We start from the raw sequence: 129,669 nt of genomic DNA, 5'->3' as shown, positions 1-129,669 counted from the left end.
GCCGGGTAAAACCCGGCCCGCACCGGAAACCAGATAACCGGATTTCCGGTTATGGGTTTCGGACCGGATTTTATCCGGGTCGAAATCCGGATTTTCAAAACCGCATGTATGCGGTCCGGACCCGGGTATGAAATCCGGGTTTCGGATTATAACCCGGTTAACCCGGGTTTATATATAACCCTTCTCACTCACTCTTTCTCTCTCTCTCTCTCTCCCCCCTGTCTTATCTCTACGCCGAAATCAGTCTTAGGACTCTCTCCGAAACCCTAGCCATCATCTTCAACCTCGTGCCTCATCCTCGTGCCTCGTCTTCATCCGCGTGCTTGGTCTTCATCCTCGTGCCGTCTTCTTCCTCACGTCGCACGATCGTCTTCATTAGTTTGCTGTGTGTCGTTCGGTCAGTTTTTCTCCTCTCTCTGGGTCTTGCTTAAATGCTTTTCTACTATGTTACCTTTGCTTTGTTCAGAATCTCTGGTTTGTTTGGTTGTTTTTGCATTTGAAATGGATTAGATGGACGATTTTTTTTAAACAGAAGTATTTTTCAAAGAGAGAGGTTGTAGGAGAAACAGAGGACTCTGTTTAGAGACTTTACCGGAATATTTCTGGGTTTTCCTGGAAAATGGAAAATGACTTGTGGGAGATGACTTCAGGATTAGTGTTAAGGAGGATATATTCAATCCAACCCACGTCACCGTTGGGACCGATTCTCTTGCTGCCATAGCCAAATGGGTCAGGAGGGCCAGCGCTGTCTTTCTCAGACTGGGGTAAGTTGAAGAACCTGAGGGCTTCAGCTTCCAGCTTTTTCATGAACTCCACTGGGACTCCTTGATTCACCACCTTGAAGATCCCAAATTCCAAGGCCTTAGCTATAAGGGTCTTGACATCAGGGTCTAAGAGGTCCACCACTGGAATTCCAGTGAACAAGCCAGGGGGCTTGTGTGTCTGTATCAAAGAGTAGTCGTCTAATGCTGCAGGCTGAGAAAGAACCACCATAGTAGTTGTTTCTGCTGTTTTGGTTTTTCAGAGAGAAGAAGGAGGAGGAAGAGGAGGAGGAGAAGGAGAAGGAGACTCGTTTGGTTGAGAGGGTGATGAGATTGATGGGGGGTTTAAATGGGCGAATTTTATATGGTTTTTTGCTCTTCTGGTTTCTGACTTTGTCACCATTAGCCATTAGGCAATGCGTGCTTTCTCTTATTCCTCTGCACCTTTTTTTTATATCTCATATTTTAACTTTGTTGCTTTAAGTCTAAATCCTAGCTAGCTAGCTAAAACCCTACAAAATCAGGGACTAATATTGGATCAAAGCCATGTACACCGGAAGTATACAGAAAAAGACCTAAATACATTCTAACTATGCTGAAAGGTAAAAATATTGTTATCAAAATATTTTTACCTATTGCAACTTGACTGTTTATCAACTAGAGATTTTCACTCTCCTCTTGTCAAAAACCAGAGTTTCAAACTCTAACCACCTAAATAAAAACTTCATGCATGTACTTTATCAACCAGAGATTTTACACACTGAAAATGCCTAGTATGTTATAGGAGAGAATGAAAAGTTTATGAGAACAGCAAAAGAGGAAGGTCATGCTACTGCTTATGCAGAGGGTGTTTGGAATCAACACACAAATAACTGATTTGAACATGTTGGTTTTGTTGGGTTTAAGATGATATTTGGATATGTACAAATGTCAATGTTTTATGGGAACTTGAATTCAAAACAATGTGCTATGTATTTGGATATGCCAAGTGGATTTTATCAAAACAAAGGATGATATGATCTATTTTTGGAAATGAACACTGCATGTATAATGTGCTTTCTACTGCTTGCATCTGTTTTCTTGTTTGTAGAAAATTTGTATCAGAATCTGTTTTTATTTTTCAGTTTTCAAATAGGTCTTTGTTGGACTAGTTTTGTGTGCATAGCTAAGATACCATTTATTTATTTGCTCACACATTGCATCTTTCTTTTTCTACAGTGCTGCTGAGTATATTCTATATAAGCTGAAACTAATGGGGGAAGATAATTGAAGTCCAAAGTGCTGCTGAAGTTTTTACTTCAATCGTTCTTATATTTTTTGGAGATTTGTTTGCATTTAAATGTAGCTTTTTTGATCAATTAGTATGCTAGATTTTATTTTTAAGAGTTGGTACTTGAAACTGTTCATTTAAAACAGGTTTGACAAGATAAAATCATTGAAGTGGTGGAAAAATATTAATATTTCCCCCTTTTTTGGTTCAGGCCGTTAAAAAAAAGCCAATTTTAAAAGGATTCTTCCACAGTTTTATGAAGGAGGTGTACCAATTAAGTATAAAACCTTTACTCCAATGATTCATTAAGAAAGTTTGAGTGAGTTTGATTTGTTCAAGAGAATAAAACTAGAATGACCGAAACATGTATGTCTTAATTTCCTATTTATCCAAGCTGCAGACTTAAAAAAAAAAAAAAAAAAAAAAAAAAAAAAAGAACCGGGTTGAATCCAGAACCGGAATCCAGGTTTTTAAAAAACCGGATTCAACCGGGTTTTGGCTCGAATCTGACCCGAGTTAACCCGGTTCGGGTTTCGGCTCGGATTGAAAACCCGGATACCGGTTTGGGTGGACCCGGATTTCCGGGTTGGAACCCGGTTGAACAGCCCTAGTTGGTACAAGGAAGAGGAAGGAAAACTGGAAAAGAAGAGAAATTAATAAGGTAGGAAGAGGACGAAAAGCTGGCCTGAGAGGTCAGCAAGAATTGAACAAAATAGGCAAGAGAATACAGAGGCCTTGAAGATGCAGAAGAAGGCCGAGTACTGGTTTTGTGATGTGAATTATCGGGTGACAAGTTAGGAGGCTCTCCTCTCTATATAGATGAAGCTCTTACTAAACTCTCCAAGTAAACTCTATAGGTAAAGATACAGGTACAATTCTTTTACAATTATAGGGTGAGAAGTCAATGCAGTATGAGATACTTTTTTCTAAACGTATTATATACACTTAGAGGGCGGTTTTGTAAAATGATGATACTTCTACATTTAAAGCAAATTACTTACTCATGTCGTGTACAATTTCCCCAACGCATCTCTTTATTTTGTTGTAGTCATTATGATCATTATTTTCCAGAGTGAAAATATCTTGCTCAGGATCTTTTCTTTTCTTTTTTGAGAGAAATCTTGATCAGGAAGTCAATAGTCAGGCACGAAACCATGAAACTATATATATATATATATATATTTATAAAAGCTCATGTTATAGTACTACTTATAGAACATGATCATGATCAAGGGCCTTCACAGACAGCTTCGTTCAAATCTGTATTCAGCTATATATAGATGATCGATCTTTAATTTTTGCGCGAGATTGCATGAAACCCAGCTTATGCTTCTCGAGGCTACTGATTGGGAAGACTCTGAAGTCGCTGCTTCACATTATTAGATCTAATTAGTATCTATTTGGAAATATAATTATTTTTAGATTATTTCATTATTATTTATAAATAATTATGTATTATTTATAAATAACCATGAAAAATATTTTCACTCTATAGATACATGTACAACTCTCACTACAAAAAAAATGTCATTTGGTGACGCTTTGGAATTGGTGACAGTCCTCAAAATAACTACAAGAGAATTGGTTTTTGGAGACAAAAATATTTGTCTCAAAAAATCAGAATTTCATCCCTAGAAGTTTTTTGAGACGAAAATTTTTTGTCTCTATTTTGTTTTAGAAAGACAGTCTCAGAAGGTTTCTGAAGACAAAAATTGAATTTCATCTCCAAAAAGTACTTTTAGGGATGAAATTGGGCGGAACCAGTCAAAACTGTTCGAACGGAAAATTATTTTTGAGACAAAAAAATTTCATCTCAGAATGAAATTCGAATGAAAAAATTATTGTTCGAACAACATGAAATGTTAATTCAAACCAAAAACCATCTCTGACCGAATCCGTTCGAACAACACATTTTGAAGTGATTTTTGTTTGAAGAAAAATTTTAACTGTTAGAACAGACAATATATTTACAGAAATCTTTTGTTTGAACGAAGTTTTGAAAAATATCGTTATTTGAATGAGTATTTAATTGTTCGAACAAAGGCACTGATTGTATTTCCCAATACGTTCGAATGGGTTTTTTATGTTCGAATGGATATGTTTTTGTTCGAATATATGCATAAATGGTAATTTACCATTCGAACGCATTATTTAAAGTTTGAACGGTATTAATCAAACAAAATAAAATTTAATTAAAATGATAATAGTAATAATACAAATTGTAATCTATATACATCAATTGTTCAAATGTTTACAAACATCATAAATAAAGGTAATTAAAAAAATTAAATGAACTATGATTGTGGTGGTACTGGTGTTATAGGGTTTTGAGACATCATTGATTGGAATTGTTCAAACATTTTTTTGTTATTTAATTATAGCCTCTCCTCTAATCTTGCCTCTAAATCTGTTGTTTGATCTAATCGGGTCAGCAACTCTTTTTCCTTCGACCTCAATCGTTCTATCTCAAGTGTTGCTTCCTCTAACTTCTTAGTCTGGTCATCATTTGATCTGGCTTTAGAAGAGGATAACGATGTTGAGGATGGCTTCACACAACATCCTAAGCCCCTCAAATATCCAGAACGTGATCCAAGAACTTGAGAAAAGATTTGAGCATCGTTGATAGATGATTCATTAGATGGATCCGCAGCAGTATCTGTAAGAGATTTCATCTTGTCCTACAAAAAGAAAAACATTAAAATTAGTATAGGTAACAAAAATATATTTAGACAATGGAATTAAATAAACTTAAACTTACATAATTTGCCTCTGCTTCAGGATTGCTCCAAACACCATCACGATTTTTATGTACTTGCTGCATACAATTGGGTTAGATTATAATCAGCAGGATTTTCTTCTTGCTGCAAAATGAAAATTAATATCAGAATTTAAACCACAAAAGTGTATGTATTAATATTTAATGGAAACTAAAATAACTAACCATTTTTTTTTACAAGCAATGAAAAGATCGAGAACCCGCATGATGGTGTATCGTTAAATTTGATCTATTTGCTTTGTTCACCGTACTCCGTTGCTAAAAAAAGTATTATAGTTTTATGCTTAATACATCTATCATATTAAAAAAAGACAGCAGCAAAATTACCTGATAAGCAGAATCTCAAACAGATCACAAACTTTCTCCCATTCGTTTGGTGGCATTGCTTGGAATAGATTTTGACGCGCCTCTGTCGTAGTACTGAACTTCTGATAGTGTGCATGGCATCGACCTTTGTACCTCCGGAATGCATTCGACATCAGTTCCTCAATCGTTAGTCGATCCTCTCGTCGGCCAAAATTTAGTTCAAACTCATCCTTCAAAAAATTAGAAGCAATTAGTATAATTTCAAAAGTTATTTAAATAAAAATGTTCTCTAGAGTAACTTATTACCAGGCAACAATTTTTTATGTGATCTTTCATATCTTGGGGAACTTTAGCCCAAGAGGATGTAACTATTGGTGCATACGTGCGAGTAAGTGTACCAACATAAGAAGCAAGCCAAGTTGCTGAATCCCCAGAGCCACCGGTGTGATCATCAGGTATATCAACTTTAATTTTACAAACTTTCCTTACTTTCTCTATGCCGACACCCTTCATAATGCCTCTAACTCGATATCTTCCACAATTCCGTAAAAGTCGATATTATCATCCCCATGGCTTCCTTCGACTACGACCTCACAATTTTGAGTTTTCCTATATCGTTCTCTGTCTGCTGTGTGAAATCTATATCCACGCACCAAACATCCGGAATATTGGATAGCCCGCTTAGACGGACCACATGCCAAAGCATATACTTCTGGTGAGATTTCACCTGAATGTTCACTATATTTCGATGCACCTACATAAATAAATTTTATTCTATTCATATCAATATCATATATAAATATCAATACCATATACAAAATGTATAAAATTTAAAATAATTGTGCATATTTATTTTTAGTAATACCGTATGTTCAAACCACGAGGCAAATTCTTCTTCGTGCGTCTTTTCTACGTCAGTCACACCATTCGTGTGAAGTAATTGTATATGTTCACTGCGTATGTTAATGTGAGCTATTAATTGGGATCAATATATACTATATTATTATAAATACACTTAAAAATACTATTAAATTAGATGATCATCACTAACCTCAAATAATGTTCAATCTCTTCACAGTTATTCAAGACATACCCGCGAGCTCTTTCAAACTCTCACCCACATAGGTCATAGCCCCCTTGTGCACCAATGGGACGTACTTTCTGGGAAAATGTCTTAGCACTTTATGGGGTACATTACACTTTTCTGATGTCCATCTTGACTCATGACACATCGGACATGAATCAAATTCTGCATATTGCTTCTAGAAGAGAATACAATCATTTTTACATGCATGGATGATATTATAATCAAATCCTAAACCTCGCTTCAATTTCTTTCCCACATAAAAATTTCGAAGTACTACATTATCCTATGGGAGAGCCTCTTTAAATAATTCAATCAACATATCGATGGCCTTTGCAGAAATACGACAAATAGACTTAATATGGAGCAGCATGACAATGAATGACAACTTGCTATGACGGGTGCACCCTGGGTACAATTCTCATTGTGCATCCTCCCACAGTAATCTACATTCTTCATTTCCCTCAAATGATTGTGCAAATGTTCCTTCTCCATCGCTGGCACCAAATATGCCTGTGCCAAGATACCCTAACATTTCTCCATTATCATAACTATCATCAGAAACATCATCATTTATGTCGTTCGTACCGATCTCATTACATTCATTCATATGATTGAGATTACTGCCAAATCGAACTCCCTTAGAAAATGGTTGGCCATGTAAAACCCAATGTGAATATTTTGGATCAAACCCATTTACGAATAAATGATCCTCCACAGCTATTATATTATATGAACTAAGGTTTTTGCACTTCTTGCATGGGCATCTTATAAATCCTCGACTATCAACACTCCCACAAGCAAATTCTAAGAAAGACTTCACCCCTTGTGCATATTACTTATAGTCTCAACCAAGTCTATCTCCCAACAACATCCAACTCTTATCCATCTATAAAAAACACAATTCATGGGATAAGCACTATCAATAAACTATTATAATAAACGTGTCTGGGTACCATTTATTTTTAAGGTAGTTGGATCTATCCCATTTGAGAGACTATCATCTATATTGCATATATACTCAGTCCAAAACTCGTATGCTAGTAAAAATTTCGGTAGCATTTTCCTACAATTTTTCAAATATGTCAGTCACGGTAAGTCATCGACCCTATTCATGCGTCGAGAAAGTTACGAACTACATACTCGAAGAATGTAAGAAAATGCAAAATTTTAATTGACTAACATGAGTTTTAACTGAATATATATGCCATATAGATGATAGAATCCCAAACTGTCCACTTTGGACAATTCAAGAGTTGTACCCAAACATTCTTTACGAGAATATTTGGCCATAACTCTCGAACGGGTCTAAAGTTTAACTGCATTAAAATAATTAGAAAATCCAACACCTCAGTAATAAACATAACAAGTATACATCACAAATACATTACAAGATTACATTACAAGTATACATGATGGGCCCTGCCATATATTTAATTACTTATAATTCTTTACTTAAAGATTCCATCATGTTAATCATTATAATTATAATTAAATATTTGAAAATATTTAATTAACATGATGGAATCTTTAATTAAATATTAAGTACAATAGAATATTTAGAGTCTTAATCATCTTAATTAGAGTACTTAAATATTTACAATTATACATTATAATTATATTTTATAATTACATTATAATTATCATCTAATTGATACTGTTCGAACAAATACTTAATATGTTCAAATGAATAAAGTCATCATTTGATTCCGTTCGAACTGAGTATATTCAATTCGAACGGTATTTAGAATATTCGAATGGGATAAAGCCAGAAACCAGTCACAAAAAAGAGCAAAAAACTGAATCGCAAAACACAATTTTCACATACATGATGGTATATTTCAATACGATACATTGAAAACTATATGATTATTCCTAAATATGATTATTAAATAACTTAGAAAACTATAAAAAACTTACCTCTAATTTTTGCAATCCAATAAAAATATCAATCCACAATACCTATATATGCATAAAACACATTAAACAGTTGTTTTATCCCAACAAATAAATGCAAGAAATGAAATTGTACTTGTAAACAAAAAATCGGAATGAAAAATAACAAAAAAACCATTTATCTCTTGTCCTTCTTTCTTCTCTCTCAAGAATCTCTTCTCTCTCACTTTTTTCAAGCTCTCTCCCTCTGCCACGCTCTCTCTCCCTTTCTTAAACTTCAATCTGAGTGAAAATGAAGTGAAAGGATCAGGTTAATAATATGTGAATTTACGTTCGAACAGATTTTTTACAAGTTCGAGCGCGAAAATCATAAAAACCGTGAATTTTTTTCAAAATATTTTCCCGTTCGAATTAATAATATTTCAGTTCGAAAAAAAAAGGAATATTCTCCAGCATATACCGATAATTTGGCGGGAATTTTCCTCCAAACAAAAAAAACTTCGTTTGAACAAAATTTATATCTATTCGAACAATTTTATATGCGTTCGAACAGATAATAATAGAAATATATAAATATAAACCAAATATTATTATTAGTATATAATAAAATACAATACACGTTATAATACTAAGTGTCACTAATAGTATATATTAAGTTTCTTATCAATCTATAATATTATGTATTACTAATAGACTAATATTTTATTTAGTATCACTAATAGTGTTATAATTAGTATCACTATAAGTATAACACTAAGTATCACTAATAGTACAATACTATCTATTATAGTATAGATAGCATAAATATTTGAAAACTAATAGTACTATAATACTTTCTAATATATTCTAAGTACTTGGTTTATTAATTACTAATACACAAACTAAATATATTAGATATATGTATTTTATACTTATATTTAATGCAATGTTTTACTTTATAATGCAATGCTTTACCTGAGACTATTTTATACTCATCTAATGCATAATTTAAGTATTAGTACTAATACTAGTATATATTGTTTTACCTCTTGTACTTATATATATCAAATTATTTATGAATTATTACAATATTCATTCGAACATATACCATTTCAGTTCGAACTGATACCCTTTCCGTTCGAACGAATTTACGTTATTTAAGCTGCGATACAGTTTCTTCTCCGGCCATTCGTGCATCCTCTCATTCGAACCGTCCGATCGAATCCTCTGCCGTTCGCAGCCCCAACGCTGCCGCAAACTCCGACCAAGTCCTCAAATCCCCTACAACAAGAGGTATGGGTTAAATTCCATTTACTTTTACCGATTAAATCATTGGTTTTGGGGGGGTTCGGATTTTGAATCAATTCGACCCCATTTTGTTGTTTTGGGCTTAAATGACACAAAAGTAATCAGTAGAAATGATGGGGCTTTACTGTCACAACCCCACCCTATCAAGAGCGAGACCGTGATCCCGTACCTATTCTTTTTCCCATATAACAGTAAATTTATTTACAAAGGAATTCCCATATTGTTATTAGTATTATTATTATTTTATTAAATTTTTTTTAAAAGATAATGCGAGACGATTCGAATGCATCACGCATAAATTCTAATTTCTAACTAAAAGAAACATCTAATAGACATACATTTACATTCCTTTACAAAGGACTCTCAGAGTCCGTCATCCACTTATTTAACATAACTACTTTAAACAAAAAGGGACTCAGTCCCTTCAGTCTTTACAAAAGAAAACTAACTTAAAGCAGGAGGGGTTTCCATTACCCCACTATATACTTTATACCCAAAGGTATCTTGTTTAGAAGCTAATTCAATAAAACATCCCCGTGTGGGGTCCAGTATTAAAATGTAAGAAACATATATCTTCATAAAAAGAAACCAAACTACCCAGGGACTACTAAACGTCGGCCCCTCCCTTCTCAGAAATACTCAACTCCTCAGTAGATTCGTCTGTACCTGGACGTTTAAAACATAAACACAAAGTGAGTCTAATACTCAGTAAGCAGTACACCATGCTATTAACTTAATAAGCATATAGTACTTTCTTTTGAAAACATGTATCCATAAACCAATACTAATTCTGACAATACTTCCATACATATACTTTCTTTATAACATCATGCATACACTTACTTCTTACTATCATGCATATACTCACTTCATACTTTCATGCAAAATCTTTATTTCTTATTTTCATACATACTTATATATCATATCTTCATGCATACACTTCATTTAATCTTTCACTTTCTTGTGGCCAACACATTATTACGTCCCGTGTGTTGGGGTTAGTGGTCCTATTGGACCTGGATTCCACCCGTGGCCACAAGTTAGGAACCCCTTTCTGTCAGGGAGCAGCGCTGGGTGCACTACCAGTACTACTTACCCGGCATTGCAATCTGCCCATTTCTTTGATATCATTTCCTTTCATGTGGCCATTACATATTTTCATACATTAATTCATTCCTTTTCTTTCTTTGAAATCAACATTTTCAATATCTTCCTTAGTCCGATGAAGATGCTTTTATTTTGGAAAATAGCATTTTATGTCATGCTTACATATAAATAAAATCTTAGTTATTTCAAGAAGCATGTATAAAAATTTCATGACTTAGGATCTACATGCATGCATTACCATATACACATACAATCAATTATAACCGATAGGATACTTAACAGGGGCTACCAAGAAAGGCTTGTACATAATATAAACTCATTTATTCTTTAATTAGAGGAACATTTGGAAAGAGATAGAGATATATTCTTCCACAAGAGAACTTGGCGTGGGTGCATGGTCATAGCTACTTACCTCGATCCGCTGCAACCCCTTTAACTTCAGAAAATCCTAATCCAATAAAAAACAAGTGTGTTAAAACTCATCCAACATCCTTTAGATCCCCTTTTTAACGATGGCCAAAAAAATTATAAATCTAACGTCGTTTTCTACCCTTAATGTTACTTCAAATAAATACCCTCTCGACCAATCCTTACAAGAGTAACATAAGAAGATAGTTAATTTAGTTATCATAACATCAAAATAGCTCCATATATGCATTTAATCACTTAAAACAAAACATAATTATAAATACATACAAAACACAACATCAAAACAGCCCTATATATAATTAATCCCTTAAAACAGAGCATATATGTAGATATACAAAACAAAACATCAAAACATCCCCATATAAATACTTAATCCCTTAAAACGGAGCATATATGTATATATATAAAACATAACATCAAAACATAAACTAAACAATTTAGTTAGCTTCCAAAATCACAAAAAATCATATTAAACAATTTACCTTAAGCTCCTAGATTCTTTCAAGAGGTGGAGTGAAGGTCCAAAGCTTGAAGAAAATGAGAGGAGTTTGATTTCTTGAAGAGGAGAAGAAAATAGGGAAGTGGTGTTGGCTAGCATGGAAAGAGAGATGAAGAAGACTTATTCTTCATTTGTTAGGTGTAGACTGATGGGTTTGAAGGGGTTCATTTGTTAGGTGTAAACCGATGGGTTTGAAGAGGAAATTCTTCATCTATTAGGTGTAGACCGATGGGTTTGAAGAGAAAAATTTTCATCTATTAGGTGTAGACCGATGGGTTTGAAGAGGAAATTCTTCATCTATTAGGTGTAGACCGATGGGTTTGAAGAGGAAATTCTTCATCTATTAGGTGTAGACCGATGGGTTTGAAGAGGAAATTCTTCATCTATTAGGTGTAGACCGATGGGTTTGAAGAGAAAAATCATCATCTATTAGGTGTAGACCGATGGGTTTGAAGAGGAAATTCTTCATTTGTTATGTATAGACCGACGCTTCATAAGAGAAGGAGGCTTAGTTAAATTTTTTATCATTAAAAGCTTAAGGAAATGGAGGGTTAGGATTATCTTTAGGAAGATAACTATTCCAATTACCAATCCAATGGTGGGAATCATTTGTGCTCTTTCATAAATAATAAAATTTTAGGATTTAAGGAGAAAATACTATAAGGCCTTAAAATCATATACTTAATTTATTTTAACAACCCACATAAAAGTAAAAAACCCACATAAGTGAGAGATGGTTAGAGAGAGAGAGTAGAGTGAGAGAGGATTAATATTTTTGCTCTCTCCATTGATTTTGGTAAGGAAAAACTCTTTTTTCCTTTAAATATTTTGCAATTTTATGATATTTATTTTGTGTTTTTATATATATATATCTTTAACTAACTAGTGTTGTGATTTTTTTGAAGGATTGGTTGTTGTGACTTGTTCAAAACTTGTGATTTGTAAGAGGATATTGTGAGTGATAGGTATATTTCTAAACTTTATTAAGATGTTTATATATTTTGTTGTGCTTTTGTTGTAGATAATGATGAATATTTTGATATGTATAATGTGAGTTGATTGTAGATTTTGAAGGATTAGATATGGGTATAATATTGTGAGTTGAGTAGTGAATTTTGATTGTATATATTGTGAATATGTTTTGAATTGGATATTATTGATGAATTAGAAGGAATTGAATTGTTTATGTTGATGAATTAAAAGCAAATCTTTGTGATATGGATTATGTAATATGATAAATTAAAATGAAAAATTGTGTTGTGCGTATGCTTATTCTTAAAATGAAAATATAAATATTTGTGTATATTTATAGATTAAAATGAATATGTTTTACAATTGTGTATGTGAATTTGAAGCATATGTTGTGGTTATTTTTTTGTGACTATGTTTTGGTATTTGTGAATTAGTTATTATTGCGCATATGTATATGTGATTTGTAAATTAGTTTAGTCTATGGGAAATATGTTTATATATTGTGAATTTGTGTATTACATTATTTATTAAAATTGTTGGGAATATGTAAAATATTGTAAATTTAGTTGTGAATATGTTCATATATTGTGGAAATATATGATATCATTTTGAATAAATTTGTGAACTTTTATTGAATATGTTGGGAATAATTTATTAAATTATGCAACATGTCATTAATTTAATTTTTATTTGTATTTCTTTTAAATGTTACTTATTTTGCAGCATTTTTTTTTTTATCAAATGAGTATATGAGATCAAGACAACAAGAGTTGGAGTCTCTCTTAGAGCAACAGTCTGATTTAGAGATGCGTTTGCAGGAGCAACATATAGACCAGGAGGAAAGAATGTGCAGTGAAGTTTAAGAACAAGTGCAGAGGGAGATGAGAGTCCAGATAGGGCGTGTTATATCACTACAGTAGAATCGCAGTGGGCAAGGAAAGAAGAAGAAATAAAATCAATTCAGTTTTCTCATTGCATAGAACTTTTAATATCTAATTTTACAACTAAATAAAACATTGTTAGTTGTTAATTTGATGGTGTAATATGATGATAACATTTGTATATTTTTTAATTTTATGAAAATAGTATTTTTGATCTATACGTTCGAATGTATATAACAAACGTTCGAATGTTGGTTTACGTTAGAACTAACGTTCGAATGTAATTACACAAAATTATGAAATATCGTTCGAATGTACGACCCAACGTTCGAACATATTCACTCTCAAAACGAACACAACGTTCGAATGTTTAAAGGATTTACGTTCGAACATTTTGTTTGACGTTCTAATGTAATATGATACGTTCGAACTATAACCAACAAACGTCAAATTTTCTCATTCGAATGTCAATCAGTTGGGTTAACGTTCGAACACTCTGTTGGACGTTCGAACGTTATATTTTGTGACAAATTTCAACTGTCACAAAACATCTCACGTTCGAACGTGACATCAAACGGAAGACCTCCAACCGTCACTAAAAATGTTTTTTGTGACGGTTGAATAGTAAACTGTCACCAATTGTTTTCTGTGACGCACATTAGGTGACGATACTCGTGACGGTTTCGAACCGTCACCAAATGTCTTTAGTGACATTTTAGTCATTTTTTGTGACATTTTCCTCTGTCACAAAAGACCAATTGTGTTGTAGTATATAGATAATAAAGCTTCTTTTTTTTTTTTTTTTAATCAACGAATCAATCCTATTGAAGAAACATGTCATGATAATGCTACTTGTAAACCGACTGAATGTTAGCATGAGGTAAAAAGACACCTTTCAGGAAAGTTAGAATGTATGAAACGCAAATGAGCAGATTAAGGCTATGTTTGTTTCGGTTGAGAATATTTTTTAGGAAAAAAATTTCATCTATTAGCCAGTTTGAAAAGGGCAGAAAAGAACGGTTAATTGAAAATGGCTAGTGGGTCAATGGGAAAATCATATGCATGAGGTGGAAAATGGCACACCCAGCCACCCCTCTTCAAGCATAAATGATGCACACCTAAGTCAATTAATGGCTCTAGTTTCTAACTTTCTAAGCATACCATTTGAAGTTAAAAACCCATTGTCAACGATGGGGCCAGTAGAGAAAATTAGTCATCACCACATGTTATGTTGTAGATGATGAAAACCAAAAAAGATCCTAATTATTTTGTTGCATGCATTTGTCTAATTGTATGTGCATGGTAGGTTGAAACCTATTTTACTAATCATATTTTGTTGACCCAAACTTGGAAATGGCTCAAATCTACAGCTTGCATCATGGCATGGGGGCAAAAGATTCTTCTCCAGGATTAGAAGCCATTATTGTAGAATTTAGATCTAGACTTTTTGGACATGGACCAATCCCGATCATAAGGGAAATTAAGAGACTCGAATTCTATCGTGATCTTTATTCAAAGTACTGCATCATTAGGTAGCCTAAAAATCGAAATTAGGTAGCCCTCAACCAACAATAATCAACCACATCATTAAATTACATTTAAAATGAAATCATGGCAAGAAAATCTCCAAAATTTGGAATCCTAAAATTTGAAATCATAAAAATGCCTCAACAATTGCAAATCAAAATTAGGGCTAGGTAACACACTTACGACGTTGCAAAGGCACACGGGAAGTATTCTACGATGGGCCTAAGCTTGTGATGATGGTAGGATGATGGCAAATGGCGTTAAACAGTGTATGGGAAGAGAGAAACATAGAGAGAATAGAGAAGAATGGAAAGAGAGTAAGGGGAAGAAGGGGGGGTCCTACGTTTTGGACCCCTGTGTGAAGAAAATGACGTTGTTCCACATGAAATGGAATGGCTTCATTTAGTTAGGTTTATAAAAAAAATTAAAATTAAAAAAATCCATATGTAAAACGACGTCATTTTACATTTGATTTTTTTGAAAAGAAAATTGGAGTTTAGAGCTCTGTATGACTCCAAACTCCAACTCCGACTCTTAATTTCAAATTCTCCGACTCCATCAACGTTGGAATTAGAGTGGAGGTCGAACGAAGTCTGAGTTGGTGGAGGATTTGCACAGCCCTAAGTAAATGCATGTCACAAACTTCAAATAAAAGATGCTGAAATTTAGCATGTCAACACTTGTTTTGCTTTGGAAAATACTACTTACTTGGCATACCTTTAATTGACTGAATTTATACCCTTTTTTCCACTTTTTGGATTTTGTATGAATAAAAATTAGTTATAAAATGATAAAAAAGTGAATAATAATGAAATAGAGAAAACTAAATGAAAACTAAAAACTAAAAAAAAAGTTCGTATCAATCCGATCAGTCCTTTGGTTTGTCAAGTAGCATTCCCTAATTTGTGTAGTTTACTAGTTTTCCAATGAAGTTATCTCTAACGACCTGGTCCAATAATTCTAAAGTCGAGATATTAATAATCTCTATTGGGCCTAAATTATATTTAATTGGCCAAATTGGATAAGCCCACTAGTGAGAAATTATTGTGGTTGATTAGGTGTTTTAATTAAGCTCAATAACTAAGTTAAATCCCATTTTTTATTTATTGAACGAATTAGACTCCGTTTACAATTTAAAGATCGGCCATTAAAAATTTATTTCAATTTAAAATATCATTTATTGAAGTCCCCTAGGAAGTCTCAATCACTGCCAATTATATATTAAATGGACTACTTGATCATATTTTTAAATTTAAACTCTCTTCTTGAATGATCGTGGTTGAGTCCAACCCGAACTCGAACTTGTCGCCATCCTATTCCAATAGAGATACAACTCTACAAGGCATCTGCACGTTAAAACTCTTTAACCAAGTCCAACTCAAGCTGGTTGTCACCATCTCCCAAATCTCTCTATAAATATCTCCATTCTGCGTGTTATCTGAATAAAAAGCTTAAACCTCCTAGTCTAGCTCCATGATCGATTTTGTGTTAGAAATTCTAGGAAGCAATACTACAAGGTAAGTAGCTTGATCATAAATTAGGATTAACATATGTTAGCTAGTTATATATATTATTATTAAAGTCAGTTCTTGCGAAGCCAATGTTTACGTACCACGCATGTCATGATATTTGCAAGCATGTCATTCATCATGTTTCATTCCGCATATTATAGTTATGTACATATTATGCATCTCATGTTCCATAATACAAGCTTTTATAAGATCAACTATAAAATAACCTCATAATAGTTAATGAGATGGCCATTCAGATGCTTAATACCGATGCAATGTATGGGTGGATGTACAAGTCACAAAGTTAAGGGTGGTCTACCATACTATACTAGAATACTATTATTGGCTTCCCTTGCGGTAGCAGGATGTTGGGTCAGTGCACAACCTTGCACACAGAGTTTAAGTGTGTAGGCTAGTAAGAACTACATAAGTCACTTAGGCACTGGGTGGCAAGAAGACCTAAATTTAACTTGAATCTCTGCCTAAGTAGTCAAAATTTGGTTGTTCCTCAAAATAGTGGCTGCCACCAGCCAGATTGATGGACAAGAGTAAAAGGCAGAGTTTATTGATCTTCAAATGGTAGCAACCACCACCTCAAGAGACGACTTAGTGGTGGTTGGAAGTGATCTTAAAAATAATTAGGGTAATAGGGTTCTCAATATGGAGGCATTCTTCTTAGCACTGAAGTTCCAGCATTTTTCTTACCCTTCCACCTCGATTCTCTGCATATAGGACACACTTGTTTCTCTTCCTTCTCATTCTAGAACAAAACACAATCATTCTTGCATGCATGTATATGGACTTGTACTCAAAACCTAATCCATTTCTCAATTGTTTCGATTCATAAAATTTCTTTGGCAATGTAGACCCTTCGAGAAGTACCTCATTAAATAAGTCTAATACCATGTTTATTGCTTTCATCGACATCCCACACAATGGCTTAATGTGAAGCAACCGCACAATAAACGACATTTTAGAATGTTTTGTACAACCTAGATAAAGTTCACACTTTGCATCTTCCCATATTGCAACGATATTTTCAAAATCAGTCCCTCGACTGCTTGAGGCATCGTCATCAACGTCATCCATAAACACCCTAGTTCCAATGTTACCCAACATCTCCACTATCTTATTTTGCTCATAATCATCATCCACGTGCCACAAATAATTCAGATGACTAAACAATGCATCCGTTGACTATGCATATGGCTCACCATGCAGTACCCATCGGGTATACCCCAGATCCATACCATTTATAAATATATGACTTCCAACTTCATCCAACTCTATCGCACACAAATTTTTATACCATTGACATAAACACTTAATGTAACCACGACTATTAGCAGAGACCACTACAAAATCAATGAAGGTTCTTACTCTACGTGCATAGGGTACGTAATCCTTTCCAAGCCTATTGGCTAGATGTATCAAACTTTTGTTCATTTCTAAAAATTCTATTTATTAGTAACACGTGCATAGAAAATTCACATGCATGTCATGCTCCAATTAGAATTGCTGTTTCGATAAGGTAGTTGGTCCTATATCATTCGAGGTTATATCACTTTCCTACTTTCCACGTAAGTAAAAATTTCGGCAGTACCTTCTCATAGTTCTCCAAGTATATATGTTCATATAGAGGAATTGTGACGCTATGAACAATATGCTCGAAGAACAGTAGAGGAAGACACCGAAACTTCATACTAAACGTGTCCAGTAGGGGTAACAAGAATATGCAATACAAATAATATAATCCCAAACTGTCTACACTGGACAATTCAGGAATTAGTGTACACCTAAATGTACACTAATTCCCAAACGGGTCTAAAGTTATTTATGCAATGTCACACAATATCTTACAAAAAAGAACTACAAACAATATTTTCATGTTGTTTAAATTAACAATGTCAAACAAATATAATAGTGTTATATTGTTAAACTAGAGCTTGGATGGAAGAATATGCTCACAAGCTACCTGTCTTGTAGATAACTATTGAGAATAATCTTAAAGAAATGTTTAAATGGTAGTCTAATTACTTAATTGTTACAAACTATCCAACCTTGACAACTCTCAAGGCCGTAGAGACTTTGATAGTCAAGCAATTTGACAGACATTTCTTCAAGATAATTATCAATCGTTGTCTCCAAGACAGGAAGCTTGTGAGCATATTTACAATATATCTCTTTAGTTTAACAATATAACACTACTATTTGTTTGACATTGTTAATTTATATAAAAGATAAAAATGATTAGTTATGGAAAAGAAACTTCAAATTTTTCAATAGGCAACAAAGTATTTTAATTGGAAGTTCCTAAATCATAATTTTAATTGTTATTATATATATTTAATTTTTATTATGTAATTTTTATTATCCATTCACATTATATATATGTTAATTATTATTATAATTGTTATTATTAATTGTAATTATTAATATTTAATTTTTATTATATATATTTTATTATAATTGATACTTATTTATATTATAACTTAGTAGAAGTACATATTAGTTATAATTAGTTATTATGTCTAAAATGTTTACTAATATTTATATATTTAATTGAATGAGTTATTTATATAGACAATAAGTATATATAAATTTCTAATTAAGCATTTATTTGAGCCATGTTATTTACTCTCTATTTTATATTAAATAGAGAGTAATTTATTCATTTCAACTCTCAATTTATTTGGTGGGTTCAATACCTCTTTTTTGAAGAGTATTTTATTTTCTTAATTTATATATATATATATATATTTAATAATATAATGATTTGGAAAGTCACAAGGGTTGGAATATTTAATGTGTTATTATTAAATATAGTTATTATATTTATATTATCCTTTATATATAGTTAAGTTATTTACTTATAAGTTGCATAACCATCATATTCTAATTAAACTAGTATGAATATATTATATATACTTATTACATATTAAATAATTATTCCCATATTAAATGTTAACAATAATCACAACAATTTCACATATTCAAAACATATTTAATAAGTATTCACACATAATAATGACAACAATTTCACATATTCACAACATATTTAATAAATATTCAAACACAAATTCACAATCTATAAACATATTCCCAACATATTCAATAAAAGAAACAATAATCACAATATATATAAACATATTCCCAACATATTCAATAAAACAAATAATAATCACAATATATGCATATATTGACATATTCACAAAAAAAATTCACAATAAATTTACAACAAAGTTTAGAAATATACCTAGCGTAACAAAAAAATGTATCAAATCAAATAGTTAATTACAAGCTCCACCAAATAATCATTCAAAAAATATACAAACAAAATTAGTTCACTTAGAATAAATTTATTAACAAATAACACAAAAAATTTCTAAGTAAAAGTAATCTCACCTTACCCCTCTTCAATAACAAACTAATTTTTAGCAGAAAAAAGCAATTACTTTCTAACTCTCTGTCTCTCACTCAAGCTCTCTCACTCTAACCCACTCTCTCTCTCTCTCTCTCACACACACACACACACTCAAGCTCACTCTCTCTCTCTTTCTCACTTCCCAAGCACCCTCTCTATCTCTCTTCTCTCTTTTGCACACAGGATGAAGCAAAAATGAGTCTGCTTTTCATCTCGTGCGTAATTTCATTCTAAAACATTTCATTTGTTCTAAGGTTCGAATGCATAAGTTATATGTTCAAACATTAACATTTATTGCCTAATTTTTAGATGGAACATTCGGATGTTAAAAAATATATATAATATTTACGTTCGAATGTAAATAATATAATGTTCAAATGTTTATTATATTAGTTGAGGAAATTAGTGGGTCAATTTCTCGCATTTTTTAACCTCCGAACGTAACTAATGTAACATTATTACATTTGGACATTTATAATTATATATGGGGAAACGAGCTGTGACGCCCGTAAATCCCACGTACGGATACGGGAAAATCAAGACGTCGGGATGATGATAACACGGGTCACCACCCTATCTCCAAGTGCCAAGTGTGTGTACATGCAACAAGTGTGCAATTAAAAATACGCAGCGGATAACGAAAGTCTCATAACTAAGTACCAGAATTTTTCTTTGTTTAAAACAAACCCGATCAAAAACATATATAATAAAATATTACAAGGCAAAAACTCCAAATCAATACTCCGGCGGAGCCGCCTCCTCGAGTGATTGAGCTGAAATATTGTATATTTTAACTATTTAAAACCAATGTATTTTAAATTCATCATGACATTATTATTGGTTTTAAATAAAAAAATGATTAACAAGGATAAATCAAAGTTGTGATTTTAATTGATTAAAAGTATGAATTTCTGCTTAAATTCTACCAACTATTGATTTCTGTGCATTCTAGTCCATAATTTTTCTTGCTTTCCATTATCATTTGCATTTGTACCATTGTTTTTCTTGTTCTTCATGTTCATAAAGTTTCTTGAGCTATCTTTCCATCTTTTGGGTTCAATTCATGAACCTCAAAAGATAGAAGCACTTCTTGCCATCTTTGAATGGAAGTTGCTCAAGCTAATTTTTCATTTATGTTATTTTGTTGTTGAGTGTTTTCTTTTTTTTAATCTCCATCTCCATTTTTCATGCATACCATGGTTCATTATATTCATGCCTTGTTCATAATTTGTCTTGAGCTTTCCCACCATTTAAACAATCCCAACTCCATCTAACCTCATACACGGCTACACCAATCACCCCACAAATCCACCAACTCATTTCCAACCCACCTAAATTATACATTAATTGAAAGGCTGCTTGTTTGGCTTAACTTACATTGGTTGGTGCAGCTAAATTAAGGTGAGGAACATGTGATGGATTGGTACAATCAAAGGCTGCTGCTGTCTCCACCGAAATGAAGGAAGAAGAAGGCTGCTACTCCACCAAATTTAACATTGAAAAAGTCAGCCTTTGTCCACCGAAATGAAGGAAGATAGAGAGACACATGCAAGCTTGGTCAATGTCTACGGCAATGAGAAGAAAATATAGAGAAACATGTGCTGAAATTAAAGTGCATGATGTGCTGGAACTAAAAAAGGAATTGTAAAAAGGAAAGAAAGCAAAGCCGGTGCATGATTTTGGGGAATTTCTAGAATTAATTGAGAGAAATCGGTGGAAATTCATTGAAGCTTGTCATGTATAAATAAGGAAGCTTTGAAGAAACATGTGTGGAAAAAGAGCTGAAATTAAGGAAGAGGTAGCCGAAATGAAGGAAGATAAAGAGGAACATGTGATGGATTGGAGTTTAGTCGGCTGGATTAATTTCTCTAGCAGGAGTGATAGTCGGTTTGAAGGATTTTATTGGTGCTGACTTTATTCTGATGAGTAGAGACATAGAGAGAGTCGGTCAATACATGATAGGTGAGTGTTGTGTGCTGAAATTGAAAAAAGACAGATTGAAGAAGTCGGCTGGGAGGCAATGAAGAAACCGTGTATGAATTTGCAAGAAGTTAGGCAAGAAGTTAGGCATGAAGTTAGGCATGAAGAAACCTTGTGGGACTTGGTTGTTTGGTTTGAATTAATAAACCAATTAAATAAAATGAGAGAGGAGAAATGCAAGAGGCGGCTGAATTGTGAAACCAATTGAGTGTGAATGCAACAAGTTAGGCCGAAATTAAGGTGTGAATGCAAAAGGTGGTTGAATTAAGGTGTGAATGCAAGATTGAAGTGTGAAACCAATTGAATGGAGATGCAACTAGCCAAGATGTTCAGCTATAAAATGGGTGCAGTCCGAAGCTTACAAGCCACAACAAAAACTTAGAAAAACACAACTCAATACACACAATTTTCTGCTATGTACTTGAAAGAATTAGCTCCTTATTGTTTTCGGAAATTTTGTTTCTCCTTTTAGCTTCAAAGCTTTGTTGTTTTAACATTTTTTTTTGATATTAAGATTTGTTCTAGAATTGTATTTCATTAAGTGTAATACCTTAATTTCTATTAAGTGTGCTAGTTTGTTTCATTACTAGTTTGTTTCATACAATAAAAGAAATTGTTTTAGAAGTTTTAATTAAGTGTGCTATTTTGTTTCATGCAATTAAATAAATTGTTTTAGAAGTTTTAATTAATTGTGTTACCTTAATTTATTGCAAGAAAGGTTTGGTTTTAAGCTTTTGTTTTTGTTTTTTATTTTTCTGAAACATCATACATGGGGAGTAGAGGAATTGTTCTAGAGTTTTTATTAAAAGTTTAGAGATTAATTTTCAAGAGTGATACGTGAGAAATTGTTCCTTTTTGCTTTCAAATTTCAATTGAATAGTGAAAGGGAGTTTTCGTTTAGACTTTTCATTCTCTATTTTTATTTAACTTCAGTTTAAAGTTTATAGAATACTTTTGAGATATTTTTACTTAGAAGTTTGGTTAATTTATTTTCTGTTTACTTATTTCGTGTTATTTATTTTTCTCACTTCCTTAAGTTTTCATTTAATAGTGATTACAATTGTTATGTGTTATTTTGAGGATTTGTGATTTAATTACAAAGATGAATTCTAGAATCTTGGTTTTGGGCATTTTCAATTTTCAATTCATGTTTTGTCAATTACTTTCTAATTTAGTTTAATGCTTAATTTAATTTTATTAATTTCTGAGTTTAATCTATTAGTCCTTTACATTCCAATCCGACAATCAAAATCAAAAGACATGAATCTAGTCCATGACTAGTACCCTTTTCCATCCATTGCACATACCATTATTTTATTTTCTCTTTGTGAAGTTTTTCACATTTTTTCAACGAGTTTAATTTTAAGCAACTTTCTCTGAGGAGACGATCTAGGAATTTATTCCTAATTATTACACAACATCCTCCTGCACTTGGGATAGCATTAGTGCTACTCATTTTTGAGTGAGTCATCGAGCTCAGCTGCTTCCTCAGACTCAGCCTCCTCCTCCTCATCGATCTCTGCATCAAAATCTACGCTACCAAAATGGTGCCACAGGTAAGTAAGATCTAAACGCCACTAGATAAAAACATATTAAACTCAAACACTATGCATGAAAGTATGCCAATGCACATAACCCATAAAACCATATTTTTCCACGCACGCCAAAATATCTCATTTGGCCCCAAAAACGTATTACTTTCCAACTCACGCCAAAAGTCTCATTTGGCCCAAATCCAACTCAATTCAATAACCAATTAATCTGAATGTACCATGACCTCCCCTAGGGGTCATCCGCACACCCTGGCACACCACTAGTAACGACCGTGCGTGTGACTTTGTAACGAGCGATGCCCAGTTCCGTGCCCCGCGCATACGTAGCCAACTATCCTCTAGCCCTCGCCAGCGAAGGGCCACAGAATCGGTACGAGAGCGTTACCATCCTGCCTGCTCCCGTTGTCGCCCAGCGACAACCCAGGGGACGTCACTCAGTATATTAGGTTCCCGAGTGACCAGAGGAGCTCCACCGAGATAATACCCCATCTCGGCTTGGGGTCGTGATACACACGCATCCGAAAATCCATTTACCCAAATAAAACAGGATTTTCTCAATTAAATAAAATGCACATGAATGCATCATGCAATGCATGCCTCAAGATACAAACATCCAACCAATCACAAAAAAAAAAAAAAAAAAAAAAATCAACAAAACCAAGCAACTCCGTCCTCAATCCATCCGACCCCCGAACTCCTCGGACTCAGTCCGGAATCAACCAACCAGTCAAATAATTTATTGTAAAAGCAAAATATATTTAAATCTAAAAAATAGAGTTTGGAAAATACTTACAGCGCTATAAGGTATTTTTCGAAGGATCACGACGTTGCAAACGGCGGAGAAAAAGCAACGTAATAGTGTATTTTATATTGTGGCCGTGGGTTGTAAAATACCCACTTTTGAACGGGGACAAACCAAGACATGAAATTGATAGAGAATGGTCTAAAGATGTTTATGAAGCTAAAGGAAGTGAGTTTTGGCCGTGGGTGGCGGTGGAAGTGCAAAAAGGGGCAGATCGGAGCTGAGCTCATGGAAGCTGCTTCGGCAACGGATCGGGGCCAGAAATGGGTGGGTTAGGACGGCAAGAGGTGGGGGATGAAGTGGTGAAGAGGTGGTGGCTGGAGATGGAGCGACGACGCTAAAAATGGCTCAAAGCCGTGAGGCTTAGATGGGCTGTATGGGGTTAACGGCGGCTCGGATGAGGCTGGTTTTTGGTGGGGTGGTGCGCTGGCCGAAGGGGAGTTGATTGGTGGGGGTGGTGTCGGCCACGTCAGCTAGCGGAGGTTGGTCTGGGTGGCTCAACTAGACGATGGGAAGAGAGGGAGAGAGCTCGTGCGCGCGCGGGGAGAGAAGGAAAAAGAAGAAGAAGAAAAAGAAAGAAAGAAGAAAAGAAGAAAAGAAAAAAGAAAAAAAAAAGGAAAAAGGGAAAAAGAAAAAAGAGAAAAGAAAAGATGGAGAAAGAAAATGAGGTACAGTCCTCACTTCCGGAGTCCAAAAACCGATCTGACGAAAACGATTTTAAAAACATAAAACGACTAAAATAAATTAAATACCACATCAAACTAAAATAAAATCAATTAAATAATTTAAAATAAAAGAGCTAATTATTAATTAAATTAAAAAACTCTTTCAGTGAAAATACACGTAAAAACGGGGTATCACATCCTCCCCCCTTAAAAATAAATTTCGTCCTTAAAATTTGCTAACAGATCCCCCCATGCCACCTTTACCAGAGGTATCATCTTGGATCTCAACTGTTGCTCTTTCCAGTCCATGATCTGTGAAGGAACGACCTTGTATGTAAGGTCTGATTGCAACTAAATACGCTCTGGATCGACAAAGCCTGGCTCTTGTTGTCCAAAACTCTTCTTCAAGGATGATACATGGAAGACATCATGAATATCCCCAAAATATTCTGACAATGCAACTCTATAAACGACGGACCCTACCTTCTCCAAAATCTGAAAATGGTCGACATACCTCGGATCCAGTTTCCTCCTTTTACCAAAACGCTTAACTCCTTTCATGGGAGATGGTTTGAGATAAACCCAATCACCCTCTTCAAAAGATAACTCTCTCCTCCTGGTATCTGCGTAGCTTTTCTAATGACTCTGAGCTGCCGCCATTTTATCCCTGATAATCCGAACTTGGCTTTGCATATCTTGAATTATTTAAGGCCCAACTATTTTATTCTCCTCGACTTCATCCCAACGCAAAGGTGATCTGCACTTCCTCCCATAAAGAGCTTCATAAGGGGCCATCTAGATGGACGCATGGAAGCTATTATTATACGCAAATTCTATGAGTGGAAAGTTATTTTTCCAACTCCCTTGAAATTTCATAACACATGCTCGCAACATATCTTCAAGGGTCTGAATAGTGCGCTCTGATTGGCCGTCTGTCTGAGGGTGATATGCAATACTGAACTTCAACTTAGTACCCAATGCTGCCTACAAACTTTTCCAAAACTGAGATGTGAATCTTGGGTCCCGATCAAACACAATACTCTTCGGTATACCGTGCAACCGCACTATCTCTTTCACGTACAAGCGAGTCAACTTACCCAAGGAATCAGTGTTATTAACAGGCAAGAAATGAGCACTCTTAGTCAACCGGTCAACAATCACCCAAACCGAGTTCTTTCCACTAGGAGTCCTTGGTAATCCCACAACAAAATCCATCGTGATGTCATCCCACTTCCACTCAGGAATAGGGAGGGGTTGGAGCATACCAACGGGTCTTTGATGCTCGGCCTTGACTTGACGGCATGTGTGGCATCTCTCAAAATACAAGGCAATATCCTTCTTCATTCCTTCCCACCAATAATTTTTCTTCAAGTCCCGGTACATCTTCGTACTGCCAGGATGAACTGAATAAGGGGCCGCATGAGCTTTTGCCATGATCCGCTCCTTGAATTCTGAATCTTTGGGGACCACTCTACGATCTCGAAACCGAAGAACTCCATCTTTATCCATACTATAGTGTAACGGCCCTTGAGATTTTCTGACTCTTTTTCTAATATCCAACAGCTTCGGATCCTTCCTTTGAAGAGTCTTCAATTCCTCAAAATCAGCTACTCGAATATCAAGAATTGAAGATAATATCTCCCCTTGCTGTGAACTTTCAATAAGGAGTCTTCTCATCCCGCAAAGTTAAGAATCCAATTCTGACGATTCGGCTTCATCTTCCAAGTGCGACTTTCGAGTCAAAGCATCCGCAACTATATTTGCCTTCCCCGGATGATACTTGATCTCATACTGGTAGTCACTGATTAACTCTAGCCATCGCCTCTGCCTCATGTTCAGATTTTTCTGAGAGAATAAGTGCTTCAAGCTCTTGTGATCGGTGTATACTTCGCAAACTTCCCCATATAGATAGTGCCACCAGATCTTAAGAGCAAATACAATCGCAGCCAATTCTAAATCATGCATCGGATAATTCTTCTCATGATCCTTTAGCTGACGGGATGCATAAGCAACAACCCGTCCCTCCTGCATAAGGACACATCCCAATCCAAATTTAGACGCATCGCTGAAAACTACAAATGACTTATGTGGTTCTGGAAGTGCCAACACTGGTGCAGTTGTCAAACTGTTCTTCAATTCTTGGAAACTTCTCTCGCACTTGTCCGACCAAATAAATTATGCATTCTTTCTAGTCAAAGCTGTGAGACGCTCGGATAAGCGAGAAAATCCTTCCACAAATCTTCCATAATATCAAGCAAGTCCCAAGAAAACCCTAGCTCCCATCGTCACACCACGAATAACGACCGTGCATGTGATTTTGTAACGAGCGATGCCCAATTCAGCGCCCCGCGCGTACGTAGCCAACCATCCTCTTGCCCTCGCCAGCAAAGGGCCACGGAGTCGGTATGAGAGCGTTACCATCCCACCCCCTCCCGTTGTCGCCCAGCGACAACCCAGGGGACGTCACTCAATGTATTACGCTCCCGAGTGACCAGAGGAGCTCCACCGAGATAATACCCCATCTCGGCTTGGGGTCATGATAAACACGCACCCGAAAATCCATTTACCCAAATAAAACAGGATTTTCTCAATTAAATAAAATGCACATGAATGCATCATGCAATGCATGCCTCAAGATACAAACATCCAACCAATCACAAAAAAAAAAAAAAAAATCAACAAAACCAAGCAACTCCGTCCTCAATCCATCCGACCCCCGAACTCCTCGAACTCAGTCCAGAATCAACCAACCAGTCAAATAATTTATTATTGTAAGAGAAAAATATATTTAAATCTAAAAAATAGAGTTTGGAAAATACTTACAGTGCTATAAGGTATTTTTTGAAGGATCACGGCATTGCAAACGGCGGAGAAAAAACAACGTCACAGTGTATTTTACACTGTAGCCGTGAGTTGTAAAATATCCACTTTCGAACGGGGATAAACCAAGACACTAAATTGATAGGGAATGGTCTAGAGATATTTATGAAGCTAAAGGAAGTGAGTGTTGGCTGTGGGTGGTGGTGGAAATGGCGGTGGAAGTGCAAAAAGGGGCAGATCGGAGTTGAGCTCGTGGGAGCTGCTCCGGTAATGGATCGGGACCAGAAATGGGTGGGTTAGGATGGAAAGAGGTAGGGGATGAAGTGGTGAAGAGGTGGTGGCCGGAGGTGGAGCGACGGCGCCGGAAATGGCTTAAAGCCATGCGGCTTAGATGGGCTGTAGGGGATTAACAGCGGCTCGGATGGGGCATATGAAAAGAAAAAGCTACAAGTGTTTTATTGGCTCAAAGTTGGCTACTAGGGGTCTATGATGGAAGGATAGCTTGAAAGGCTCAAACGTTAATCCTAAGTTGACCTTCGTCATATCCCAAGTATATCCACCATTGTACCGCAAACCATGTAATGATATTCTCAAAAGAAGTGCCCAATTCAACAGATCAATGAACGCTTATCACAATTTACTGCATTTGTATGCTCTCAATCCTCTCCAAACTCACATGAATACTTAAGCAAAAGAGTTCTCTAGCTACATGTGTCAAACCACCATCTTACCACAAAACTTGGATAAGTGCATTAAGGGTTCTATGAATGCTTCAGCAAAACTGATTATGGTGGGTTTGGTGAATTCACGAAGATGGCTATGAATGTGAATGAGTACACATGTGAAAATGATGCACGTGTGATGCAAATTAAAAAAAAAAAATTGACACATGAAAATATGCCATAGAGTTCCAACAAGCATTTTAAATACTGAATTTGCACCACCACCCCCCAACTTAAATGAAACATTGTCCTCAATATTTAAGAATCAAAATTGAATGGGGAGTAACTGAAAATGGTAGAATACACCTGATGAGTGACGTGGATAGCTCACTAAACACCAAAGATGGTAATCTGAAATGATGAAATGAAACTATCCTGTAATCAAAAACAAAGAAAACAACATCAAACAAAAAGGAAAAGAAAGAAAATAAGAAAAAACAAAAGCAAAACAAAATAAATAAAGAAACACATACCTTGGTGGTGTGGTCAAGGTTGATAAACTGGATCCACAAGTGGAATGTCTTCTACTTCCAGAACTTGCCTATCAATTAATATTTTAAGGCGTTGACCATTTACTTTAAAGATCCGACCATCCTTAGGATCTTCTATTTCTACTGCCCCATTTACAAAAACATTCCTTACTAAAAAGGGGCCAGTCCACCTAGACCGAAGTTTTCCTAGGTGCTTATGGAGTCTAGAATCATATAAAAACACTCGATCATTAAGCTTAAACGTTTTTCTCAAAATATTTTTATCATGAAACGCTTTCATTTTAGCCTTATAGATTCTAGAGCTCTCATAAGCATCATTTCTCAACTCCTCTAACTCAGTCAACTAAAATTTTCTAAGCTTACCTGCTTCTCCCATATCAAAATTGAAATGCTTGATGGCCCAATAAGCTCGATGCTTGAGCTCCATAGGTAAGTGGCAAGGCTTCCCAAAAACAAGCCTATAAGGTGACATACCTAAGGGAGTTTTGAAAGCTGTACGATAGGCCCAAAGCGCATCAACTAGTCTTAAAGACCAATCTTTGCGATCTGGATTGACCTTTTTTTCTAAAATTTGCTTAATTTCCCTGTTTGCAAGTTCTACTAGTCCACTTGTCTGGGGGTGGTAGGCAGTAGAGATCTTATGTACCACCCCATATGTTTTCATTAAAGCCTCAAAAGAACGGTTGCAAAAAAGTGTACCCCGATCACTAATGATAGCACGTGGTGTACTAAATCGAGATAACATATTCTCTTTGAGAAATTTGATTACCGTCCTATTATCATTGCTCCTGCAAGCTGCTGCCTCTACCCATTTTGACACATAATCTACTGTCACAATAATATATTGATATCCAAAAGAAGGAGGAAATGGTCCCATAAAATCAATGCCCCACTAATCAAAAATTTCAATCACTAAAATTGGGTTTAAGAGCATCATATTACGATGGGATATAACTCCTAACTTTTGACACTTTTCACATGAGCGACAATAGATGTTTGCATCCTTAAATATGGTGGGCCAATAAAATCCACACTGCAGAATTTTTGCAGCGGTTTTCTTCATTGAAAAGTGGTCCCCACAAGCTTGAGAGTGACAAAATTCCAAGACGCTAGCAATCTCTTCATCAGGGATGCAACGCCTTAAAATTTGATCAGGGCAGTATTTGAAAAGAAAAGGATCATCCCAATAGAAATTACGTACCTCAGTTATGAACTTCCTCTTGTCCTGAGTGCTCCAATCCACCGGTATCTCACCTGCAGCCAAATAATTCACAATATGAGCAAACCATGGTAGAGAAGTAATAGATAGTAAATGCTCATTGGGAAAATCATCCCTAATTGGCAGGTGGTCAGAGGTGTCCTCAAATGTGAGCCTCGAGAGATGGTCAGCCACTACGTTCTCCACTCCTTTCTTGTCTTTGATGGTGATGTCAAATTCCTGCAAAAGTAAAATCCATCGTATTAATCGTGCCTTAGCATCCTTCTTTGTAAGAAGGTACTTAAGGGCTGCATGATCCGTAAAAATAATAATAGGAGAACCAATCACGTAAGCACGAAACTTATCCAAAGCAAACACTACAGCTAGCAACTCTTTTTCAGTGGTGGAGTAATTCATCTGAGCACTATTTAGAGTTATACTAGCATAGTAAATGACAAAAGGCTTTCCCTCCCTTCGCTGTCAAAGTACAGCACCTACAGCAAAATCACTTACATCACACATAATCTCAAAAGGTAAAGTCCAATCAGGTGGCTGCATTATGGGTGCTGAGGTAAGCTTGCCAATTAGCGTTTTAAAGGCCTCTTGACAATCTTGTGTCCACTCAAATGGAGCATCTTTAGCTAGGAGGTCACATAGTGGTCTAGATATGGTGGAAAAATTCTGTATGAACCTCCTATAAAAGCCCGCATGACCAAGAAAGGATCTCACGTCCTTTACTGTCCTAGGTGTAGGCAACTTAGAGATTAATTCAATCTTAGATTGATCTACCTCTATCCCCCTAGAAGAAATAATATGCCCTAACATAATACCTAAAGGTACCATAAAGTGGCATTTTTCCCAATTCAAAACCAATTCCTTCTCCTCACAGCGAGTCAACACCCTCTCTAAATTCGATAAGCATGCATCAAAAGTAGATCCAAAAACAGTCAAGTCATCCATAAAAACTTCCATGCAATTTTCAACCATGTCACTAAAAATGCTCATCATGCAACATTGAAAAGTAGCAGGTGCATTACACAATCCAAATGGCATTCTACGAAAAGCATAAGTACCGAAAGGACAAGTGAAAGTGGTTTTATCCTAGTCTTCTAATGCAATTTCAATTTGATAATAACCAGAATAACCATCCAAGAAACAATAGAAAGGATGACCAGCCACACGCTCAAGAATTTGATCAATAAAAGGGAGAGGAAAATGGTCTTTCCGAGTGGCAACATTCAACTTTCTATAATCAATGCACATCCTCCACCCAGTCACAAGTTTTGTAGGGACTAGCTCTCTCAGGTCATTCTTCACCACAGTAACACCTGACTTCTTAGGAACAACCTGTGTAGGACTTACCCATTTGCTATCAGCAATAGGATATATGATTCCTGCATCTAATAGTTTCAACACTTCATTTTTCACCACTTCTTTCATAGTAGGATTAAGCCTACACTGGGGGTCTCTACGAGGGCTAGTTCCTTCCTCCAAATTAATTTTATGAGAATAGACCAGGGGACTAACACCTTTTATATCAGCAATGCTCCAACCTAAGGCTGACTTATGCTCACTTAGGATCCGAATTAATTTGTCACCTTAAGACTCAGACAATTCAGATGAGATAGTAACAGGAAAAGTATCACCTGGACCAAGGAAAACATGCTTTAAACCCTTAGGCAGAGGTTTCAGTTCAACTTTGGGTGCTTCCACACTTGAAGGAATTTGCTTTTTCTCTCTCTCAGGCAACTCCTCAAACTTCGGTTGCCAGGCCCGAGTGCCATAATCCTAAGTTCTATCAAAGATAGCACAAATATCAACTACATCAGATGGATTACTGATAGAATCAAACTCAAAATTAATAAGAAAATACTCAAAGGGGTCAAAATCATGAGCTATAGAAACTCCCTTTTCTATGAGTGAGTCAATCATGTATGTCTGGTGGCTCTCGTCATCATCTTCTGGCTGTCTTGCAATATGAAAGATATTCACCTCGAGAGTCATGTTTCCAAAAGAAAGCTTCATGAGCCCATTCCTGCAATTAATAAGAGTATTAGCAGTGGCAAGGAAAGGCCTACCTAAAATCACAGGAATTTTAGAAGTAGTATCAACAACAGAGCTAGTGTCAAGGATTAGGAAATCAACAGGATAATAAAATTTATCAATTTGAATTAGAACATCCTCTACCACACCCTGGGGTACTTTGACTGAACGGTCAGCCAATTGTAATACCACAGTGGTTGGTTTGATTTCTCCCAACCCCAACTGCAAATAAATAGAATATGGCATTAGATTCACGCTAGCTCCTAAATCTAGCAAAGCTTGCCCAAACTCATGATTTCCAATGCTGCATGCAATGGTTGGGCAACCAGGATCCTTGTACTTGGGAGGAATCCGCTGCTCAATTAGAGCACTAACTTGCTCTATCAGAAATTCTGTCTTCTTAACATGGTGCTTCGTCTTGACTATACATAAATCTTTAAGAACTTTTGCGTAAGGAGGAACTTGTTTAATAACATGCAAAAGAGGGAGCTTAATTTTTACCTGCTTGAGAGTCTCCAAGATTTCATTGTTTGGATCCAAAGTTCGCTTATTCAGTTTTAAAGCTTGAGGAAATGGTACCTTAACTGGGCTCTTTATTACCTCGGCTTCTTTGGGCAGCTCGACACCGCTATTGCTTTGATCCTCTTCCACATCCTCTGATTTGTTCGTTGTTGGGATGTGTAATGACTTACCACTTCGTGTCACAATGGTATTCGCATCCTTCAAATTCTCTTGTGCCATGTGTTGACCATGGGGTACGGATTGAGCTTGAGAAGGAAACTTACCTCGCTCATTCATACTCAAGCAGCTCATCAATTTGGACACTTAGCTTTTTATCTCCTTATTTTCTTGAACAACCTGCGTAATCAAAGATTCAAACTTTTGGTTAGTCTTACCTTGTGCCTCAATAAAAGCATGTAAAGTATCTTCTAAGGGGCTCCTAGAAGATGAAGGTGCATGATATGGTGTAGGATATGATATAGGGGGTTGTGCAGGCGGCTGGTTTTCAGACTTCTAGCTAAAATTGGGGTGATTACACCACCCCGGATTATAGGTGTCAGAGAAATGTGTAAAAGGCTTCTTGTACATACCTAAGGCATTACATTGTTCCTCCTCATACATTCCTCTCATCTCAGCAAATGTAGGACACTCTTGGGCAAGGTGATCTACCCCACCACACACAAAACATGGTCCAAAAGACTCTGCATGATTAGCCACGTGTGTTGGCTTTAAGTCCTTAGTCTTCAACGCCTCTAGCTCTCTAATGAGCATCTCAACCTTAGCTTTTAGGTTATCTTCTTCCCTGAGATGGTAAATTCCACCACCATTTAGGTTTGCTGCACGTCGTGACCTATTTGTGCTCTCAGTAGTACTAGGTTCAGTCCAAGTGTGAGCTTTTTCAGCAAGCTCATTGAGGTATTTTATGGCCTCATCAAGATCTTTCTGTAAGAACTCACCATTACACATCATCTCCACAAATTGACGCTCTCTAGATGTAAGTCCCTCATAAAAATAGCTCACTAAGCGCCAATTCTCATATCCATGGTGAGGACACATACTCAATAGCTCATTAAATCTCTCCCATGACTAATACAAAGTCTCACTATCCTTTTGTACAAAGGTGGAGATTTGCCTTTTTAAAACATTGGTCTTATGTTGGGGAAAGTATTTATTAAAGAAGACCTGAGTCATCTCATTCCATGACCCAATAGATCGTGGTCTCAATGAGTATAGCCAACTCTTAGCTCTATCTTTCAAAGAGAAAGGAAAGAACTTAAGTCTCACAATGTCATCAATTGCATTTTGACTATGAAAAGTCGCAACTACTTCCTCAAACTCCCTAATGTGCACATATAGATTTTCATTTTCCAAGTCATGAAAAGTAGGGAGTAACTGTATCATCCCTGTTTTAAAATACAATTGGCTAATATTAGCTGGAAACATGATGCATGATGGTGTGGCTGTGCGTGTAGGGTGGAGGTAATCCTGAAGGGTCCTAGTGGGTTGATCTTCGTGTTCACTCATTTTCTTAGAATTATAAGAATTATCAAACAAATGATCAGAAAAATTAAACTCTGACTCTAACACGTCTACAAGCAAACCGACCCAAGGCGTCTCTATACCTATGCATGCAAGGTAGAGAAAAATGCAACACTAAAAAAACTACAAAAAGAAAAAGAAAATAAAAAAAATGCAACAAGCTAAAATAAGGAACAAAGTTACCGCCTTTACAAACTGTTGAAAAGAAAAACTATCTCACAATTCTTCTACCGTCTCCCCAGCAACGGCGCCAAAATTTGATTACGCCCAAAGAATAACGCGGTAGTTGTAGCACAGCTTTGGGGTGTCGATTCCACAGGGAGACAAATTAAAAAAATAGCAAGAGGAACAAATAAACTAAAGAAAAATATTAAATAATTAATAGAGAACAAAGATTAATTTTAAATGTAAATTCAAGTGAAACAAAGTGATTAACAGAAAAAGTACTCAAATTTGACAAACAGTAGAGCGTCGGGAATCCCTTGCACAAATTTTGTATTTTAATTATTCTTAATTCATTGGATACCTCAATTAGGAACTCAATTCCCGCAATTCCTAATCAGAAGGTATAGATTTATAAATCGGACTTAAATAAAATGTAACCCTTTGAAAAAATATTCACCACTTTTACAAAACATGAATTACTACCCCTATTGATAAAATCTAATGACGACAATATACTCAGGAAGCGATATTGCAGTAAAAAACTAAATCAATATAGATAAATAATTGATCCAAACATAATCAAAGAACTAATCCATTTAATAGAAAAAGCATGACTGAATCCATAAACACAATAAATTCTATGATTATTTGGAGAATAAAACATCAACGATGAATTGAGAATGATAAAACAAAAGAGTTTTAGCAATTGAAAATCAAATATATGAATTAACAATAAATCAGAAATACCATCAAATGTGCAAGTTCATCCCTAACACTACTTAAGAATTTAGTTACCCATAAATATAATGGACAACAAAAATCTTCAGAGAAAACTGAAGCGAACGGTGGCCATGGAAGTGATTTTCTCCTCTCTTCAGATCTGCCTCTTGTGCCCCTTACTCCCCTCCATTTCATGCTAATGATATACTTATATAGGGTAAGAAAGAAACCCTAATGTCCTCTTGATTTCTGTATAAAAAAATCGTCTAAATTTTAGGACTTATCTTGGCAGCCACGTACACCCTTCAGGAGTTCAAATTTGGAAATTCTTATTAGAGAAAAAGTTATAGCCCTTTAAGATATATTTCTAATGCATCAAGAATCGCATCAATCCGATATGTGAGTAAAAAGATACAGTCAAAAGACTAAAAGTATGTCCAGACTGTCCCTAGCGAATTTCGGACTTGGACTTCTTGTGGTCTCATTTTGTGATTTTTTTTCTTTTTCTTTTCTTCCAAATTGCTCTCAAACCCCATGAATGTCCTCCTTTGAATTTGACTAGGCTTGACTTGCTCTTTTATAAATTATGAAATTAGACATAAAAAAAAAAAAAAAAACTGCTTAGGAGTATCCCAACGTAAATAGAAATTCAATTAAAGAATACACATTAATTCCTATGATTTCTATCCACATTTTAGCATTTTAGTCTAATAATAGGGTATATAGAGTGCACTTTCGCACACTCATCAGAATCCATTCCCAAAAGTCTACGGGTCATATAGCCTCAAATTCAATCGTATTCAATACCAACACAAAATCTACTATTTCCAACACCCTGATGGACCTATATCTTTCGAATCAATAAAAATAATTTCCTAAAATCTGCTATTACAACCTCAAGTTGACAATAATTATTTTCTAAACTAGCTCGATATCTTCAATCCTCAAAGAATTACACAAACTAGATCATTACCGCCAATCCTCAAAGAAAACCACTCTAGAAAACTTTTCATATCAATAACTCAACTCTAATCAACCCCATTTTAATGGTTACAAACTAATCACTCACTAGAGTAGATCAAGCTACAGCACTAAGTCTGTAAAACTAAGAACTCAATTCTTATTATAAATCAGTCCTTCAACTCTGCAATTCTAAAACCTTAAATCAAATAAGAATCATCTTTCGAAACTTCTAATATCAAAGAACTTACATCCCTTAATAGAACAATCGACTCCCAAATCTTTCAAATTCTAAAACATTAATAGATAATAAATCATTTTCTGAAATTCTCAAGATTGGTGGCTTTAATCCGAAACATTCACCTTAAAAGCTTGTAAAATCTAAAGCCCTATTTGCCACCAAATTACTCATCCGAATCACGAAATCTAAAACTCGAAACTTAATTATTCCCCCCCCCCCCAAAGCTTGTCGAACCTAACACCTTAATTACCATAAACTTATTTTCCTAAAATCTATAAGGCCCCAAACTTTAAAACTTTGCTGAAACTTCATAAAATCTATCATTGAAATTTGTTGAATTTACAGCCTACTACGGTATAGACCATTTCATAAACTCCACGGAACCAAAGAACTCAATTATTCTACTTCCCTAAAAGATCACCCAGATCATGCCATTCTCTCCAAGCCTTGATAATATAAAAAAAACAAACCACACAAGGCATTCATCACGAAAGATTAGATTAGACCCATACCTGCCATGACTCCAGCATTCTGAGTCTCCGTAACCTCGCCTCCAACGGTACCAAGAGTCACTGCGCACATGAGCCCGAGTAATTGCCTCTAATTAGTTCTACCACTGCGACGAGCTCCACGGCTTTCTTGAACTCGACTAGGGCACTCACGAGCAAGATGCTCCGTCTGGCCGAATTCAAAACATTGGTTACTACCCAGACAACACTTGCCTCCGTGAGCTCTATTACATCTTCCACAAATTGGCACTCGTCCTCCCATACGCACTCCTGAGGCTGCTTGTGGTCGAGTCCCAGCCCGCTGAACAAACTTCTGAGGCGAACCCGAACTACTTCCTTCACCAGTAAAACTCTGCCTCTTTTGCCATGGAGGGGAGCCCATATTTAGATTATTCTCTCGCTCTACAAGAGTGACCACATCCACTAAATCCTAAAAGGTGGATATCCGGTGGCTAACCACCATTCGACGTATATCAGGACGTAGACCCTCCTGGAAACGCTCGGCCTGCATCTCCTCCGAGGTGATGAGGTGGGGAGCAAATCGCCTAAGTTCTATAAATTTTTGGGCGTACTGTTCCACGGTCATGCTCCCTTGGACTAAGCTTGAGAACTCTCTTACTTTTTGCCGCCTCACTGAAGCGGAAAAGAAGCGATCATTAAATTCTTTCTTAAAGCGTTGCCAGGTCACAGCAGCAAAAGACCCCAAACCTTAAATAAAAATCCCTTAAACATATCCTTAAAGTTCGTTGAACCTACACTCTCCTATACTATAGCCTCGTTACATAAATTCTACAAAACCTTGACCTCAATCATCTTAAGCGACTTAGAGCTAATTCCTCTCCTCATTGCTACGAGAGTTCCCACCTTACAAAGATTGCCTAAACCATGACATTCCGTTCAGACCTCAACATCATACAAGCAAACCACATCGCTAAAAATTCAAAGCTACTACACTAAATGTTCATGCCTAATAATAGCATCCTCGATTATACCACCTTCCTGCCACAACACAACCTTTGACCCCCTTTAAGAAAAACAAATAAAACCAACAACATAAAACCAAAAACCCAAACCAAACCACATAACATGAAAACAAAAAGAAACCACCATGCAATAACACAACTAAATAAATATATACAAGCAAACAAGATCAAACAAATAAAACAAATACAACAAATCTAATAGCAACTTTACTTAACATAATTTTTAAAACACAACTTAAAAAAAAAAATTCTGGTACTACCTACGGAACATGTGGTTTTACCCAGAGCTAAACCACTCTGATACCACCTCTGACGACCCAAATCCCCACGCATGGACACGGGAAAATCGAGACGTCCGGATGATGACATCACGGGTCACCACCCTATCGACGTGTGCCAAATGTGTGTGTAAGCAAAGAATGTGCATGAGAAACACGCAGCAAAAAGCAAAGTCAATAACTAAGTACCAGAATTTTTCTTAATTTAATACAAATCTGTTCAAAACATACATAATAAAATATTACAAAACACAAATATTGTTTTTAAACCAAACAACAAAGCTTAAACTTTAACTTCAGCACCCCAGCGGAGCCGCATCCTCAGGCTCGGCCTCTTCCTCTTCCTCGAACTCTGCACCAAAATCTACAGTACCAAAAATGGTGCCGCAGGTAAGTAAAACCCAAACACTACTAGATAAAAACATATAAACTCAAACAATATGCATGAAAGGATACCGATGCTCAAAACCCATAAAATCATATTTTTCCACACACGCCAAAAATCTCATTTGGCCCAAAAACATAACATTTCCAAATATCACGCCAAAAGTCACATTTGGCCCATATCAAACTCAAACCATTAACCAATTAATTTGTATGAACCATGACCTCCCCTAGGGGTCATCCGCACACCCTGGCTCCTGTGCCACACCGCAGGTAACGACTACGCGTATGACACCTAAACGAGTGATGCACAGTTCCGCGCCCTGCGCGTTCGTAGCCAAGCATCCTCTAGCCCTCACCAGCGAAGGGTCACGGAGTCGGTGCATAGAGCGATGCCCAGTTCCGTGCCCGGCGCGTTTGTAGCCAAGCATCCTCTAGCCCCCGCTCCCGTCGTCGCCCAGCGACAACTCAGGGGACGTCACTCAATATATTATGCTCCTGAGTGACCAAAGGAGCTCCACCGGGATAATAACCCATCCCGACTTGGGCTCGTGAGACACACGCAACCGAAAATCCATTTACGCCAATAAAACAGGATTGTCTCGATTAAAATAAAATGCACATGTATGCAATATGCAACACACGCCTCATGGCACAAATAACCAAGCAATCACAAACAGTCAGAACCAAGCACTCCGTCCTCAAACCATCAACCCCCGAACTCCTCGGACTTAATCCGAAATCAGCCAACCAACAGATAAATATTTATTGAATGAGAAAAATATATTTAAATCTAAAAGTAGAGCTTAGAAAATACTTACAGCACTATACGGTATTTTTAGAAAGCTCTCGGCGTTGCAAACGGCAGAGGAAAAGCAACGTAACAGTGTAATTTACACTATGGCCGTGGGTAATAAATTACCCACTTTCAAACGGGGACAAACCAAGGCACGAAATGGATAGGGAATGGTCTTGAGATATTTATAAAGCTAAAGGAAATGAGTTTTGGCCGTGGGTGGTGGTGGAAAAGGCGGTCAAAGGCCAAAAAGGGGCTGAACGGAGTTGAGCTCGTGGGAGCTGCTCCGGTAACTAATCGAGGCCGAAAATGGGTGGGTTAGGTCGGCAAGAGGTGGGGGAAGAAACTGTGAAGAGATAGTGGCCGGAGGTGGTGCGATGGCGCCGGAATCGGTGAAAATCCGTGTGGCTTGGAGGAGCTCATGGTGGCTAACGATGACTCAGATGGAGGTGAAACTTGGTGGGGATGTTCATCGATGAGAGGGGAAGAAAACTGGGTGGGTGATGTAGGCCACGCCACCAGCGAACGGTGGTTCTGGGTTGCGAAAGCAACCGGCGAGAGGGGGAAAAACAGAGCAGGTGTCGTGACTTCCAGGGGCTCGTGGCGGCTAACGGCTGGTCCGATGGCTCTGAAAATTGGTGGGGATGATCTCTGGTGGAAGGGGAAGAGAATGGTGGTGATGGTGCACTAAACAGTGGCCAGACGGCGGAGAACTGGGCGGTCAAAGGAGCGGCAACGGGAAGGAGAAAAGAGAAGGAGTAGCGCGCGGGGAGAGAGGAATCGGGGAAAAAGAAGAAGAAAAAGAAAGAAAAGAAGGGAAAGAAAAAGGAAAGGGAAAAAAGAAAAAGAGAAAAGAAAAGAAATGAGGTCCAATCCTCACTCCGGAAACCAAATACAGATCCGCCGAAAACGATATTAAAAACTGTAAAACGACTAAATAAATTAAACACAACATCAAATAAATTAAAACCAATTTAAAATAAAATAATTTAAAATAAAAGAACAATTATATTAAATAAATTAAAAAGCGTGTTCAGTAAAAATACACGTAAAAACGGGTCATCACATCGTTTGTTCTATTCCACTACAAAAACCTCGTTTTTTGGAGGTTGTGGTGTAAATAGTGCATTAATCGTGCTTAAAAAAATAATAATAAATAAAATAAAATAATTGGTAAGCCATTCCACTCACATAGTATATTATTCGTGCCTTCATACCCATGACCCTAATATTTCGAATACCTAGATTGCGAAGAGAATAAATTAGATATCTGTCATTTGACAGTTGATGCAACAATATCCTAGACAGTTAATGCAACAATATCCCTGACATGGAAAAGATCAACAAAGCGGTCTCATATAAATTATTCTTTGTCAACAAATCATAAAAGAATAGTCATGTAAAACTTTGCATCCCCAATTTCATTACGAATTTCATTCATAATCTTTCTTGCTTGCCTTTTTCGGAATTTACACTTTCATCACAGCCTCTAAACCCATCGAATAGCGTCATCGAGGCCTTAAGCCGGAGTCATTGTTCAAAACTTGTGTTTTTCGATGCGTCACTTTGTCAATATGTCTCGATTGATTCTTTAACTCTTTACAAGTTTTGATAGCGCAACATTGAGTAGTAAACCACAATGTTTGTGAAGTTGTTGAAGATGGAAGCTACCACTCCAACTTCTCAGTGTGACCGTTTTAGTACTTAACATGTCGGCTAGGTTCCTTGGTTCCATCTTCAACCAACAGTATATTTGGTTGGTGACCATTCAAATCGCTTAAGACGGAAATCGAGAATTATGGTTATTCTTTCTAGAATATGGATATTATTCCATAGGAATTTAATATAAACCAACTTTAAGATATGAGCTGAAGGCCAAAAAAGGCCACAATTTAGACAGCAATACCAAAAGTTAGGGATCGACAATTGAGGCAGTAGCACTAGCACTGTTCAAGCCTAATGCCATTCTTCTATTGATTAATACAAACATTTTTTTACCTGATGTAGAGTTCAAGAGCAAAAAGGTGTATATATAGCCAAAGGAAGAACTTTTCATCTACTTTATATGGTTCTGTAATACAATTGTGTACAGCAACTTCAACTCTATTTTAAGTGGCAGCCTTTTGTAAACTTTATACAAAAATCAACACAGCTACCAAAGCAGAGAAAAGTAAATGATACAGAAATAGTAACAGAATTAGCGACTTGCTTTGTTATCGGTGTGTACTCTCGTATAGTGGTTGAGCTGTATATGTATATATATAGTTCACAACTAGAGTTAAAGGCTTGTTGATTGCAATGGGACACGCTTGCGGTATTCTGCAAGAGCCCACAATGGGTATATGTTTCTATATGCTGCATAGTGTAACATACAGTTCTTCATGAAGACTCCAGTGATTTCCTGCATAAAAGGGTAATAAATGGTAAGAAAGCTTTGAACTTGAGATTCAAGGATAATATATATTTAATTTTCTTCTCTTAAATCCAGTGATTTCCTTCCTCCCTTTTTCTTTCTAAACTAATATTCAAAGTTTCACATAGTTGTGTGGCCTTGTGCATGCTGAGTGTAGAGTTTATCTTGCTAAACTATGTTTTGTAGTGCAAAAAGGAATTCCATTTTCATATATATTTTCATTTTTATTTAGGAGTATTTGTTTCTTTCTCTTTTTATTTTTCTTATTTGAACCTATTTGTTCAGGAAAAACAAAACGGAAAAAGGTTATTTGAAGCAATTCCAATGAGAGATACCTGTTGAGGAAAATCGCCATCCTCCATTTGAGAATTAATTATCAACTTTGCCGCGCGGTGAAGGGGTGTTGGGTCTCTCTCAACCTATTGCAAATACAAATTTAAGATCACAATATGACAGAAAATCATGTGTAATGAAATGAGACGTTATATAATGCTAAATTTGTGAACCATAAACTAACCTGTCCAGCATGAATAAGACCCATCATGGCCCATGCGGTATGTACCAAATTTGATCGGTTTCCTTCCAGAGGAACATATTCCTATGAAATCAAGAAGAAAAGTTTATCTTTTAGTCTTGTTCAAATAAATCTACCTAGCATTGGAATTTTAAAAAGATTACATAAAAAATTACCTTGTTTGGGCATGATAGATAGCTCTCTCCCCAACCTCCATTATCTCTTTGTGCTTTGAGTAGAAAATCAACTCCTTTGCGCATAGCTGGACAGTTGTTAAAAGTCTTGCCAGCTGCAGCCAACCCTCCAAGTGCAAACCATGAACCATATGTGAAGCAAACTCCCCAATTTCCATACCTAAGGAAATGCTTAATCATGCCACTGATCTCTCTAAAAGATGTACATAAGAGCATATAATCGTTTGAAATATATCTAATGAACCAGTGTAGGAACATACCAAGAACCATCAGGCATTTGTATGTCTTCAAGGAACCGAGCAGCATTTTTTATGAAATTATCAATCTCTTTCTTCCTGTGTCCAGGGTACAACTTCTTAAACAAAACTAAAGCCTGGATTGCTGAGGAAGTACACTCAACATACTCATGTTCAATGACAATGTCGGCAAAGAATTCTGTGGGATTAAGCAGCTGAGGAAAAAGCAGAAATTAATAAGGGTGGATTTATCAACTCTAGATAAGTTCTGAAGTATTTTCAAAGGAAAATATTTCCAGGTGACTTGAATATTTTGAGATACTTACTTCCAACCACTCTTGGGCTCCAGCTGGCTCCCAAGCAGATAAACCACCATTTTCACTCTGCATTTAGCCATAGAATAGAGCTATTTATACGAACACAGCGAAATACTTGAGAAAAAAAACCTTCAAATAAGTTGAATTTCAAAAGCCTATAAATTTTGATTATTCACATCAACAGTGGATGTTAATCCTCACCTGCAGAGAGAGTAAAACATTTACAGAATCGTAGAATTGCTGAGGTTCCATTTTCTCACCAATAATTTCTGGTGGCATCATTGAGAAAAGAAGGCAGCACTGTGATACAGAAGAAAATTTCATGAGGAACAGACTAAATGCAATACTCACGTCATATGAACATTTGAGCAAAGACAACTTATAATTAGTCCACTATTATTTTACAACTCCATTTAAAATGAAGAGTAATTATGTAAGATTGAAAATATTTTTAATAAAGTGGCACAATTACATTAGTTGATTTGAAGTGAATAGTAAAATAGTTTTGAAAAAGTTGTACGTATATCATCATCCTTTGAACCAAGTTAATTACCTTCAAACCTTCTGCAGTGCAATCAGAAACTTGCCATCCATGATCTTGATCAGAGAAAGTCCATGATCCTTTAGAAATGTGGCGAAACATGCTTTTGAAGTCTCCAGAAGGATTGTCTTTGACCTTTACAATTTTAAGGGGAAAATTAATAATTAGTATTTATTCTTTTTAAAAGAAAATTGTATATTTGACTACTATGGTGGAGATATGCTTTCAGAATAGAAACTAAAACCTGAGATTTCTTTATGAAGTCATGCCCTCTGGCAAGTGTAGGTCCAATTTCATCTATAAGATTACTTGCAAGCAAAGCTTGAATGGCAAAACCAGTATCCCACTGTTGACTACCAAAACTCTACATACAAATGGCAGATATCAAAATCAGCAATGAGTTCTTTTTCATTCAAGGACCCTCAGCACTTACAAATTTAAAGCTAGAGGACCAGAGATTGAGTTATGCTCAGTTTTAATGCATATAATTTATACAACTAACTCTAGAAAGAGATTTAGGTAAGGAAATTTGCAGAAACCTGCATCTTGATTCCATCTTCAGCAACCCATATGTAATCTGGGATCCTAGCAAGATGCTTCTTGAAATAAGCCCCATTTGGATCTTCAGCCCAACAAGCAAGCATACATAACACCTGTTGAGTGTAAATTGCATCAGGAGTACTGTCATATGTATAGCCTAAATAGATAGATGCTCTTCATTGTTTGTTCTTGATTGTATAATCACTTTACCTTTTCCACACATCCAATGGTAATGTATCTACTGTTCTCATCTTCATAATGAATGTGCTTCATTGTTACTTGAAGAGCCCTGTCTCTAACCAGCTTGTTAAGGGGCCAACGAGTGAGAAGGGGCTCAGTGAACAGGTATAGGCTATCCCAAAGCAGATCTTGTACCCAAGGATGGGGATAGTAGATATCCTCCTGTAATAATATAGCTTTGATTAAAGAGTGTGTTCGGAAGTATTTTCAAAAATATCTATAGCACATAAAACTTTAGAAACAAGAGCTTTGCTCCTCTTGAGGTATGTCATCCAATTTTTTTGTTGAATGACCATAAATTTTTAAAGATCTGAGAAACTTCTACTTCTTTTCTATATAACAGTCTTCTTTCCTCTATTCTTAATGGAATGGATGAGAGTACCAGAGCATATATACTCTCGGAGTACCTAATAATTTTATAGAGGTAAAACATACCTTTGCACATAGATGACGCACACTCCTCCAGTTAATCTCATTGTAAGGCTCATTATAGATCTCCTCCCTCAATTGAAGAATAAGAGGTGTGATTGGGCCTACAAACCGTTTGCCATATAGATATGACATGGGCATGTACACCATTCGGCAGTAGCACCACATTTTTGCTGCATTTAGTAGTAAAACAGAAATGTTGAATTAGGCAAGTTTTATATATTGTGAAGACAAGAAAGTTTGAGGATGTTTAATGAAGTAGTAACCAGACATATACAAACCTGGGTGCATCGGAAGAAATGAAGGAAGGATCCAAAACTCTGGCGGCATTGGGTTGCTTCCAATCCACTCGAACACACCAAGTATCTATATACATGGAATGATAATGAATAGTTGTCAATTCTCAGCAAATAAGCATCATGTGCAGTCGGTATATATCTATCTTAGAATATGATTTAAATAATTAAATCTATATTTTTTCATTTTGGGATAAGTGGTAATTTAACTTGATATTTTCCACTCCGAAAACTTTGGTTCACACGTTAGGGGGAGATGCATACCGAAAGCCAAGTCTTTCCCCAAGAAGGAATGTGAGTAGCACCACCATGATCAAGGATCCACTTTCGGGCTCTTGCACAAGCATTGTCCTGGCCACCCTCGGGTCCTTCCCCGAGTATACGCATACAAATGTAGCTGAGAGTGGTGCAAAACATGGTACTGTGGCCTTCTATGTGTAATCCCCACCCACCATCTTCATTCTACATTATACATATATTTGCATCAGACTTTAAACTTAGAAACAAAGATGAAGGTACAAAACAGGGAGAGAAAAAAAAGAAAATTCTGTAGAAACAGCTAATCCTAATACGTAAAGCTTCATAGAATAAGTATATACCTGATGACAGTATATGTATCGAAGGATTTCCTTCTGATGCTCAGTAGGGAACACTGTATTGAGATGTCCTGTAATGTACACACACATTACCTGCAGTTTTTTGGATTGAAAACAATAGACATTAGCATATATGCCTAATACCATCAAAATGGTAGGTCCTACATTTTTCCAAAGTGAATGTACGGGAAATTGCACGCCCCTAAATCTACAGAATAATTTTCAACTACTAAAGAGAGAAGAGTGTCTGCTTCATAAAGTGATGATCAGAGTGATAAATAAATAAATAAATAATGACAATGGAGATGAGTGTCTCACCAAGGGGGGAAGAAAAAACAATGGGCCGGCATTTTCAGCAGGCCAATGGCCATCACTGGCCTGCAAGGCCGAATAGAAATGGACTGCCCTCCTCAATGCAATTGTGGCCTTTTCATATGTGATTTCCTCTCCATCCTCTACCTTTTCTTGGGGGATTGTTTGTTGGAAGTTTTTCTCTCTGAGAAACTGCAGTCATAAAAATCTCAAAAATTAGTATAATATAAGCTTCAAGATCACTTTGTACCCACAAGTCAGACCAATATCATCAACTATTAAAACAGCATTAATTTGCAAATGCCATAATCACTGGGTTAAAAGTAAGTAAAAAATGCTAGCCGATCTTAGTTTAATATAAATAAATAAGGGGCAATAGCTGGTGCAGGTGTTTTCTTGTCCAGATTGATGCAGCCCACCCAAGTCAAGTCTACTCAAATCACATTTCTCTCTCTTTTTTTTTTTATTTTTTTATTTTTTTTATTTTTTTTTTTATCTTTCGAGTTTTTTAATCACCCCTAAAGTGGTCTCCTCCATCAAGACCCAACTCGCTCGAGGCTTTCTATATTCCATCATTTGTCTTTGAAAAATAAGGGAAATAATCTTAAAAAGGGATAAATAAATTGCGTCCCCTTCCACCAGCAAGATTCGGTGGTCTAGGGTAGCGACAGTCAAATTAATACTGATTATTATTCTCTTAATTAGACAACGGGTGCAGTAGTATTGACCAGAAATAGTTTTAAAAATAATTAAAAAGATTAGATATGTTAGAATTTATGCATGCTTTGTATTTTAATTTTTAATTGAAGTCTAATAATAATGTGTAATGAATATTTTCCAAAAGTTGTTTATTTCAAGACCACTGAATACGGCGCCAAATGAAGCAACGAGTAGCCCACATGGCAGTTTGAAGTTGTTGGAGACGTCGACTTGTGGCTCTCATGCGCCACCGAGAAGCCTTCTATTAACGCCACGCACAGTGCTTTTGGGGTCTGTGAGTTTGGGACTTCCAAAATCGACTGTTTGATTTCCTCCCAGAGTGGCGCTTGTACTGCACACACCACAACAGCCTCTTGGAGCACTGTTTCAGTTTTTGCAGTGGATTTTCATTGTATTTTTTTTCGTGTCCTGATTTTACTTTTTAGAAAAATAAAAATTCAAAAAATAGTGCCTTCAAACTTTAGTTCAAATGGAGTGGTCCCCCCTCCACTTAGGCAGTGTTATTGTGGGGTTGGTATCCCCTACTCCGCTTAGTCGGGATATGGGGTTTTGTTACTTGGTTACTGTTAACTCTGTTACAGGCAGAGTTGTGCTATCTCTTAGACTTAGATCTTTAGAGATCTAGCTACCATCTGGACTAGACCATGCATGTCAGCCACAATAGTGTGCTAGAAAGCTATTAATGTTTGTAAGTGACTTGTTTTTAAGTCAACTTTATATGTCCTCTTTTAATGAATGGAATTTGGTATGTTATTATCAAAATAATACTAATAATAATAATAATAATAATAATAATTGAAGGGATAAAAAAGCGACATATACATCGCCTTCTATTCAAAAGATGTACTCAAAACATATGACTTTCCCAACACCAACACAAAATATATGTATATAAATATATATATATATATATATATTGCATGCGTGTGTGGGGAAGTCCCACGATTGACTTACTGTTGTTTCAGTAACCTTATAACAACGTTCCTGTTATGGAAATAACTCAATATGAAGTACTTGTAGATAGGAAAAATTATAGACTAACCACTACTCTACGATTTGTTTACAATTATGATTTAAAATAGAATATTTTTAGAAATTTTAGTTTGACTTTTATTTTGATTTGATGGATTTAAATATTAAAAAAAATTATATTATTAAGAATTTTAAATGAATGGTAATTAAGTTGTAAGGGTATCACTTCTCTGTAGATAGATAGTGAAAGATGAATATGAAGAGTATTATTAGTGTACGTACCTGCATTCGCCAGAGGAGATCACCGCTAGGCTTGACCTGATATCGATTCTTATAGAAATTTTGGCGAGCCTTTTCGACCTCACCTCGCTCTTCCTGGGTACCAGCCTCTGGATCAAACTCCCATATCTGCCTTCCCACAAAGTTGTTTGTGCTGTAGATGTAAGGGTCATTTCCACCTTCAGCTATCTTCAACCTCCACATTCTTCCTCCTGATAATTATCACTTTCCTTATATCAAACTGCCCGCACGTAGTTTTAAATTGTACGTAATCTAAAAGAATGGCTCGGGTGTGTCTGCAGTGAGTTTTAATCACCATTAGAGCAACAATATCAAGATATTACATAGAGAGAGAGAGAGAGAGAGAGAGAGAGAGAGAGAGAGAGATGGGGGTTACCTTTGAACAAGTTAATTAATTAAAAGTTAGGAAAAGGAAGGAAAAGAAGAGAAATTAACAAGGTAGGAAGAGGACGAGGAGCTGGCCTGAGACGTCAGGCAAAAGAAATTGAACGAAACAAGAAAGAGGATGCACTATGCAGACGCCTTGAAGTTGCAGAAGAAGTCAAGAGGCTCTCTTTGTTTATATAGAAGAACATCTTACCAAACTATCCAAGTCTACTATATGATATTTTTGTTTGGTATCTACGCTGATCACGATGTATCCCAACTCACTGTTAAACGTACGCGTTCAGTTAAAACAGCACCGCCGGTGGCTCCCGCTGCGACCACCGCTAGGCTTAATAAAAAAAAGTTTTTTTTTCAAATCATTTTTTAATATTTTTAAATATTTAAAATATATATAAAAAATTTATAATAATATTAAAAAAAATTCTTAATCGTTAATAATAATAATAATAATAATAATTTAAAAAAAAAAAGGAAAAAAAAAAAAAAAAAGAAGAAGAAGAAGAGGAGAAAGTGGTGGCCCCCTGCCACCAGCGGTGGCCTGTACTTTGTTCTAAACGTATATACACTTGGGTAGTTTTGTAAAAAGAATTGTGTCTTTTACGACATTCATCAATTGTTGTGTGACCTATTATAACTTTAAAAAATTAAAATATCAATATTTTTTTAGTACAACTGATGCGGTAGCGGTCTTATTTTGGCCGTGTGAAAACGATGTTTTTATAACAATTCTTTTCAATTTCCCATACAGTGATGTTGTAATCTCAAACTCGGACTCCCTAGAATTGCTTATATTATATATCTTTACTGAATAATTCGTAATGGAAAAGTAATATGCACTACAAAATCTAAGAATAGGTATCTCTATACATTTTTAAATCAAAGAATTTTGTATCCAAAATATACAATTAAGATATTGTTTACATATAGACATTTAAAAAAAAAACCTCAATAAATATATATATCAAAAGAAATGTCTCTTAAAATATCAAAAGAAATAATATTTACAGTTCTAGATTGTATGTGTATATACACACGTGTGTAGATTTTTAATTTTTCTTTTCAAATAAAAAGTCTTGCGATTATTTTCTATATGTCATCTCTTAACATCTTTATTTCTAAGTGGATTATTTTCCTAGTCTCTCACAATAATTTCCTTCTTCCCTTGACAAAAATATGAATTAAAAAACATTTGAATTGATCTTTTGTTCTTATCTAAGAGCATCCTCATTGGATTATACAAATACAAATCTAATGAGAAATTTAGCTAATAGAACTTGAAAATTTTCTACATTGAATTATCTAACTTCAAAATTTTTGACTTTTAATTACAGTAAAATTAAGATTTTGAACCAAATTTAATTGTTATTATTTCACATTCAAATGAATAAAAAATAATATATTTATACACACTCTCTCTCCTTCTATTCTCCCTCCCCATCCAAGTGATTTTAATATCTTAAAAGCTTTTTTTTTTTAAATTATGTTTATTAAATTAGTTTACTTTTTTCTGCACATGGAAGTATGTGATTTCTTGCATAATTTATTATATTGAACATATTTAATTGATGTAATTGATTAAAATAATTATTTTTTATTTAAAAATAATATAATTAATTATATTAATAAAATACGTAAAAAATATATAAAAATGACAAACATAAATATTTGTTAAAATATTCTCTCTGTATATTTCGTACAATATTGATGAGCGCACCCAAAACTCAATCGGCACACACATCCTTGTTTTCCTTTCCATTTCTTCATGCATTTTGAATTTGATTAAAATGATCACTTTAATTTTTGGGTGGGCAAAATTTCAAATCATACATATTTTCCCAATACAGATTGTACTATATAATTTTAAAAAATTATAATAATTAAATAAAATAAGTTAAAATGAGATGAAGAATCTAACTGGTCCTTAACTTCCTATCAAAATATCTCCAAACGTAATTTTTTGCAATCATATTTTAAAATTAGGGTATTTTAATAAAAATCTTTTATTTAAAATATAATTATATAAAAAGCTGTGAGCAATAAATGACGGATGGGCCTAGTCTTGATGCAGCACTATCAAGTGGTGCCACGAAACTTAATAAAAAAATCATATTCAAAACAGAAAATGTAGTTGGGTTGACAATACAGTTTTTGTTGTTTTATGGCTACAGACACAAAGAGCATTCATATTGGAGCAAATGTTATTGTTTTATTTCCTTATAACCCTCTCTGTTTTATGTGAATGGAATTTTAAAGTCAAATTTATCTCATATTATATTATTTTATTATTATATAATAAATAATTTAATATGAATAAAATAATCAAAATTAAATTCATCTTATATTAATTAAAATTTATATTTGACTTTAGTTATTTAAATAAAAAAGATCATTGTTTCATATCAGTTTAAATTTTAGTTATTTCAACTTGTATCGACTTATATTTCGATTTTTTTATTTTTTTTTCATTTCAAATGTGAATGCTATAAGAGAACGAAATAAATATGACTAAGATCGAATCGAATGTCTTCGTTACCAACCGACAACAAATAATGGAATTGTCAAAATGGGCAGGCCGAGCTACGCCGTCCCGTTTTTTAAAAAATATTTTAAATTAATTAATTAAGTTTGTATTTCCCAACTTTTATATGACTTTGGACAAAGAATATTATTAGTACATGCATGTTACCAACTTCAAACAAAAGGTGCTGAAAGTTAGCAGGTCAACACTTGTTTTGCTAGCTTTCTTGGCAGTTGGCATACTCCTAAGTCTATCTTTCCCATTTGGAGCTTATCTCTTTTGTACGTTTAACGAGAAATAATACTTATAATCATGATTATATAAATAATTATTTTTAAATAAATAAATAAATATAAGATTTATATAAAAAAAATTAATTTTTTAATAATAAATTTTATTCTTTTTTAAAATAATTATACACGATACTTACACACTTTACGAATATATATAATCTTATTCTTATTTCATATAGACAAGTTAGGCTAGCTAACTATTTTGCAGTGGCATCAAAGTACTGTAATATATCCAAAAACGTGTTTAATTTTCATAATATTATTAATTATATATTACTCGGCAGGTAAGCAATCCACATTTCAGTAGATCATATTTGACTAATTCTCCCTAATTGCTTACAAAATACAAATTACGCGCTAAGTATTCGATTTGTTGACATTTGATTTACGGCGGCCATCAGTCTACTCATGGTGCCGACTAAACGGCTTAGCTGGATACCATGTAATCTGGCATTTTCAAACCTACACTACAGATCAAATGTATAGAACATAAAAAAATTCAGTTAGTTTAAAAAACATAAAATAAAATAAAAAATTTAAAAATAAAAATTAAGTGTAATGTATGATATATGATAATAAAATTTGAAAAGAAAAATCGAGATGGCTAATCAACCCATTTTCTATCTGGCCATCCTATTTTGAGGTGATTTGCCAGCATGCACCTAGGCACTGGGTGGCTAGATGACTTAAATTATCTTGAATCTCTGTCAAAGAGTATTGATATTGGCTTCATTAAAATTCAAACCAAATATATAAAATGATGAATATACGTAAATCAGAGCTACATTGGATTAGTCAAATATATCAATAGAGAGTTTTGAACTATAGTATTTCTTAATTTTCCTTCAAATTTGAATGGCTATTATACACTCATCAACTAGTTATTTTATTACATTTTAATTGCTAATGGCTCCATTTTTGCATTTCCCTCTCTCATTTTTGCTCCTTGCATTTTCTCTTTCCCTTTCTCTTTTTTTCATTTTTTGCAATGCACCGAAACATTGCTCTCAAATTCTGCGCGCGAGCTTCTTCTCCAAAGGCACCCTATATGTTCTCTCCCCTTTCTCTTGTTTTCAAGCTCTGTACTGATTCTTCCTTCCTTTGATTCTTCACGCAAAATCATTCTTGGCTTTTGTCTAGGTTGGCTCATATCAAATTTGCGCGTTGGGTCAGATTTCAAGTTTGTCGGATTTTTTTTCTCTTGCAACTCTAATTTTATTTCAGTTTTAGATTTATGGTCAGTCCCGTGGGGCTTTATTATTAAAAAAATAATATTATATTATTATTTTAATGAATCTAATGTGGTATTAAATTTTAGATTTATAGAAAACTTGTATTTTTTATTAAATTTTAAAGATGATTTTGATAAAATTAATGTGAATGTTCTAAGTAGTCAAAATTCGGTTGCTACTCAAAATAGTGGTCACCACTAGCCAGATTAATGCACAAGAATAAAAGGTGGAGTTGACTGATCTTTGAATGGTAGTGGCCGCTGCCTCTCTAAGAGACAACTGAAGTGGTGCTTGTAAGTGGCCTTAAAAATAAAATTAGGGCAATAGGCCGTTTGCTTTAGATTTTATAATTTTAGTTAGTTTTAAGTTTTTTAAAAATATTGTAGTCCGATGCGGTTTTGCTTTTTCTTAAAACTATAAAATATAAACAAAAGTAATAATTTAATTAGAATGAATGATATCAATATTATGTTATTAATTATGAAAATATAAAAAAAAATGGTCGTTAGGAATTAAAATAACTAAAATAAAATATATTTTATTTGATTAAAAAATATAACCAATAGATTTGCAAAATTTGATTAAAATAATTAAAAATCGAAAATGAATATTAATTTATTATTATATAGACTTTATATAGATAATTTAATATAGGATTAAATTTTAAATAAAGTAGAGAAAAGATAAAAGGTGTGATATTAGTTAAAATTTACGTAAAGTGATGGCCAATAATGCTAGCTAATGAAGACTCGCGTGGCATCACAGTGTGAACTCACCTGTCAAGCCAACGTCAATCCATTATCACACAAAACGAAACTTGTCGAAATAAAAATAAAAACAAACAAACAAAGTCATTACGCGACAAAAAAACAGAAAATCAAAACAAAAATTAAAATTAAAATAAGAAATCTTAAAAAACTAAAAAGAATTAAATTATGAATTTTTAATATAAAAATTCTAAACGGGAAATTTTTTAAATAAATAAATAAAAATAATTGACACATGGCAGTACTCGAGGCTCATCCGTTGGAGGCACCCATGGGCGTGGGCAACTTTTGAGTATCTCCCACGGCCAAGCTAGAGAGTCACCCACTGGCGGGTCAAGCCACTTTTGTTATGGCAAGATCTGTTTTTCTTCTTTCTTCATTTTTAAAGTTGGTTGATTTTTTCTTCACGTTTACATTTTGAGTGATCCTACACGTCATCGAAAGTTGTTGTCGAATACGTAAAATTTTTTAAAATTCTTTTAAACCCTTTCAACATTTAAAAAATTTACAAAAATTTATTAAAAAATATTTTATTAACCAATAAATAATAAAAAAAGAGTAATTCTTTAAAAAAGTCTATAAACATTGTTGATGGGAGCAGATCAGTTTTCCTTACATGAAAATATAGTGAAGGAAATAGAAAATAGAAGCAACTCTGAGAATTACGTGATTGACATTTATGTCTATGTTTACAATGTTTAGGGGAGCAAATTTATTTCTATTTAGTGCTTTTACAACTTCTCATCACTTCACTTTACTCTCATTTGAGGTTCTATAAGAGGTGGAAAATAAGGTCGGAGAAGCTCCATGAAGATGCTGTGTGGAAGTCAAGATGAATGGAAATTGTGGGAAATGAGTTGGTGAGTGGGGAATGAATTTCCTAATTATTTTAGTACTTCACGATGGAAAGTGTAAAGAAATTCTTGATTGCACTAACTCTATGAAAAAGAATGAAGACTGCAAGTTTAAAGAAGCACTTTGATTTTGACTTCCCATGCGAGAATTATAGTTTTTTTAAATTTTCTGAGTACTGTCTTATTGAATAACCTAACTTCGTAGAGAGTATTTTATCTCTTTTTATTATAATAATTTTTTTAAATTTTTAGATAAAATATAATAAATAATTCAACTTTTTCAAATCTTAAAATAATAATAATAATATTAAAAAAATATTATTTTATTTAATTTTTAATTTTTATATAAAACCATTTTATCTCATTTTTAAATCTAAAAGAATTCTAAAATTACATGTAATAATAAATAAATAAATAAATATCATCCATATTTTAATTTTAAAGTGTGCTGTAGTCAAGTTTTTGATTATTTTCTCTGTTGTCTTAATTAGTATTGACAAATTCTTAGGATTGATGATGTTCTTAGTCAATTGAATATAAAAAATTGACGTGGTTGGTACCTAACTTTGATGCTGCCAATTGTAACCCTATCTAGTTTTTTAATATATGAAAGTGATAAAATAACTATTTATTTACAATTCATCTATAACCTTCTAAAAAAATAATATTATTTTATATATTTATTTTGATTTTAATTTTGATTTGATGTGTTTAAAATTTAAATAAATATTATTTTATAAATAAATTATAAGGCTACCATCACCCTGTACAGAAAATGATAATAACGTAAGATCACAGTCTTCCATTACGCCAAAGTAGTTTGGCTGAAATGACGGGTACGACGACAAGGAAAGTAGGGTGATGTGAAGTGGAGACCCATTTGTGTTTTCTTAATATTTTCGCGATTCCATTTGTATCGTTACCTCTAAATTCTTCTTTGTTTGGTGATTTCACACCATCACTGTATAATTAATTGCATGTCTTTCCAAGTCTAGGAAACACGCCTACCTTCTTCATCATCAACATTGAATAATGTATCTTTATCCTCAGGGATTTTGCTGGAATTTTCTTTTTAATTTTTATTTTGTAAATATAGAAATATTTTTTAAAGGTACTGTAAATTTTATTTTAAAAAAATATTTAAAAAAATTAAAAAATATATATAAAAAAAGTTAAAATTATATTATCGAGAACACCTAACACTGAGAGTGTCACCTCCCCGTCATCAATATCACACACAAACACACTCTCTCTAGATCTCTAATAAATCCCATAATGTTTTTTGACAGTGTCATTACTAGCTCTTATTGCACTAATTTTGAGATACTTTTAATATTTATTGAAAAATATTTTAATTATAAAAATATTTTTTAAAATTAAATTTACATACAAACGTGGTTTTACGTAATCTGTTACTAATTATTTCTAAAACAACTGATATTTATCTCCTTTTTCCTTATTCAATATATACAATCAGTAATAGTTAAGGCTGTATTTGGCCAATTCATTACTATTCATCATAAATTATTTATTATTTATTATTATTATTTATGAATCATCTGAATTCATTTTAACAATATTTAGACGTAATCTTAGATGTCACATCTAACGATCAACTACATATTGTACGTGCGAGTGTACGGCTAATTTATTTGAATAATAAGAGATATTTTTCTAACCCCAAGAACAACTTTCAACGAATATTATTTAATTAGTCTCTACGTGGAAAAATGAATCGAAAAATAAGAAGACGGTAGCTGCAGGCAATGCCGCACGCAGGAAGGTGTTATGCTGAAAAAATGTCCAGGAAATTGTCTGTGCTCTTACTTTGACGGTCAATTTAATTCACTAAATGCATTCATATCTTTGACAGACGACTCCATCATGTGTAGTGTCCTTTTCTGATTTATATACGCAACACGTGTCCTACTTAGAGTATCCAGATCAATCGGAGGTCCCTCCTTCGTCCTCTCCTCTCAAGGTTGAGGTTTTTCTCTCTAGCAGAGTTTTGTCTCTTAAGCTAGTTTTTGGCTGGTTTGAAGAGGAGAGATGGCAGAGGAAATAACAAAACAGTGGGAAGAACTGAGTCTCACGGAGAAGGAGAAGGGGGAGGTAGTACTGGTCCCTGATTCAACAGCAACAAAACAGCTACATAGTAACTACTGTCTGCTGGCTATGATCATAGCTGAAAGGCCGGTAAATAGAGAAGCCTTTAAGACAACTATGGCAAGAGTATGGAGATGCAAAAGCTGGATACAATTCACTGAAGTTGGAAGCAATAAATACTTAGTTGAGTTCCACTTAGAGCAGGATCTACAACAGGTTATACATGGTAGGCCTTGGTCCTTTGATAGGTGGCTGGTCTGCATTCACTTGTATGAAGGGGATAGATCAATCAATGAAGTTCCTTTCATCTTGGAAGAATTTTGGGTTCAAGCATATAACATGCCTTTGGCAAGTATGACTGAAGAGGTAGGCAAAAAGATTGGTGATACGATAGGGAAGACTCTCTCAGTACAAGTTGATGATAGGGGCATAGGATGGGGTAAGTTCCTGAGACTCAAGGTGGAGGTCGACATCTCAAAGGCTCTTCAAAGAGGTCTTTTCTTGTCTTTTGAAGGTAAGAGAACCTGGATCCCTTTTAAATATGAACGTTTGCCATCTTTTTGTTTCAAATGTGGGGTCTTAAAGCATGCACAAAGAGGCTGCCAAGTAATGAAAACAGACAGCAGTAAGCTCCAGTATGGGCCTTGGCTTCGAGCACCAGCAACCAGAGAAGGAGACCTCTCAAGGAAAAGGTATGGCAACTCAAGTCCACCTAGAGAAACAGAGGAGCAACCATGGGGGAGGGAGAGAGAGGTCAGGGAAGACAGTCCAACCAAAAAGCATGACAATACTCCAGGGGGTCAGAATGCTAACCTGCAGGATGGGGACAGCACAGAAACAAAAGGGGCAACTGTGAAAGACCACCTTTTTGTTTATCAGAAGACAGGAAGCAGTCAGGTCCTTTTTAAGGAAACAAACGTGGAGCTAGTTGTGGGCAAGTCAGAACAGTTTTCAAAGGATGCAGGACCTTGTCTGATGCAAGGCCTTGAAGATGCTGCTTTGCCAATCAACAAGGCAGAAACCTCCAGCAAGGACAAGGCCCAACAACCTGTCTTGAACCTCAGTAGCAATGATCTGGTGGCCCAAGTATCCTCTATGGCCACCTTTGTCTCGGACCAAGTCCTAGCCCTGCAGAAATTCAAGAGTCAAGCCACATGGAAAAGGAAAGCAAGGAACAAAGGCAGTGCAGGCCCCTTAACAGAAGTGAACAAGGAAAACATACCAACTGGATCAAAGAGAGAGGCAGGCCTTATAACTAGATCAGCATCTGTTAAGGCCCTCAAGAAACCAAAGATGGAGAAGGAACATGCTATGGAAGCTAGCAAGAATGATATGGTGGTGGCTGGGATCCAGCCCCACCATTTAAGATGAGTTGCTTGAGCTGGAACTGCCGAGGGCTTGGGAACCCTCGGTCAGTTAATAACTTGTGCCACTTGGTGCAAACAAAGTTCCCATCCTTTGTTTTCTTAATGAAAACAAAGAGTAAAAAAGAAAAAATGGAATCAATTAGGCGCTTGATAAAGTATGAGCATAGTTTTGTGGTCAATCCCATAGGGACCAAGGGAGGTCTAGCTTTCTTTTGGAAAGAAGAAGTGGAAGCAGAAGTAATCTCCTCAACAATCTCACACATCTCTCTGGCAATAAAAGATAGGGAAGCAGGAGTCACATGGTTCCTAACGGGTTTCTATGGCAACCCAATTACAGAAAAAAGACATGAGAGTTGGCAATTACTGCAAGCACTGCAACCAGTAGCAGGAGAGGGATGGCTGTGTGTAGGTGACTTCAACGAAATTTTGAGCAATAAGGAGAAGAGGGGAGGCCCTTTGAGACCTCTCAAACAAATGGAGATGTTTAGGGACACAATCACCAAATGTGGCCTTATAGATATGGGTTTTATAGGGAACAAATATACCTGGACCAATGGCAGGCAAGGGGCAGCCTTTACAAAAGAGAGGTTGGATAGGGCTCTTGGAAATGGAGTCTGGTTAGACCTGTACACAGACCCAAGTGTTCACACCCTCCCCTTTCTTACTTCAGATCATAGCCCCATCTTGATCACCATGGAACAGCACCAACACTTTGGAAATAGACACACAAAGCCTTTCAGGTTTGAAGCCTCCTGGACATTGAATCAAGACTGTTTTACAAAGGTGGAAGAAGCATGGAAGTCACCCAGACTGACCAACAACAGTATGAAAAGTATCACAGAAGGTCTGAAAAACTGTCAGCAGAGGCTTACACAATGGAGCAAGAAGACCTTTGGCACATCCAAGAAAGAGACTCAGGCTCAACTAGAACTACTCTCTAAACTACAGGAGGATAATACAGGAAACTTAATTGAGGAAATCAAGCAAGTCCAGAGGGCAGTTGATAACAAGCTAGAGGCTGCAAACATCAAGTGGAAACAAAGGGCAAAGATAAGGTGGCTGAAAGAGGGGGACAGAAACACTAAGTTCTTCCACAAGGCAGCTTCCCAAAGAAGGTCAACAAATAGGATAAAGATTTTGTTAGACAACAATGACAATGTGGTGCACTCGAGAGAAGGTATTAGGGACCTTTTCCAAGGCTATTTCACTAATCTTTTCACCACCTCTAGTCCTAGTCACCAAACAGAATGCCTGGCCTCTTTAGAAGCCCGAGTGACTACCTCCCAAAATGAGTTCCTTACTAGACCTTATTGCATTCAAGAAGTGGAAGAAGCAATGTTCCAAATGAATGGTCTAAGCTCCCCAGGACCAGATGGATTCCCAGCCATTTTCTATCAAAAACACTGGTCAATAGTGGGTCCTCAAGTCTGTGATACAGTTCTGAAAGTGCTCAACTCGAGGGGCAAAATGGAAAGCATCAACAGCACTTTCATTGCACTCATTCCCAAGAAGAAAAAGCCTACTAGAGTGACAGAATTCAGGCCTATTTCCCTCTGTAATGTGCTCTACAAACTCATCTCAAAAATTATTGCAAATAGGCTTAAAAGAATTCTCCCTAACCTCATATCTGAATCTCAATCAGCTTTTGTCCCAAATAGGCTTATATCAGATAACATTATTGTAGCTTTTGAGTCTTTGCATACCATGAAATGTAAAATGACAGGGAAAGAGGGCTATATGGCCTTAAAGTTAGACATGAGCAAAGCATATGATAGAGTGGAGTGGGGATTCCTGAGAGCAGCCTTACTCAAGCTGGGTTTCTGTAACACTTGGGTGGATTTGGTGATGAATTGCATAGAAACAGTCACATACTCCCTGCTTGTCAATGGGGAACCTCAAAAAGCTTTCTCCCCCACTCGAGGAATAAGGCAAGGGGACCCTCTATCCCCTTACCTCTTTATCTTGTGTGCAGAAGTCTTGAGCAATTTGATAAAGAAAGCTGAGGAGAATGAGATCATTCATGGCGTTCCTGTTGCAAGAGGAAAAATGAGGGTATCCCATCTCTTTTTTGCAGATGACAGTCTCATCTTTTGCAAAGCTAATGCCTTGGAGTGGGGAAGAATGATCAGCCTCTTAAGACTCTATGAAAGAGCCTCGGGTCAGCGATTGAATGTGGAGAAAACTTCAATTATTTTTAGTAGAAATACAAGCCTTTCAACCCAGCAATTCATCTTGTCTATAGCAGGAATAAGAACATCTATGCCTTATGAAAGGTACTTGGGATTACCTCCTGTGGTAGGTAGGGACAGATTTAAAACCTTCAAGAATATCTTGGACAATGTCAGGATGAGACTGAACAACCATAGAGTCAAATCACTCTCTCAGGCAGGAAAGGAAATTTTTTTGAAGGCAGTGATTCAAGCCCTCCCAACCTACACAATGAGTGTCTTTAAGCTACCACTTAATCTACTTCAGTCTATAAACAGTGTAATCCACAACTACTGGTGGGGTCAGCAAGAGAAGGAGCAAAGAATACATTGGATCTCATGGAAGAGAATGGGGCAAGCCAAATCTGAAGGTGGTTTGGGTTTCAGGGATCTTGAAGTATTCAACAAAGCCATGCTGTCCAAGAATTGCTGGAGGATACTCCAAGACCCAACATCACTTGCTGCCAGGGTCCTTCAAGCTAAATATTTCCCAAACTCGAGCTTTCAAGTGGCTAAGGTGGGAGCAAAGCCATCCTTTGTATGGAGAAGTCTTCTATCAGCTAGACAGACTATTGAGGCAGGGTCTTTGTGGAGGGTTGGCACAGGAGACAAAGTTAAAATATGGTCAGATAAATGGCTAGTCAAGTCTAAACCAACTATGGTAAGAAGCCCTGTAAAGGTCTTTAATTCTGAAGCCTTAGTAGCTGAACTTATCGACCATTCAACCAAGAGCTGGAAAAGGGACCTGGTGCAAGAAATTTTCGAAGAAGAGGAAGCTTCAGTGATACTCCAAACTCCCATCAGCTCCCTGAATTCAAAGGACAAGCTCATATGGCATGGCACAAAAAATGGCTCTTTCTCAGTGAAGAGTGCATATCACATGGAGAAAGCAAAGGAAATGGAAGGAAGAGGCCAAGCCTCAACCAGTAAATCACTTAAAGAAGTATGGAAAAAGATATGGCAGCTCCATGTCCCTCCCATTGACAAGATGTTTATGTGGAGAGCATGCCAAGAATCCCTCCCTACCCAACTCAACTTATTCAAGAAAAAGATAGTGAAGGTACCCCTATGTCCAATTTGCTCAAGAGAGGAAGAAAGTACTCTACATACCTTGTGGAATTGCGAGGCAGCCAAAGATGTCTGGGGCCAATGCTCGATGAGGCTGCAAAAAAGCTCAAGCTCCCAACTGCCAATGGTGTTATTCTTTGAAACATGATCAAAGTTCTCAATGATTCAGAGATGCAGGAGTTTGTGATGGTAGCTAGACAGTTATGGCTGAGAAGAAATTCCTTTATCTACAAAAACATATTCCTACCTCCAAACTGTCTACTCAGAGAAACCAGTTTGAAACTACAGCTGCTAAAAGAAGAGAAGGACAAGAATCAGATACAAAAGAAGGGCCAACAGACACAGAATTCAGCTGAGGCGTGGCAGAGTCCACCTGCAAACTGGTTTAAAGTCAATTGGGATGGGGCGGTAGACAAAGCAAAATGCTTGATTGGCATAGGTGTAGTTGTAAGGGATGAGAAAGGTCAGATCATAGCTACAATGAGGCACAAGAAGATGCAGCTCCCCGACCCTCTACTAACAGAATCCTATGGGGCTTTAATAGCTGTTCGTTTTGCCAAGGATCTGGGACTGACACAGATCGAATTGGAGGGTGACTCACTCCTGGTAACAAAGGCACTACAGGAAGAAAATGAAGCATGGAGCAGTACTAGCATGTTTATCTGTGAGACTAGAACATGGCTTAAAACTTTTGCAATGTGGCGTGTTTCTCATGTTAGGAGAAACGGTAACAACATAGCCCATTTGTTAGCAAAAGGTTCTCTTAGCATTTCTGATGACTTTAATGTAACAATGGAGGACATTCCTCAGTGTATTTCTCCTTTAGTTCAATGAAATGAAGTAAGAGTTTCTCAAAAAAGATCAATCGGAGGTCTGAGACTTGCTAATATTCTTTGTGCATTCACCCAACGCGTTTTTTCTTATGTCGACGTGGGCGTTTTGTACAATATAATTTATAAAGCGGAATCATGAGAATATAGTACGTAGAGAGTATTTTACGTTTCTATTTTCTTGTGTTTCACCTGTCAAGATATAGAATTTGGAATACTTTGCAATCATTAACATTGGGATCGAGAGAATAGATCGATTTGTTTGTTTGTTTTATGGCTTTGTCTTTGCTTATAATTTTATTAAGGCCTACTTGTTTATACTTCTTGTAATTAAGCTAAAGTTTCTTCTATATATATATATACACACACACAAGAAACGGTCTTGGGTGTATTAGTTTTGGAGTGCACTTAATATAATGATTTAAATAAAAAAAGTAAAAAGAGTTAGTAGTTTATTTATTTGAAAAAAGAAAATCTAAAATTAAAAAAAGGTAAAAAATCAAGATAAAAAAATATATTAATAATAATTATATTAATAATTAATATTATATATAGTCGCGTTGAGTTTGCAAGTGTGGCCTGTAAAAAATTGTAAGGCTAGATAATTAAGAAAACTATTTAATCTACATTTATTTCCTAAAAGAAGGGAATTAAGAGCATATTAAGAACATTTGGATTTCCAAGTTTTATGGGAAATGTTTTTTGTCCTGCATCTGAGTTTCTCCCAACTACCAAGAGTCTGCATCTCGGTTTCATTTTCAGATCAATTAATGGTATATTGAAATTAGTGGTAGCTGGCTAACGTGTACATCATAGAAAAGTCTTTCCTTGTATCGATTTAGTTAGTGGTCCATGATTTTGTTGGTATGACAATATCTGATTTAAAAAAATAATAATAACTCTCTACAAATAAACCATCTGAAAGACAACATTTTATTTTAAACAAAAACTCATATCTCATCCTTCATAGGAGGAGATGTTAATCTATGGACAAAACATTCAAGAGACGATTTTTTTTTTTTTTAAACTAAACAAAAAGATGCAACAAGGAAAGCAAAAAAATATATATGTGAAAATGATGAATCACAGTTTAGATCTAATTTGATAGACTTCAAAATCAACCATAAAAGTCAGATTTGAACAATCTGATCTGGTGATCTATCACTATCTTCCTAATGATCGGCCTATAAATCATTTTGTACTACTTGTGTCTCAAAAGAGGTGCCGGAGAACTGTAGATCTATCTTTTTTAACCTTGAAGAAAATAAAATAAATTAAAAAAAAGGAGAAAGGAAGGGAGAAAAATGAGAAGAGGAGAGAAGAAGAGAGAAGGTAGAGGAAGCTAGAGACCTCCTTCTCCTCCAGCGATTTGGAGGATTTCTGAGATAGAGTTTGAGAGAAATAGTTTCAGCACTAGAGCTTCTAGAGCCCGGGTTTTTGACATGGTAGAAATGAACTTTCAAGCTAAATTTAAAATTTTGAATTTGGATTTATTTCATTTGGCATATCTAGAGTGTGTCTTTCACATCGGCTTGCAAATATAACTTTTCATTTTGTTATCTAGTTGACTTAGTGCCTTAAATTTCAACCAATGAGAAGAGTTATATATAAGAAGCTACTGGCCGAAGATTACTATGAAAAAACATGAATCGGTTGGTTTAATGACTTCATCATTTACTTCAAAATATGCAATAAAATTGATCAATTGCATTTTAGAAAACTATTAGCAACAAAATCAATTGGTTGAATTCCCATGAACCGCCCCACCTTCAAATTCTAACCTGTAATCATTCATATAAAGACTTGTATATAGAAGCAAATGCCTTTGTAAATTGTCCACAAGATTTCTGTTTTGAATTTTGTGAATAAAGGTTTGACAAGTCATACAGAAAACGTGTCGCCATGCTAGCAATTTCTTTGTTGCCAAAAGAGATGAAATCTGTACTGAGTTTGATAATTGACATGTAACTGCCATTTAAGATAACCTTTATTAGTCCCACTATGTGATTATATATTGGTGTATTGAAATTAGTGGTAGCTAGCCAACATATACAGATGCACAGAAAAGTCTTTCCTTGTATTGATTTAGTAGGTATGGGATCGTCTTATTTGAAAGAAAAATAAATGAATTTAAATCTTATTTATTTGTATGTCGGAGGCATGTCTTTACATTATTTGCAAGAGAAATTTAAAATTTACAAACCAGTATGACTAAACACCACTAACATGGTAGGATTTTTTTTTTTTTTTTTTTAATGAGAAATTCTATTCATCAAACAAAATTTATATCCATGATCGAATATATCTAGGAAAATTTTCAAATCAAAAGTTAACTATTGCATTTGGAGCTCCATCAGTACATAAATTATTTTGTAACTGATATAGTTTTAACTATTGATGTAGCTCTCTACAGACAAACCGTCTAAGAGATAGTACTCTACCTAAAATAGAGACTCATTCCCCACCTTCTATAAGAGGAGAGGACTTAACCTCTACTAGCCTCTATGGCCAAAACATCCAACCATCTTTTCTTTTCTTTTTTTAACTAAACAAAAGGAAACAACAATGAAGTTGAAAAATAGATGTCAAAATGATGAATTACAATTTATATCTACTCCGATAAATTTCGAAATTAAACATAAAAGTCAGATCTGAATGATTTGATTTTGTGATCCGCCACTATCTTCCCAATGATCGACTTAGGAAGCATCTTGTACTACTCGTACATCTTAAGAAGTGCTGGAGAATTGTAGATCCGTCTTTTCAGCCTTTAAGGAAATAAAATGAATTAGGAAAAGAAGATAAATGTGGGAAGGAGAGGGAGTATGAGAAGGAGAAGAGGAGGGAAGGAGGGAAGGAGAGGGGGAAATGAAAACAAAGAAGGGATGGAGAGGAGGAAGGAGAAAGGAGAATGTGGAGAAAGCCGAGGCCTCCTCCTCTTCCCTCGGTGATTTGGAGGATTTTTGAGAGAGTTTAAGAGGGAGAGTGTCGACACTAGGGCTTCTGGAGCCAGGGTTTTTGACATTGTAGGAATTGATTTTCAAACTAAATTTAAAATTCTGACTTTGAATTTTTTTTATTCGACATATCTAGAGTATCTTCCACATTGGCTTATAACTTTTCATTTTGTTATCTAGTTGATTCAGTGCCTTAAACTTCAACTAATGAGAAGAGTTATATATAAGAAGCTACTGGCTGGAGATTACCATGAAAATACATGAATCGGTTGGTTTAATGACTTCATCACTTATCGTAAAATATGCAATAAAATTGATCAATTGCATTTTAGAAAATTATTGGTAACAAAATCAATTGGTTGAATTCTCTTGAACCGCCGCACCTTCAAATTTTAACATGTAATCATTCATATAAAGACTTATATATAGAAGCAAATGCCTTCGTAAACTGTCCACATGATTTTTGTTTTGATTTTTATGATAAAGGTTTGACAAGTCATACAGAAAACGTGCCACCTTGGTAGCAATTTCTTTGCTGCCAAAAGAACGGCAATCTATACTAGGTTTGAAAATTGACATGTAACTGCCATTTAAGATAACATTTATTAGTCCCACTATGTGATGTCTTCAAAGGACAGGGAAAAAAATCATTAATGCTTTGCTTGAATTTTCTGATATTCAGAAATGAGAAAACTAGATATGAAAAGAATCCCATGTGACATGGCTTAAGGGTAACTCTCATTCAATTTCCACCATGTTTGTCCCTCATTTAACTTCATATCAGAAGTAGCTCGTACTTACTCTTCTATAGATTCACTTCATAGACAGCTCTTTCTGCTTTCTTAAATAAAACAAATTTACTCCAAGAATTCCAAGATTTGGAAAAAACAAAGGAAAATGGAAATAACTCTCCTCAATTCGGAACAATCTCACATGGAATGTATATACAATCTCGGAGCATAAATCACTAATAGTCATGGTCATCCGTCCGACGACAACCCCCAAAGTCATCTCTATAGTTAAAACTTGACCGCTGGACTAACTGCATCAATGACTGCACCACCTCCTACATGGGTGGCCGAAATTCGGGCTCCAACTAACAGAAATGTGAAGTAGAAAACGTTAAAACACTTGCAAGATAAAAAAAACAGTCGTGAAACAAGAGGTAACACCTCAACATAGGTTGTTAAATGCCCATCAAGCATTACTCTTAATCATTTCTAATGTTCTCAATACAAAGAAAAGTTTAAAGAAAGTTGAAATGACACTTAGATATCTAACCCTCGTGCTGTCGTGCAGGTTTCCTAATAAATAAGATTGCTAGACTACGTACGATGCAAAGTCAAAATTAGCCCAAAGCCCAGCCAGACTAGGCCCTGCAGGATGTGTACAAACACCCTGGTAGAGACGTTTGCCATCTTTTTGCGTGCTCAATGTGGGCTTTCCTTTCTATCTTTGTGTGCAAATTCTACTTCGTTGAGATGTGAAAATAGTTTTTTTATATGCCTACTATATTTTCCTGATGAACTTGTTTTTAGAGACAATGAGAAGAGCACGGTTCTCACCTGAACACAGAGGTCAATAATATCAGCAAATCTGGGGAGTGACTTGGGAGGGTACAGTCCACGCAGGGCTGGGTCAACCATTTTTCCCAATGCATCAGTGTCGTGAAGCTGTGGGGTGGCCCATCGTACAAGGCATTGCTCGGGTTTTGGTTTTGAACTCGAAACATGAAAGGAATCACTCTAATTCAGATATGAGGACTGGATACATGAGCTTAGTGAATGAAGTATTTGAGTCAACAATGTCACACACCTGTCCAAAGGCATCCGCCCTGTCAATAATTCCAACATGACCACCCCAAAACTGTAAACATCACTTTTCACCGTGTAGGCCGAAGGTTTTGTGCACTCTGGAGCATTATATCCTACCCCAAGGTTTTGGCTAGTACGCTAAAAAGAAAAGTTAACTGCTTGGTGAATTAAATAAGTATGTATTCCTTTGCTCTTAAGTCTTCTATGAAGCCCTGATCACCCTGCAAAGTGCAAACATTCTGCAAGCATAACTACCAGGTACAGTGCGTATTCCTCATTGATACTGAATGAGCGCATGATATTAGATTTGTAGAAGTATGAATATGAGAGAGGAGCTGCTGTTTCCAGTCTATGATCACTTGAGAACTCATATTCAAGAAACGTCGACCAATCTAAGTGGAGACACCTGTCATGCTTGTAAACTATCTTCATACCTCAACAGGTATGAGACTTTGTGTCATCAACATGCACTGCATCATAATAGTGTACTAGATCTGGCTAAACAGATCAGATTCGAATCCTGAGCCAATTTTTTTGTTTGCTTAGCTTTTTATCCCACAATACAAACCAACTTTAGGGATAATCATTAGATTTTGCTACTTAGAATTTAAACCAAATATCCAAGCCATTGTTATGGTAAGAAAACCTAAAATATTTCAAAAAACACTGACCTGATGAAAGGTTGCCAAACCACAGATGACTTAATGTTCTTATGAACAGATGATGGAGAACAGACCTCATGGAGGTACCTGAACACAGGAATGATGTTTGAAGCATTAATTGAAATAATTAGACATAGATATGTTAAAATGAAAAACTATTTTTGACTTTGAAATCAAGAACGTAACTTAACAACTGCATAACCAACAGGAAATTGCTGTGATCAATCATCATATTCACTTCATGATATGTGTGCGCGCGCGCGCGCGATGCAAGCCATTTGGACTTATTATACTGACAAAAAGGCTCATATTAAAAGAAAATAAAATAAACTATATACATGATAATTATAAAGCAAGTTGGAATCAAGAACGTAACTTAACAACTGCATAACCAACAGGAAATTGCTGTGATCAATCATCATATTCACTTCATGATATGTGTGTGCGCGCGCGCGATGCAAGCCATTTGGACATATTATACTGACAAAAAGGCTCATATTAAAAGAAAATAAAATAAACTATATACATGATAATTATAAAGCAAGTTGGATGAATCCATATTATGACACAATTAACTAAACCCATGTTTAGATCAGTTTGGCAAGCATATAATACCGTGTTGGTAAAATATCAAGGAATTGAAGCTAAAGCATATCATGCTGTTAACGTATGTAAGTAGTTAAACTTAGGTAGATATGTTTTTTTAAGCCAATTAACCAGGTATAATCCAATGTACCCTCAGAAGTTCCCGTGTTCACTCAGGTCAACTGAGGTTTCTTTTTAAACTTATCACATTGGCTTCATTTTGGGGTTTGAAGTTTGAGTTGGGTCATTACATAGAGTTTGGTGCCCTTATAAACCTAGACCAGCTAGTGTAGATTCAGCACTATGCAAAATGAAGCAAACCTGAAGAAACAACAATTACATACTGGGATGAATCTAAATTCTAATCAGAAGGCTAAATGGAATGAGGCTACCAACTAGTCATACTGTAATGTATTGTTGGTGACTGAAAAAGGAAAAAGAACGACATGGCGATTGGTATGAATCATCCAAGAAACAGAAAATTTATCTAAAGTAACCATCCGTGCAGTTGTGATTACATGAAATATACACAATAGATACAGCGATTTTACAGGTACTAATTGTTATATCTTTTTTTTTTTTTATAGGCAGGTACTAATTGTTATATCTGCTCTTTTTGACCTTAAAAAAAAAAAAAAAAAAGGCATCCAAAAGGTAATGTATTTGTTAACTCACTCAAAAGCCAGTTAGCATCCATCGAAAAAAAAAAAGCCAGTTAGCAGCATCCCACTTTCTTTGGTGCTTTCTTCTTTTCCTTGTTTGAGTCAATCAAAGAAATTTGACACTAAAAAATATTAGACAAGCATATTATCATTAAGATGCTAAATGAGTCAATTAAAAGTCCCAAAGACTTAGTCTACCATGGGGTAAGTTTCCTATAAGTATTTTATAAGGTCACTGCTATTCTGGACATGCAAGATTTCGTGGTCTCAAATGTGTTAATATTGGAGTCTAAAAGTATTGACTCTTTCATCAATATATATACAGGGTAAAAGAGCACACCATTGGAATCCCACGAGTGAGGTCTCCCATGGTTAAACTAATCTGAACAGTCAGAACCACCATAACCATTTGTCTCCATCATAGAAGATGATATAAACATGTGTGTCTAGAATTCCCTTCAAAAACTATATGCAAATAAACAAATTTTCCTGTCTCTGAGTTATATATCCTCATTTAATTTTGATTATTAGATAAATGAAACTTTGATGCATTCTTAAATTATTTTAATTCTTTCAGTTATCCCTTTTCCCTTTCCTTATCTACTAACAACACAGCATATTCTTTCAATGTATGAACCCTGACGCAGTGACACAACAAGCTGACCAAAAAGCCCCTTCACCTCATTCGTTTTCTTTCATCCCCCATGAAAACAATAAGGCCTCATTCTTTCTAGTTAAAAGAAAAAATAGGGGCAGACTGTCCATTTAAAATGGCAAAGGCCTCCTCTAAGTGCGAAGAATGCATGTTAGGTAACAAATTAAGGCAGCTGGTTAAGGAAAGCTCAAGTTATAAAATCACTTAGGTATTAACTAATTATTTAAGTAGTAATGAGGTGTCAATATCAAGTTGCATCAGCTGTAAATGCAGACTAGGATACCAACTTTTAACTATAATAACCAAGTATCTACAGCACCATATACTTTGTTGCTATCGTAATTCCCATGAGAGAAAATCTTGAGAAGAGGGCACTTGATGTAGAATATATGAAAGATCACTTTTAAAGGGCCTCTTTGCCTTCTTGAGTGAGCCTCTGGGGTCTCTTGAAACCCATGATTTGGTAATGGGAGAATATTACAATAGCAATAAGTGGAGATTCCCTCATAGAAACCCTGATTTTTTTTTTTTTGGGGGGGGGGGGGGGTGAAGTCTTTCGGTATATTATTTGAAGTCCTACGTGGCTTAGGAACAAACTCATCCTTAAAAGGGAGAAATGGGTGTTTCTATAATTTCCTCATGGTCGATTCCAAGAAAAGTGTATAAGTTGGAAAGCCATAAATGAAAAAGTGGCAAAGTAATAACAAGGCAGAAAATACCTGATCAAGAAGCCGGCATGTCTCAAAATTACCAGTAGCGAGCTGTAAATTGTTACACAGCTGCCGGCGTGGACCTTGGAAGAAGGAGTAGGAGCGGTGGCCGATGGAGATGAAGAAAAGGGGTCCTAGGCGATATCGGCTGGGTTTGAAATGAAGATCTGAAATGGTCTGAACGGAAGCTTGGGTCAACACTTAGGGAGACGTTTCCAGGGTCAAAGCTGGGCTGGACCCTCTGTTGGGTCAATTAGAGTCTAGTGGTCACGGGCTAATTAGTGGGCTCGAGTATGTTATGTTGTCATCTTTTATTTCTACTGCCTTTATTTAGTCTTTTGGGTTAAGTCCAGTTGAGTAGTCGGCCCATGGCCCATTTCCTTTTCCAGAATGTAAAGATGGGGACCTTATATCAGGCACCGTCTATACTGTAGGTTTTCATCTGAAAATTAATACCAAAAACCCTACTTTCCTTTACCCTTTCTTCTCTCTTTTCCCTATCTATATTTTGGAGGAGCTCCCCTCGAAGTGAGCGATTTTCCTGTGCATTTATCATTTATTGTTCGGGTGTGTTACAAGTGGTATCTAGAGACTATCCTGTGCATCTTATTGAAACAAATGGCAGAAGGAACTAGACAAAACCAGCTACAAGAAGGGTTCAATGCCCTGAAAAAATCTACTGATTCTCAATATCAGGACCTAAAAAAATCCTCTGAATCCTAGCGTTTACAATTTGACTGAAATGGGAGCTATGAAGACACAAATGGAGGCAATGGTGCTGCAGCTTGCTGTCATAACTGGTGAGTTACAGAAAAGGAGCTCTCATGGCAGTCCCCATGGATCATTTTCAGATGCTCATATGCAAAGCAATCCCGAGAATCATCAACACAACCAGCAACCACTGCCCACGGGGGAGGTTCATACTAGGACAGTGAGCCTAGACTTTCCGGTATTCAATGGGGAGGATCCTGCAGGCTGGATTTACAAGGTAAATCAATTTTTCTTATTTCATTATACACTTCCACAACACAGGATAAAACTTGCATCATTTCGCATGGAAGGAAAAGCATTAATATGGTTTCAAGGGATGGAAGAGACCAGGCAGATTTCTAGTTGGGAAGCATTTATTAACTCTTTATTAATGAGATTTGGACCCAATGCTTATGATGACCCCATGGAGTCCCTCACTAACTTAAGGCAAACTCACTCTGTTGAAGAGTACAAGGCTCGGTTTGAAACATTGGCCAATAGACTGAGGGGCCTATCAGACTCTTACAAACTGAGTTGCTTCCTAAGTGGCCTCAAGGATGACATAAGAATCACTGTGAGGATGTTCAACCCAATGGACCTATCTTCTGCTTACAGCCTAGCTAAACTCCAAGAAGAAAACTTAAACTTAACCAAAAAAGGACCCAGAGCCTTTTCAAACCCCCCATCCTACTCACCTGACCACGGTATCCTCAAAAATCCCTTCCACCACACAACAGATAACCACAAAACCAACCACAAACCCAACTTGCAAATCCAAAAAATCAGTCAAAGCCAAATGAAAGAAAGGAGGGAGAAGGGACTATGCTATCATTGTGAGGCAAAATGGAGCCCCGGGCATAAATGCACAAATCCAAAGCTATACCTATTGGAAGATGTCTTGCTAGAACAAATTGTGGAAGAGGTAGTTGAGGAGAAACAACCTGACCAGAAGGAAGAAACGACTCCCATGGAGTTATGCTCAACCCAAGTGCAACCAGAAATTTCACTCCATGCAATAATCGGCTCCCATAACCCACGGACCATGCGGGTAAAAGGATAGATTCAGAACAGCTGCGTGACGATCTTGATTGATACGGGATCAACACACAACTTCTTGGACCTGGCCATTGTTCATCGAGCAAGATAACCTGTGGATAAAAAAGAAACAGTCAAGGTTAGAGTTGCAAATGGAGAGATTATTCCTAGTGAGGGCAAATGCAGTGATGTGAAGGTTTTAATTCAAGGAACTACCTTTAGTGTGGAAGTACAGGTGTTGGTTTTAGCCGGGTGTGACATGGTACTTGGAATTAAATGGCTTAGGGAGTTGGGATCAATATTGTGGGACTTTGAGAAACTGTTGATGTAGTTTTTATATGGGGGAAGTGAAGTAAAGTTGCAGGGCTTGGCAGCTGTACAATTGATAGAAAAAGGGGCTCTAAACAGATCCAATAAGTTAGAGTCTAAAGGGGTAATTTTGCAGTTAATGGAGAGCCCAGAAAACCAGGTGCAGCAAGCTGAAAGTGTGGTACCAGCACCAATTCTGGCCCTTATGGACCAGTATAAAGAAGTTTTTTCTAAACCACAGGGGCTACCCCTTCGGAGAACCCATGACCACTCCATCAAGTTAATGCCTAATACCCAACACATTTCCATAAGACCCTACCGCTACCCTTACTACCAAAAAGATGAGATTGAAAAAATAGTGAAGGATTTACTGGTTTCTGGGGTCATACAACCAAGCCAAAGCCCATACTCATCACCGGTGTTGTTGGTTCGTAAGGCAGATGGCACATGGCGATTATGTGTAGATTACAGGGGGTTGAACAGCGTTACCATTAAGGATAAATTTCCCATCCCTGTGGTGGAGGAGCTGATGGATGAGTTGCAAGGGTTGGTTATTTTCTCCAAACTGGATTTAAGGTCCGGATACCATCAAATTCGGGTAAAGCCCAATGACGTGCCCAAAACAGCCTTTAGGACTCATGAGGGACACTATGAGTTTTTAGTAATGCCATTTGGCCTTACTAATGCCCCATCTACCTTCCAAAGTTTGATGAACAAGGTATTTCGTCCCTCCTTAAGGAAATTTATTCTTGTTTTCTTTGACGATATTCTTGTGTACAGCAAAATAGAAGGGGAACATCTTGAGCACCTCCAAGTGGCATTGGAGACCCTTAGACAGCACCAACTTTATGCAAAACAGTCTAAGTGCTCACTGTGGAGCAAGGAGGTGGCCTATCTCGGTCACTTGATTTCCGCTCAAGGAGTGAGAGCTGACCGCAAGAAGCTTAAGGCCATGGTGGAGTGGCCCCTACCTCGATCCATAAAAGCCTTGTGTGGATTTTTGAAGTTAACGGGATACTATCGCAAGTTCATTAAGGGTTATGGTGGAATTGCTTCCCCACTGATGAGGATGCTCAAAAAGGAGGGATTTCAATGGAGTGAAGAAGCTAAGGTGGCCTTTCTCAAGCTGAAGGAGGCTGTAACTCAGCCACCTGTCTTGGCACTACCAGATTTCAGCACCCCCTTCACCATTGAATGTGATGCATCCGGGATAGCAGTAGGGGCTGTCCTTATGCAACAAGGCATACCCATTGCCTTTTACAGCCAAGCTTTGAAAGGTCGGGCACTTGGGATGTCAATGTATGAAAAAGAATTGTTTGCCCTCGTCTCGGCTGTCCTCAAGTGGAGACCCTACCTCTTGGGGCAAACTTTTGTGGTCCGGACTGATCAACAAAGTCTGAAACATTTATTGGACTAGAAAATAGGCACACCCATGCAACAAAGATGGATCACCAAGCTACTGGGTTATGACTTTATAGTAGAATACAAGAGAGGTTCAGAAAATCGGGTAGCGGATGCCTTATCAAGGAAAGGGAAAGAACAAGAGGGGACCCTAATGCTGATTTCCTTCCCCACGGTGGATTGGATGGAGGATCTTAAGACAGCCTATGACTCGGACACACAGCTCAAGGATCTCATACAGCGATACACAGAAGGTAAATTGGGGTCAAAATACACCATGAGGGAAGGGCTACTCCTTTACAAAAATCGGTTGTACATCCCTAATGATCAAGGGTTCAAGAGCAAGCTCATGGAACTAACACATAGCAGCCCCTGAAGGGGGCATTCAGGATATGACAAAACCATCCATCGGTTGAGGAGGGACTTTTATTGGCACGGGTTAAAAACAGATCTCAAGAAATTCATAAGGGCTTGCGATACGTGTCAAAGAGTCAAGGTGGATAACACACTGCCTAGTGGCTTACTGCAGCCCCTTCCCATACCCACCCAACCTTGGACCCACATAACCATGGATTTCATTGATGGGTTGCCCAACTCCCACGGATTTGATTGCCTCTGGGTTGTGGTGGATCGCTTGACGAAATCTAGTCACTTTGTACCCCTAAAGCACCCCTACACAGCTAAGGTGGTGGCTGATCTGTTTCTAAAGAACATACTCAGGTTGCATGGCTTACCTCTGTCTATCACCTCAGACAGAGATAGCACCTTCACCAGTCAGTTTTGGCAGGAGCTCTTCTCCCTACAGGGAGTTCAGATGGCCCTAAGCATCGCTTACCACCCCCAGACCGATGGTCAAACGGAGGCCATCAATAAAACGGTCGAAAACTACTTGCGTTGCTTCGCTGGTGACAGGCCCAAAGACTGGGCCACATGGATTCCCTTGGCTGAGTGGTGGTATAATTCCACTCAGCACCACTCTACAAAAATCACTCCCTTTGAAGCCTTATACGGCTTCCCCCCACCCAGGTGGCTGGACTACACACCGGGAACAGCTAGAATGGACACGGTGGACTCTACACTACGCAACAGAGACCAGATATCCAAGCTTCTTCAACATAATTTACACAGAGCCCAGCAGAGAATGAAAAAATAATCTGACTCGAAAAGAAAAGAGCAAGAGTTCACAGTGGGGGAATGGGTATACCTGCATCTTCAACCATATCAGCAGACCTCCGTAACCCAGCGCCGCCACCTCAAGCTATCTCCCCGATTTTTTGGCCCATTCAAAGTAATCCAGAGGGTCGGAGCCACTGCGTATAAGCTGGATCTACCCACAAGCTCACGGATCCATGCCACCTTCCACGTGTCCCAGCTCAAACGAAAACTAGGAACCCGAGTGACTGCCATACTGACCCTGCCTCCCGTGGACCACCAAGGGATCTTGATTCTGGAACCCATCAAAGTACTCGACCAGAGAATGAAGAAAGTGGGGAACCGGGCTAAGGCCGAACTGCTTGTGCAGTGGCAGGGGCAAGCTCTCGAGGACGCAACGTGGGAGATGTACTCCCAGCTCAAGGATCGGTTCCCCTACCTTGAGGACAAGGTGTTTTAAACGGGGAGGATTTGTTACACAGTTGCTGGCGTGGACCTTGGAAGAAGCAGTAGGAGCGGCGGCCGATGGAGATGAAGAAAAGGGGTCCTAGGCAATATCGGCTGGGTCTGAAATGAAGATCTGAAATGGTCTGAATGGAAGCTTCGGTCAACACTTAGGGAGATGTTTCCAGGGCCAAAGCCGGGCTGGGCCCTCTGTTGGGTCAATTAGAGTCTAGTGGTCACGTGCTAATTAGTGGGCCTGAGTATGTTATGTTGTCATCTTTTATTTCTACTACCTTTATTTAGTCTTTTGGGTTAAGTCCAGTTGAGTAGTTAGCCCATGGCCCATTTCCTTTTCCAGAATGTAAAGATGGGGACCTTATATCAGGCGCCGTCTATACTGTAGGTTTTCATCTGAAAAGTAATACCAAAAACCCTACTTTCCTTTACCCTTTCTTCTCTCTTTTCCCTATCTATATTATGGAGGAGCTCCCCTCGAAGTGAGCGATTTTCCTGTGCATTTATCATTTACTGTTCGGGTGTGTTACATAAATATGCCAAAGAGTAAGAGATAGCTCGAATGGAGGTGCTTCGTTTTGAATTTAGACGGTTTGCAAACTCATTGTCATCATAAGATTGCTTAAAATCGGAAGGTGCACGCTTAGGACAGCTTGATGGAGAATTCTGCAAGGACCTTATATCGATTGAAGCAGATGAATCCAATGATCTGCTATTATCTATACAGTCGAAGTGGTGAAGTCCGCATTTCCCAAAGCCATTATGAGAAGGGAAAAAAATACAGAAACCATCTTTAAAAAAATGTGTCAACACTTATAGAAAGGTCAGACATCAAATGGCCACAAAAGCCCTAGTTTTAACCAAATAACCAAAGATCAGAAACTAATCTCTCCATGGCTCTAGAGCAGAGGCCAAAACACAACATCAGGTAGAGAGGAAATATGCAAGCCTCAAATACATGTCTTTCTATTCAAAAGTCCATTTGCGATTCACATTTGCAAAATGTCACAGCCCATAGACAAAGGAGACAGTAAGCAGCAAGTTCATTTATTTATTATCACTCAATTACAAGTTATCTCTATGATGATTAGCATAAAACCTAAGCGGGTAATATTAGTTTCTGTACCAAGGAAGGTTCAATATCATGCTACCAATGTTGAAAATCTCTTTTACTGCACTGTATTTCTACTGTGCACAATTCCGAGTTTGTGAACGACACTCATTGTTTCTGTAACAGCTCTTGTCGATTGCGACAGGAAGATCCAGTGTCACCTTTGCTCTTTCTCATAGTCATGGAGATGCTTATCAAAATTGTATCAGCATCTGTTGATGGGAATATTTCAGGTTTATCTAGGCGGGCTAGGAATGCAGGGTAGTCCTATCTTCTATCATCTTTTGTACAAAGATATTACTTAGCTTGCACCTTTTGCACTTTTTAATAAGTTTTTATTTCATAGATTTATTATTATTATTATTATTATTATTATTATTATTATTATTATTTCATGAAAGAAAAGAAAAGAAAAGAAATAAGTTTAATAAGGCAACTATGCTGAAAATACCTAAAAGAACAAAAATGCAAGATAAAGAAAACCACCTTTGAAGTCTTTGCGTATTCCTGTATGAAAGTCCTGGGATAATTCCCGAGATGCAAGGGGGGTAAAGGATCTACGCTGGCTAATCCTCTCTTCATCAAGGAAATGAGAAGGAGGAGCAGACTTTCTTCTTGAAAATTGAGCAATTAGAATCCCGATTGCTGCCAGTACGCCCAAAGCTATTCCAGCTATTGCCACTCCACTCTTGACAGATTTCCCATCATCATTTTTTGTTGGGTGTTGATTAGCATGATGTTTTGCACCAGGGGGAGGAGGAGGAGCAGGCCCGGAGGACCGGGAATTGCCTCCAGTTCTTTATCATAGATAATCGCAAAGTCAAAAAGAAAATTTTAATTGTTGCATCCCTAAATAACAATAATTTGAACAGAATACTCACCCTGAGTCTATATCCTTGAGTTCCTCAGGAATCCAGCCAGTAAACTGGTTGTTTTCAACATTCCTGCCAACATCATGATAAACTAAGCATGTCAATTTCACTAACTTCAGTAGTATTTATGAAACTTTAAAAACAACTAGGTTGGATCATATTTGACAAATTGGAAGATGCACTTATGGAAGTGGTAAGCACTGTGTTAAATTAAAAAAAAAAGAAAACTGCACATCATTCATCTCATTGTAGAATTCTCCAATTAGTATTAACCCTTTGTCAAATATATCATGGGCAAATCTACTGAAGATGTATAAAGACCATTGCACATATAACTTATTTTTAATCACTGGGCTAACAAGGCATTCTTCAATAACACAAATCAATGTTTGACAAGGAAACACTAAACTGGGAGCTAATTTGTAGAAAGAACAACAAAAATAAAATTAGCCAAACCGAGCAAGCCTATGACATCATATAATTCTAGGGAGCAAAGGAATCAGAACTGATAAATTGGTCCTCTAAACTGATAAACTGAGTATTAATTCTAGTACAAATTTTCATGGAAACCTTACATTGTAAAGTAATAAAAATGAACTGGGCGTCCACTTACAAATCCTTGAGGGAAAGATGTGATATCCGCTCCTTCTTTCTTCTTCTTCTTTATAAGTTTTGATCTACGTGTTGAACTTCAGTCTATGTGTTGACCCTCGTTATACGTGCTGAGTTTCGATGTATGTGCTGAACCTTATCCTAAGCGTTGTACCTTGGTGGCGTGTTTCAAAAGTTATCCAGTGGATTTTATAGTAAGATAGATATTTTAATGCTTACGGATATTTTAAATATTATGAAAATATCTATTGAAGATATTTTCAGTATTATTAGACAAGCTTGTTTTTAATGTATCACAATTATAATATTTAATGAGCTCTGAAAATATTATAATTGTGGATAATTACTTATATTAAATATTTTAATTGTTTTAAAATATTAGGAGGTTTAACTTTATGTTGAAAACTCTTATTTAATTTAAATGGTTTTATTCTCTTTGAGTAATTAATGATACTTTATCATTTTAAATAATGATGAAGAAATATTATTTTATAAACTTTAGTTTATAAAATAATATTATATCTTAATTCCTCTCAGTGTTTTATCTAATTGTTTTATTTTAAATTAAACACTTACGCGTTTTCAAATCAGTATTTAAACTCATCGTTAGATCATTTTAAGGATCCCGAAGCATAGGACTGAGATTAAATACCCAGGTTCTTCTCTTTTCTTCCTCACTTTTTCTCTTTTCCTTTTCCTCTTCTCTCTTCTCTCTTTCTTCTCCATGCCCGACGTGCATTACGTCTTCTACACGGTGCAGGTTGCACCTCTAGCCTAGCCACCTCCGACCACCGATGGTCTCACCTCCGGCCACCGATCACTTCCCACATGCCGGCCAATACTTCCTCCCGTCGACCAAGCCATATGCTCTCTCTTTCTTCTCCCATGACTCCACCAGCCGAATGGGTGAGAATACATTCTCCACCTCCACACCGTCGTACACTGCAGCTATGGTCTCACCTCTAGTCAGTAAATGACCACCACTCTCCGGCCATCATTCCCTCTCACCGGCGAGCCCCCATGTGCCCTCCTCCCTCCATGGCACCACCCTCAAAATGGGTTTTACACCCATTTTCTCCTCCTTGAGCCACCATACACGGCTGAAACAGCCACCAAGTACCACCAATGGATTCACCACATCATGGGTTTCCTCCCCATGTCTTTCTTCTCCTCTAACTCTCTCTTTTTCTCTGATGGGTCTCCATAGCCTTAGTTTTGGTTGCACCACTGTGTGCCGCCATGCACGGCTACCCATGGTGTTTTACCACCACCACTTTGTTCCTCTCATCACCACGACCTCCCCCAAGAAATTTCATAGTCAACTGTACATAGCCCTCATTCTCCCTCACTCTTCAAGGCCGAAACTAGCTTCAAGTGGCCGATCCACCGCCGTGAGCCACCGTATGGCCACCACCTCGCCACCACAGCTCCACCACATCTTGCTCTACCCTAGCTTCCCATGAAGTTATATGGTCTTCCACCACCTCAAGCAAATTCCTAGCATTTCAGATTTACTATTCACAGCATGATGCCGCCGTGCTCCACCACCTTTGACCACCACGAGGCCATCATGAGCCTTTCCAAGGCCATGCCTAGCTATTCTCAGCCCAAACCGCCCCTTTATGTGGTGGACAGCCACCGTACGCAGTGTTACTGCCACGTACGCTCCTCCGACGCTTGATCGTGACGAGCAGTGAGCAACACATAGGTTATCCCGTCGATGGTATAACCCTCTATCTTTAGTTATTTATGTTTATATTAGTTGATTGGTTGGACTGTAGATTGGGTAATTAGTATTTGTGGAGTTCGCTGCTTAGTTGTGAAGTGAAGTGTGGTTGTGAAGTATTGGGCTTGATTGTGTAGTATTGTGGACTGTGCTGTGAAGCGGGCGTGAGATGGATGCCATAGTGGTGATATGGCATGAAGTGTGAAGAGAGTACGCATGGAACGTACTTTGTGTAGTGCAACGATGCGTTGTGTGACGTGCGCTATAATGATGTGTGGCATAGAATGTAAGGGAGTGCACGTGGAGTGCACTCTATGTTGTATGGCGATGCACTGTGTAGTGTGCATCGTGTTAATAGGAGTTGTAGTGAAAGGAGTACGCGTGCCACGTACTCCATGTCACGTAGCGATGTATCGTGAGACATGCATCGTAGTGATGTGTGTCGTAGGGTGCATGGAAGATAGTTCACGTGAGTCTACTCTGTACTATGTCATGATACATCGGATGGTGTGTCACGAAGGGTTGAATGGCGTAGCGGAGAAGCGTGGGGTGTATGGTGTAGCGTCGGTCCTGAAGCAATGGTGATGTGGTTGTAGTCCAAGGTAACAGATGTTGCCTTGAGGCTGACTTATGGCTGAAGGTATATGTGAAGCGGTGAAAAAGGTATCAGAGAGTGCAACGAAAGCATGATGGACATCGTGCTGTTATTAGGGAATATTTCACAAGCTGCATAGTGTGACAGAGGTACATTTCTGGATGCAATCCTCTTGTCAAGTGGCGGGAACTGTGTAATAGTGTCCCGAAGCAGTGGTGATATGGGCTGTAGTCTAGGGTGACGGGTGTCACCTTGTGATTGACTATGGCTAAGAGTATAAGAAAGTGGTAGAAAAGTATCAGAGTGTGCAGCGGAAGCATGATGGGTATCGTGACGTGACTCGGGATTAGTCTCAAACTTCGTGACGTGACAGATGTGCATTTATGGATGCAATCCTCTCCTATCAAGTGTTGGGATGAACTTGTAAAGGGCCGGGAAGTAGGAAGAGTCCTATCGACCGGGTCTGAACAAGTTGGTATTGAAGTCTGGAGTTTGTTTATACAAGCGAGCATTTATTGGAACTATAAGTTACTCTTAGGTGATAAAAGGGGATGGGATACAGGTGTCTCTAGCGAGACACGTGTACCAGACAGGTTTACCATATGTAATGGGTAATCTGTCCTGATCATGGTTACATGGTATTTTAGCCCCAAAGTTGACTTGAATTCATGTAACCTAAGTGGATGGGAATGAAGATGTAGTATGGGCTAGGATACGTGAAAGTAGTGACGAGTATATAGTTTAAGGTTGGGACGCATGACTCTGTCGGTCGGAATCATGCGTCGGATTGTGGAAATAGAAGAACAAGACAGAGGTCTTAGTGTCTTAACCCTAAGGTGAATCACAGAGGTTCACTTTAAGGAAGAAGACCTCGAAGATTTTAGCATAGTAAATGGCACGTAAGAGCCCAGGGATGAATGGAGAGTGTTTCAAGCAAGGCATAGTTCTATTTTCTAGAATAGTTCCTTATGTATTAGATAGATGATGACATAAGGTTATGTGTATGCATGTAGGTTGCCATCTGACACGCACATGAATGGACTGCAAGGATTGAGTATGGCATGAAGTCCAAGTAAGTATTACGTTCATACTCTTCTAGAGTTTTTCTATATACAAATGAAGAAGAAAACAAAAGCTTTTATCTAAAAGGAAAACGAAACGTAAGTTTTCAAGAATAAGTATGTAGCAGCCTTCCTTGGCAACCCCTTTTTATGCACCCAAAGTATGTACGTATATGCATGTGAATGGATGCTATAAGTAGTACGTATTGTACGTATGTTCATGAAAAGAAATGAAAAGAAGCTTTAAGAAATGTAAGAACTGTTAAGGACTGTAAGAACTGAACCTGAAATGAAAAGAAAGAAAACAAATTTTTTTAAAGTAACTCTCTTTCCTAAAAATATTCTTTCTAAAAAAAAAAAAAAACTTTTTCAGACTCTTCTGAACAACTTTTCTTAAAACAAAGGAAAGAAAACCGTTTACTTAATTAAAACTTTTATGAACTGAAAGAAATGAAGAACCATAAGAACTGTAAGGATTGAAATGAAAGAATGGACTGTAAAGGAAAGGAAAGGACTGTAAAGGAATGAACAGACTGAATGTATGATGTATGAAAATACGTAAGGGCCACATGGACTGGAATGGAAATGGTACCAAAAGAATGGACTGGACAGGGTAGATTGCAATGCCGGGTAAGTAGTACTAGTAGTGCACCCAGTGCTGCCCCCTGATGGAATGGATTTCCAACCCGTGGCCATGGGCGGAATCAGGTCGAAAAGACCGCTAACCCTAGCACACGGGGCGTAACAGTGTGCGACATGGCCAATAAAAGTGATATGAATGAATGGATGCATGTTAAGAAAGAATGCATGTATGTATAGATGAACGGAATGCATGAATGTATGCAAGTAAGAACAAATGAATGCATGAATGTATGTACGTATGCATGAACGTATGCAAAAAGATAAATGCATGAAAAGATTCTTTAAGAAATGAAGGCAGCGATGCATGGGAACTATTTTAAAGAAGAAAGCATGTTTATAAAGAAAAAAACCCCATGTCGCAACGTTTTCAAACGAAAAGAAAGACGTATGCATTATAAGTATGATAGGTATGTATGGAATGATAACTACATGACTGAAAAGCTATGTTGTGATATTTTGACTGTATGAAGTAATGCTTACGAGTCATCGACTCATTTTAGTTTTTATGCCCTCCCAGGCACAAGATGAGCATGACAAGTCAGCACGGGTACAACCCAAGGGAAAGAGCACGAAGGCCTAGACAAGATGTTTTATATTCAAAACTTTAATTATGAAATGCAATGTTTTCTGCTGAAATCTTTAATTAAGAAAAAATGAATTTATTTATAATATGGAGTCTTTTGTATCCTGGCATGAATGGAAAAGGAATTCAAAAGGAATCGTAATTCCTGTCAGTTTTTATCAAAATCAATATGAAAAAGGATCCACTATAAGGACGGGCATTACAGAAGATCGGCTAAGACATTAATCGGACCACTGAATTGATTATTTTCCAAATTCCTGCATAAAGGTATAAGAAAGTTAGTGGCAAGAAACTCCTAAGATCTAAACTTAAAATGATTGATTTTTACAATTTTTCAAGGCTCGAGAGTGATTGAAACTTTGAGGCAAATTGCCTGACAGTGAGTTGTAGGAAAGATCCCTGTAAGGCAGTTCACGATACTAACTAATTACATTTTCATTTCGAGCACTTTGCCTTAACTAAATCTAGAAAGGAATGAATGGTGAGTAGATGAATCACTGCAAGTGAGATTGGCAAAGGAGACAATAATGAAGAACCGAGTTTTCTTTGCTACTAGAGTATACAAGGTTGTAAGTGACAAGATCATAAATGCAACTTCATAACAAGATGTAGCCAGATCAATTTCCAGCATAATACATGATGGCCAAATCCATTCAAACACAGAAAATCCTTTTGTTTATAAGTATTCAAACACAGAAAATCTAATGATGTCCTTGCCCATAGAAATATAAAGCCAATTTGATGAGTTTGGCAATGGCTACACCTCCCAATCCTGCAGTCTTCTATGGGGCTAATAGAAAGAAAAGCCTTTTGAAAAAGTAAAATAGGATTTTGGAATGCATGAAATAGAGAGACTTAAAGGCAAAAAAGCTTTCGAAAAAGCCAGAAGCCAGCTTAGTTCTTATTAAATACAAGACCGTGAATCCATAAAGCCATGCAGCAAACAAGTGAAAGCAATACACCATTTAAAAACAGACAATACTTACAGCTCTTTCAGCTTTGAAAGTTTTCCAAACATGTCACTCAACTGATTATTCAACTGATTATGACCAAGATTTCTGCATGCACCAAGAAGTAATGAGAAACAGCTCTACTAAAGAAAACTAATTCAAAATAGGAATGGAGTTTGTTTACAGGTATTCAAGATCAGTCATATGAGAAATCGAATATGGTACACCACCACTGAAGTCATCATGAGAAAGATCTCTGCACATTAAGCGCACAAGATCAGCTTGATGGGTATTTAAAGTCAACTGTGATGCCCCCAAATCCCCACGCCCGAACACGAGGAAATCGAGACATCCGGATGATGACGTCACGGGTCATCATCCTCTCGACGTGTGCCAAGTGTGTGAAAAAGTGACGAATATGCACGAGAAATACGCAGCGAAAATAAGTCAATAACTAAGTACCAGAATTTTTCTTATTTAATACAAAGCTATTTCAACACATACTTAAATAAATATTATAAGACACAAACATAAATTAAACTAAATACAAAGCATAAACTTCAACATCCCGGTGGAGCCGCATCCTCGGGCTCAGCCTCCTCCTCCTCATCCTCGATCTCTGTACCAAAATCTACAGTACCAAAAATGGTGCCACAGATAAGTAAACTCCAAACACCACTGGATAAAATCATATAAAACTCAAACAATATGCATGAAATAAAAACCAATGCACATGCGTCATAAAACATAATTTTTCCCACGCATGCCAAAAACCCATTTGGCCCGCAAAAAGAACATATCCTTAAAACCAAGCCAGGCCATTATCCCAGATAATGGCCCAAACCACCATTTTCCCAGAAAATGGATCAAAAGCCTCGAAAACCAAATATCGTCATTTTCTCAAAAAATGACGCACATCTGAAAACCATAAAAACAATCTGGTTATGCATGCACCATGATCTCCCCTAAGGATCACCCGCACGCCCTGGCTCTGTGCCACACTGTAGGTAACGACTACGCATGTGACACCTAAACGAGCGATGCCCAGACTCGCGCACTGCGCGTATCTGGCCAGGCCATCTCTAGGGACCACGGAGTCGTCACGACACCGTTATCGTATCGTACGATCCGGTCGTCGCCCTGCGACAACCCAGGGGATGTCACTCAGTATTATCCACTCCCGAGTGACCAGAGGAGCTCCACCGGGATATTAACCCATCCCGGCTTGGGCTCGTGAGACACACGCACCCAAAACCATTTAGGCCAATAAAACGGGATTTTCTCGATTAAAATAAAATGCACATAAACACAATATGAAACTCACACCTCATGGCTCAAATAATCAAGCAAACACAAACAAGCAAAACCGAGCACTCCGTCCTCAATCCATCCGACCCCCGAACTCCTCGGACTCAGTCCCGAATCAGCCAACCAACAACAAATAATTATTGAAAGAGCAAAATATATTTAAATCTAAAAGTAGGGTTTGGAAAATACTTACAGCGCTATATGGTATTTTTAGAAAACATGCGGCGTTGCAAACGGCAAAAGGAAAGCAACGTAATAGTGAAAATTCACTGTGGTCGAGAGTTGTAAAATACCCACTTTTGAACGGGGACAAACCAAGGCTCGGGATTGATAGGGAAGGGTCTAAGGATGTTTATGAAGCTAATGGAAGTGAAGTTTGGCCGTGGGTGGCGGCGGAAACGGCGAAGGAAGGCTGGATTTTCCAAAATGGAAAGCTAGCTCGTGGGAGCTGTTCCGGTGGCTGTTAGAGGCCAGAAATAGGTGGGTTAGGACAGCAAGGAGCCGGTGATGAAGTGGTGAAGAGATGGTGGCCGGAGGTGGAGCAACGGCGGCGAATCGGAGCAAAATCCGTGAGGCTTGCTGGGCATTTTCCGAGCAAACGGCAGCTCCGTTGGCGGTGAAAATTGGTGGGGTGGTTCACCGGAGGGAGGGGAAGATTTTGGTAGGGGTGGTGTGCCGTACGGTGGCCGGCGGCAGTGGGTCTGGGTTGATGATGGTTCCGGCATGAGAGAGGAGAGAGAGAGAGAGAGAGAGAGAGAGAGAGAGAGAGAGAGAGAGAGATGAACGGGGGGGTTACGCGCGGGAGAGAGGGGAGGAAAAAGGAAGAAGAGAAAGAAAAAGAAAAAAAGAAAAAGGAAAGAAAAGAGAAAAAGAGAAAAAGGAAAAAGGGAAAAGAAAAGATGTAGGAAAGAAATGAGGTCCAATCCTCACTCCGGAAAGCAAAACAAATCCGCCGAAAACGAGATTAAAAAAACATAAAACGACTAATTAAATAAAACACATCATCAAATAAATAAATAAATAAAAACCAATTAAAATACATTAATTTAAAATAAATAAGCTAATATATTAATTAAATTAAAAAGAACCCTTCAGTGAAAATACACGAAAAAGCGGGTCATCACATCCTCCCCCCCTTAAAAACAAATTTCGTCCTCGAAATTTGCAAGATCAACTGCCAACTTAAAACAAGCCACATAAAATCACATAGATCAAATGTGACTAAGATTAAGAAACGTACCGGCTTTACTCAAACAAGTGTGGGTATTGTTCTCTCATGTCCGCTTCTCGCTCCCAAGAGAAGTCTTGAACTAATGGATCTCCCCATGCCACCTTAACCAAAGGTATCGTCTTGGACCTCAATTGTTGCTCCTTCCAATCCATGATCTGCGACGGAACAACCTCATAAGTGAGATCCGGTTGCAATTGAATACTCTCTGGGCCGACGAAGCGTGTCTCTTGTAGTCCAAAGCTCTTCTTCAAGGACAATACGTGGAAAACATCATGAATATCCCCAAAATACTCTGGCAAAGCAACTCTATAGGCGACGGGCCCTAACTTCTCCAGAATCTGAAAAGGGCCGACATACCTCGGATCCAGTTTCCTCTTCTTACCAAAACGCTTAACACCTCTCATGGGAGAGACTTTGAGATAAACCCAATCACCTTCTTCAAAAGATAACTCTCTCCTCCTGGTGTCAGCGTAGCTTTTCTGACGACTCTGAGCTGCCGCCATTTTATCCCTGATAATCCGAACTTGGCTTTGCATCTCTAGAATTATTTCGGGTCCAATTATCCTACTCTATGACTTCATCCCAACACAATGGCGATCTGCACTTCCTCCCGTAAAGAGCTTCATAGGGAGCCATCTGAATGGTTGCATGGAAGCTGTTATTATATGCAAACTCTACGAGCGGCAAATGGTTTTCCCAACTCCCTTGAAATTCCATGACACACGCTTGCAACATGTCTTCAAGGGTCTGAATGGTGCGCTCCGATTGGCCGTTTGTCTGTGGGTGATATGCAGTACTGAACTTCAACTTAGTACCCAAAGCTGCCTGCAAACTCTTCCAGAACTGCGACGTGAACCTTGGGTCTCGATCCGACACTATACTCTTCGGTATGTCATGCAGCCGTACTATTTCCTTAACATACAAGCGGGTCAACTTACCCAAGGAATCGGTGTTATTAACAGGCAAGAAATGAGCACTTTTTGTTAACCGGTCAACAATCACCCAAACAAAATTCTTCCCACTAGGCGTTCTCGGCAAACCCACTACAAAGTCCATCTTGATGTCATCCCATTTCCACTCAGGAATAGGGAGGGGTTGGAGCATACCTGCGGGTCTTTGATGCTCGGCCTTCACTTGATGGCATGTGTGGCATTTCTCAACATATAAGGCAATATCCCTCTTCATTCCATCACACCAGTAATTTTTCTTCAAGTCCCGGTACATCTTTGTACTGCCGGGATGAACTGAATAAGGGGCCACATGAGCTTCTGCCATGATCCGCTCCTTGAATTCTGAATCTTTGGGGACCACTCTGCGATCTCGGAACCGAAGTATTCCATCTTTATTCATGCTATAATGCAACGGCCCTCGAGATTTTCTGACCCTTTTTCTGATATTCAGCAGCTTCGGATCCTTCCTTTGAAGAGTCTTCAATTCTTCAAAATCAGTTACCCGAATATCAAGAACTGAAGATAAAATCTCTTCTTGCTGTGAAATTTCAATAAGGAGCCTTCTATCCCACAAAGCAAAGAATCCAATTCTGACGGCTCGGCTTCATCTTCCAAGTGCTATTTTCGGCTCAAAGCATCAGCAACTATATTAGCCTTCCCCGGATGATACTTGATCTCACACTGGTAGTCACTGATTAGCTCTAGCCATCGCCTTTGCCTCATATTCAGATTTTTCTGGGAAAACAAGTGCTTCAAGCTCTTGTGATCAGTATATACTTCACATGCTTCCCCATACAAAAAGTGCCGCCAAATCTTGAGAGCAAAAACAATTGCAGCAAATTCCAAATCGTGCGTCGGATAATTCTTCTCGTGGTCCTTTAGTTGACGAGATGCATAGGCAACAACCCGTCCTTCCTGCATAAGGACACAACCCAAACCGAACTTAGACGCATCACTGAAGACTACGAATGGCTTATGCGGTTCTGGAAGCGCTAACACTGGTGCCGTCGTCAACTTGTTCTTTAATTCTTGGAAGCTTCTCTCACACTTATCTGACCAAACAAATTCTGCATTCTTCCAAGTCAAAGCTGTGAGAGGTTCGGATAGGCGAGCAAATCCCTCTACAAATCTTCGGTAATATTCGGCAAGTCCCAAGAAACTCCGGATCTCGCGCACTGTAGTCGGATGCTACCATGACAAAATGGCTTCCACCTTACTAGGATCAACGGCCACTCCGTCTCGGGAAATCACATGCCCAAGAAATCTGACTTCCTCCAACCAGAATTCACTCTTGCTGAGCTTGGCGTACAACTGGTGTTCTCTCAATTTCCCAAGTACCAGACAAAGGTGATATACATGCTCTTCAACATCTCAGTAATAAATCAGAATATCATCAATGAATACTACCATAAAGGAATCCAGATAAGGTCAAAATATTCGATTCATTAAATCCATAAAAGCAGCAGGGGCATTAGCTAACCCAAACGGCATCACCTTAAATTCATAATGCCCATACCTCGACCTGAAAGCAGTTTTAGGCACATCCTTGTCTCTGATCCTCAGCTGGTAGTATCCCGACCTCAAATCAATCTTCGAGAACACAGCTGCTCCTTGAAGCTGATCAAATAAATCATCTATCCACGGGAGAGGATATTTATTTTTGATGGTCACCATGTTTAATTCCCGATAATCGATGCACATACGGAGAGTTCCATCTTTCTTTTTAACAAACAAAACTGGCGCACCCCACGGCGAAGTACTAGGCTGAATAAATCCCTTATCTACCAGCTCTTGCAGTTGAGTCTTCAACTCTTTTAATTCAGCCGGTGCCATGTGATAAGGAGCTTTATGTACAGGAGCTGCTCCAGGTTCCAAGTCTATAACAAACTCCATTTCCCGAACAGGGGGTATTCCGGGCAACTCATCCACAAACACATCGGGAAATTCTTCCACAACTGGAATGTCTACCAAAGACTTATTCTCAAACGGCGCAGATACCATCTAAACTAAGAATGCATCCGCTCCCCATGCAATCTCTCTTCTTGCTTGAATTGCCGATATAATTACTGGCTTTTCTTTTAACTTACTCCCTGCAAATTCTAGACAATCACCATCTGGAAGCTGAAAGGTAATTACCCGACTTCTGCAATTAATACTCGCAGAATATCGGTATAGCCAATCCATCCCGAGGATGATATCAAAACCCAACAGCTTAAACACCACCAAATCAGCATCCAAGAACCTTCCATCAAAATTTAACGGGCATCCCAACGCAACCCTGGAGCACCACACCATTTCACCATCGGGTAAAGCCACTACCAATGACTTTGGCAAAGGTTCCGTGACCAAATTACACATCCGCGCAAACGTGGAAGATACAAATGATTGTGAAGCACCAGAATCAAACAAAGTGCAAGCATAAAACTCATACAAACGGACTCTCCCTGAACCAAACACATAACCCATAAAATCCAAAAAACAAAAGAGAAACCAAATACACCAAAATTAAATCCAACATAAAATTAAATTAAATTAAATTAATCCATACCTGTAATTACTCCAGCATCATGGGTCGCTGGTGCCTCATCATCCACATCTCGGGGTGTGACAGCATATACCCGGGCTTGCACTGCTTGCCTTGGATTTGTTCTTCCACCGCGTCTACCTCCACGGCTTCCTTGAACTGGTCTTGGACACTCACATTTATAACATCGAGCCCCACCAGAAGGGCAGTCACCCACATGGGCTCTATTACAAACTCCGCAAACAGGCACACGTCCTCCCATGCGAACACCTGAGGATGCTTGCGGTTGAGTTCTGGTCCGCTGAACAAATTTCTGAGGCGAACCCGAGCTGCTTCCTTCACCAGAAAAACTCCGCCTCTTATGACCCGGAGGGGAGCCCATACTCAGATTATTCTCTCGCTCCACAAGGGTGGCCACATTCACTAAGTCCTGAAAAGTGGATATCCGGTGGCTGACCACCATACGGCGTATATCAGGGCGTAGTCCCTCCTGAAAACGCTCAGCTTGCATCTCCTCTGTGGCGATAAGGTGGGGAGCAAACTGCCCAAGTTCTATAAACCTTCGGGCATACTGTTCCACTGTCATGCGTCCTTGGACCAAATTTGAGAACTCTTTTGCCTTTTGCTTCCTTACCGATGCGGGAAAGAAGCGGTCGTTAAATTCTTTCTTGAAGCGCTGCCAGGTTACAGTGGTGAATGATCCCAACTCTGCTTCTAGCATCACCCTTTTGGTATCCCACCAAGCAAAAGCGGTGCCTTGCAACAAATAGCTGGCGTAGAGTACCTGTTGCGCCTCGGTGCAACCACACACCTCAAAAGTTCTTTCCAGGTCTTTGATCCACTTTCCAGCTTGAAGCGGATCCTCTTCTCCAGTGAAGTGTGGGGTCCTATGCGCCAGAAAGCGCTCATAGGTGCATCCGGCTTGCACCATGCTGCTAGATCCTCCTGGGTAAAGCCAAGGCCCTCCCTAATATGGCCAAGGACCTCCTGGTTGCGGCAAAAGTCCTTCTTGTTGCGGACAAGGCCCTCCTTGTGGCGGCTAGGGACCCCCTTGTTGTGGCCAAGGTCCTCCTGGTTGTGGCCAAGGCCCTGTCTGCTGTGGCCTAAAAGTTTGCTGCATAAACTCCATCATTTACCATATTGCTTGGGCTGTGGAGTCATCTCTTGATGTATTGTCCCGTGGCTCCTGAGTAGATTTCTTTGGCCTCCCCATTTTCTTGCCACCACAACCTTTGACCCCCTTTAAGAAAACAAAAACAAATAAAACCAACAACAAACAAAAACAAAACCAAAGACCAAAGACCAACACCACATCACAAGAAACAAAAAGAAACCAGCTTGAAAAAACATAACTAAATAAATAAACAAACACAAGCAAACTAGCTCAAACAAATAAAACCAATCAAATAACAACTTTACTTAACATAATTTTTTTAAAACACAACCTTAAAAACATTCCGGTACTACCTATGGACATGAGGTTTTACCCAGAGCCAAACCGCTCTGATACCACCTGTGACGCCTCCAAATCCCCATGCCCGAACACGGAGAAATCGAGACGTCCGGATGATGATGTCACGGGTCATCATCCTATCGACGTATGCCAAGTGTGTGAAAAAGCGACGAATGTGCACGAGAAATACGCAGCGAAAGCAAGTCAATAACTAAGTACCAGAATTTTTCTTGTTTAATACAAAGCTATTTCAACACATACTTAAATAAATATTACAAGACACAAACATAAATTAAACTAAATACAAAGCATAAACTTCAACATCCTGGCGGAGCCGCATCCTCGGGCTCAGCCTCCTCCTCTTCATCCTCGATCTCTGCACCAAAATCTATGGTACCAAAAATGGTGCCGCAGGTAAGTAAACTCCAAACACCACTAGATAAAAACATATAAAACTCAAACAATATGCATGAAATAAAAAGCAATGCACATGCGCCATAAAATATAATTTTTCCCACGCACGCCAAAAACCCATTTGGCCCGCAAAAAGAACATATCCTTAAAACCAAGCCTCGCCATTATCCCAGATAATGGCCCAAACCACCATTTTCCCAGAAAATGGATCAAAAGCCTCGAAAACCAAACATCGCCATTTTCCCAGAAAATGGCGCACATCCGAAAACCATAAAAACAATCCGGTTATGCATGCACCATGATCTCCCCTAGGGATCACCCGCACACCCTGGCTCTGTGCCACACCGCAGGTAATGACTACGCATCTGACACCTAAACGAGCGATGCCTAGACTCGCGCCCCGCGCGTACCTGTTCAGGCCATCCTCTAGTCCCCGCCACTCTAGGGACCACGGAGACGTCACGACAGCGTTACCGTATCGTACAATCCGGTCGTCGCCCTACAACAACCCAGGGGATGTCACTCAGTATTATCCACTCCCGAGTGACCAGAGGAGCTCCACCGGGATATTAACCCATCCCGGCTTGGGCTCGTGAGACACACGCACCTAAAACCATTTACGCCAATAAAATGGGATTTTCTCGATTAAAACAAAATGCACATAAACACAATATGCAACTCACACCTCATGGCTCAAATAATCAAGCAAAACCAAGCACTCTGTCCTCAATCCATCCGACCCCCGAACTCCTCGGACTCAGTCCCGAATCAGCCAACCAACAACAAATAATTATTGAAAGAGCAAAATATATTTAAATCTAAAAGTAGGGTTTGAAAAATACTTACAGCGCTATATGGTATTTTTAGAAAACACGCGGCGTTGCAAATGGCGAAAGGAAAGCAATGTAACAGTGAAAATTCACTGTGGCCGTGGGTTGTAAAATACCCACTTTTGAACGGGGACAAACCAAGGCTATTTATGAAGCTAATGGAAGTGAAGTTTGGCCGTGGGTGGCGGCGGAAACGGCGAAGGAAGGTCGAATTTTCCAAAATGGAAAGCTAGCTCGTGGGAACTGTTCCGATGGCTATTAGAGGCTGGAAATGGGTGGGTTAGGACGGAAAGGAGCCGGTGATGAAGTGCTGAAGAGATGGTGGCCGGAGGTGGAGTGACGGCGGCGGATCGGAGCAAAATCCGTGAGGCTTGCTGGGCGTTTTCCGGCCAAACGAAGGCTCCGTTTGGTAGGGGTGGTTCACCAGAGGGAGGGGAAGATTTTGGTAGGGGTGGCGTGCTGCACGGTGGCCAGCGGCGGTGGGTCTGGGCTGATGATGGTTCCAGCGTGGGAGAGGAGAGAGAGAGAGAGATGAACGGGGGTGGTTACGCGCGGGAGAAAGGGGAGGAAAAAGGAAGAAGAAAAAGAAAAAGAAAAAAAGAAAAAGGAAAGAAAAGAGAAAAAGAGAAAAAGGAAAAAGGGAAAAGAAAAGATGTAGGAAAGAAATGAGGTCCAATCCTCACTCCGGAAAGCAAAATAAATCCGCCGAAAATGAGATTAAAAAAACGTAAAACGACTAATTAAATAAAACACATCATCAAATAAATAAATAAATAAAAACCAATTAAAATACATTAATTTAAAATAAATAAAATAATATATTAATTAAATTAAAAAGAACCCTTCAGTGAAAATACACGTAAAAGCGGGTCATCACAGTCAATAAAGAGATACCTGGACTAGCTGAATATCAAAGTAACAACAAGAAACTTCTCATAAGGAAGAATGTGTTTAAAGACTACTGTCCTTTTGGAGGATGTATCATAAAATATAGAAAAACCTAAATAGTTTATCTAATGTGACGCCCCCAAATCCCACGTACGCACACGGGAAAATCGAGATGTCGGGATGATAACATCACGGGTCACCACCCTATAGCCAAGTGTGTGTACATGCAACAAGTGTGCAAAAGAAAACACGCAGCTGATAAACAAAGTCATATAACTAAGTACCAGAAATTTTCTTTGTTTAATACAAAACCGTTCAAAACATACATAATAAATATTACAAGCTATAAATATTATTTCAAAACCAGCTATAAGACATAAACTCCAACTCAATACTCCGGGGGAGCCACCTCCTCGGGCTCAGCCTCCTCCTCCTCCTCGATCTCTGCATCAAACTCTACGGTACCAAAAAGATCCAAACGCCATTAGATAAAAGCATATTAAAACTCAAACAATATGCATAAAAGAATGCAAATGCACATGACTCGTAAACCACAATTTTCCACGCATGCCAAAAAAAATCCCATTTGGCCACAAAAACGTATTACTTTCCAACTCACGCCAAAAGTCTCATTTGGTCCAAAATATATCCTTTAAACACAACCTCACCATTATCCCCGATAATGGCCCAAAAACCAAACCATCAGAGCACTGTAGGCGGGAATCGCAAGCGGGACTCTACCACCATCCCTGCTCACCACCGTCCCTACGCGTGCACTGTAGGCGGGAATCACAGGCAGAATTCTACCACTGTCCCTGCTTACCACCATCCCTACGCGCGCACCGTAGGAGGGAATCACAGGCGGGATTCTGCCACCGTCCCTGTTTACCACCATCCCTACATGTGCCTCTGACTCAAACCAGTCAATCCAACTGTTCACATATACCATAAATCATTTCCCGCTTACAAGCCCAGTTTTCATTTTACAAACACATGTACATGCATGCAACTACACGAAAACCTGGTTTTCCCTTTTTAAACATGAACATGCGTGCACTATACAATGCAAACATCAAGGCACAAATATCTCAAGCAAATATCAACATCAACCAAACAACTCCGTCCTCAATCCATCCGACCCCCGAACTCCTCGGACTCAGTCCGGAATCAACCAACCAGTTCAATAATTTATTGTAAGAGAAAAAATATATTTAAATCTAAAATAGAATTTGAAAAATACTTACAACACTATAAGGTATTTTTTGAAAGCTCACGACGTTGCAAACGGTGGAGAAAAAGTAACGTAACAGTGTATTTTACACTGTGACCGTGGGTTATAAATTACCCACTTTCAAACGGGGACAAAACAAGACACGAAATTGGTAGGGAAAGGTCTAGAGATATTTATGAAGCTAATGGAAGTGAGCTTTGGCCGTGGGTGGCGGTAGAAATGGCGGTGGAAGTGCAAAAAGGGGCAGATCGAAGTTAAGCTCGTGGGAGCTGCGCCTACAACGGATCGGGGCCGAAAATCGATGGTTTAGGACGGCAAGAGGTAGGTGATGAAGTGGTAAAGAGATGGTGGCTAGAGGTGGAACGACGGCGGCGAAAAAGCATAAAAATCGTGCGGCTTGGAGGAGCTCATGGCGGCTAACGGTGGCTCGGATGGAGGTGAAACTTGGTGGAGATGTTCACTAGTCGAAGGGGAAGAAAACTGGGTGGGTGGTGTCGGCCACGTCGCCGGCGAGCAGCAGTTCTGGGCTGAGGAAGCAATCGGCGACAGAGAGAGAAGGGAGAGCTGGTGTCGTGACTTCCAGCCGTGCGTGGCGGCTAACGGCTGCACGGCTTGGCTTGAAAATTGAGGGAGGTGATCACCGGCCGGAGGGGAGTCGACCGATGGGGGCAGTGCACTGCACAGCGGTGAACTGGGTGGTGGAAGAAATGAACGGAAATGGGGGGGGCTAGGTTGCACGCACGGGGGGAAGAAGTGGAAAAAGAAGAAGAAAGAAAAGAAAGAAAAAAAGAAAAGAAGAAAAAGAGAAAGAAAAAAGGAAAAAGGGAAAAAGAAAAAGAGAAAAGAAAATGTGGAGAAAAGAAAATGAGGTCCAGTCCTCACCTCCGGAATCCAAAAGCTGATCTGACGAAAACGATTTTAAAACCATAAAACGACTAAAATAAATTAAACACCACATCAAATAAAATAAAACCAATTTAAAATACAATAATTTAAAATAAACGAACCAATATATTAATTAAATTAAAAAACTCCTTCAATGAAAATATACGTAAAAACGAGGTATCACATCCTCCCCCTTTAAAACAAATTTCATCCTCGAAATTTGTGAGGTCAAACATCAGCGCCAAAAGATACAGGATACAACTATGAACATAATTGAGAGATACATATCATTGAAAACTCCCAACAAATCCAATGGTTATTATCTTCACACCATAAATTGCTAATATCGACGACGCCTCTGCTTTACCTTCCGAATTTTCATCATATTCCAACTTTGGTAACCTAATAGCCACTTCCAAAGGTAACCATCAATAAACAAAATTTGCATGACCAAAAGATTAGTCTTCCATTAAAACTTCGAATCACTACTGATTCCTCAAAATAGACACAAAATTTGAATTTCTAAGTATCTCCAAAAATCATGCTTTCGCACGCACCTGTGGGTTGGGCCCACCACGCTTCCGCTGCGCACTCTGATAACTCACCAAAATACATAAAGGCTATATCCTTAAAAATTAACATCATGAAGTACCAGCTCAATCCACACCGAATCACAAGAAAATCTTTATTACATTTCCATAGAAAACAATATACCTCCAAAGCCACAATTCTCCACTCATTCCTCAGTTGGCCATCGCTGCCCTAATAAAAAAAAAATCAACATTCCGCAAAAATACATCCATTGATTGATGACAGATATCATTGCTAACCAACCTCCAGGCCCTAAATTGAAAACACTAACACCATCCGAAAATACACATGTCTCTCCTAAAGATAAGGAACATCTCCAGAAAGTCCAAGTCCTTCCCGACCAACCAACGAGAGCGCCTATAACCTCTATCTGATATCCCACACTTCAAGTTCATTACCTATATTTTGAATAACATCTAATCTTGCAATAACTTACTCACTATAAACTACCATTAATTCTCAAGATCAACACAACAGTTGTTACAAACCATCATCCCAATGGGTAACCCGCTTCGATTGCACATTCCGTTCAACTTACCAAACAACTCAAAGCCAAAATCTCTTGAATTTAATATTATCACACAGATTCCTCTTCAACTCCTACCAAGCCAAAATAGATGAGACTAGGACCAGCACTCCCCGAAATCCATACACACTTACCATTACTACTCATCGATCTCATGTACTCTTAGCCAACACCATAAATCATTCAAACGTACAAGTGATCCATTACCACATTTCCATCACCTGGACTTATATCCTCAACTCAACAAGATTCATTTCTAAATCTACTCAACTTATATCCTTAAATCAGCAACTAGCCATTGCTTAAAGTTTGGTACCGAGAATGACCTTAAACCTGCTAAGAATCCATTCCCAAAAGTCTACAGATCACATAGCCTCAAATTCAATCGTATTCAATACCAACACAAAATCTACTATTTCCAACACCCTGTTGGACCTATATCTTTCGAATAGATAAAAATCATTTCCTAAAATTTGCTACTACAACCTCGAGTTAACAACAATTATTTTCTAAACTAGCTCGATATCTTTAATCTTCAAAGAAATACGCGAACTAGATCATTACCTCCAATCCTCAAAGAAATCTACTCTAGAAAAATTTTCATATCAATAACTCAACTCTAATCAACCCTATTTTAATGGTTACAAACTAATCACTCACTAGAGTAGATCAAGCTACAGCACTAAGTCTGTAAAACTAAGAACTCAATTCTTATTATAAATCAATCCTTCAACTCTGCAATTCTAAAACCTTAAATCAAATAAGAATCATCTTTCGAAACTTCTGAGATCAATGAACTTACATCCCATAATAGAAAAATCGACTCCCAAATCTTTTAAATTCTGAAACATTGATAGATAATAAATCATTTTCTGAAATTCTCAAGATTGGTGGCTTTAATCCAAAACATTCACCTTAAAAGCTTGTAAAATCTAAAGCCCCACTTGCCACCAAATTACTAATCTGAATCACGAAATCTAAACCTCGAAATTTAATTATTTCCCCCCAAAGCTTGTCAAACCTAACACCTTAATTATCATAAACTTATATGCCTAAAATCTATAAGGCCCCAAACTTTAAAACATTGTTGAAACTTTATAAAATCTATCATTGAAATTTGTTGAACTTACAACCTACTACGTTATAGACCATTTCATAAACTCCACGGAACCAAAGAACTCAATTATTCTACATCCCTAAAAGATCACCCAGATCATGCCATTCTCTCCAAGCCTCGATAATATATAAAAAAACAAACCACACAAGGCGTTCATCACGAAAGGTTAGATTAGACCCATACCTGCCATGACTCTAGCATTCTGAGTCTCTGTAACCTAACCTCCAACGGTACCAAGAGTCACTGCGTACATTCGAGCCCGAGCTAATTGCCTCTGGTTAGTTCTACCACTACGACGAGCTCCATGGCTTTCTTGAACTCGACTAGGGCACTCACGAGCAAAATGCCCCGTTTGACCACATTCAAAACATTGGTTACTACCCAGACGATGCTCGCCTTCGTGAGCTCTATTACATCCTCCACAAAACTGGCACTCGTCCTCCCATACGCACTCTCGAGGCTACTTGTGGTCGAGTCCCGGTCCGCTGAACAAACTTATAAGGTGAACCCGAACTACTTCCTTCACCAGTAAAACTCCGCCTCTTTTGTCTTGGAGGGGAGCCCATACTCAAATTAACCTCTCGCTCTGCAAGAGTGGCTAATTCAACCAATTCCTGAAAAGTGGCAATCTGGTGGCAGACTACCATTTTGTGTATATCAGGAGGCAGACCCTCCTAGAAATGCTCGGCCTGCATCTCCTCCATGGCGATGAGATGGGGAGCAAATCGCCCAAGCTCTATAAATCTTTGGGCATATTGTTCCACGGTCATAATCCCTTGGACCAAGCTTGAGAACTCTCTTGCTTTTTGCCGCCTCACCAAAGCGGGAAAGAATCGATCATTAAATTCTTTCTTAAAGCGCTGCCAGGACACAGTGGTGAAAGACCCCAATTCCGACTCCAGCATTACTCTTTTTGTATCCCACTACTCAGAAGCAGTGCCTTGCAACAGATAGCTGACATAAAGTACTTGTTGCACCTCAGTGCAACCACATACTTCAAACGTCCTTTCTAAATCTCTGACCCACTTTCCAACCCGAAGTGCATCCTCTTCTCTCGTGAAGGGTGGAGTTCTATGCGTTAGAAAGTGCTCATAGGTGCATTCAACTTGCACCACTCCACACAGCCCTCCTTGTGGCCAAGGCCCTCCTTGTTGTGGCCTAAAATTTTGCTGCATGAACTCAGTCATTTGCCTTAGCGCTTGGGCTATGGCATCATCTCTCAGCGTATCGTCCCGAGGCCCTTGAGTAAACTTTCTTAGCCTCACCATTTTCCTGCCACAACTCAACCTTTGACCCCTTTTAAGAAAAACAAATAAAACCAACAACATAAAACCAAAACCAAAACCGAAACCACATAACAAGAAAATAAAAAGAAACCAGCATGCAATAACATAACCAAATAAATAAATACAAGCAAACTAGCTCAAATAAATTCAAACATATAAAACATGTCAAAAAGCAACTTTACTTAAAATAAATTTCAAAACACAACTTTTAAAACTTTCTGGTACTACACCTACGGGACATGTGGTTTTACACAGAGCCAAACCGCTCTGATACCACCTGTGACCACCCCAAATCCCACGTACGCACATGGGGAAATCGAGACATCAGGATGATGACATCACGGGTCACCACCCTATCACCAAGTGCCAAGTGTGTGTACATGCAATAAGTGTGCAAAAGAAAACATGCAGTGGATAAACAAAGTCATATAACTAAGTACCAGAAATTTTTTTTGTTTAATACAAAGCCGTTTAAAACATGCATAATACCAACACATCTAACCAATGTATGCACATCGTATTTGACACCAAAATCCATTCCTATTTTCATCACACAAGTCACGACAATTACCAATCAAAGGACATAAAATAGAGATGCAGTTAATGAACAGCTATACCAGCATAAGTGCTGATGAAAATCAATCTAATGCAGTCAATGAAGTTAGACAAGCTATTCCCCAATCTTGTGAAGGACAGTGAGAAACAACAAGATCAAAATATTAAAAAAGAATGAAGAGAATAAAGAATAATACTATATTACTATGGACCTATATAAACAGTATAGAGCTTCAAATGATTGCTGAAGTCGACCATAAAATCATGTTTGCAGGGCATTAGAGTGCCAAACAGGTGATGCTATGAAAAAACAAAACATTTATGGCTTGAATATATTTTCTATTGATGATAATCTATGATTACATAGAATTTTGTCTGCTGACTTACATGTGAGCTACATTAGGAGGGAGCTGATATGGTATCTCACCCTTGAGGTTGTTGTCACTTAAATCGCTATATATATATAGTTCACAACTGGAGTTAAAGGCTTGTTGATGCAATGGGACACACTTGCGGTATACTGCAAAAGCCCACAATGGGTAGATGTTTCTGTATGCTGCATAGTGTAACATACAGTTCTTCATGAGGACTCCAGTGATTTCTTGCATAAAAGGGTAATAAATGGTAAGAAAGCTTTGAACTTGAGATACAAGGATAATATATATATATATATATATATATATATAATTTTCTTGTTTTAAATCCTGTGATTTCCTTCCTCCCTTTTTCTTTCTGGACTAAAATTCCAAGTTTCACACAATTGTGTGGCTTGTGCATGCGGAGTGTAGGTTTATCTTGCTAAAATATGTTTTGTAGTGCAAAGTTTATCTTTTAGTCTTGTTCAAATAAATCTACCCAGTTATGGAAACAAGATAAAAAATGGAAATTTGAAAACTGTGTATGTTATTGATTGTGAATCTGCTTATACAATGGTGGTATTTATACACATAAGAGGCTGAATATTGTTGTAACCATAAGGGACATATATGACAATACACAATATATTCTAGACTATTCTATTCTTATATGCTGAGGTGGTGCAGAGGCTGAGCTGTCCTTGGCATCTTTGGTGAGTGTAGTGATATTGTTAACATCCCCCTGCGAGCCAAGCAGTCCTGGAAGGACTGTGAGGCTTGACCGAAGTGTGTAGAACCTTGAGATTGAAAGAGGCTTTGTAAAAATATCAACAAGTTGATCCTTGCTTGAGAGAAAGGATACTTGAAGAGTTTTGGCATGAATGCAATCTCGAACAAAATGAAAATCAATATAAACATGTTTCGTGCGAGAGTGCATAACTGGGTTCACTGAGAGGTAAGTGGCTCCCAAGTTGTCACAATAGAGAGTAGGTGGTTTGGGTAAAAAAATACTCAGTTCAAATAGGAGTGACTGTATCCAGATTAACTCACAAGTTGCATGAGCCAAAGCCTTGTTTTCAGCCTCAGTGCTGGACCTTGCAATAGTGGCCTGTTTCTTAGAACTCCAGCAAACCAGATTTTTACCATAGAACACACAATACCCTCCAGTTGATTTTCTGTCATCTGGGCACCCGACCCAGTCAGCATCAGAAAAGGCAGCTAGTGCAGGAGATTGAGATGGAGTGATTTGCAAACCATAATCCAATGTATGCTTTAGATAGCGTAAAATACGCTTAACAAATTGCCAGTGAGAGATGCAAGGAGCATGCATGTACTGACACACCCGATTCATAGAGAAAGATAAATCTGGCCTAGTAAATAACAAGTATTGTAAACTGCCCACCACACTCCTATATAAGGATGGATCGTCCATGGATGTAGAATCAGAAGTAGAAAGCTTAGTCGAAGGTGACATGGGGCTACTCACAGAGTTATAGTTGAGCATATTTTTTTCTTGAGCAAGTCAAGAATATACTTTTTCTGAGATAATACAAGGCCATTAGCATCTCGATGGCATTCTATGCCCAAAAAATAGTGAATCGGTCCGAAATCTTTAATGGGAAACTCAGCACTCAACAGAGTCACAAGTTGATCTAGAGCATACTGATTTGAGCCTGTAAGTACCACATCATCAACATAGACTAAGAAATAGATAATAACAGACTGATGCTAATAGATAAACAATGAAGTATCAGACTTTGATACACGAAAACCCAATTCAAGTAGTTTGGAACTCAGCCGTGCATACCACGCACGAGGGGCCTGTTTAAGGACATAAAGAGCTCAATTCAATTTGCACACGTAATGAGGAAATTGTGGGTGAATGAAACCCATTGGTTGTGACATAAAAATGTCCTCATCAGGGGTGCCGTGCAAGAATGCATTTTGTACATCTAGTTAATGTATCGGCTATCCAGATGAAATAGCAACTGAAAATACCAACCTGATTGAAGTAGGCTTTACCACCGGACTAAACGTTTCTGAGTAGTCCAATCCTTCAAGTTGACTGTAGCCTTTGGCTACAAGGTGCGCCTTTCTACTTTCTATGGTTCCATCGGATATGTACTTTGTCTTGAAAATCCACCGACAGCCCACAAGATTTTGAGAGGTAGCAGGAAGAACCAGTGTCCAGGTTTTGTTGGAAAGCAGGGCATCAAACTCAAGTTGCATGGCCTTTCTCCATTCGGGAAACTTAGATGCTTCGTTGACAGAGGTGGGTTCGGCAGGGATGGCAGTAGAGGTTATATGGGCATGAGGGTGAGGCCATGAAATCATACCATTGGTTCTTATATTTGGGAAAATGCATATGAGATTTTGCTCTTGTTTGCATAGGATGACTGGAAGACACTATCGGCAGAGAGAAGACACGGGTTTGAGATGAAGGAGATTTAGACGTAGGAGATGATGCCCTAGGGAAGAAAGGCAAAGTGCTGGAGTTGGGTGTGGGCTCAGTGGGTTGAGAAGGTGCTGTGGGCTTAGCTGAGTTTGGGCCAGAGGACAAAGAAGAAGGAAGAAGTGAGTTTGAGTTGAGGTTGGGTCCAGTGGGGTTTAAGGCACGGGATTGAGGTGCAGGCAAAGTAAATTGAGGAGTGGGCCTTGAACTAAAATCAGAGGAAATTGGCCGTGAAGAGCTGGAACTGGACGTGCTGGAGGAAATATTGGCAAAGGGAAACACATTTTCATCAAATAAAACATCCCGAGAGATGTATAGACGGGAAGTGAGAATATGAAAACACAAATATCCATGATGATCCGAACTATAACCAAGAAACACACATGGGATTGAACGAAAATTCAACTTGTGTTTATTATATGGTCTGAGGTTAGGCTAGCAAAGACAACAAAGGTTTTAAAAAAAGTGTAATCTGGTCTTTTGTGAAATAAGATTTCAAATGGAGATTTATTGTGTAAAACAGGTGTGGGCAGTCGATTTATTAAGAAAACAGCGGTGATAAAGGCATCGGACCAGTAAGTTTGAGGTGTGGAAGAATGAACAAGTAATGCAAGGCCCGTTTCAACAATATGTCGGTGTTTTCTTTCAACGAAACCATTTTAAGAATGAGCATATGGACAAGAGAGACGATGAGAAATTCCAAAGGAATGTAACAAAGTATTTAGAGATCGAAATTCACCTCCCCAATCAAACTGTAATGCTTGAATTTTTGTATTAAGAAGAGTTTCTACATGACGCTTGAAAAATAAAAAGATAGAGACTACATCAGATTTACATTTTAAAGGAAATAACCATGTAAATCTAGTATAATCATCGACAAAAGACAAGTAATAACGAAAACCACCACGTGACAGAACTAGAGCAGGACCCCAAACATCTGAAAAAAGAAGTTGTAGAGGAGCAGTGGAGAAAGAGGCAGTAGGTGCATAAGGAAGTTGGTGCAGTTTAGCTTGGCAGCAAGAAGAACATAAACTAGATGTAGATGGAGACGCTGACTTCATAGGCAGAGAGGCTTGTGAGATTATTTTCTCAACAACTGACATAGATGGATGGCCTAAACACAGATGCCATTGAGATGGAGAAACCCGAACAGCTGTGTGAGCTTGAGGTGAAAATAAAGCAGGAGGGAAGATGTACATCCCATTGCTAGTAGGACCTTGAAGGAGTATTTTCTTGGTGCGAATATCCTTCACATAAAAACAAGAAGAGTGAAATTCAAAAAATACTGAGTTGTCTTCACAAAGTTTTCGGACAGAAATTAAATTTTTGGAAAGAGAAGGAACATGAAAAAGTTGAGAGAGTAGAAGATTGCCAGATGTGGATGGAAGAGTTGAGCTGCCAACATGTTGAATGGGTAGAGAGTTTCCATCTCCAACACTCACCTATTCATCTCCTTTGTACTCAGATGGATTAAGAGTTAGATTGGAAAAGTTGTGAGTAAAATGATGAGTAGCCACAGAGTCAGGATACTAGTTACTGTCAATGGAAGAGGTTGTGTCATTAGTGAAAGATGGAGGAGAAGTGAAGTGAGTTGAAAGAGATGGAGGTGGAGGTGATTGATAGCTATGATCAAATCTATAGTAACAAGAAAGTGCAGAATGTCCTGGTCTATTGCAAACTTGACACGAGGGGCGATTTTGGGAAAAATAGGATGGAGTGAACCGACCACCATTTCGACCTCTTTTACGGCCTCTATAACCTCCTCTGCCTCTAGACATACCAGACCTCTAGGATTGAAGTTGAGAGAATTTTTTGTGGTAGAATTAATTGAGAATTCAGGCGAAGCAGTGAGGTTGGTCTGTTGATGAGCTAATCTGGACTCATGAGTTAGCAAGTAACTATATACTTGTGAGGGACTGAGAGGTATTATTTGTGTAGTGATTGAGGTAACAACCGAATCAAAATCAAATCCCAAACCAGCCACCAAATAAGTGATGAACTCAGAGGAGGTTAGATTTTTACTAGCAACAACAAGACTTTCACGAAGGAGCTTAGCTTTTTGATAATAGTCAGCAATGGAATCGGATCCCTTCTTCAAAGTGTTCAGTTGATACTGAAGTTACATGACTCTGGCCTGTGACTATGCTGCAAATAAATTTGCCAGAATTTTCCAAACTTCACGTGAAGTTGAGGCATCAAGGACATGAGCAATTAAAGACTCAGACAGAGATGAGATCAGCACACTCATGATAGCCTGATCTTGTTGTTTCCAAGCTAAGTATGGTGCGCTCGATGTTGTAGAGATTTTGTCAAACATCTGAGGGGTGGTAACAGACCCATCAATATAACCATATAAATTCTAACCTTTGAGGTAAGGCATTAGTTGTGCCTTCCACAAAGGTAGTTGTCATGGTTTAGCTGAACATTGATACAGTGAGTATAGGCGGGGAGGGAAAAACTTGTGTTGAAGGTAGGTGTTGAATTTGGAGAGGGAGGCATTGGTGTTTCTGTCATGACTGAGCTTTTGGATGCGAGCCCTATTTGGCTCTGATACCATAATTGAAACAAGGTAAAAAATGGAAATATGAAAACTGTGTATGTTATTGATTGTGAATCTGCTTGTACAGTAGTGGTATTTATACACATAAGAGGCTGAATATTGTTGTAACTGTAAGGGAAATATATGACAATACACAATATATTCTAGAATATTCTGTTCTTGTATGCTAAGGTGGTGCAGAGGCTGAGTTGTCCTTGGCATCTTTGGTGAGTGTAGTGATATTGTTAACACCTAGCATGGGAATTTTAAAAAGATTAGATAAAAATTTACCTTGTTTGGGCATGATAGATAGCTCTCTCCCCAACCTCCATTATCTCTTTGTGCTCTGAGTAGAAAATCAACACCTTTGCACATAGCTGGACAGTTGTTAAATGTCTTGCTAGCTGCAGCCAACCCTCCAAGTGCAAACCATGAACCATATGTGAAGAAAACTCCCCAATTTTGATAGGTCCCAACAAATACGATAGACGCTAACGTAAATAACTTTCTCTTCGAGTGAGAAATGAACCACAATACTTGAGTAATTTTTCTGATAATCCATTGAGAATTTCTGGGCTGCTTAAATAAGCAAAGCCAAGTACAATAATGCCAAAAATGAAGGAAAACTAGTAGCTTAGCAATCGGAACTCAAACACGTAAAACAGAGCATGAAAAACACGTAAAAAATAGAGCATAACAAATGGAAATAACACGCAACAGAAAATACATAAATGGGAATAACATGCAACGAAAATACGTAAAACTCTCAATGATAAATGACCTAGTCCACTCCAGTGATCTTCTCGTTCTCTACTTGCTCATGACTGCAATGGTCTTGACTCACGTCCACTTCAACCCAAGTATTTGGGATTCGGTTTTAGGCCTCTCTCTGAACAACATAGCCTATGAAATTTCCATACATAAGGAAATGCTTATTCATGTCACTAATCTATCTAAAAGATGTACATAAGAACAGATAAATTTTTGAAAAGTATCTAATGAACTAGTGTAGGAGCATACCAAACGTATCTGAGATTTCTTTACGACGTCATGCCCTCTGGCAAGTGTAGGTCCAATTTCATCAGTAAGATTACTTGCAAGCAATGCTTGAATGGCAAAACCAGTATCCCACTGTTGACTACCAAAACTCTATTAGTGGAATATATTTATTTCAATTAATTCCAATGTTAATCTAATTAATTCTATGTTTATCTATGTATTATGGGTATAGACAGATTTGTACAGCTATATGGGATTTGTAATTTGAATATTTAGATTAGGTAGATAAGTCTAGGAAACATATCTTAACCAAGATTTAAATCCCTTTAAGATAGGAAGTCAGATTTCAAATTTCCTATCTTTGTAATCTATTTTTTGCTATTTATGGATGAGAAGAAAGAGGAGGAGATTGATTCAGCAAAAAGAAAATTGTTATGGTATCACAGCAAGGTTCAGAATCCTAGGTCCTTTTTTTTTTTTTTTTTTTTTTTTTTTTTTTCTGATTCTAAGATTTTTTTCGGTTAGGGTTTTTCTGTTTCCAGAGTTGTGGCTATTTTTTTCTCTAGTCTCAAGGGTTGAGGCTAGGGTTTCTTGTATATCATGTCTTCTGAAATTAGAGATTCTCTTCTGTTTCAATTCAATGGAAAGAATTATGCTGCGTGGTCTTTTCAGTCTCAACTTTTGGTGAAAGGGAAGGAACTTTGGGGTCATATTAATGGGAGTAGTGTGGCACCAGAGGACAAAGATCAGCGGGCTTCTTGGGAAAGCAAGGATGCCTGAGTCATGTCTTGGATTCTTGGATCTGTTGATCCCCATATTATCTTGAATTTATGCTCATTCAAGAATGCTCGTAATATTTGGAATCATCTCAAGCGACTGTATGCTCAGAATAATGCAGCAAGGAGATTTCAACTTGAACTAGAGATGTCTAATTTCTCTCAAGGACCTCTCTTTGTGGAGGAGTTTTATTCTATTTTTGTAACTTGTGGGCTGAGTATACAGATATTGTATACACATTAATTCTAGCAACAAGTTTGGCCGATATTCGAGCTGTTCATGAAGCAAGTATGCAGACACAGTTTCTTATGAAACTAAGGCCTGAATTTGAATTTATTCGTGCTAATTTGATGAACCGAGTTCCTGTGCCTCCACTTGATATGTGTTTGGGAGAAATATTTCGAGAGGAGCAAAGATTGATGACTCAAACAGCCATGGAACAAGCTACTCCAGCTCCTGTGGCATATGCAGCTCAAGGAAAAACCAAAGGGAGGGATTTGAGCACTACTCATTGCTATAGTTGCAAAGGTTATGGGCGTATTGCTGCAAATTGCTCTAAGAAAACTTGCAACTATTGCAAGAAGCAAGGACATATAATCAAGGATTGCCCGATACGTCCTCCACGTCGCCAAGAAACTGCCTATTCAGCTATTGCTGAGGCTACTAGTGCTACTAGTTCTACCTTGGCCACTTCCTCTCATGTTCCAGCTTCCACTTCTCAAAATCCCACCTCTATTACACTAGAAATGGTACAACAAATGATCATCTCAGCTCTTTCAACTTTTGGTATTTCAGGTAAAACCAAATCTACCTCTAAACCTTGGTATTTTGATTCCGGTGCCACCAACCATATGACAAGTGTCTCTCACTCTCTTGTTAATATCTCACCGTATGCTGGTCCACTAAAAATTCACATGGCAGATGGTAGTGCCCTACCTATCATTACCGTAGGTGATATTTCTCCTTCCTTGAAAAATGTTTTGGTGTCTCCTTCATTAAATACCAATCTGATTTCTATTGTCCAATTAGTTTACAGCAATTGTAGGGTGTCATTCACTTCTTCTGGTTGTATAGGATCAAGTGATCGAGAAGATGATCGCGTGGGGTCCTAAAGAGGGTCAGCTGTTTCCTTTATGTTAGATTAAAAATCTGTTGAGTCAAAATCTTTATCTTTGTTTTCTTGTAATGTTGGTACTTTGAGTGTGAAGGATTGGCATAGGCATTTGGGCCATCCCAATTCTCACATACTTCATAAGTTGTTATCTTCCGGTTTAATTGGCAATAAAGAGCTCTATTCTCTTGATCAATTAATTTTGATTGTGATACATGTAAGCTAGCTAAAAGTAAAGTTTTGCCTTTTCCTTGAAAAGGATCTCATGCCACTCGTGCCTTTGATGTTATTCATAGTGATGTATGGGGTATTGCCCCGATCGAATCTCATGATCGTTATAAATATTTTGTGACGTTTATTGATGATTATACTCGTTTTACGTGGATTTACTTTTTTCGTACTAAAAATGAAGTATTTCCAGTATTCAAGCATTTCTTGGCTTATCTCACTAATCAATTTTCTGCCTCTCCTAAGGTTCTTCGCTCCGGAGGAGAATATATATCTAATGAGTTTCAAATGTTCCTTCAAGATAAAGGAATTATTTCTCAACGTTCTTGTCCATATACTCCACAACAAAATGGAGTAGCTAAAAGAAATAATCGTCATCTTCTTGATACGGTCCGGGCTCTCCTAATTGATTCGGGTGTGCCCTCTCGTTTGTGGTGTGAAACTTGTCTACTGATGTGTATTTAATTAATAGAGTATTAGAAAATGTTTCTCCTTATTCTTTGCTATTTGGACATTCCCCAAACTATTCTCAATTGCACTCATTTGGTTGTATTTGTTTTGTGCATCTTCCATCTCACAAAAGACACAAACTTTCTACTCAATCAATCAAATGTGCTTTTTTACGGTATAATTCTTTTCAAAAGGGTTTTGTTTGTTATGATCCTTAGGCTAAACACATTCGAGTTTCTCGCAATGTGGTGTTCTTTGACAAACAACAATTTTGCCGTACTCATCTAGACCCTATTCCTCCTAGTTTCTGCGTTTTACGAAATTTTTCATATGAGGATACAACTTCTACACTAGCTTCTGCTCGATTTAAACCTGGTTGTGTTTACACCAGGCGTAAATCACCTCATCCAGCAGCTTTGACCGCTCTTTCTGGCCCCTCTGAGCATCTACCTGTGGCTTCTGATCAATCACTTGACATATCTTATGATCCACCATCTCGTCGACATACTTCTAGAGTCTCCAAACCCTCGAATCGATATGGTTTTTCCTCTCATTCTTCTATGATTGCTACACTTTCTTCTATTGCTATTCCCTCCTCTTATAAGCAGGCTATGGAACATGAGTGTTGGAGGAATGCCATGCAAGTAGAAATGGATGCACTAGCAGCCAATGACACTTGGGACATTATGTCTTGTCCTTCTTCTGTGACACCTATTGGTAGCAAGTGGGTGTATTCTGTGAAGCTTAGATCAGATGGGCCCCTTGAGAGATATAAAGCTCGTTTGGTAGCCTTGGGAAATAGACAAGACTATGGGATTTATTAACATTTGCTCCTATTGCTAAGATGATGACTGTTCGTCTCCTTCTTGCCATTGCCGCTTCTCAGTCTTGGCAATTGCATCAGATGGATATAAAGAATGCTTTTCTTTCATGGTGATTTAAAAGAGGACATTTATATGAAACTTCCTTCTGGTATGCCACTTTCCTCAGCTAATAATGTTTGTAAGCTGAAAAGGTCATTGTATGGTCTAAAACAAGCTCCCAGAGCTTGGTTTGAGAAGTTTTGCAATACCTTACTTGAGTTTCAATTCACTTAGAGTGAGTATGATGCTTCTTTCTTCCTTCATAAGAGTGATTCTGGTTTCGTTTTCCTATTGGTCTATGTGGACGATATCATTATTACTGGATCCAATATTGAATTTATTCAAATGGTTCAGATGCATATTCATAAGGTCTTTCATATGAAAGATTTGGGACTGTTGACTTATTTCTTGGGGCTGGAAGTTCATAATCAGCCACATGGGTTATTTATTAATCAACATAAATACACCTAGGACCTTGTTCAATTGGCTGGGTTGAGGGAGACGACTTCAGTTGATACTCCTATGGAAGTCAACATGAAATATCGGAAGGATGAGGTTGATTTAATTTCTGATCCTACATTATATAGGAAGCTTGTTGGGAGTTGACCGGTGCAAAACTGCAAGTGCACAGTATCGTAGTTTTATAGTAAAGTAATAAGTAGAGTATCGTCCTCAGGGATTGGTACCTTACTCTTGCCAAATACCAAAATTATACTAATCTCAATTTTATCTAGAGGAATCGCTAAGGTTTTTGTAGTTGCAAATAAACTTAGATCAACTCAAAGAGAAATAAGCAAAGAAAATAAAACTGACTTTCAAAGATCAAATTCAATGGGGAAGAAAACTTCTAGGAAATCGATTTCACCTAATTCTTCACTATGCTTTTCTCATCCAGCTAATTTAACTTAAACCTCTTTTGTCTATTAGCAAATCTCTAATTCGTCCAAAAGCCTCTTTTGATAGTCAATTGGAATTGACTCTTGGTTATCAATTCACAGAAGAATATGCAAATTCAATAATCAAGAACGCAATAAGATCAATGATTTAATGACTACATAGGTTCATACAAGTCTTTCGATCTCTATACTTACCTATGCTGAAATATCCAAGATCTACCCTATGATTCCCTCTTTCGATAGCAAATCACAAGATTACTTATCATCTAATCAATGGCCAGTTAATTAGAAGTTAAAAATTCAGAATAAATCAGATAAACAAAGAGAGAATTGCATTAAATTAGCATAGACAATCAAGCATAGTTCGGAAATAGGTCACATCGTTTTCCTAGAATGAAGAAAATTTAGCTCATGCTAGAAATGGAATTCAACATAAACGAATTCACCATAATTGTTCTGAGAAGATGGGAAGAAGAAAATAAACACTGAAAAATCCTCCTTGCAGCCTCAACTCGTCGTCAAAAGCTCAAGGGAACGATTCAACGCTTTTCTCTCGTCCGTGCTCGTGTATGATTCCAACGTACGTGCAATAATTGGAATTCCGTCTCCAAAACAAATGAATTGAATCCTTCTAGCTGTGTTTTTCTGTCCCAAGAAATGTTCTCCAGTCCAAAACTCGCGGCTCTAGAGTGAAAAATGGCTTTTATATGGTCCCACGGCGAAAAACCTAAAATCTGTCAAAATACGATGTTCGCTCGAGCGGGGTGTCGAGCGCGCGTCGAGCGTTCGACTCTGCCTGATTTCGCTCGAGCGTCCTATCGAGCACACATCGAGCGTTCGACTCTGCCTGATTTCGCTCGAGCGGCCAATGTCTCTGCTCGAGTGATCTTCGTTTTTCAGCAACCCGCTCGAGCTCCCTGTCGAGTGGCAGTCGAGCGTTTGAATCTGCCTGAATTCGCTCGAGCGGCCAAAAGCCTCCGCTCGAGCGAACTTGTAAAATCTGCAATATGAAATTTTGCAAGTCATCAAATACTCCCAAACTTACAATTTTGTTTGTCCTCAAACAAAAAGAAAAACAAATGATAGTTTAGGCAATATCAACTCGACCCCAAAGAGAAGTATCATCACTCACCAAGCTTTTATGAATTTAGATTTCATCTCTAGTATCTTACTCTTTTAACATCAAAGATAGCAAGAAAATCAATCAAAAATTTTGCAATTTGTCAAGCAAGAGTTAGACGTTTACTTCAACCTAAAGCTAAGACCTTGAGTGTGTGTGTGATATAGTCAATTTAACCTCAAACCACCTGCAAACTCAGATAAAAGTAGAACAACCAAAATCAGAAGAATTCTCTTAAAACTTAACCCCATAAGTCCAATTTTTAGAAATCCTCTCCACTAATGTAGTCAACACCAAAATCAAAGATCAAAAGGTCTTTATTAAGGTTGTAATGATAGGCCACAGGGTGAGGGTTAAGAAAGAACTGGATATGGGAAATTAAATCAAACTGGAAAAATACTTAGTGAAAAGAACATTAAAAGAGAAACTCACATGATTCAAATCATAGCTCTTTCTTGGCAATATGCTCATACTTGTGGCATTATTATTGTTGTAATCACTGATGTAATACCAACACTTCCCTTAACAAAATTTGAGGTAATTCACTTTCCGCTTGGCGACTTCTTTTTCTTTTCTTTTCTTTTTCTTTTTCTTTTTTTTTTTTTTTTTTTTAACAACTTCCTTTCTTCTTCTTCTTTTTCTTTGATCAAACAGAGCAAACATAATACGTTTCATCATGAAACCAATTTTCTCTTTTAAATGTAACTCTCCACCAAAGTATTTTCTCAAACTATCAACGGTAGATTCATTGTTTTTCAGGCTTAGAGCGGACATGGTTTATGTAGTTCAAAGAATAAATAAAGGCTCATGAAGGCTCAAGGGGGTTGACTATGGAAACACACCATGTAATGATGGCATGACATTTAGGACGGCTGGGAAAGCTTTTTGGTTATGCCAAAGAAATGCCTAGATCATTTCTCTAATATTTGGTCTCAACTAGGATTTCGCCTCAAGGACCCATCAACGGATTCTAGAGCAAAGCAAAATCGAACCTCCCTCTTTCAATTAATTCAACTTCTTCTCTTCATAAGCAAAATGGAATAAGAGAAAAACGACAATATGCTCAATTGTGTTCAAGGTCAAAAATTTAAACCAAAGTACCCACAAAACTTCACTTGACATAAAAGAAATTTTTTGAAAAATTTTCTCAAAACCATCTTCAATCACAAATTTCAGAGTCATAGAGAATTCAATCTTACTCCAATGCATGCTTGGTAAGAGAATCAAACAACCCATCAACAACCCAAGACTTAGAAAACAAGAGGATCAAATGACTATAGGAGTTTACACCCCCAAACTTAAACTAAACAATGTCCTCATTGTAATGCAAAAGTAAAAAGGATTGAAGAAATAAAGGAACTTCCCTGGTTTCATGGTGAATCTTCCGAGGTTTTTAAATTTTCCAGCTCTTTATTCATGCTAAATAAACCTGCATCAAAAACCAATTTATTAATACTTAAATAAACAAAGATAATAAAATAAATGAAAGAAAGAAAGATAGATCTATGGGTTGCCTCCCATAAGCGCTTGTTTTAAAGTCTACAGCCAGACTTTTCAATCTTCATCAATCGGGATCTCCAAGAGGAATAAGTGTACAGTTCCTCTCCACTTCATTGCTAAGTGATGTATCCTGCTGCAGGGCTCGTTCTAGGTGATTGGCTGGTGCATCTTCTTTAAAGGCCTTTTCTTCACATTGCTTAATGTCATCAACCTGAAAACAAGTGCTTGGCTCTTCTGAAATTCTCATGGCTTGGTAAATGTTGAACAAAACCTCTTCCTTGTTCACTCTCAATTTTAACTCACCCTTTTGAACATCAATCAAAGCTCTTCCCGTGGCCAAGAATGGTCGACCAAGAATTAGTGGGACATCTTCATCTTCCTCCATATCTAACACCACAAAATCAGCAGGGAAGATAAATTTATCCACCTTTACCAATACGTCTTCTATGATTCCACGTGGATACTTAATGGATCGGTCTGCTAGTTGCAAAGAAATGGTTGTTTGTTTTATCTCTCCAAGTCCTAATTTCCTGCAAACAGAAAGTGGCATAAGATTAATGCTGGCACCAAGATCACATAAAACTCTATCAAAAAATGAATTGCCAATAGTGCAAGGCAAAGTGAAACTTCCCGGATCTTTTAATTTTTGAGGCAATTTCTTTTGAAGAATGGCACTGCATTCTTCAGAAAGCTTCATTGTTTCAAACTCTTCCAACCTTCTCTTCTTGGAAATGATGTCCTTCAGGAATTTGACATAATTTGGCATTTGTTCCAAAGCATCTGCAAAAGGAATATTAATGTGAATTTTCTTAAAAATATCCAAAAACTTAGAAAATTGCTTATCTAGTTTTTGCTTTTGAAAACGCTGAGGGTAAGGAAGTGGAGGAGCAAGAATAGGAGGATTGTCAGGAAATGAAATTGTAGGAGGCAAGTTGGTCTCCTCTAGTGTATCATTGACAATCTCCTCTTCTTCTATTTGATCTTTGCTTTGGCCATTGTTCGCAGCGGTAGGGGTGGATTTGCTCTCCTTTAATGGTGACCTCTCTATTTCTTTTCCACTCCTAAGTGTGATGGCCTTGCATTGTTCCTTTGGATTCACTTCAGTGTTGCTAGGAAAAGCTCCTCTTTGTTGGGCATTGATGGTAGTGGCTAGTTGCCCAATTTTCAGCCTTGACAACACAAAGGATACCACAAAGTACAGAATATGTAGCATCTACAAGTATGATAGTTCCAAGCAATGAGGCGAGTCAACCTTAAACATTATCAACACCATTAAACACCTAGGTCCTCAGACTATGTCAACCTTAAACACCAAAAGCAAGCCTCAGTAGCTTATGGTGCCATTAAAAAAATGAGAAGCAAAGAAACGCAGAAACCAAAAACTCTCAACAAAACAAACCAAAGTCTAAAATTACAAGTGTTTAACATATATTGATAAATAATGTTGTTCTTCATGGTCAAATACAAAAAATGGGTTTAACAAAAATGTGAAGGGGCATTCAAGGGGTCGGGAAGGCTCGAGGCATGTTAGCAAAAACGTTAGGCATCTCTTTCCTCAGGGTAGTCGTCAACCACTCAGAGGGAAGCTTCCTCAGGGTAGAACAAGTTATGGTCAAGAATCCTGAGGTTGGCAGCAGGATCAGCCAGAAGATGGTTCCTTAACCTCCTAATGCCGCTACCATACCCAAAAGCAAAGGCATCATCCCTCGTAGTAGGAGCATGGGCCAACTGGTTGCGAAGCTGTACGACCTCCTCTCGAGCAACAGTCATCTCCCCCTCCTTCTCGAACAGACTCCACTGGTTGGCTCCAAGGGCCAAGTTTGCCTCCCAAAGACTCTCCTCGGAGGACTTACAACTGTCTTGAGAATGGGCCAGGTCTCCATGAAGAGAGGACAGCGCCTCATCACGGGCGGCAAGACAAGAGCTTTCAGCCTTAAGACTCTACTGAGCCTCTAAAAGTTGCCGCCTTGCAGAGTCCCTCTCCGAAAGGAGAATTGACAAGGCAAAGTCATCCTTGGCCTTGGCCTCATTTGCTAGGCGGGCTGCTTCACGCTCCGCGAGGAGTTCAGCCTCGCGTATCTCCAGATCGCCTTGCAAAGAGTGGGAGTAGCTCTCGGATTGCTCCAACAGGATCTTCAGCTCCTCCCTATCCTCGGCCAGAGCAGCCAATTTAACCCTGTCAGTCCGCCAACTCTCCAAAGCACGTTTGGCTATGTAGCATAGCTAGCGACGCCCCCTAACCTCCTCATCGAGATGGGCACGGTCGGCAACAATCCATGCCGCCTAGTCATTGATGCCATGCAAAAAAGAAAAAAGGTCACCAACATAAAAAAAAAAAAAAAATGGGACAAAGGTATGAAATAAGTGTATACAAGAAAGGACACAAAATATAATACCTCAAAAAGCTAATTTTTCAAACGATTTTCCATCTGGGTAGTGGCCTCTGCCTGAGAGTGGGCTAATGTTGAAGAACCACCACCACTAGTATCACCCCTCACGATATCGCTAGGGGCTGGAAGATTTCTCCCTCGGGCCTCGCAGACGAAGCCATCGTCCTCCCCGATGGGTCAACCAGGCGCAAAGGGGGCAGAGGAGGTGGTGGTTGAGCCAAGTCAGCATCACGAAAGCGGGCTTCTTCCTCCAAAATATTCGCCCACTCCTCCTCAAGAAAGGAGTCAGTATCCCCACCAACAGAGGAGACATGGGCAGGGGGAGAGAAAGTCCAAGCCCACTGCCAATGGGTAAGGGAGTTTTTCCCCCAGAGATGGTGTCTGGTAAGCTCTCTAGGGAAGTTTTTCCCTCGCCGCCTGTTTCATTTGGGCGTGGAGGGAGGTCCCTTGTGGCACCTTCCGCCTCATCCACAGGTAAGGCACCTGGCATTTCCCCATGGCCGCCGGTGGGCAAAATAGTGGCTACCTCTACAGGGGCAGCAGTAGTAGAAGGGGGCAAGCAAGCTCCCCCTGAAGTGATTGAGTCGAGATTGAGGGCCGCAACCACTCTGGTGCTTAACTCGAACTGACTCACCCGCCCCACCAACACAGGAAACTCAAAAGCAGCGGCAGATGTTGGAGCGGGCTGTTGTGTCCCAGACACGGCCTGGGGGGAGGAAGCCAGGCCAAAATGGGCTAGGTCGGCTAAGCTCTCCACGTCCCTCAAGCTGCGAGAACGTGGCCGGGACAGGGATGGCAGTGGCAAGGAGGGCCTAGTGGTACTAGGCGAGGTAGAGCCCTAGCTGTGGCCCTCCTCTGAAGATACTGCAAGGACCTCCGATTGGTGCGACAGGGACTTAGCGGCGGCCAGCTGCAAAGACCTAAGAGAAGGTGTGCCCTCCTGCGGCACCAAGTGTTAGGCACCCCTTGAGGGCACCAGAGTCTCTTGCAGAGCAAAAGAAGGCAGAGAGGGACTCCGAGAGCGAGCTTTCTTTTGGTGACCGCCTGCTTCATTCTTCTTCTTGGTCCTCTTCTCTCTCTTCTCAGGGGCCACCTCCTTTTCTCCATCATTCTTCTTTTTGCTCCTTTTTTCCCTTTTTTCTGTGGCCTCTACCTCCTCCTCCTCTTCCAGACGCTTCTTCCGCTTAGAGGGTTCAGACCTCGAGGTTTTCTCAGTGGACTTCGGCAGGGGAGGAGGAATAGTGTCTATAATCATGAAATCGTGCCCTTGAACAAAAGACCGACTAGGGGACTTCAAGAACCAATCAATGTGGGCGATGGTCAGCAAGTTGTCAGTCCAGAGCGCCTCTAGATTAGCTTTGGCCCAAGAATCAACTGTCGCGATTCGAGCCAGCTCACAACGCGATAGGGCTGGCATCTTACGCCATAGATCCTTCTCATCAGGAAGAAGATGCCAAATCATTCTAATTGGGAAGTCATGAAAAACTGCTTCCGTACCGAGGTATTCCCAATTTTGGCCAAAGACATAAAAGAACCCAGTGGTCCACGCCTTGGCATTGGAGTAGCGAGTCTCATACCGGGCTAATGTTTGCCCATCATCTTTTCTACAGAAGTCGAGGACATTGCCCTTGGAAGCTTCCCTCAGATTATAGAAATACAAAAACTCCCAGGTAGTCAAATCAAGGTAAGCGTCCCCGAGAGGCTCCAAAGCCATGCGAAACACGATACAAGCGCAGAGGTGTGTCCTCAACACGAGGTTGCGGAGATCCAAAAGGTCGCTGAGAGGGTGGTAGAAAGGGAGCCTTAACCCGTGCTACAAATGAGAAACAGTGATGGCCACTCTAGGGGCAAAGCCCTCACTATCACAAACTCCATACTCAGGAAGGCCTAAGACAATAGTCTCAGGAATACGATAGTCCTCCCGAATAATGGGAAGATTCTTCTCTCGGAGACATGAACGCCATCGGTACCCAGCGAAGACTGTGCCCTTAGGGATCGCGAACGGACTTTCAGAAACCTCGCCTTCAACGTAAGCAGCCATTGGAAAAAGATTACAAGAAAAGAGCAAGAAGAGGCAGAGAACATAATAGGGAAAGGAATGAAGAGGCAGAGAATGTAACAGGGGAAGGAATGAGAGACAATGAAAAGAATGAAGTTCTGAAGGGTAGTGAAATGCCAAAGGCCAAATGGAAAGAAAAAGTAACTTTGCAAGAAGACTAACCGGCACAAGTAAAATGTCTGTCTTCTCTGACACAATAGCGGGAAATGATATCAAATCTACGGTTCTTCGTAACCAAATCTTTATGGGGGGAAAGAAAGGACATAAAACAGCCAAAGGGTGTAACAGGCCAGAAAACACGTAAAGGCCATGGGTTGTTTGAGCCCATGACCATGTCTACATAATTTCCAAGTACCCAAGCCCATGCAATCACACCCAGCACTTTCACAGGAATAAGATTGGTCGAAAAAAAAATTCCATCCTCCAAAAGGCGAATAGAATTGGCGGGGTAGATGGAGGGACCATTCCAACCGGAGGGCCCTGAAGCATATAAAAAGAGCTCATAATACATTAAACAACAAGAAGCTCAAAGTTTGGGCCCATCATGAGCCCAAGAGTCACAAAGGGATGGCTAAAGGAATTCAAAAAGAGACATACATGGCGCCACCTTTAATGGAAGGATAAAAATAGCAAGAAGTGATAGGATTATTCAAAATCTTATGCCTTGATTTGTTTCGGTAAATCCTGGATGAGATATGTACGGCAAACGAGCCTATATATATAGATAATCTTTAAGGTTTAAGGGAATAATCTTTCTAAACTGACTTTAGCATTAGAATGTTTGCAGGAGGAGCCCCCCTCGAGTTTCCACAAAGAAGAATGGCTGAGCTGTGGGAGATTGGAAGTGAGACACCTCCTGAACAATTCACACAACCTTCACACACCACACTTTTTTTAATTTTTATTATTTTTTTCTTTTATCAAATATTTAATATATGAATAATGAATAGAAAAATTGAGTTAATTTAAAAAGAATAAACTCAAAAAAAAATTTAAAAACAATATTAAAAATTTTAAAAATTTGAAAAAAAAAAAGTGGTGTATAGAGGTTGAGAGGTTGTGTAGTATTGCTCAATTTATAAAGCGGAATCATGAGAATATGGTACGTAGAGAGTATTTCACGTTTCTATTTTCTCGTGTTCCAATATGACAAAGATATAGAATTTAGAATACTTTGCACTAATTTACGTTGGGAGAGAAAGATTTATTTGTTTGTTTGTTTGTTTTTTGGCTTTGTCTTTTGCTTATAATTTTCTTAAGGCCTAGCTACTTGTTTATGCTTCTTGTAAGCTAGTGCATCATCATCTATATCTACAAGACAAAAATATATATGCAATGGAGGACACATTTAGTGGTTCCAATCCAATGGAGAAGACTCTTTATTACATAGCCCAATCTAGAAATCTGGCCCAATAGGGATCTTGTGCCGCCTTGCATGGAAGGATAAGAATTTTATGCATGTACGTGATTGTTTTAGTTATTCAGGGATAATCCATGCTGATAAACATTATGCAAGATAGACATCACACGAGTATAATCTCACTATAATGCTGGTCTAATTTAGCCTAAAGCCCCTATATATACTAGGTAATTCCAATGATAATCTAGATTTGAATTCTTGATTACTTGGGTGTGACTCTTTACTGACTTAAGTATCGGAGTGTTTGTAGGTGTATCACGTTGACACTTTCTTACATCTTGCTGGTGAATAGTTACAATTTGAGGTGGTGGGACACGTCCTTAATAGTGGCACCATCTGTGGGATCTGGGCCCAATTTCTCATTACATACCGGCGTGGTTGTCACATGCCAACTGTAACCCGTTCCTTAGCAAACTGAGAGATGGATACGTTACCAACAACCGTGGAAGCACGACTAGCTACGACTAAAGAAAAGTTGAATAAGGCATTGGAGGCCATGAAGAATTTGAGAGGGAAAATGATGACTTGCAGCAAAAAGAACATAGAATCCAACGACAACACTGCACCCGATCATAGTGAGCAGGGTGAAGGTGAAGTGCATTACAATGGAGAGTGGAGCCTAGGAATGGTGGAAAAGAAAAAGATTCACGACGAGCTGAGAAGTTTGGCAAGAAAGTAAAAGGAGATAACAAAGAAGATGGGGTGATCTTCCTCGATAGAATGCATGTTAAACCAAATTGATCTTCCATACAGTGAAAAGATTATGGCCATGCTGCTCCTGCCAAAATTCAAGATACCCCAAATAGACATGTATAATAGGTCCAAAGATGATGGGCCCCAAGGCAGACCAATTCTTAAGGATCAATTACAAGATTAAGAGCCACGAAGGTCAAAGAAGCAATGTAAGGATTGGTGCAATCCAATTGGGATAAAGCTAGCAAGAGCCAGAACCAGTTTTGATCCACTTGATCCAAACTATGGAAGACATGACTTGGGCCTACTGTTAATGAAGACCATGAACTTATTTATTTTATTCAAATGGCTTATTTTATTAGTCATAGAAATTAATCTAGAATAATTGGGCTTGGGGGATGTCCAGCCCACACATCTTATTTCTAATAAACTAAGGTTTTTGGGAGGCCTTATATTTTGGCTAAGGGCTTATTTAGAAAGTTATTATTTTATATGAACTAGGGTTTTAGAAGTTACTGTATCGTGTCACTATTCACGTTACAATACCTGCAGCACTATTCCTTTAGGACTTTGGGGATTGTTTATTTAAAGCACTTGTATCCTCATTTGAGAAAAATACATTATTGAAATTGATGAATTTATTCATTGTGAGTTGAGTTTATCTCATCTTGTTCTTGATTGAACTTTTGAAATTATCAAAGGTAAATCACAACCTTTGTGGCGTTCTTCCTTTTTAATCTGAGTTCTTAAGACGGGTTCTTCAATAGGTCTAGATTTTCATATAATCTAGGTTCTTGAAACAAAATCTCATCGGGTCTAGATTCTCCTTTCATAGACTTGAGTTTGGCTTTCTTGGGTTGTTTTTCCAATATTGTTGTTGAGTTTCAAAGCGAGTCAATTGGGGTTCACATCAAAAGATCTAGTGGATCATCTGGAGAACTTCAAAACCCACATCACACTGTATGATTTTTCTGGAGACATGGCCTGTTGAGCTTTCCCCTTGACCCTGAAGGGGACAGTAAGAGAATGGTTCGGGACCTTCAGGCCAAGGTCAATAAACAGCTTTGAAGAACTAGCTAAGCAGTTCCTCACCTAGTTTATACCAGCAGGAGATGTCGATGCCAAGCTGCCTATCTGCTAAAGGCCAAACCAAAGGAGGATGAGAACTTGAAGGCCTACCTTACCTCTTTTGAAAAGGAAAGGTTAACAACGGATTACTGGGACGAGAAGATTACCCTTGCCGCCCTCCTAAGCTGGATCTGGCCACGAAGTCCCTCCATAGCTGAACTAGCTAGAAAGACTCCTTCCACCCTCAGGGAATTCATGGATAGGGTGGATGATTTGTTAATGTTGAAGATACACTAAAAGCGTTGGTGGATCCAAGGAAGGAGGACAGCAAGATTGAGCAGAGAAGTGGGCAAGTTGGCAAGAAGCCTGGATCAAATCGTCAAGAGAGAAGGAAAGAAAGGTGGCCATACCACAATCTTAGATTGATACACAACAATCTGAATGTGTGAGAAGAGGAGAAGGACAACAAGGAACAGTTTCTATTTTCCATAATTTATAAAGCAGAATCATGAGAATATAGTACATAGAGAGTATTTTACGTTTCTATTTTCTTGTATTCCACATGCCAAGATATAGAATTTGGAATACTTTGCAATAATTAACATTGGGATTGAGAGAAAGATGATTTGTTTGTTTGTTTATTTGTTTTATACTTCTTGTAATTAAGCTAGAGCATCATCTATATATATACACATTAGGGAAAGGCCCTGAGTGCATTAGCCCTGGGGTGCACTTAACATAATGACTTAAAGAAAAAAAATAAAAGAGTTGATAGCTTATTTGTTTGGAAAAAGAAAATACAAAGTTAAAGAGATGTAAAAAATCAAGATAAAAAAATCTAAACTTCGGCAAAATATGAGTATTGGTCTACATCCATATTGGATTATCTATTTACTCTCTCTATAATAATAAAATATTATTAATTTAATAATTTTTTTAATTTTTATTTTTATTACATTTTATATAGTTCTACTAATTAAAATATTAATAATAATTATATTCTAATCAAATTAATAATATTAAATATTAATATTAATAATAATTATATTAATAATTAATATTATATATTGAGTGTTTTAAGTATTTTATTAATTAAATTTACTTAAAGTTGAATTTTACAATAAGAATGCTATAAAGCATTTCTGTTTTAAAGAGTAAAGTTATTTTAATTTTTTTATTTAAAAAATTGAGAAAAAAAAAGGAAACTGTCAAAACAAAAATGACATGAAAAATATAGGTCAATTCATGTGTGCCGTGGGGCTGTTAGGGACCTTTTGATAAAACAAGACCCTTCATTAAATTCTACAAAGAAGTTACACGCTAAAGGATCAAATGTCTTAAGGACCTTTTAGTAAAACAGAACGTAACGGACTTAACCGAAAAACAACAAAAGCTATTATTTACAATTAGATAGTCAGTTATTATAATCTAATATTTATAAATATAAAAGACAAAAACATATATGCAATATTCTCATCGTGATGAAATTAAGCATGCAAACGATTCTAACCATTCAATTTCACTGATCATCTCATGGTTAAGGACATGAGCCTTTTTGCTGCATGCTTGAAATTCTTTCTTAATTGGCTAGATTCTTCAATCTTCGTCTTATTAATCTCGTGTTGTAATTTTAATAAAAATCATAAATTCTGATCAGTATCGCATATTGGGTTGGGGTTGACTCAGATACACGAGTAAAGCCTAACAAACCAATTTAATTAAAGAAAGTAATTAGAATAATCGCGTTGAGTTTGCAAGTGTGGCCTGTAAAAAATTGTAAGGCTAGATAATTAAGAAAACTATTTAATCTACATTTATTTCCTAAAAAGAAGGGAATTAAGAGCATATTAAGAACATTTGGATTTCCAAGTTTTATGGGAAATGCTTTTTGTCCTGCATCTGAGTTTCTCCCAACTACCAAGAGTAATGGAGTAGGGTCTGCTCAAATTCATTTTCAGATCAATTAATGGTGAAATTAGTGGTAGCTAGCTAACATGTATAGCATAGAAAAAAGTCTTTCCTTGTATCGATTTAGTTAGTGGTCCATGATTTAATCGTTATGACAATATATGATTTGAAAGAAAAATAAATGGATTTAATTCTTACTACTTGTTTGTTGGGGGTGTGTCTTCACAAGAGAAATTTAAAATTTACAAACTAGTGTGGCTAAACACCACTGATGATGACATGGTAGGAATTATTATTATTATTATTATTTTAATAGGAAATTGACTTCATTCATTCAACAGAAAAAAAAAAAAAAAAGTTAGATTTATGACCGGATACATATAGAAAAATTTCCAGATCACAAGCTAATTACCGCATTTGGAGCTCCCCCAGCACAAATTCCTTTGTGACTAGTATAGTTTTAATTACTGCTATAACTCTATATAGACAAACCATCTAAGAGACAGCATTTTATCTAAAACAGAAACTCATACCCCACTCTCCATAGGAGAAGATGACTTAATATCTATGGACAAAACGTCCAAGAGATGATTTTTTTTTTTAAAAAAAAAAAAAACTAAACAAAAAGAAACAACAAGGAAAGCAAAAATATATATGTGAAAATGATGAATCACAATTTAGATCTACTCTGATAGACTTCAAAATTAACCATAAAAGTCATATTTGTACAATCTGATCGATGATCTGCCACTATCTTCCCAATGATCGGCCTAGAAAGCATCTTGTACTACTTGTGCCTCAAAAGAGGTGCCAAAGAACTGTAGATCTATCTTTTTTAGCCTTGAAGAAAATAAAATAAATTAAAAAAAAAAAAGGAGAAAGGAAGGAAGGAAAAGGAGAAGAGGAGGGATGAAGAGAAAAGGTGGAGGAAGCCAGAGACCTCCTTCTCCTCCAGCGATTTGGAGGATTTCTGAGATAGAGTTTGAGAGAAATAGTGTCAGCACTAGGGCTTCTGGAGCCCGGGTTTTTCACACTATAGGAATGGACTTTCAAGCTAAATTTAAAATTTTGAATTTGAATTTTTTTTATCTGGGATATCTAGAGTATGTCTTTCACATCGGCTTGCAAATATAACTTTTCATTTTGTTATCTAGTTGACTTAGTGCCTTAAACTTCAACTAATGAGAAGAGTTATATACAAGAAGCTACCGGCCGGAGATTACTATGAAAATACATGAATCAGTTGGTTTAATGGCTTCATCATTTATTGTAAAATATGCAATAAAATTCATCAATTGCATTTTAGAAAACTATTAGTAACAAAATCAATTGGTTGAATTCCCATGAACCACCCCACCTTCAAATTCTAACTTGTAATCATTCATATAAAGACTTGTATATAGAAGCAAATTCCTTTGTAAAGTGTCCATAGGATTTCTATTCTAATTTTTGTGAATAAAGGTTTGACAAGTCATACAGAAAACGTGCCTCCCTGCTAGCAATTTCTTTGCTGCCAAAAGAGAGGAAATCTGTACTGGGTTTGAAAATTGACATGTAACTGCCATTTAAGATAACCTTTATTAGTCCCACCATGTGATTATATATTGGTGTATTGAAATTAGTGGTAGCTAGCCAACATGTACAGATGTACAGAAAAGTCTTTCCTTGTATTGATTTAGTTAGTGGTCCATGATTTAGTTGGTATGGCATTATCTAATTTGAAAGAAAAATAAATAAATTTAAATCTTATTTATTTATATGTCGGGGCCGTGTCTTTACACTATTTGCAAGAGAAATTTAAAATTTACAAACTAGTATGGCTAAACACCACTGACATGGTAGGAATTTTTTTTTAATGAGAAATTTTATTCATCAAACAAAATTTATATCCATGATCGGATATATATAGGAAAATTTTCAAATCAAAAGTTAACTACTGCATTTGGAGCTCCATCAGTACACAAATTCTTTTGTGACTAGTATATTTTTAACTATTGCTGTAGCTCTCTACAGACAAACCATTTAAGAGATAGTAATCTACCTAAAACATAGACTCATTCCCCACCCCCTATAAGAGTAGATGACTTAACCTCTACACGCAAAACAGCCAGGAGATGATCTTTTGTTTTTCTTTTTTTCTTTTTTTTTTTAACTAAACAAAAGGAAACCACAATAGATGTCAAAATGACAAATGACAAGTGACAATTTATATCTACTCCGTTAGACTTCGAAATCAAACATAAAAGTTAGATCTGAATGATCTGATTTGGTGATCCGCCACTATCTTCCCAACGATTGGCTTAAGAAGCATCTTTGCTGCTTGTGCATCATAAGAGGTGCCAAAGAATTGTAGATCCTTATTTTCAGCCTTGAAGGAAACAAAATAAATTAAGAAAGAAAGAGAAATGTGAGAAGGAGAGGGAAAAGAAGAAGGAGAAGAGGAGGGAAGGAGAGGGGGAAAGGAAGATAAATGAGGGATGGAGAGGGGGAAGGAGACAGGACAATGTGGAGGAAGTCGATGCCTCTTCCTTTTCCCTCAACGATTTGGAGGATTTATGAGAAAGCTTAAGAGGGAGAGTGTCAACACTAGGGCTTTTGGAGCTAGGGTCTTTGACATTGTAGGAATTGATTTTCAAGCTAAATTTAAAATTTTGAATTTGAATTTTTTTTAGTTGACATATCTAGAGTGTCTTCCACATTGGCTTGCAAATATAACTTTTCATTTTGTTATCTGGTTGATTTAGTGCCTTAAACTTCAACTAATGAGAAGAGTTATATATAAGAAGCTACTGGCCGAAGATTACTATGAAAATACATGAATCGGTTGGTTAATGGCTTCATCATGTTCTGTAAAATATGCAATAAAACTGATCAATTGCATTTTAGAAAATTATTAGTAACAAAATCAATTGGTTGAATTCCCTTGAACCGCCCCACCTTCAAATTCTAACATGTAATCATTCATATAAAGACTTATATATAGAAGCAAATGCCTTTGTAAACTGTCCACAAGATTTCTATTCTGATTTTTGTGAATAAAGGTTTGACAAGTTATACAAAAAACGTGCCGCCATGCTAGCAATTTCTACTGGGTTTGATAATTGGCATGTAACTGCCATTTAATATAACCTTTATTAGTCCCACTATGTGATTATATATTGGTGTATTGAAATTAGTGGTAGCTAGCCAACATATACAGATGTACAGAAAAGTCTTTGTTTATATTGATTTAGTTAGTGGTCCATGATTTAGTTGGTATGGCATCATCTAATTTGAAAGAAAAATAAATAAATTTAAATCTTATTTATTTGTATGTCGGGGGCATCTCTTTACACTATTTGCAAGAGAAATTTAAAATTTACAAACCAGTATGGCTAAACACCACTGACATGGTAGGACTTTTTTTTTAATTAGAAATTTTATTCATCAAACAAAATTTATATCCATGATCGGATATATATAGGAAAATTTTCAAATCAAAAGTTAACTACTACATTTGGAACTCCACCAGTACACAAATTCTTTTATGACTGGTATAGTTTCTCTCTACAGACAAACCGTCTAAGAGATGGTACTCTACATAAAATAGAGACTCATTCCCCACCCTCTACAAGAGGAGAGGACTTAACCTTTATTGGCCCTACAGGCAAAACATCCAGCAGACGATCTTTTTTTTTTTTTTTTTTAAGTAAACAAGAGGAAACAACAATGAAGTCGAAAAATAGATGTCAAAATGATGAATTACAATTTATATATATTTTGGTAGACTTCAAGATCAAACATAAAAGTCAGAACTGAATTTATGATCCGTCACTATCTTCCCAACGATTCGCTTAGGAAGCATCTTGTGCTGCTCATGCATCATAAGAGGTGCCAGGGAATTGTAGATCCGTCTTTTCACCCTTGAATGAAACAAAATAAATTAAGAAAAGAAGAGAAATATGGGAAGGAGAGGGAGAAGGAGAAGGAGAAGGAGAAGGAGAAGGAGAAGAGGAGGGATGGGGGGAAGGAGAGGGGGAAAGGAAGAGAAATGAGGGATGGAGAGGGGGAAGGAGAAATGAGAAGGTAGAGGAAGCCGAGGCCTCTTCCTCTTCCCTCAGCGATTTGGAGGATTTCTGATAGTGTTTAAGAGGGAGAGTGTTGACACTAGGGCTTTCGGAGCTAGGGTTTTTGACATTGTAGGAATTGATTTTCAAGCTAAATTTAAAATTTTGAATTTGAATTTTTTTTTATTCGACATATCTAGAGTATCTTCCACATTGGCTTGCAAACATAACTTTTCATTTTGTTATCTAGTTGATTTAGTGCCTTCAACTTCAACTAATGATAAGAGTTATATATAAGAAGCTACTGGCCGGAGATTAATATGAAAATACATGAATCGGTTGGTTTAATGGCTTCATCATTTACGGTAAAATATGCAATAAAATTGATCAACTGCATTTTAGAAAATTATTAGTAACAAAATCAATTGGTTGAATTCCCTTGAACCGCCCCACCTTCAAATTCTAACTTGTAATCATTCGAATAAAGACTTATATATAGAAGCAAATGCCTTTGTTGTCCATAGGATTTCTATCCTATTTTTGTGAATAAAGGTTTGACAAGTCATACAGAAAACGCGTCGCCATGCTAGCAATTTCTTTGCTGCCAAAAGAGAGTAAATCTGTACTAGGTTTGAAAATTGACATGTAACTGCCATTTAAGATAACCTTTATTAGTCCCACTATGTGATTATATATTGGTGTATTGAAATTAGTGGTAGCTAGCCAACATGTACAGATGTATAGAAAAGTCTTTCCTTGTATTGATTTAGTTAGTGGTCCATGATTTAGCTGGTATGACATCATCTGATTTGAAAGAAAAATAAATAAATTTAAATCTTATTTATTTATATGTCGGGGGCGTGTCTTTACACTATTTGCAAGAGAAATTTAAATTTACAAACCAGTATGGCTAAACACATGAACTGACATGGTAGGATTTTTTTTTTTTAATGAGAAATTTTATTCATCAAACAAAATTTATATCCATGATTAGATATATATATATATATATATATATAGGAAAATTTTCAAATCAAAAGTTAACTACTGCATTTGGAGCTCCACCAATACACAAATTCTTTTGTGACTAGTATGGTTTTAACTACTACTGTAACTCTCTACAGACAAACCGTCTAAGAGATAATAGTCTACCTAAAACAAAGACTCATTCCCCACGCTCTATAAGAGGAGAGGACATAACCTCTACGCTCTCTACAGGCAAAACATCTAGCAAAAGATTTTTTTTTTTTAAACTAAACAAAAGGAAACAACAATGAAGTCGAAAAATAGATATCAAAATGATGAATTACAATTTATATCTACTCCGGTAGACTTCGAAATCAAACATAAAAGTCAGATCTAAATTCTCTGATTTCGTGATCCGCCACTATCTTCCCAACGATCAGCTTAGGAAGCATCTTGTACTGCTCGTGCATCATAAGAAGCACCAGAGAATTGTAGATCTGTCTTTTCAGCCTTGAAGGAAACAAAATAAATTAAGAAAAGAAGAGAAATGTGGGAAGGAGAAGGAGAAGAGGAGGGAATGGGGGAAGGAGAGGGGGAAAGGAAAAGAAATGAGGGATGGAAAGGGGGAAGGAGAAATGAAAAGGTGGAGGAAGCCGATGCCTCCTCCTCTTCCCTCAGTGATTTTGGAGGATTTTTGAGAGAGTTTAAGAGGGAGACTGTCGACACTAGGGTTTTTGGAGCCAAGGTTTTTGACATTGTAGGAATTGATTTTCAAACTCAATTTAAAATTTTGAATTTGAATTTTTTTTTATTTGACATATCTAGAGTGTCTTCCTTATTGGCTTGCAAATATAACTTTTCATTTTGTTATCTAGTTGATTTAGTGCCTTAAACTTCAACTAATGGGAAGAGTTATATACAAGAAGCTACCGGCCGGAGATTACTATGAAAATACATGAATCGGTTGGTTTAATGATTTCATCATTTACTGTAAAATATGAAATAAAATTGATCAATTGCATTTTTAAAAATTATTAGTAACAAAATCAATTGGTTGAATTCCCTTGAACCGCCCCACCTTCAAATTCTAACATGTAATCATTCATATAAAGACTTGTATATAGAAGCAAATGTCTTTGTAAACTGTCCACAAGATTTTTGTTCCTATTTTTGTGAATAAAGGTTTGACAAGTCATAAAGAAAACGTGCCACCATCGTAGCAATTTCTTTGCTGCCAAAAGAAAGGCAATCTATACTAGGTTTGAAAATTGACATGTAACTGCCATTTAAGATAACCTTTATTAGTCCCACTATGTGATGTCTTCAAAGGATAGGGAAAAAAGATCATTAATGCTTTGCTTGAATTTTCTGATATTCGGTAATGAGAAAATCATATACGAAAAGAATCCCATGTGACATGGCTTAAGGGTAACTCTCATTCAATTTCCATCCTGTTTGTCCCTCATTTAACTTCACATCAGAAGCAGCTCGTACTAACTCTTCTATAGATTCACTTCATAGACTGCTCTTACTGCTTTCTGAAATGAAACAAATTTACTCCAGGAGTTCCAAGATTTGGAAAAAAACAAAGGAAAATGGAAATAACTCTCCTCAATTTGGAACAATCTCACATGGAATGTATATACAATCTCGGAGCACAAATCACTAATAGTCATGGTCATCCGTCCGACGAGAACCCCCAAAGTCATCTCTATAGTTAAAACTTGACCGTTGGACTAACCGCATCAATGACTGCACCACCTCCAACATGGGTGGCCGAAATTCTGGCTCCAACTAATATAAATGTGAAGTAGAAAACGTTAAAACACTTGCAAGATAAAGAAAACAATTGTGAAACAAGAGGTAACGCCTCAACATAGGTTGTTAAATGCCCATCAAGCATTACTCTTAATCATTTCTAATGTTCTCAATACAAATAAAAGTTTTAAAGAAAGTTGAAATGACACTCAGATATTTAACCCTCGTGCAGGTTTCCTAATAAATAAGATTGCTAGATTACGTTGCAAAGTCCAAATTAGCCCAAAGCCAAGCCAGACTAGGCCCTTCAGGATGTGTACAAACACCTTGGTAGAGACGTTTGCATCTTTTTGCGTGCTCAAGTTGGGCTTTCCTTTCTATCTTTGTGTGCAAATTCTACTTCGTTGAGATGTGAAAATATTTTTTTTATATGCCTACTATATTTTCCTGATGAACTTGTTTTTAGAGACAATTATAAGAGCATGGTTCTCACCTGAACACAGAGGGCAATAATATCAGCAAATCTGGAGAGTGACTTGGGAGGGTACAGTCCACGCAGGGCTGGGTCAACCATTTTTCCCAATGCATCAATGTCGTGAAGCTGTGGGGTGGCCCAACGTACAAGGCATTGCTCGGGTTTTGGTTTTGAACTGGAAACATGAAAGGAATCCCTCTAATTCAGATATGAGGACTGGATACATGAGCTTAGTGAATGAAGTATTTGAGCCAACAATGTCACGCACCTGTCCAAAGGCATCCGCCTTGTCAATAATTCCAACCCCTAAATAAGAAAGTAGGTGCCTTTTAAAGTGTAATAGCGTGAAAGTCGTCACTACAATAGTTTTGAATTAGAGTAAGACCATATGGTTATCTCAGATTAGCTGTTGTGATTGAAACTGTTAGTTCCTATTGGTAGTCAATCTTGGAATTCTAACCTCATTCCCATGCACTTGAAGAAGCAAACTTTGTTACATGTAATTCTCTTGGTTGACTAACTAAATGGTGTATAAATCTTCTAGTTGATACAAAAATTCAAATTAATCTATCTCCAATATTCTTAAACTCAACAAGTCTATTTCATGGCATGTGATTCTCGGATTTCCTGAAATTGTAGTTGGTAATTTCACCTTTACATGAATTCATTCACTTTATTTGCTAGAGTCTAGCAAAAATCTAGTTGGGGGGTGTGATGAAGTGCTAAAACTGCATGATTAAGTTACTTAAGTGAATAAATTGTTTAACCAAAAATGATTTAAGTACTTAATTATGTAGTAGATTACAATACTTGAGTCAATTGATAAATTTTGATATTTTTTGTGCTTGAGAAGATTTATAATGCAATTGATTCACATGAAAATAAATATTCTAATTTTACTCCTCTCATATCATGCTTATACTTTGCAGGGCATTTATTTTTTTAGGAAGAAATACATGAGTTGCTGACATTCCTTTTGAGAATAGAGAAATATTACAACAAATGGGCATTTTTGGAAAGTCTCAACCTAATGCAAAACTTATGTGGGTGGTCCCAAGTGAAAGAAAGGAGCTGATTGCAGGGGCAGTAGCGGAAGCATGCCTCACGGGCAGCAGATCACACACAGACAGTAGGGGGATTTTTCGTTTTGTTTTTTACTGGAATCAGACGGGAA

General features: G+C 37.7%; 3 protein-coding genes, 1 non-coding gene and 2 pseudogenes across 5 annotated transcripts; 2 read left to right on the top strand and 4 right to left on the bottom strand.

The window, feature by feature from the left end:
• Window positions 1–579: 579 nt before the first annotated feature.
• Window positions 580–993, bottom strand: LOC122302144 (annotated as a pseudogene).
• A 32,548-nt stretch (window positions 994–33,541) lies between these two features.
• LOC122293614 lies at window positions 33,542–33,649 on the top strand. The gene has a single exon (XR_006237318.1). It is a non-coding gene; the product is annotated as a small nucleolar RNA R71 (small nucleolar RNA).
• A 7,462-nt stretch (window positions 33,650–41,111) lies between these two features.
• Window positions 41,112–48,254, bottom strand: LOC122313509 (beta-amyrin synthase). 2 transcript variants are annotated; one of them, XM_043128593.1, is made up of 18 exons: window positions 48,077–48,254; window positions 47,683–47,975; window positions 45,715–45,900; window positions 45,400–45,489; window positions 45,065–45,262; window positions 44,786–44,870; window positions 44,511–44,677; window positions 44,046–44,237; window positions 43,835–43,948; window positions 43,540–43,659; window positions 43,308–43,430; window positions 42,956–43,054; window positions 42,764–42,820; window positions 42,462–42,652; window positions 42,184–42,361; window positions 42,011–42,091; window positions 41,829–41,912; window positions 41,112–41,481 (listed from the first exon to the last, which is right to left on the bottom strand). In XM_043128593.1, the coding sequence occupies exons 2-18, from the start codon at window positions 47,881–47,883 to the stop codon at window positions 41,359–41,361; spliced, it is 2,289 nt and encodes a 762-aa protein (XP_042984527.1). In that variant the 5' UTR covers window positions 47,884–47,975; window positions 48,077–48,254; the 3' UTR covers window positions 41,112–41,358. The 2 variants fall into 2 exon arrangements, with proteins under 2 accessions (XP_042984527.1, XP_042984535.1); XM_043128601.1 differs by having other exon boundaries at window positions 47,683–47,891.
• A 12,416-nt stretch (window positions 48,255–60,670) lies between these two features.
• LOC122275296 lies at window positions 60,671–61,333 on the top strand. The gene has a single exon (XM_043084337.1). It carries the CDS (start codon window positions 60,671–60,673, stop codon window positions 61,331–61,333), a length of 663 nt encoding a protein of 220 aa, XP_042940271.1.
• A 3,836-nt stretch (window positions 61,334–65,169) lies between these two features.
• LOC122275216 lies at window positions 65,170–100,251 on the bottom strand (annotated as a pseudogene).
• Window positions 100,252–100,745: 494 nt separating this feature from the next.
• Window positions 100,746–101,111, bottom strand: LOC122275127 (uncharacterized mitochondrial protein AtMg00820-like). The gene has a single exon (XM_043084127.1). The coding sequence runs from the start codon at window positions 101,109–101,111 to the stop codon at window positions 100,746–100,748; it is 366 nt and encodes a 121-aa protein (XP_042940061.1).
• Between the last annotated feature and the right edge of the window lie 28,558 nt (window positions 101,112–129,669).

Source organism: Carya illinoinensis, chromosome 1, assembly GCF_018687715.1.
Source record: "Carya illinoinensis cultivar Pawnee chromosome 1, C.illinoinensisPawnee_v1, whole genome shotgun sequence".
NCBI classification, from domain to species: Eukaryota; Viridiplantae; Streptophyta; class Magnoliopsida; order Fagales; family Juglandaceae; genus Carya; species Carya illinoinensis.
The sequence above is the reverse complement of the archived record's forward strand: the minus strand, read 5'-3'. Positions and strand labels throughout refer to the sequence as shown.

Bases quoted from the DNA above. Each gene is read 5' to 3' on its own strand.
- LOC122313509 (XM_043128593.1), bottom strand. From the start codon at position 47,883: ATGTGGAGGTTGAAGATAGCTGAAGGTGGAAATGACCCTTACATCTAC. The intron at 43,431-43,539 runs GTTTTAGTTTCT...AAAATTGTAAAG, and splicing joins ACTTCATAAAGAAATCTCAG to GTCAAAGACAATCCTTCTGG. The intron at 41,482-41,828 runs GTATCTCTCATT...CCTTTTATGCAG, and splicing joins ATGGCGATTTTCCTCAACAG to GAAATCACTGGAGTCTTCAT.
- LOC122275296 (XM_043084337.1), top strand. From the start codon at position 60,671: ATGCAGGAGTTTGTGATGGTAGCTAGACAGTTATGGCTGAGAAGAAAT.
- LOC122275127 (XM_043084127.1), bottom strand. From the start codon at position 101,111: ATGATTTCATGGCCTCACCCTCATGCCCATATAACCTCTACTGCCATC.